The 144179-nt window shown below is 46.3% G+C and overlaps 1 protein-coding gene and 1 gene segment (V, D, J or C); both read left to right on the plus strand.

Moving 5' to 3' along the window:
- Positions 1-11757: 11757 nt before the first annotated feature.
- LOC138664290 (Ig heavy chain C region-like) lies at positions 11758-19315 on the plus strand. The segment is given in 6 exon segments: positions 11758-11818; positions 12099-12603; positions 14314-14634; positions 17433-17795; positions 18160-18468; positions 18849-19315. Coding segments are annotated over 5 exon segments (1737 nt in total).
- Positions 16132-121449, plus strand: LOC138664289 (oocyte zinc finger protein XlCOF28-like). Of its 4 annotated transcripts, none has more exons than XM_069750863.1 (15): positions 16132-16224; positions 22705-23065; positions 24695-24806; positions 25013-25177; positions 27227-27360; positions 34722-34842; positions 41768-41917; positions 43344-43501; positions 43646-44011; positions 68073-68172; positions 68490-68620; positions 104563-104683; positions 105767-105916; positions 108267-108439; positions 119188-121449. In XM_069750863.1, exons 2-15 carry the CDS (start codon positions 22706-22708, stop codon positions 119458-119460), a joined length of 2514 nt encoding a protein of 837 aa, XP_069606964.1. In that variant the 5' UTR covers positions 16132-16224; position 22705; the 3' UTR covers positions 119461-121449. The 4 variants fall into 4 exon arrangements, with proteins under 4 accessions (XP_069606964.1, XP_069606963.1, XP_069606965.1 ...); XM_069750862.1 differs by lacking the exon at positions 16132-16224 and adding an exon at positions 22499-22594; XM_069750864.1 differs by lacking the exon at positions 16132-16224 and adding an exon at positions 22501-22533 and having other exon boundaries at positions 68100-68172; positions 119188-119607.
- The last annotated feature ends 22730 nt before the right edge of the window (positions 121450-144179 follow it).

The raw sequence follows: 144179 nt of genomic DNA on the forward strand, positions 1-144179 counted from the left end.
ATGTATCAGGGACTAACATAATGCATTAACTCACATCACCAAATGGCTGGCAGAACCCTTCCAACTTAATAACGGTCTGATGGATGATGCTATCCAGGCCATGTTTCATCTCTATGTCAAGGTAAAATCGTGATAAAAAGCATGATACAATATCTACTGCTGAGGACCTCTAGTGTTATGATCAGGTGACCTTGGAGCAGCATGAAAACTTTCACTGGAGTAGGTGGTAAATATACTGACCGCAAACCCTGATCTTAACACCGCAACTAGAAGTAGCCGTGGGGTGTGCCTAACAAAACCTAGACACCTCGACACAGCTGGAGGACTAAATACCCCTATAGATGGAAATAGGAATTTCTACCTTGCCTCAGAGCAGAACCCCAAAGGATAGGCAGCCCCCCACAAATATTGACTGTGAGTAGAAGAGGAAAAGACACACGCAGGAAGGAAACAGGGTTAAGCAAATGAGGCACACACTAGCTAAATAGGAAAGGATAGGACAGGATACTAAGCGGTCAGTATTAAAAATCCTTCCAAAAATATCCACGGCAGAAAATACAAAAACTCCACCATCTAACAAAAGATGTGGAGCGTATATCTGCAACTCCAGAGAATCCAACAAGACTGAGAAAACACTGACACAGTCTAAGCTGGACAAGAGAAAAACAAATGAATAGCACAGAATATAAGCACACTGCATGTGTGCCACAGAAAAAGAAACAGACACTTATCTTTGCTGAATTGGCAGCTAAGCAGGAGAAGCCAGAAAGTGATCCAACACTTCACAAGAAACATTGACAACAGGCAAGGACTAATGAATCCTGCACACCTAAATATCCCAGTCAGAACTGCAATCAGCAGATACACCTGGCCAGGACTGCGACTCAGGGACAACTGCATTCCCACCTACAACCACTGGAGGGAACCCAAGAGCAGAATTCACAACAGTACCCCCCCTTGAGGAGGGGTCACCGAACCCTCACCAGGGCCCCCAGGATGATCAGGATGAGCCAGATGAAAGGCACGGACCAAATCAGCAGCATGGACATCAGAGGCAAAAGCCCAAGAATTATCCTCCTGGCCATAACCCTTCCATTTGACAAGGTACTGAAGCCTCCGCCTCGAAAAACGAGAATCCAAAATCTTCTCTGTTATGATCTGATGGCCTAGGAGCAGCATGTGACGTACTCTGGAGAAGGTGGTACCTCTACTGACCGCAGACCCTGAACCTAGCACCGCAACTAGAAGTAGCCATGGGATGTACCTAACACTCCCTAGACACCTCGACACAGCCTAAGGACTAACTTCCCCTAAAGATAGAAACGGGAAAACCATCTTGCCTCAGAGAAAATTCCCAAAGGATAGACAGCCCCCCACAAATATTGACTGTGAGAGGAGAGGGAAATGACATACGCAGACTGAAATCAGGATTAAGCAAAGGAGGCCTTTCTAGCCAAAAAGAAAGAATAGGACAGATTACTATGCGGTCAGTATTAAAACACTAGAAAATATCCACCACAGAAAATACAAATCTCCACATCTGACTTAAGACATGGAGGGTATATCTGCATCTCCAGAGATACAGCTTGGCTGCAAAAAATTATTACACAGACAAAGCTGCACAAGACAAAACATGAAATGCACAGAACTATAAGGCCCACAGCAGGTGGACAGCAAAAACAAAGCCAGAACTTATCTTTGTTGAAAAGAACAGCAAAACAGGAGAGACCAGTCAGGGATGAGAATCCTCCAAAAACAATGGACAACTGGCACTGACTAAAGGATCAAGCAAGACTAAATAGCCCAGTCCAAATTGCAATAAGTGGACACACCTGATAAATGCTGCGATCCAAAGACAGCAGCACTACCACTCATAACCACCGGAGGGAGCCCAAGAGCAGAATTCACAACAGTACCCCCCTCTTGAGGAGGGGTCACCGAACCCTCACCAGAGCCCCCAGGCCGATCAGGACGAGCCAAATGAAAGGCACGAACCAAATCGTCAGCATGGAAATCGGAGGCAACAACGCAAGAATTATTCTCCTGGCCATAACCCTTCCATTTGACAAGATACTGAAGTTTCCGCCTTGAAAAACGAGAATCCAAAATCTTCTCAACCACATACTCCAACTCCCCATCAATCAACACCGGGGCCGGAGGATCAACAGAGGGAACAACGGGCACCACATACTTCCGCAACAAACATCTATGGAAAACATTATGGATGGAAAAAGAGGCTGGAAGGGCCAAACGAAAAGACACTGGATTGATAATCTCAGAAATCCTATAAGGACCAATAAACCGAGGCTTGAACTTAGGGGAAGAAACCTTCATAGGAACATGACGGGAAGACAACCAGACCAAATCCCCAATCCGAAGCCGGGAACCAACACACCGACGACGGTTAGCAAAACGCTGAGCCTCCTCCTGAGACAACACCAAATTGTCCACCACATGAGCCCAAATTTGCTGCAGCCTGTTAACCACAGAATCCACACCAGAACAATCAGAAGGCTCAACCTGCCCTGAAGAAAAACGAGGATGAAAACCAAAATTACAAAAAAAGGCGAAACCAAGGTAGCAGAACTAGCCCGATTATTAAGGGTAAACTCGGCCAATGGCAAGAAAGCCACCCAATCATCCTGATCAGCAGACACAAAGCATCTCAAATAAGTTTCCAAAGTCTGATTAGTTCGCTCGGTTTGGCCATTTGTCTGAGGATGAAACGCAGAAGAAAAAGACAAATCAATGCCCAGCCTAGCACAAAAGGCCCGCCAAAACCTAGAAACAAACTGGGAACCTCTATCGGACACAATATTCTCCGGAATGCCATGCAAACGAACCACATGCTGAAAAAACAACGGAACAAAATCAGAAGAGGAAGGCAATTTAGGCAAAGATACCAAATGAACCATCTTAGAAAACCGATCACAAACCACCCAGATAACCGACATCCTCTGGGAAACCGGAAGATCTGAAATAAAATCCATAGAAATATGCGTCCAAGGCCTCTCAGGGACCGGCAAAGGCAGAAGCAACCCACTAGCACGGGAACAACAAGGCTTGGCCCGCGCACAAGTCCCACAGGACTACACAAAAGAACGCACATCCCGCGACAAAGAAGGCCACCAAAAGGACCTACCAACCAAATCTCTGGTACCAAAAATCCCAGGATGGCCAGCCAACACAGAACAATGAACCTCAGAAATCACTTTACTAGTCCATCTATCAGGAACAAACAGTTTCCCCACTGGACAGCGGTCAGGTTTATCAGCCTGAAATTCCTGAAGAACCCGTCGTAAATCAGGGGAGATGGCAGAAAGAATCACCCCTTCCTTCAGAATGCCGAGCGGCTCAAGGACCCCAGGAGAATCAGGCAAAAAACTCCTAGAGAGGGCATCAGCCTTAACATTCTTAGAACCCGGAAGATACGAGACCACAAAATCAAAATGGGAGAAAAACAGGGACCATCGAGCCTGTCTAGGGTTCAGTTGTTTGGCAGACTCGAGGTAAATCAGATTTTTATGATCGGTCAGGACCACAATACGGTGCTTGGCCCCCTCAAGCCAATGTCGCCACTCCTCAAATGCCCACTTCATAGCCAACAACTCCCGATTGCCGACATCATAATTGCGTTCCGCAGGCGAAAACTTCAGAGAAAAGAAGGCACACGGTTTCATCAAGGAACCATCAGAATTCCTCTGAGACAAAACGGCCCCTGCCCCAATCTCAGACGCGTCAACCTCAAATGGAATAGAAACATCCGGCTGACGCAACACAGGGGCAGAAGTAAATCGGCGTTTAAGCTCCTGAAAGGCAGAAACAGCCGCGGAGGACCAATTCGTCACATCAGCGCCTTTCTTCGTTAAATCGGTCAGAGGTATAACCACACTGGAGAAGTTGGCAATGAAACGACGATAAAAATTAGCAAAGCCCAAGAATTTCTGAAGGCTCTTCACAGATGTGAGCTGAATCCAATCATGAATGGCCTGAACCTTAACCGGATCCATTTCTATAGATGAGGGAGAAAAAATGAAGCCCAAAAAAGAAACCTTCTGCACTCCAAAGAGGCACTTAGACCCCTTCACAAATAAAGCATTATCATGGAGGATCTGAAATACCATCCTGACCTGTTTCACATGAGACTCCCAATCATCGGAAAAAATCAAAATATCATCCAAATATACAATCATGAATTTATCAAGATAACTCCGAAAGATATCATGCATGAAGGACTGGAACACAGATGGGGCATTAGAGAGTCTGAATGGCATCACAAGGTATTCAAAATGGCCTTCGGGCGTATTAAATGCAGTTTTCCATTCGGCACCCTGCTTAATACTAACAAGATTATATGCCCCTCGAAGGTCAATCTTGGTAAACCAACTAGCCCCCTTAATCCTAGCAAACAAATCAGTAAGCAAAGGCAAAGGGTATTGAAATTTGACCGTGATCTTATTCAAGAGGCGATAATCAATACAGGGTCTCAAGGAGCCATCCTTTTGGGCAACAAAAAAAAAACCTGCTCCCAATGGTGAAGAAGATGGCCGAATATGCCCCTTCTCCAAAGACTCCTTAATATAGCTCCGCATGGCGGCATGTTCTGGCACAGACAGGTTGAAAAGTCGGCCCTTAGGGAATTTACAACCTGGAATCAAGTCAATAGCACAATCGCAGTCCCTATGCGGTGGAAGGGAACTGGATTTGGGCTCATCGAATACATCCTGGAAATCTGACAAAAACTCAGGAATTTCAGAAGAGGGGGAAGAGGAAATTGACATCAAAGGAACGTGACCATGAACCCCCTGACAACCCCAACTAGTCACAGACATAGATTTCCAATCCAACACTGGATTATGTACCTGTAACCATGGAAAACCTAGCACAATAGCATCATGCAAATTATGCAACACCAGAAAACGACAATCTTCCTGATGGGCTGGCGCCATGCGCATGGTCACCTGTGTCCAAAACTGGGGCTTATTTTTAGCCAAGGGTGTAGCATCAATGCCCCTTAAAGGAATAGGGTTCTGCAAAGGCTGCAAGGGAAAACCACAACCCTTGGCAAACTCAAAGTCCATTAAGTTCAAGGCGGCGCCTGAATCCACAAACGCCATGACAGAAAATGATGACAATGAGCAGATCAAGGACACATAACAATAATTTAGGTTGTACAGTGGTAATTGAACTGGCGATCCTCTTTGTCCGCTTAGGGCAGACAGAAATGACATGAGAAGCGTCGCCACAATAATAACACAACCTATTCTGACGTCTGAAACCTTGTCGTTCCGTTCTAGACAGAATCCTATCACACTGCATAGGCTCAGGAATTTGCTCTGAGGATAACGCCACAGCGCGCACAGTTCTGTGCTCCCGCAAGCCCCGGTCAATCTGAATGGCCAGAGACATAGAATCACTCAGACCGGAAGGCGTGGGAAACCCCACCATAACATCTTTAATGAATTCAGAAAGACCCTTTCTGAAAATTGCCGCCAAAGCATCATTATTCCATTTAGTCAACACCGACCATTTTCTGAATTTCTGACAATACAATTCTGCCGCCTCTTGACCCTGAGACAGGGCCAACAAGGTCTTCTCAGCTTGATCCACAGAATTAGGTTCATCATAGAACAATCCCAAAGCCTGAAAAAAGGAGTCTACATCAAGCAAAGCCGGATTACCAGATTCCAGGGAAAATGCCCAATCCTGCGGGTCGCAGCAAAGAGATGACAATTTTAACCTGCTGAATGGAATCACCGGAGGATCGAGGTCTCAAAGCAAAAAACAGTTTACAGTTGTTTTTAAAACTCAAAAATTTGGACCGGTCACCAAAAAACAAATCAGGAGTAGGAATCTTCGGTTCTAAAGCAGGAGTCTGAACAATATAATCAGAAATACCCTGTACCCTAGCAGCAAGCTGGTCTACACGAGAAGCTAATCCCTGAACATTCATGCTAGCACAAGGCTCTTCAGCCACCCAGAGATAATAATAATAATCTTTATTTATATAGCACCAACATATTCCGCAGTGCTTTACAGTTTAACAGTTTCAAACACAAAAGTCATAAGTAACAACGTTAACAATATAATAATTAAAGCAAAATAAGACGACCCTGCTCGTGAGAGCTTACAATCTACAATGGGGTGGGGGAAAGTACAGGTGTGTATTTACAATGATGTATTTACAATCATAGTCCAGCCATCTTCAGGGGTTGGGTAATAGATGGGGATAGTGAATGGGCTACACACAAACATAAAATGACTTTGATTAGTGAACGTGATAGGCCGCTCTGAACAAATGTGTTTTGAGCGAGCGGCTAAAACTATGCAAATTATGGATGGTCCTAATATCTTGGGGTAGAGCATTCCAGAGGATTGGCGCAGCACGGGAGAAGTCTTGGAGTCGGGAGTGGGAGGTACGGATTAGTGCAGAGGTTAATCGAAAGTCATTTGCAGAGCGCAGTGGTCTGTTAGGCTGATAGACAGAAATGAGGGAGGAGATGTAAGGGGGTGCTGCACTGTGGAGAGCTTTGTGGGTGAGAACCAGTACTTTGAATTGTATCCTGTAATGAATGGGTAGCCAGTGTAACGACTGGCGAAGAGCGGACGCATCCGAGTAACGATTAGCCAGATGGACGACCCTGGCTGCTGCATTAAGGATGGACTGGAGAGGGGAAAGTCGAGTGAGGGGGAGGCCAATTAATAGAGCGTTACAGTAATCCAGGCGGGAGTGGATCAGGGCGACAGTGAGGGTTTTAGCTGTCTCCATGGTGAGAAAAGGGCGGATTCTAGAGATAAAGAGATAAAGAGGGAGGAGAAGACAAAGTAGACTGAAGAAAAAAAAAATGGCTCAAGACCTTTCTTCCCTTCTTCTGAGATGCATTTAACTCAATATTGGCCAGTTTTACTGTTATGATCAGGTGACCTTGGAGCAGCATGAAAACTTTCACTGGAGTAGGTGGTAACTATACTGACCGCAAACCCTGATCTTATCACCGCAACTAGAAGTAGCCGTGGGGTGTGCCTAACAAAACCTAGACACCTCGACACAGCCGGAGGACTAAATACCCCTATAGATGGAAATAGGAATTTCTACCTTGCCTCAGAGCAGAACCCCAAAGGATAGGCAGCCCCCCACAAATATTGACTGTGAGTAGAAGAGGAAAAGACACACGCAGGAAGGAAACAGGGTTAAGCAAATGAGGCACACACTAGCTAAAAAGGAAAGGATAGGACAGGATACTAAGCGGTCAGTATTAAAAATCCTTCCAAAAATATCCACAGCAGAAAATACAAAAACTCCACCATCTAACTAAAGATGTGGAGCGTATATCTGCAACTCCAGAGAATCCAACAAGACTGAGAAAACACTGACACAGTCTAAGCTGGACAAGAGAAAAACAAATGAATAGCACAGAATATAAGCACACTGCATATGTGCCACATAAAAAGAAACAGACACTTATCTTTGCTGAAATGGCAGCTAAGCAGCAGAAGCCAGAAAGTGATCCAACACTTCACAAGAAACATTGACAACTGGCAAGGACTAATGAATCCTGCACACCTAAATATCCCAGTCAGAACTGCAATCAGCAGATACACCTGGCCAGGACTGCGACTCAGAGACAACTGCATTCCCACCTACAACCACTGCAGGGAACCCAAGAGCAGAATTCACAACACTCTAGGGTCAAAAATATCCTGTAAGTTGGGGATCTCATAAAGTTCTAAGAGACCTAGCACATCCCACAATAAGCCCCCACATGAGCTCACCAAGTGGATGTACAGTATGTGGGCCTAACCTAGGGTACCTGCCTATACGGCAAGCTATAGCGCTTACCGAATAAGTTGCAGAGGGAACCCGGATATATGGATCGCTCTGGCTGATCAGCTGTTCGGCTCCGCAGCTGCATGTGTCGCGGCTGTGTGACAGTCACGTGTAATGCAGTGGTAGCACACTTATGCAGAGAGAAGGCAGTGACCCAACAGAGTTTCAATACAAAGTCTCTTTAATGCGGTTACTTCACAGCAATAATGTCGAGTTCACAAAAGTATGCATCATTAAAGTCCAATTCACAGCACTACATAATATACAGTCTCCTCCAGATCGCTGCCGGGCACAAGACAGTCCACCTCCGAGACTAGTTGTCGTGGGAAACTGCAGCATCGTGTTAATGTCTCTTTACTCACAGCTTTCCACAGTACACGATATCCTTCAGTTGACAGTCACTAAGCACGCTAGTCCTCCTCTGACCAGTTACCATGGGTGACTGCATCGCTGTGTACGCTGTGGGTGCCAGGCGTTTCAGCTCCCCTGGCTGCTTGGCTTAGTTTGTCTGTGTTTCCTCACACAGGAGCTCGCTGTCATGATCCCAATGGCAGGGGATCACAAAAGGACAAGCACAAAAAACAAAACAAGCTCTAGGGTGATGGAAACTGAGCTGACCGCGATCCTGAACCTAAACACACAACTAGCTGTAGCCGGGGAACGTGCCTACGATGATTCCTAGACGTCTCGCGCCAGCCGAAGGACTAACTTCCCCTAGAAGAAGAAACACAGACCTCTCTTGCCTCCAGAGAAACACCCCACAGAAATAGCAGCCCCCCACATGTAATGACGGTGAAATGAGAGGAAAGCACATACGTAGTTATGAAAACAGATTCAGCAAAATGAGGCCCGCTAAAGCTAGATAGCAGAGGATACAAAAGTGAACTGCGCGGTCAGCGAAAAACCCTACAAAAAACCATCCTGAAATTACTTGAACTCATGTGCCAACTCATGGAACATGAGGAGTAATATCAGCCCACTAGAGCAACGAGCAAAAAGGAATCACATATCTGCAAGCTGGACTAAGACAAAAATTAAGCAAAACGTGGAACAGGAAAATCAAAAACTTAGCTTGTCCTGAAGATTACAGAAGCGGGAAGCAGAGGTAACAAGACACACTGATTACATTGATAGCCGGCGAGGAAATGACAAGAAAGCCAGGTTAAATAGGAAACTCCCATATCCTGATAGAACAGGTGGACACCAGAGACCGCAGAAAACACAAGTCACCCAGTACCATCTGTAACCACCAGAGGGAGCCCAAAAACAGAATCCACAACACTCACAGAGCCGATTGCTCTGCGCTCTATCATATACTAGACTGATACTGTGATATTGACTCTAACACCGGACCTGACCCTGACACACCCAAACACTTTACTTCAGGGATATTAACAGGGATCTGTGGCCTTCAGCCACATGGAAAACCAGGGCCTGGAATGAAACAGACTGCACAACTACCATCCTGCAGTCTGTTCAAAATACAAAAGACCCAGAGCAGGCTTTCCTTAAAGGGAACCTGTAACCCCCCTCAGGCATTTGTAACTAAAAGAGCCAACTTGTGCAGCACAAATGCTGCATTCTGACAAAGTGGCTCTTTTAGTTATGCTCCCTGCACACGCTGAAATAAAGGTTTATAAAATGTGCCCCCTCATACCCTGAAATCGCCAGGGAGGCAGGTCTTTCCTTCCTAAGCCAGACGCCTCTCAGCCGTCACTCCGGGCTTGTGCGTGCCGGGCGCCGCCTCCTCTTGCTTCATTATCGTCCCTGGCGCCTGCGTTGTAAGTACGAAGGGCAGTGCAACTGCGCATGCCTGAAAAAAAAACTTAATGCGCAGGCGCCGGGGATGATAATGAAGCTAGAGGAGGCGGCGCCCTGCACGCAGAAACCCGGAGTGACGGCTGGGAGGCGTCTGGCTTAGGAAGGAAAGACCTGCCTTCCTGGCGATTTCAGGGTATGAGAGGGCACATTTTATAAATGTTTATTACAGCGTGTGCAGGGAGCATAACTAAAAGAAGCACCTCGTCAGAATGCAGCATTTGTGCTGCACAAGGTGGCTCTTTTAGTTACAAACGCCTGAGGGGGTGACAGGTTCCCTTTAACTCTGCCTTGGACACTAGCATGCCCAAGACTAACACTTATTTTTAGTCTGCATTGCAATCACAGCTACACCTGTGACTGCAATGCACTCTCATGGCCTCCATGCACATCCTGGGGAGCATACACAGCGACCCCTACCTGTGACATTGGTCACTGCCTCACATACGACATGCATAGAAAGCCCAACAAACAGGCTCTCCATGCATGTGTCACACAGCTACGACACATGCCAAATAAGCAGGGACCTGAGCAAATTCACTCAACTCTACTAAAGAGGTCATCATACAGAGTGGGGGCTACTAAGAGGGCCATCATATAGCATGGGGGCTACTAATGTGGCCATCAGAGTGTGGGCTACTAAGGGGGCCCTCATACAGAGTAGAGGTAAAGAGGCCCTTATACAGAGTGAGGACTATTAAGCGGGCCTTCATACATAATAATAATAATAATAATCTTTATTTATATAGCGCCAACATATTCCGCAGCGCTTTACAGTTTAACAGTTTCAAACACAAAAGTCATAAGTAACAACGTTAACAATACAATAATTAAAGCAAAATAAGACGACCCTGCTCGTGAGAGCTTACAATCTACAATGAGGTGGGGGAGATACATTGTCCTGAAGATTACAGGAGATAGGGCCTACTGAGGGGGTCATCATTCAGAGTGGGTACTATTGTAGAGGCCATCATACAGTTTGGTGACTACTGTGGGGGCCATAATATAGTGAAGGGGCTAATGTGGGGCCATTGTACATTGTAGGAGCATGATACAATGTAGAGGCCATCAAACATTATGGAGGCTACTTAGTGCATTGTTACAGAGAGTGGGACTACTAAGGAGGCCTTCGAAGAGAGTTGGGATATTAAAGGAGCCGTCATACAGAGTGCAGGCTAAGCAGACCCTCATACAGAATGGGGCCACAAAAGGGCCAACATACAGCATGGTGGCTACTAAGGGGGTCCCCTCGTATAAAATTGAGGCTACTAAGGGTCCCTTATACAGAGTTGGAGCTATTAAGTAGGCCATCAAACAGAATTGAGGCTACAGAGGTGGTCATCATACATAGTGGGGCTATTAAGGGGGCCATCATGCAGAGAGGGGGCTAATAAGTGCGACACAATAGAGTGAGGTGGCACACCGTGGAAGTATTATACAGTGTTAAGTCCATCAAACAGTGTTGGGGCTACTAAATGGCCATTATACAGCGTGAGGCTACTAATGGGCCATTACACAGTGTGCAGGCATCATAAAGGGTGGGTGCTATTGTAAAGCCCATCATAAAGTGTGGGGGCTACTGTGGATACCGTCATACACTGTGGGGGCTACTGTGGGCCATCATACAATTTGGGGGCATTACACTGTAGGAGAGCTGTAGGGGAATCACGCTGTGTATAGGGATCTATGTGGACATCATACTGTATACAGGGGAGCTGTGGGCCCATTATGCTGTGTATAGAGAGCCGTGTGTGCATTTTACTCTGTATAGGAGAGTTATGGGGACATCATGTGTAGTGGGGGGCAGTGGGGACATCACACTGTGTATAGGTGAACTATGTGGGTGTGCCACTGTAGAGCTTACATGGTGAGGTGCCCAGTCAGAAGTTTTGCAATAGTTACGTCTCTAGGCAGAACCATGCTTTCCTGTTGGGGGCATTGTGTATGGTTCTTATCTATGGGCTGCAGTGTGAGGCTGTGATTACTTATGCATGCCCCTACAGATGTGATCTCCACATATAGTACTGTATACAGTATTGCTGGGGATCCAGGCTGTGCCGCTGCTTCCTGTCTCCTCCCAGGTGAGCAGAGTCCAGGTATGTGAATGCAGGGATACTCCCGAGCAGCTTATGGCGAGGATCGTTGTCCTCGGTGTTCTGTGTGCGCTGACAGGTGTGTATAGAATAGACCTCATGGTGAATCTGGCCGATCCCCTTATGCCACCTGCGGTCATGTCTGTCAGGACCTGGGATAGAGGTGATAGCGACACCCTGTGTCGGACTGGAACGCCAAGGGCCCACCAGTAACATTGATTTTTTTTGGGGGGGCCCACTCTTCACCTGAATACAAATATTACACTGCCGTCATTCACAAATTTACCTATGTAGTTATATAATAATAAACTGGGTAGTTTGGTTAGTGAATGATGAGACGCTGCTTTTTTTCTGTACAGAGTGAATCAAGTGAATTATGGCAAGTACTGCCCATACAGTGGGGTTGGGAGTCCAGTTCTGCACAGCGGCCCACCGGGGGATTCCCCTGTTACCCTATGGGCCAGTCCGAGCCTGGTGACACCTGTAGTAAGAGACACTCTCCTACACATTCCCCTCCAGAATGCCTGGAAGTGACCACGTCTCCCCCGCAGCCTCTGGTCCTGGTGGATGGAGACATTTTACTCCATTGTCACTTCACCTTCCTGGAACCCATTAGAGCTGAAGATGTGGCCGTGAAGTGGACGGTGAAGAGCAGCGGTGATGCGGTGAGGCCGGTGTACACGTTTGATGGTGTTAGAATCAATTCACTGCGACCAGAGAGCTCCATCGATCACCGACTCCTGGAGACGGGCAATGCCTCCTTATACCTGCCCAACCTGACGCTGGAGGATGAAGGCGAGTACACCTGCACTGTGCTAATATCTCCAGAGGTTGGGGAGGCCTCGCTGGTCCTTAGACTCGCAGGTGAGCGTTGGTGGTGCACCAGTCCAAAAAAGGGGTATCCTACTGTCATGCCATCTTTATCTCGATGGAGGGGTTTTAAGATGGAGAGAAAAACTGCTTCCTGGCCTAATATACTGGGCATTTTCAATTTTGCTACATGATTTCAGCACTGAAGCCTGCAGAACTCTGAATGCAGCACTGGAATATACAGTACATTAAAAGGCGCGATTCATTATTGGATTTGCATCTTTTTTATTTAGATTTTTTTGTTTTTCACCTGTTTTTCAATTGGGTTTATGCTTCTCTTAATTTGCACCTTTTTTATGTGTTTGCTTGTTTTTTTAAGTTTATCGTTATGTTATGGAAGGGGTTTGGGCATTCTGAATATTTTCAACTGATTCATGAATTGCCTTTTTTTTTTTTAAGTCACAAAATTTTGACGTAAATGTACTCGGGTCTTCAGCGTGATTTTACATATGTCTGAAATTTGTTACCCAAATACTGTACCATTTAGCGGAAATGCGAAAATAAATGTGCTAAAAAAATACCGCAAAGGAGGGTAATGACAAAAATAAAGAACATTTTTAATTTTGAGCGAGATGCATGAAACATGCGTCATTTTTGAAGAATTTAGTGCAAAAGCATCAAAGAATACCACACAAGAGAAAAAAGACTAATGACTTAAAAAAAAAAAATTTGAAAAGGATTAATTAGGCCTAAGTCTCCCACAATGCCAAAAGTGGCTGATTAGCTCTCAGGTTGCATCTACCCCTCCCATATCACTGCCCTCTTCGTCCATTAAGGTAAAACTGGTAGATGTGAGGGATCAGACAGCCTGAGAGCTAACTGTAGAGCAGATTTATGAATACAGCTCTGGATGTAACTGGAGCATAAGACATGATGTAATTTAAAGGGAATCTGTGAGCAGATTGGTGCTATGTAATCTGAGAGCAGCATGGTGTGGGGGTGGCAGCCCTAATTCTAGCAATGTGTCATTAGGCTGTGTGTTGTTGTTTCAATCCAACCATTGTTTTATCAGCAGGAGATTATCAGTACAGGACTAGGTGTCTCATGCCTCCTAGTCCAACCCCGCCCCCATCACTGGCAGCTTTCTGTCAATAAACAGTGTACACAGAAATCTTCCAATCAGTGGTGTGGGCGGGGTTACACAGGGCTCAGCATTCAAGCTCTGCAGCAGAGAAAACAGGGATTGTATTTCAATGACAGCATCCAGATAAGCAAGTGACACATCGCTGAAATCAGGGTCTCTGCCTGTACATCATGCTGCTTTCAGATTAAATAGCAAAAACTTGCTGACATATTCCCTTTAAACTGGCCACACACATTAGGTTAATGTCGGCTTTACTCATTGATTCTGATGGGACTCACTGATCACCTAACATTTATGGGGGCCTCCCAAATTTCCCTGATGGAAGATGTGGGAGGGGGGGGGGGTGAGAGAAAGATTGGGCAGCTGGATTTCAACATGCCTAGTCCTTTTGTCCTCCGGGGAGATGAGCTGCCGCAAGAAGAGTCTGGCTGCGGTTTATTCCACGATTCCTACTGAAAACACATGCACGCTCAACCGAACTGATCATGCATGTGTGTGGGGGAGGGTGAAGAGGAACAGCGAGTATTTATCTGTATGAAGTCTAATATGTAAGGCCAGCTTCAGGATTGGATATTATATCTAGGTAAAGGTGTAACTTATATTACTGATATTGTGTACAGCGCAGCCCACCATCGGACTGCTCCCGGTGGACCCTCGTGTGACCAGCGGAGAGATGAAGACCTTTATTTGTAAGCTCAGTCATTTCTATCCGCAAGATCTCGATATAAAGTGGATAATGAAGAAGGAGAAAAGAGAGACGGTCCTGACAAAGGACATCTGCTCAGGGGTCCCGTTCCAGGGTAAAAATGGGACCTTCAGTGCCGACAGTCAGGTCTCCATACTGTTTACTGAGGAAGACGATGGCAGCGTGATCGGGTGCGAGGTCAGACACCAGTCATTGCCGCGACCTCTGAGGATAGACACCGCCATTCATCTCACTGGTAAGTGTGACATCATACAGAGATCAGTGCATAGTAGCGAAGTGACAAAACACTGGGCCTATTCTAAGGCCATGTTCACACCATCCTTTTTTTAATGCAGAACCGCCGCGATTTTCCCGCTGCGGGTCCGCAGCTGTTTTCCATGCAGGGTACATTACAATGTACCCTATGGAAAACAGGAACTGCTGTGCCCACATTGCGGAAAATCGCGAAAAAAGCCGCGCTGAATAGCCGCGGTAAAAAAGAAGTACCATGTCACTTCTTTTTGCGGAACTGCAGCGGTTCGGCACCCATAGACCTCCATTGTGAGGTCAAACCCGCAGTAAAACCCGCAGACGAAAAAAATATCTGCGGGTTTTCTGCGGTTTGTGGTGCAGAACCGCTGCAGTGTGGCTGCCCCCCCGTGCCCCAATCCCACCCCCCCATGCTCCGATGCCACCCCCCCTCATCTCCCCCCCTTATACTTACCCGGCCTCCAGGTGTCCGTCCGTCCGTCTTCTCCCTGGGCGTCGCCATCTTGCAAAATGGCGGGCGCATGCGCAGTGCGCCCGCCGAATCTGCCGGCCGGCAGATTCGTTCCAAAGTGCATTTTGATCACTGAGATAGGTTATATCTCAGTGATCAAAATAAAAAAAATAGTAAATGACCCCCCCCCCCTTTGTCACCCCCATAGGTAGGGACAATAAAAAAATAAAGAATTTTTTTTTTTTCCACTTAGGTTAGAATAGGGTTAGGGTTAGGGGTAGGGTTAGGGTATTTTCAGCCATTTTAACCCTAAAAAACTTCCTAGAAAACACACAGACTCTGCATAGAAAACTGCATAAAAAAACGCACTAAAAAAACGCATCAAAAAACGCACCAAAAAAAGGACCTGCATTTTCTGCCAAGAGCTGCGGTTTTTAGTGCAGAAAAAACAGCAGGGAAATCAGGAACGTGTGAACATGGCCTAAAGGGGTTGTCCACTTTTAGGGACAATTTTTTTTTTTACCAAAATGTATGTATTTTGGCTAAAAATCATATTTGCAGTTGGATTTCAGTAAAAATGTGCCTTCTATATCCTCTTTATTGAACTATCTATTGCTGGCTGCAGAATGAGTAAACTGAGAATCCATCAGCGAGTTTGTAAGTCTTTTATCTGTCTTTTGAACTCATTTCATCTGATTTACGACCACAGACCACATCAAAGTTGAATATGCTGGAAACAAAGAGCCAATAAAAGAAAAATGGTGCAATTTTTTTTAATGAACTGAATATCAATAATTATTTTTAGTCCCAAACACATGCATTTGATAAAAAAAAGAATATAATGTCCCCAGAAATCGACAACCAAGCTCAGTGCAGTTTGCCGAATCTTAATCTTTGTGTAACCGTAAGTAAGCGAATCCCTCCAACCAGAAAGCGTAAGGAATCCTAACAGTGTGTAGGATATTTCCCCCGGTAGGGCTGCACTGAGGGGAAGTAACCCTGAGCTCTCTCTGTTGGCAGTGGTGCAGGTTTCGGGCAGGGTGGCGCTCCTCGTCAGTGCGATCCTCCTGATGATGGCGCTCATCGTGGCATCTGTGATTTTATACTGGAAATTTCTGGCTTCAGGTAATTATATTCCTCCGCTCATCTGGGGTTATCTCCGCTATTACTCTCTGTCATCAGCCATTTCAGAAAAGGTAAACACTGTATGTTGGGTGAATGCACCTATTGTTCTCCGTTATCAGCCATTTCAGACCAGGTAGACACTATATGGCAGGTGAGTGCACCTGTTATTCTCTGTTATCAGCCATTTCAGACCAGGTAGATGCTGTAGGGCAGGTGAATAAACCTATTGTTCTCTGTTATCAGCCATTTCGGACCAGGCAGATGCTATAGGGTCAGTGAATGCACCTGTTCTCTGTTATCAGCCATTTCAGACCAGGTAGACACTATAGCGCAGGTGAATAAACCTATTGTTCTCTGTTATCAGCCATTTCAGACCAGGTAGATGCTATAAGGCAGGTGAGTGCACCTATTGTTCTCTGTTATCAGCCATTTCAGACCAGGTAGATGCTATAAGGCAGGTGAGTGCACCTATTGTTCTCTGTTATCAGCCATTTCAGACCAGGTAGATGCTATAAGGCAGGTGAGTGCACCTATTGTTCTCTGTTATCAGCCATTTCAGACCAGGTAGATGCTATAAGGCAGGTGAGTGCACCTATTGTTCTCTGTTATCAGCCATTTCAGACCAGGTAGATGCTATAAGGCAGGTGAGTGCACCTATTGTTCTCTGTTATCAGCCATTTCAGACCAGGTAGATGCTATAAGGCAGGTGAGTGCACCTATTGTTCTCTGTTATCAGCCATTTCAGACCAGGTAGATGCTATAAGGCAGGTGAGTGCACCTATTATTCTCTGTTATCAGCCATTTCAGACCAGGTAGATGCTATAAGGCAGGTGAGTGCACCTATTGTTCTCTGTTATCAGCCATTTCAGACCAGGTAGATGCTATAAGGCAGGTGAGTGCACCTATTGTTCTCTGTTATCAGCCATTTCAGACCAGACAGACTGTGTGACAGGTGAATACACCTATTCTCTTTATCAGCCCTTTCAGGCCAGGCAGATTCTGTATGGCAGGTGACTGCACCTATTGTCCTCTGTTATCAGACATGTCCTCCTGGGGTGGTGCTGATGGTAGAGTTCTTCAATAGGATAAGTGTTTCTTATATGGCTCCGCTCTTGCACTATTGTAACCTCCGCCCATGTAATGTGATGGGTGGTCTGCGGCTGGAGACGGTGTATAATAAATGACTGATCCGTTTTTTTTTCCCCCAGTCACTCCAGAGGTGTCTGCCATTATCCTGCCAGAGCTGATCCTGGCAGATGAGAGGATGGAAGCCATATGTAACATCAATGGCTTCAGGCCTAAAGCAGTGAACATTTGCTGGTACATTGAAAAAAGCGACCAAGGTGTGGGAAGTGGTCTTGGCAAAGATGAGCCCCTGCTTCAGGCCGCGACCGCTCTTACCAGCCACGCACGGCACCCGGAGGTCAGCAAACATGGCAGCCTGTTTAATGCCACCTCCAAGCTGTCATACACCCCATCAGTCCGGGATGACAGCGGCACGCTAGTGTGTGTGGTGCAGCACAAGGCCCTGGGCGCTGCAGCCAGACGGGTGAGCCACGTTAGTGTAGCAGGTAGGTGCGGAGAAGGTCACGTAGTATAATCTCACCCGGGCCTCTGATCAGTGAGACCTGCGGGAACTCTCAGGTTATGTGCACATACTTTTTTTTAGATTTCCACCGTGGCTCCGTGAGCGAAAACACTGGCGTCTTATAAACGCTGTATGCACGTAGCCACTGAGCAAAAAAATCAAAACGTTTTTGAGGAGCTTTCATTTTCAGATTTGGAGGAGACTTTGGAACAGTTTCCACTAGAAAAACTTAACGTGAGCACATTCTTAATAATAAATGATGCCATGTACTGACAGCAAGCAGAGATCTTGAAAATAGCAGCGATAAATTTTAAAAAAATATATATATTTTGTTTTCTTCTGCTTAGCGCGTCCTAAGAAAAGTTACATAACCAGCTGGCCGCAGGACCCCAGGAGAGGGGACAAACTAACCCTGAGCTGCATTGTGGAAAGGTTTTATCCGAAACCAATAGTAGTAACGTGGTTGAGGAACGGCCAAATCCATAGTGGAGCCGCACAATTCGGGCCGTTCCCCTGTGAAAATGATTATTACAGCGTCTGGAGCCAGATAGATCTGATTGTAACTGAGGAGGAGGACGGGGTGATGTATACTTGTCGGATCAGTCACCGAAGCCTGAGTGGCGTAGAGGAGCTGTCCTACGAAATCAACTCGCAAGGTATCAGAATAAGTCAGCGACGTTCTGCTAAGGCCCCTTTCACACATCGGTTTTTTGGCCGTCAGTCACAATCCGTTGGCTCGACGGATCCGTCGTATATTGTGAAAAACTGATGCGACGGATTCGTTTTTTCGACGGATCCGACTAGCGGATCTGGCAAATTGGATTGGAGCATGCTCAGTTAAAAAAAACGGAATCAGTCGCCTGGACAAGTCCATGAGAAAAAAATGGATCCGGTGGCATCAGTCGCCAAATGGATTGCGACTGATAGCAAAAAACTGATGTGTGAAAGGGGCCTAATCTGGATTTATGGGATTATCAGGTGACACAGTACAGTCTATGAAACCACCATTAATAATTTGCACGTTTGCCGTCCCCAGGAACACCGCCGGGGGTGCAGTTTATCTCCGCCGATCCTGTGACTCCCACCATCGGACAAGAACTGCTCCTCAGTTGCAGCATCAGTAACTTCTTTCCCAGGGATATAGTGGTGGACTGGTCAAAAGATGGCATCAAGCTGGACGCAGGTGCCTGTGAATTTCTGTGTGTCACCAACACCAGTGGTGTCCATTCAATGTGGAGTTTCTTGAGGTTTACACCGGCAGCTGAGGACGATGGCTGTGTCTTCACATGTTCAGTGCAGCACACGGCTCTGAGGCACAGAGAGGAGAGGACTTACACCCTGAGCCTCCCGGCAGAAAATCACGGAGTGTAGATTCGTCATTCATTGTTTTGGTTTTTTTACTTACAGACAGCTTTTTTTCGTTTTTAACTTTTGAGATAATAAAGTACCAGACTCTTATTAGCGGAGAGGAACGTGCGACGTCCCTGCTCACCGGCTGCACTGCCAGGAAGTAGACGATGGCTTCTGAGGCCGAAGAGTCCAGCGTTAGCCGGCATTCATACACCGAGAGACAACAAAACTGATACATTTTTGTGCCGTTTATCACAATTTTTGGATGTTTGTATGACGTCTGTAGTGCACTAATAAAATGACTGCGTTCTTGATTTATCATTTTAGCACTTTTTTTTTTTTTAGAGTAAAAGTTTGGACTGTAGGCATTTTTATATTTAAAAATGCCTAAATCATAACAGCACCTGCACACATATGTTTTCGGCTCTGCCCGCAATAAGGCAGAGCATAGTGCGCAGGCGCAAGATGGCGATTTCCCTGAGCAGTGGCAAGATTTTGCCCGGTTGTGTGGATGAAGCAGAAGGCATCATCCACGTCAATTACAGCAGGAGGATGGTTACCAGCTGCCAGGAGGAGGGATGGAGACCGCAGAATCCATGCCCATCAGTCCGGACTGACAGGATTAACATACAGAGCTGGAAAACTTAAAAAGGTTTTTTGGGGGGTATACAGGGGGCGTCAGGGGTTTATATAACCATTGATGGACTGTAGCACAGGCGCTGATTAAGTTCATAGGTTTAGTTGACAACAGGACAAAACTGGTGACAGATTCCCTTCAAGAATGTGAAAGTGGTTTTCATTATGCAGATGTTTTCGCTTATTCATCATTTACGACGTTTCGAAACCTGTCAATTCTTTTTGCGCAGTTTTACTGCAGTGATATTTTAAACTTATTTTTGTGTAGTTGAAGACTAAGTGCTCTATTGGACATCATTCCAGGATATAGTTGATTGCATCTTGGAGCCCACCTCAAATAGAAGTATACGCGCAAAAATTATGTCCAGCAGAGAAAACAGTGACTCCGTCTGCATCATTACAGTCAATGGCACAGTCATCGCATGCGACCAAACCCCATTATCATGGCTTCAGACATAAACCTCTAAAGGAGCCACTGACCTTAGGCCTAAATGCAACGTGAACCCATCCTAACAAGCATCATTTTAAAGCTTGTCGAAATTATCTTGCTGATTTTTACTCTGTTATCTTTAACCCCTTGCCGACGTTGGGTGTAATAATACGCCCACATCGGAATCCCTCCCTTTCATGTGGGCTCCGGCACTGAGCCCACGTCTTTCTCGGCACATGTCAGCTCTTTTGATCAGCTGACATGTGCCTTTAACAGCCGCGGGTGGAATCGTGATCCACCCGCGACTGTTAACCTGTTAAATGCTGCTGTCAATCTCTGACAGCGGAATTTAACTCGCGCTTACTGGAAGTGAGCCAGAAATCCCGCCCATCGGTGACCCAGTCACATGATCGTGGGTCACCGATGGGTTGGCATATCAATCAGAGTTCTCCAGCAGACCTCTATGGTTGTCATAACTGGAATGCTATGAGCGCAGCCCGGGTGTCAGCACTCATAGCAAGTGAGCATTTCTGCTACTCACAGGCGATGTGATCATCACCTGTATGTAGCAGAGCCAATCAGACAACTGCAACTTCTAGTCTCCCATGGAAACTATTGATGCATGCAAAAAGTAAAAAAAAAGGTTTTTAAAAAAATATTTAAAAAATATAAGTTCAAATCACCGCCCTTTCGCCCTATTCAAAATCAAACAAAATCAAACATACACATATTTGGTATCACCAAGTTCAGAATCGCCCAATCTATCAATATAAAAAAAGAATTAACCCGACCGGTAAACGGTGTAACGGAGAAAAAAATTAAAAACATCAGCATTCATTTTTTTGGATGCCGCTACATTGCAATAAAAGGCGATCAAAAGACTATATCTACACCAAAATAGTATCCATAAAATCGTCAGCTCGGCGCACAAAAAATAAGCCCTCACCCAACCCGAGATCACAAAAAATGAAGACACTACGGTAATCGGAAAATGGCGCAATTTTTTTTAAACAAAATTTGGATTTTTTTTCAACCGCTTAGATAAAAAAGAACCTAGACATGTTTGGTGTCTATGAACTCGTAATGATCTGGAGAATCATAATGGCAGGTCAGTTTTGGCATTTAGTAAACATGGTAAAAAAACAAAAACAACTGTGGGATTGCACTTTTTTTTTGCAATTTCACCACACTTGGAATTTTTTTGTCCAGTTTTCCAGTACACGACATGGCAAATCCAATGGTGTCGTTCAAAAGTACAACTTGTCCCGCAAAAAACAAGCCCTCACATGACCATATTGACGGAAAAATAAAAACAATAGAATAAAACCACGGCACTCAACAGAAGCAGGTGCTATTGGTGCTCAAGTAGGGTGTCCAACCCATAAAGCAATAGTAAATAAACTTGGCTCTCGGTATGTGACAAAAATGCTTCCTTTTTATTGGTGCATGCAGACAAAAATAGCTAGTGAACGTTTTCGGTCCGACATAGGACCTTCATCAGATAATTCTTTGACATGACCTGGATGTGGAAGCAATCCCACAAGTAAGAGAGCGTCCAGGATATGAGATCCCGCTGCGACGGGCATGTGCTGAAGGGTGAACGCTCCTTCTCTACGGACACACAGCGCAGTACTCTCCTGACCCCGGCGCTTGCTCCCCTCGGTTGGTGTACTTCAGCATTCAGAAAATAAAAACGTTATATTTCTGGGAAGACGGGGACCGAAAAACGAAAACGCAAAAACGAAAATACCTCCGGTCGTTAAGGGGTTAAAATTGTGACTAATTCATTTAATGGAACCCAATTGCTAAACTATTAACATTTAAAGCACAAAAAAGAAATCTCCCCAATGGTGGCCACCCCAATAAGGTGTAAGATTACAATGTAATGGAGCAGTCGTCCATAGTATCCAATCAAGACGCTGCTTTCATTCTCCAGATGCCTTGTAAAAAAATAAGAAGTGATATCTGATTGGTTAACAATTTCTCCGCTTATTTGCATCACTTCTGATACATCACCAGCCCAACAGAGCGCTATGGTGCGGTCCTGGAAAGCTGTGGTTGCTATAAGGAGGGGCAAAGTGCGCTCCTGTGCAACACTGCGCGTCTCGGCACACGAGAGACGTTTTCCACCCCGTCCCGCTCCGTGTTTGTACGTCAATCAGTGATTCCTCAGACGGTGTCGCACATGCGCACGGCAACACAGTGGCAACAGCTGACCGCGGTGCTGCAGTCTTCCGGTGACGTCAGCGGTCCATTCACAGGAAGTAGCAGTTACTTCCGGTTTGTGTGGAGCGCTGCTTTCCATGTGAGTGACCCGCACAGATAGTGCCTCGTCCTGGAGGAGTCGGTGACTGGAGTGTGTGCAGGTGTGAATGGGGCATACATTGCATATGTGGGGAAATGTGTGACCCCCTGGAGCGGCTGTTCCTTTTTTTTGTGGGGGGTTGTTGGACTGAGCTGTGTTTTGTGTTGACAGGATGGAGGTTGACAGACAGGAGGTGTATACCCCTCAGCAGGAGGACGCTGTTGTTATGACAACCCCGGCCACTCACGATGAGGCGGATCTGGCGTTCAGGGTCTACAAGATGCTGGACGGGAATGAGGCCTTCAGTAACGTGTCCGAATTCCATGTCATGCCCATTCAAGGAGAGGACGGTGCCATTGTCGGTGTCCAGGTCACCGGCGTTCAGCAAGGAAGTGACAGTGAGGACGGCGCCCTGTACACTCAGGTGTTCGATATACAGGAATTGGAGGACCTCCAGGGCGTTCACCAGGAGAGCGAGGAGCCCTGTGCAAATGTTACTGACAAGCAGGCTGTGGGCCAAGAGCAAGGCCAGGTAGGCCGAGACCTGTAGGATATCAGGAACCTGCAGCACTACAACCCCCAGCACACCCTGACTGCAGCTGCCAGGGCATTTTGGGAGATGTAGTTTCAAAACAATCTTTTAAAGGGGTTGTCCGGGACATTGAAAAGTAACTAAACTTTCTTCCTGATTTTTCATATTTAAGGGGTACTTGAATTGCCTGCAGACTGTTGAGGGTTTGCGTACCAAGACCCCCACCAATCACACAATAGACCGCCTGAAAAGTGAGCAGCCCTGCAGTCATTAGAGTATGGATTCAATAGAAAGCATAAGGTTCAGGACCCAGGCCCCCACCGATCTGCAGGCAATCCAAGTGCCAGCTAAGTATGAAGAATCAGAAGGACGTTTAAATAGGTTGTCCACTATTTTTCGCTGATGATCTATCATTTGGAAAAGTAATCATTGTCTGATCAGCCAGGATCTCACACCTCCGCCGATCACCTGTTATCGGTGGCAGCTGCAGGCTGGGAGTACTCTCCTGCCGAGCTCCTCCGTTTACTTGTAGTGGCTTAAGCAGGTTACTACACATGTCTCCTATTGATTTTTAATAACAGGCAGATGTGCAGTACCAAGCCCCGGCCACTACAAGTAGACTGAGCAGCTCGGCAAGTGACTACTCGTGGCCTGCGACCGCTCCTGACACCGATATTGGCAGGAATGCCGGGTGTCAGCTAAGGATAAGTCAGCAGGGTAAAAGTAGTGTCCAGCCTCTTCAAAGTATCACTCCAGTGTTTTGTTTTCTGTAATTTTGGCACTACAATGGTGCCACTAACGTAAGTTCCCTGACCTTAGTCTTGCCAGTTACTGTTTTCAGCTCTTCCTGATGCTGCTCTAGTCCCAAGCCGCCATCTTACGACCCCCAACTTCTGACTGACCGTACGTCAGGGGTAACATTCACAAGCTCTCAGTGTAAATCTATGAGGGCCTCATTCTGGCTCTCATAGACTTAAACTAACAAGTAACTTCTGGATCACCCAGCAAACACTGGATTGATCTAGCAAGCCACAAACTGCTGGAGTGCGGCACCAATAACAGATGAAAATTGCGGCTGGTAAGTTTGAGATTAGGAGTAGGAAAATTAGATTAGTAGCACCACTCCAGCCCTGCAATAAACTAAAGAAAAACCCTGCTGGAGTGGTGCTTTAACCATTAATGACTTGTCTTTAGGGATAGGTTGGTGAGAGAAATAACCAGTGGCCACTTCGCCATGTGCATGACTGCTGCCCCTACCATCACTTATATCTAGCCATTGCTGGAGCAGTAATCATAGTAACATAGTTAGTAAGGCTGAAAAAAGACATTTGTCCATCCAGTTCAGCCTATATTCCATCATAATAAATCCCCAGATCTACGTCCTTCTACAGAACCTAATAATTGTATGATACAATATTGTTCTGCTCCAGGAAGACATCCAGACCTCTCTTGAACCCCTCGACTGAGTTCGCTTGAACCCCTCGACTGAGAATCGGCTGATCCATGAGGGTGCCAGGTGTCAGACCCCCACTGATCTCATATTGATCCATCCCATAGATAAGCCATCAGTTGGATTGCCTACCTTAAGTCAATGTTTTGTAAAATTACTTTTTGCTTTTTCTGTTGAAGGATGTACCCCAGGAGACTGACACCACCATGGAAGAAATGAGTGTAGATCCTCAAGAAACCGCAGAACCAGTACAGTCAGCTGCAGAGTCGCCTGTAACCACAGAGAATACCGGTATGGGTGTAGACGTGGTAGACAATATCCTTGTGATAGAGGGTCTTCCAAAAAATTATTCTTTCATTTTGTAAAAGTATGATCACTGTGCCCCCCACTGATCTTAAGAGCAGGCGTGACCTGTACCCCAGTCAGGTACGACATAGTTTTTCATAGGAAAAATGGCTTTGATTCCCTAATTTTACTGCCCCCCTCTTTTCTACCAGAAACGAAGATTATGTACAGCTGTGGAGTGTGTAAATTCAGCTCCTGTAACCTGGTAGCAATGAGGCGACACATGTGGAAACATTCAGACAGACACAAATGCAAGATCTGTGAGAAAACGTTTGCGTCCGCTACAGAACTGCGGCTTCACCTCAATGTGCACTTGGGTACGTAAGGCGGCAACACCAAGTTTTCGTCTCTTTAGAGACTAGATTTTTCTTCAAAGCATTGAAATGATTGCGTTTTGCTAGGATAGGCTGTCACTTTATGGTTGGTTGAAGTCCGATCTCTGACATGCATCAATTTATTATTTACATGCATTAAAGGGAGATCTGTCAGCAGATTTTTACAAATGGAAGTAGTGCCATGGCTGTATAGGCACTTGTCTGCACCCCGCCCCCCCACAAATAAGAATGTGGAGTTCTGATGCACCAGGGCATGTGCAAGTCAGGCTGGAAGTGCTCTGGAGGTGTCAGTGCGTTTGGTTTTCTCCGTTCAAGTGCCCTGATACTATTGGGGAGCTTTCAGCCTGCTTTATGGTTTCTACTTTACTGACTGGGGCAACAGATCTCTACTCCTTTTGGGGGGAACAAGCGCCTATTCTGCCATATTATTTGTAATTCCATATGCTGACAAGTGCTGTTTATTAATCATGCAGTGAAGATTTATTACATTTCTTTCACAAAGTCTTGTTGGTCAGAGTGTATGTCAACATGCTGTGCCGAGTGCTAGTGGACCTTATCGCTCCGTCATTATTCCCACTGTTGGATCCTCAGTCCCTTTCTCTATGCAGAAAATCTCATTGCTGACATAGATTTCTGGTGCTGGCGCATGGACAGCTGAAAAACGTGCCCGTTGCATTAACCACTTGACGACATGCGCTGTGTACATGTATGGCTCAAGTCGAAAGCAGGTGTATGGAGTGAGCTCGCCCCATACCCGGCGGGTAATGGCTGTGTGTTAAAGCCAGGACCTGTCTTTAAGAATCGCGGATGGAATGTAGTTCCACCTGCTATTGTTAACCTGTTAAATGCCTCTGTCAAGCTTTGACATCCAAAATTAACAGGCGCCAGCATGGCATATGTCATGTCCCTGACTCAGTATTGGAGCCTGAATCTTTCCCTGCACACAATAGCTGATTTAATCAGCTGTCATGTGCCTTTAACAGCTGTGGGTTGATCGGATCTCCACCTGCGGCTGTTCACCAGTTAAATCCCGAGCGCTGTCAATCTCTGGCAGTGGGATTTAACACTTGCCGGCCAGAAGCGCATCATTCCTGTCGCCCGTCACGGGATCGCTAGGCGGCGATGGGTTGTCGTGACTGCTGGGGGGTCTGTCATTGTGGTGTTAGCTGTCTTTCATAGGGGATAATGATTTCTGCTATACAGAACAGCTGAAGCCATGCTATGCATGGCACAGTCGATCGGACGATCGCAGCTTCAAGTCTCCTGAAGGGACTATTACCGGTAAATTCAGTAAAAAACAAAAACCCCACAAGTTCAAATTACTTCCCTTTTGCCCCATTTGAAATAAAACAAACAAAAATAAAATACACATATTTGATATCGCTGCTTTCAGAAATGTACAATCTATCAAAATATAAAATAAATTCATCCGATCGGTAAATGCCGAGCTATGTTTGTTTTTTATTTTATTTTTTTTATGGCCGCCACGACATTGCAATGAGAGGCAATCAAAAAATGGTATCTAACTCAAAATAGTATCAATAAAAATTATGGAAGTTATTATTCCAAGATGTATTGATTATAATGAACTTTTCGTCTTGGAGAAAACCCCTTTTAACAAAAAATAAACTGTACATGTTTGGTATCTGTGTACTCGCACTGACCTGTGTAATCATATTGCCTGGTTAGTTTTATTATATAGTGAACATGGTAAGTTAAAAAAAACTCCAAAAAACAGTTGTGGAATTGCACTTTTGTGCAATTTCACCGCATTTGGATTTTTTTTTCCTGTTTGCCAATACACGATATGGAAAAAAAAAAAGTACAACTCATCCCGCCAAATAAACCCCCAAGCCCTCATATGGCTCTATTGAAGGAAAAAATTGAAAAGTTATGGCTCTTGCAAGAAGGGAAGAAAAAATGGAAACTCCCAATTCATGGACAGTGTTTCCCTAGGTCAGTTTGCTCTGCAGGGAAATGTAGCAGAGGTCGTGTGACGGGTGGTCTTTAATATACAATCTTGTGTTCCAGGAATCAAACCTCATAAGTGCAGTGAATGTGACATGGCGTACAGGACGCCTGCAGATCTCCTGAGACACACCAGGTCTGTACATGACCTCGAGAAACCTTTCCAGTGCTGCTACTGTGATTATGCAAGTGTTGAGGTATGTGCAATATGGCTGAGCATTGCGTCTGTTCATTATGAAATCTTTTTTTATTGCTAGTGTATTATCCTGTTGTTTTCACAGACATTGTTTCTTTCTTCCGTGGGCATTATGTTATAAATCGACTGCACATAATTTCATTCTTGTGCATAAATTCAAGTTAGAGCTGCTTCATCCACACTTTTTAGTTTTTTCCCATCTTTCTTCCAAGAGCCATAATTATTTTTTAACGTTTTATTGCTACAATTTTGAGGTAAATATGATGTTGATCAACTGTGCTGTTGTGACAGATGAAAACATTTTTTTTTTCTATATTTTTTTCTTTCCTTGTTACGCTGTTTACCGATTAGGTTAATTTGATTTTATGTTTTGATATATTGAACTTTTACAGATGTAGGGATATCACTTTATGTATTTTTTTTTATTAACTTTTATTGAGTGAAAAATGTTAAAATTTAATATAAATAATGGTAACAATAATAAATTAAAATTAAGTGTTTAAAAAAATATCTTTTTAACTCCTTCACGACATGCGCCGTACTGGATGCACCCCTTTTGATGTGGGCTCCAACACTGAGCCCACATCTTTCCCGAAAAATGTCAACTGTTTTGAACAGCTGACGTGCTCCTAACAGCCACGGGTGGAATCGCAATCCACCTGCAGCTGTTAACCTGTTTAATGCAGAAATCCTGCCCATCAGTGCCCCCCCCCCCCCCCTTCCCATCACGTGAACGCAGGTCACTGATCGTTTGGCATGACAACCAGAGGTTTCCAGCAGACCTCTATGGTTGTCACTGCCAGATTGCTATGAGCGCTGCCTGGAAGTTGGCGCTCATAGCAAGTCAGCAATTCTGCTACATACAGGCGATGTGATCATTGCCTGTATGTAGCTGAGCCGATCAGGTTATGGCAACTTCTAGTCTTCCATGGAGACTACTGAAGCATGCCAAAAGTAAAAAATGTTTTAAAAATATTAAACAAAATATATAAAAGTTTAAATTGCCCCCTTTCTCGCCATTCAAAATATATAAAAAAAATGCACATATTTGGTATTGCCGTTTTCAGAATCTCCTGATCTATCAAGCTATAAAAAGAATTAATCCGAATGGTAAACAGCGTAGCGAAAATGTCATAACACCAGAATTATGTTTTTACCCTTCGCCACGACAGCACCCCACATGAGAGAGAGGGATCCGCCCATAGGAACAGGAAACCTACAGAATAAAAGGAGGCGGTCCCCTCTCCTCCTCAGTTTAGGTTTCCTGTTCCTACAGGGACCCGGCTTACCTACAGATGAAGAGGATCCCTGGGCCATGCACCCGCCTGCGCCGGTTTCTGTGGGAACGGCAGGGGCTGCGGTACCAGAAGCAGCGGCGGGGGAGCCCCTGCTTGCAGCCTCCCCCCTCGTCTGGCCAAACATCCACGGTCCGGGTCCGGTCACCGTAGGTCCGGCCGGCACTGTGAGGACGCGCGCGCTGCAGCGGCCGGCTTAATAGCCTCTGGCGGCCGCATGGTGAGTGAGAGCGGCGCGTCTAACCCGGAAGTCGCGGGAGCACTTCCGGGTTGGTCCGGGGAGGCAGGAGAATGGGCGGCAAGTTTAAAAATGCAGCGCTAGCGTCGGGCCGGTGTGTGTGAAATGGCTTCACCGGCCGACGAAGCGCACCTGCCCGCAGTGCAACAGCGCTCTCCCAGCAGGGAGAGAAGCACGAGGAGCAGCACAAAGAGTGGTGGCCGACCTCCAGAGAAGAGTTCTACCACCAAACGAATTCCGCCTCCAGAACCGGTACCTGTCAGCTTCACTGGGTGAGTTTTTGAAAGAGTCTCTTCCTATATGCTGATATATGTTCCTCCTGTATCCTTCCTCTAGACTAAGAAAAGGACACACAAATCTAAGCATAAAGAGTGTGCTTTATGTACGCAGCCCCTCCCGGATGATTATGCCAAAAAACTGTGTGCAGAGTGTATCATGCAAACTCTACGGCAGGAAAATATCATGACTCCCTCAGATGTCAGAGCTATTATCCGAGAAGAGATGCAGGGTTTGGCGCAGACAAGTAGCGCCAGTACCCGTCAGCCTAGCAGGTCCCGGTCTCCGGTTAGTTCGGAGTCAGAGGGTGTATGTATTTCTTCAGACGAAGAGGGATCTCAGCCGAGCTCATCCGAGACTGAAGGGGGACTTTGTCTTCCCAACAGTAATGTGGACAATTTAATAAAATCTGTCAGGAGCACGATGGGGTGCCCAGATGGGAAAGAAAAGAAATCAGCACAGGACATAATGTTTGCGGGGTTAGGACAGAAGAAACGTAGGTCCTTCCCCGTCATACAAACCATCAAAGATATTGTCAAAAAGGAGTGGGACAAGCAGAATAGAGGGTTTTTACCATCATCCTCTAAAAGGCGCTATCCCTTCAGCGATGAAGACCTAAACACCTGGTCAAAGGTGCCAAAAGTTGATGCTGCGGTAGCCTCCACAACCAAACAGTCGGTCCTACCAGTGGAGGATTCAGGGGTCCTGACAGACCCGCTGGACCGTAAAGCAGAAGCTTTACTAAAGAGGTCATGGGAAGTCAATACGGGGGCGTTCAGGCCCGCCATATCTAGTACCTGTACTGCAAGATCTCTACTAGTATGGACGGAGCAATTGGAGGAACAGATTAGAGGCAAAACTTCGAGGGAATCTATCCTGCTGAAATTGCCTCAAATTAAAGAAGCAGTAGCATTCCTAGCTGATGCCTCAGTGGACTCGCTACGTCTTGCAGCCAGGTCAGCCGGCCTAGTCAACACAGCCCGGCGTGCACTCTGGCTAAAGAATTGGAAGGGGGACGCACAAGCTAGAGCAAAACTTTGTGCGATTCCCTGTCAGGGTGAGTTCCTTTTTGGGAAGACGCTGGATGAACTCCTGAATAAAGCAGGTGAAAGGAAGAAAGGCTTCCCTAACCAGTATCTTCCATCCTACAGGAGAGCCTTCAGGAGACGCCCCTTTACTAGGAACAAGCCGCTTGAACAAAGAGAGCGATGGGAGTCGAAGGACCCAAAGCAAAAAGGTGCCTTTTTTTAGCGGGTCCCATAATCCGAGACGTAAATACCGCTAACCAGGAAGTAGGCGGCAGATTAAAATTTTTTCTTCCCCAATGGGAACAGATAACATCCAGCCAGTGGATTCTGGACATTGTGCAATACGGCCTTAAATTAGAATTTGATCGAATCCCTTGGGATTCCTTCATAATAACATCTCCAAAAGGTCAGGACCAACAGAGGGCTCTAGAAATAGAGATCCTATCTCTTCTATCTAAGAAAGTCCTGATTGAAGTTCCCCAGGATCAAAAAGGGAAAGGGTTCTACTCCCCTTTATTCCTGATTAATAAACCAGATGGTTCATTTAGAACCATCATAAATCTTAAAAAATTAAATTCTTTCCTGCGTAATCATACCTTCAAAATGGAATCCATTAGTTCTACCATAAAACTCTTATTCCCTAGGTGTGTCATGGCCGGAATAGACTTAAAGGACGCCTATTACCATCTTCCCATACATGCCGAACATCAGCAGTACCTAAGGGTAGCAGTCACCCTGGAGGGAAAGGTTCGTCACTTTCAATATGTTGCAATGCCATTTGGGCTTTCTATGGCTCCCCGCGTCTTCACTAAGGTGATACTAGAAGTGATGGCTCATCTACGCCAACGAGATACCTTGATAATACCCTACCTAGATGACTTTCTAGTGGTAGGAAGCTCTGCACTTCAATGTAAAACTCGTTTATCTAATACGATCTCGTCCCTACAGGAGTTAGGTTGGATCGTCAACTTCGAAAAATCTCGGCTGAATCCAGAAACCGTTCAGACATTTCTAGGAATCCAGCTAGACTCCGTAAGTCAGAAATGCTTTCTTCCTCAGTCAAAGAGGTTGACTATACAATCAAAGGTATCAGACGCAATACGCAAACCCTACATGACACTAAGGAAGGCCATGTCCTTACTGGGGTCATTATCATCATGTATCCCTGCTGTACCTTGGGCACAATTCCATACCCGTCAATTGCAGTACGAAGTATTGTCGGCTCAGGGGAAAGACGGTTATCTAGAAAGTAGAATAACTCTTTCCAGTAATGTCTTAGAATCGCTATCCTGGTGGCTAGACATGGACCACCTATCACGAGGTGTGCCATGGATAATAGACCCGTCTAAAATAATTACCACCGACGCCAGCCCTATTGGGTGGGGAGCACATATGGAAGACAATCTGGCCCAAAATACTTGGGATCAGACAGAATTAATATGTTTCTCCAACTGGAAGGAGTTAAAAGCAATAGAATGTGCCTTATATCATTTTCTTCCGCAGATTCATGGAACAAATGTAAGAATTTACTCAGACAATTCCACCGCAGTGGCATACTTGAACCGTCAGGGTGGTACAAAGTCAGGAAGTCTGATGACCATAGCTGCAAACATCTTTCAGCTGGCAGAGGCTCATCTAACATCCTTAACAGCCCTGCACATCAAAGGTGTAGAGAACATCAGGGCAGACTACCTCAGCAGAAACGAGTTGCGTCAAGGAGAATGGACCTTAAACAAATCCATATTCAGAAGGATAACAGAAGCATGGGGGATACCACAAATCGACCTATTTGCCACAAGAGACAACCGGCAAGTACAAAGGTTCGCTTCCCTGAACACCAGGGATCACCCAGATATGTTGGACTCTCTCCACCATCCTTGGCGGTTCAGACTGGCATATGCCTTTCCTCCAATGTCTCTGATTCCTCTAGTGATCAGAAAGATCAGGAGGGAACAGGCAAGAGTAATCCTCATTGCACCATTCTGGCCGAAAAGACCATGGTTCTCTTGTCTCCAGACCATGTGCCTATGCGATCCTTGGATCCTCCCATCAGACAAGGAGCTGCTGTACCAAGGCCCCTTTTTCCACCCGCAAGTGAAAGGTCTTCACTTGACGGCGTGGAATTTGAGAGGCAACTATTAAGTTCCAGAGGGTTCTCAACAGAACTAGTAAACACCCTCTTATTGAGCAGGAAAAGATCTACCACCCTAATATATAGTAGGGTATGGAATAAATTTTTAGACTTCTACACGGTACCGTTCACTAAGCAAGTTCCACTCACACCTATCCTAGAGTTCTTGCAAAAAGGCCGAGAGTTAGGACTATCTGTAAATACCTTAAGAGTTCAGGTCTCGGCATTAGGAGCCCTATATGGATGCAATATAGCAGCTAATAGGTGGATCTCCAGATTCATAAAATCTTGTGAACGTAGTAAACCGGTCCATATTCCCCGTCTACCTCCGTGGGATTTAAATCTAGTATTAGAGGCCTTAACAAGCTCTCCATTTGAACCATTAGATTCAATACCTTTAAAAATCCTAACATATAAAGTAGCCTTACTAGTAGCCCTAACCTCAGCTAGACGGGTTAGTGACATCCAGGCCCTATCAGTAGACCCACCTTTCTTACTGATATTTCATGATCGGATAGTCCTGTAACCAGACCCCTCATACCTCCCTAAGGTAGCGTCCACCTACCACAGGTCACAAGAAATATTTCTCCCTTCCTTTTTTGATTCACCTGTAACTCCAGAACATCATAAGTTCCACACCTTAGATGTCAGAAGAGCCATCCTGACTTATATAGAAAGGTGTCAGACATGGAGGGAGAGTAGGGCTCTGTTTATCTCCTTTCAGGGCCACAAGAAAGGACATGGGGTCACGAGAGCTACCATATCTCGGTGGATCAGAGAGGCTATCTGCTTGGCCTATACGTCAAAAGGCGAGATTCCTCCAGTGGGTATAAAAGCGCACTCAACACGAGCCATGGCTTCCTCCTGGGCGGAACAAGCAGATGTACCGATCCATTTAATATGTAAGGCTGCAACTTGGTCTACACCTTCTACCTTCTACAACCATTATAGACTTGATCTGTCCACGTCTTCTGATCTGACCTTTGGTAGAGCTGTTCTTAATACAGTAATCCCACCCAAATAATGACTCTCTGAAAATCTCTCATGTGGGGTGCTGTCGTGGCGAAGGGTAAAAAGCCGGATTACGTACCGGTAATGCTCTTTTAATGAGTCCACGACAGCACCCATGTATTACCCTCCCTAAATTATGCACAGCTCTTTCCTTTAAGGTCACAAATAATGGTTGTATAGAGTTAAGAAATTTATGTGACTGAATAAGAATGAATACTAACACTTTTGCGGTTCCCCTTTTTATACTCTGTAACTAAACTGAGGAGGAGAGGGGACCGCCTCCTTTTATTCTGTAGGTTTCCTGTTCCTATGGGCGGATCCCTCTCTCTCATGTGGGGTGCTGTCGTGGACTCATTAAAAGAGCATTACCGGTACGTAATCCGGCTTTTTTTTTTTGGTCGCAGCAACATTGCATTAAAATGCAATAAAGTGCAATCAAAAGATCGTATCAACACCAAAAACTGTATAATTAAAAATGTCAGCTCGGCATGCAAGAAAAATAAGCCCTCACCCAAACCGAGATCACGAAAAATGGAGACGCTACATTTCTTGGGACAATGATGCAAATTTTTTATTTTTTTAAAAATAAACTTTGGATTTTTTTTCACCACTTAGATAAAAAAGAACCTAGACCTGTTAGGTGTCTATGAACTCGTAATGATCGGGAGATTCATAATGGCAGGTCAATTTTAGCATTTGGTCAACATGGTAAAAAAAAAAAAATCCAAAAAACATTTGTGGAATTGAACTTTTTTTTCAATTTCACCGCCCTTGGAATTTTTTTTTCCAGTTTTTGAGTACCTGATATAGTAAAACCAATGGTGTACAACTTGTCCTGCAAAAAAACAAGCCCTCATATGGCTATATTGACAAAAAGCTAAAAAGTTATGGCTCTGGGAAGAAGGGGAGCAAAAAACAGAAATGCAAAAACATGATGGAGCCCTTTTTCGAAGGGGTTAAAAGCGTTTATATTTTTTATTTTTTTTACTGTATTTTGTAGTCCCCTAAGGGGAGTTGAACCTGCATTTGTTCAGTTACTTCTGCTAGGTCCAGCAATACCACAGTATTGCTGTGTATAGTAAAAATCACGGGCTGGTTTTCATAGCAGTACATTCATGACCGGCATGGGTGTCTTCAGCAGACCCCCAGCTGCCATAGTCGCCAATTGACAGCATTTAACAGGTAAACGGAGATGGGCTCCGCTCCACTCAAGGCTGTTAGTTGAAGATGATGGCTAAGTAACACGGCTATCATCTGTCTGGAAAGATGCTGCCTTAGCTTCTGAGCCCGCGTCAAAGTCAAGGAGCCAATATTGGATATAACCGTACGTCCAATGTCGATAAGGGGTTAAAGGAAATTGATTTGATGCTTATGTCTTTTCAGGCGACTAGGATGAAAATTCATATTCGCTCCCACACTGGCGAACGCCCCTTCACCTGCACCCTGTGTTCTTTCGCCTCAACCGATGCCTTCAAACTGAAGAGACATATAAGGACGCACACAGGTCTGTGACAGTGAGTCTTAGGCTATGTTCACACGTTGCGGATTGGGGTGCAGAATTTTCTGCACAAAATCTGCATCTCCTGACAGAAAACGCAGGTGAGGATTTGATGCATATTTTGTGCGGATTTCATGCGTTTTTCTCTATCGCCTTTCATTGGGGGACACAGGAACCATGGGTGTATGCTGCTGCCACTAGGAGGCTGACACTATGCAAATAAAAAAGTTAGCTCCTCCTCTGCAGTGTACACCCCACCGACAGGAAGTAGGATATTCAGTTTAGCTTAGTGTCAGTAGGAGGTGGACACGGGTCTTTCATTAGACCCTTATCTACCTCAATGTGCGTCGTTTCCTTTCAGGTTTTTCCGGAGGGATACAGGGTGAACAGACACACCTGTATTCCCACAAGGCGGACTATGAGTACGGCGTGTACTGCCACCCCGTATCCTCATAGATCCCTCACCAGGACCAAGATCCTAGCACACAAGCGTGCTTAGAAGTCCGGTCCTGCATCCGTCCCCCACCCACTCGCCCACCAGAGCCTGTCGGTTGGAGGAGACGAGGACGTCCATCACAGCTCCGTGGACGTCTCAATCCCTTCAGGTTAGTAACTGCGTGGGGGAGGTTTAGGTGAGTATTCCAAAGTACCTCTGAGTCCTTCCTCAGTTCCAGGGCAATCATTTGGGGGTCGTTTGGGATATTTTTCCAGGCTGCCTTGACTTGGCAGCCGCGCTATGGCGGCCGCGCTGCCCTTTTTCCCCCGGCCGCATTGTGCTCTGGCCTGGTGTGGCGGCCGTATGGCAGCCGCTGCCTCTTTTTCCCTGTGGCCGCACTGTTTTCTGCCCCAGCGCGGCGGCCTTAGGTAGCCGCGCCGATTCCCTCTTACGGCCGCACTATTCTGCTCGCTGGCAGCCGCGCCGCTTTCTACGGCGGCACCGTTTCTTCTGGTGCAGCGGCTTTGCTGGCACCGCGCCGCTTCCTCTCCGGCCACACTGTGCCCTTTTTGCCTCGGCGGCCTTGCAGGCAACCGCGCCGCTTTTCCCGGCACTTTACCCGCCGCCGCGGCCCTTCCCGGCAGCCACCGGCCTCAAATTTAGGCCCCGGCTTCTACCGGGGCCTACTTCCGGCTTCCTCCTCCGGCCACACCGTGCCCTTTTGCCGCGGCGCGGCAGCCTTGCAGGCAACCGCGCCGCTTTTCCCTGCATCCGCACTGTTCCCGCCGCCGCGGCCCTTCTTGGCGGCCACCGGCCTCAAATTTAGGCCCCGGCTTCTTCCGGGGCCTACTTCCGGTGCCGCGTCCCCTCCCACTTCCTCTCTCTCGGGCGGGCTTCTCTCCCGCCCGATTATCACGGCAAGCTCCGCCCACCGCCGCCATCTTGGTGCTCCTGGCCTGGCGGTTAATCCCGCCCACCACTCCCAGGCAGCCACTGATACTTATTTCTGCGCCAGAAACGTTTTTCTTCGCCCATCTTAAGAGCGCAAATTTCTGGCGTTTTCACATCTCCCCACTGGCCTGCAGGCAAGCTACATCGGACAAGAGAGTGCATCAGATGTGTCTGCCTGTTCTCCTAGGGGCTATCATTCCTGAGGAGCACCTTCCAAGTCGTGCAGCCTTCCATCCGGAAACCGCAGCGTCTGCCGTGAGTACCTCTGCACCACAGTTTCTTAATCCCCTGCCAGACCCCCCCCCCCCCCCATTCCCCCCTGTCCCCTACTCTCCAGACATTTCCCTCAGGGGCCCCTTCGGGTTAAATTTAAAGGTTGTCTCTCCCGGCCTTCTACTTTTTCCTGTGCCTTACTGAAACACTTTCAGGGTTCGTCTTGTAACCCCAAGCTTCCCTCAGGCAGGCCCGCAGCAACCCACATTATGTTCACCGCCTAAGATTCCCCTGCTGCTCCGCCTCAGAGCAAAGTCCCCTCCCCAGGCTGGGCCTTCCCTCTGTCAGTAGCGGATCTCACACGGGTGTCCCAGACCCTTGTGTCCGTGCTCGATCAGTTGCCCCTGCAGACTTCCGTAGTAGCCAGCGGGTCCCTAGAAGCTCCGTCCGAGTCTTCCATGCAGGCCGCGAAAGTACCAGACGGGAACGCCGGTCTGAGTTCTCTTCTCGGTCCATCTCGCCCCACGGTCCTTCTCTGTGGTCGACTTCCCCCTGATGCCCTCCCCGGAGTCAGGCGAGGCCTCGGAGGATAATTTGGGGCCGAAGTTGAACCAAATCATAGCATGAGGGATATGGTTCAAAGCTTCATTGGAGCGTCCAATTTGACCTGTGGCATCAAAGATCCCTCTACGGAACCTGCAGATCAGGCGGTTTCGTTTAGACGGTCTAAACTACCTCCCAAGGGATTCGCTCCTCATCCTGACTCGAGGAGTTTCTGGCCAGAGAAAGAGAGAATTCGACCAGACGTTCTCAAGGAGGCAAGCGTCTTGGAGTCTCCTATTTCCTTCCGCCGGATTTCATCGCCAACCGGAACGAGAGGCGATCGAGAACGACCTCTCCCTCTGTGGATCCGCCGACTGCTAGACTTGCCACCAACACAGTCCTCACGCTGTCCGATGGGGCGAATCTGACAGATTCCATCGATAAGATCATGGAATCCTTCGCCATTCGGTTTTCGAAGCTGCCGCATCATCTCTATGCTCGGCTTTCGCTTCCATTTGGGTTTCGAAGTCTTTCCAAAGGGGCTAAACAACTCCGTTGGGGCATTCAAGCCGGAGCTCCACCAGACTGGCTGACGAAGATTGCCACCCAGATTACTCGCTCTGTTTGGCGCAAGGGTCATCAAGAAGTCCCTTACGAGCCTGCCTTTTTCAAGGATCACGTCTTTTCGGTTCCAAGCTGGACTAAATTATCAAGGACACCACTGGTGGCACCAGTTCTCTTCTTAGGCGGCAACTTCGGTCCTTTCAGCCCTCTTTTTCGTCGTTTTCGCGGCATCTGACCCCTTTTTCGCAACAGCAGAGGCCACAGGCGCGTTAAGAGAAGAAGGTATTCTTTGACTCACTCCTTCCTGGCGTTCCCGCTACTCCTAAGGTGGATTCTCCAGGTCCAGGACTGGAAATTCCACCTAGGCAGGACCCACGACTAGGCCCCAGCCCGTTTCCTAGGCTGGGCAGCCGTTCTCCTGTTACCCAGGGACGTCTTTGTCTCCTCAACAGAGAACGCATGGGCCAGGGAACTTGTATCCTCTGGAGACAAAATAGATTAATTTCACGGTCCTCGGATCGTTTTCTCTAATCCCAACCTCCAAGAGACCCCGTTCTAGTCCTGGGTTTCTTTACAGCCATTGTTTCCCTCCTTAAATCCGGGGTAACATTCCCGTCCCTGAACAGGAACGGTTCACAGGCTTCTCTTCGAACCTATTTGTACTGAAAGAGGACGACAAGGTTCGTCCCAGTCCGGATCTCAAATTGCTGAACAGGAAGTTTCGTCTGAGACTCTTCAGGATGATATTCCGTCGTTCAGTAATCACTTCCATGGAGGCTCAGGAATTTCGGTTTCAGGCCCCCGAAAGTCTATCCCTCTTCCCCGACACTCTAGCCGTTGCGGTGGCTCGTCAACAGGAAGAAGTTCCGTCTTGTTGCTCCAGGGTTCTCGGCTCCCCTCCTTTCTGATGGACCATAAAGGTCCTAAGGAGGTTGGTTGCAACATCGGAAGCAATTTTTCCCTTCGCCCGTTTCATTCAAGACTTCTTCAGCAGGCTATTCTATCACAGGAGGACAGGTCCGTCTTCTCCCTGCATCGTCCGATCCGTCTTTCTACCGGGACCAAACGGTTCCTCCACTGGTGGCCGAGGTCTCTGCTCTTATCCCAGAGCACATCCTTCACAGCATATCCTTCCTTCCAGTTTCCTGGCAGGTGGTGACGACGGTCGCCAGCCTTCTCGGCGGAGGCGTGGGGCTTTGTCACCTGTTCTTTTCATGGTTGTTGGTCGGCACAGGAGTCCTCTCTGCCGATCAATGTCCTCGAGTTCCGGATCTTCCTTCTGTCTTTCCCTCACTGGGTAAGGATTCTCAGCAGCCTGCCAATTCGAATCCAGACAGACAATGACACAGCAGTCGCATATGTCAACCACCAGGGGTGGACGCGGAGTTCTCTGGCCCTGGCTGAGATTCCAGGATCCTCTTTTAGACAGAGGCAACGGTCCTGGTGAGATCCTCAGTGCAGGTCCCCGGCGTGGACATTTTGGCCGCCGTCTTCCTCGGCTGCGAGGGCCTCGCGGCAGGAGATGGTCCTTCAGGAGGTCTCTTATCGGATTGCTCTTCGTTGGGGGACTCCAGAGGTGGTCCTCACGGCGTCCCGATTGAGCAGGAAGGTCCCTCGGGTCGTCCCAAGGTCCCGCGATTCTCTCGCAGTGGTGTTGACATTTTGGCCATTCCTTGGTCGCAGTTCCTGCTCCCCTATCTGTTCCCACCCTTTCCCTTGCTTTCCAAGCTGTTGAAAAAGATCAAGGCGGGATGGGTGCCCGTAATTCTGATCGTCCCGGATTGGCCCAGGAGGTCTTGGTTTGCAGACATCGTCAATCTTCTCGCTGACACCCCTGGTGCCTTCCAAACAGACCCGATCTGCTGTCTCAGGGTCCGATCTTCCACCCGAATTACCGGTCGCTCAGTTTAACGGCGTGGCTGTGGACTCCACAGTTTTAAGAGCGTCCGGCCTTTCGACCCGGATGAGTCACACTATAATCCAGGCTAGGAAGCCTTCGTCTTCTTCCAGGATCTACTATCGTACCTGGAAGGCTTACTTTCGTTGATGCGAGTCCAACCGCTTTTCACCTATGTCCTTTTTCCCTGCCTTCCATTTGGTTTTCCTTCAGGCAGGACTGGATTCGGGCTTCGCTCTCAGTTCCCTAAAGGGCCAGGTTCCTGCGCTCTTCTTCCCTTTAAGAAGACTATCTTCTCAGCCACAGGTTAAGACCTTCCTTCAAGGAGTAGTCCACGCTGTCCCTCCGTTCAGGGCCTCTGTGGATTCATGGGATTTAAAGGTTGTGTTGGTTGTTCTTAGGGGTTCCCCCTTTGAGCCTCTCAGGGAGTTTTCCCTGTCAGTTTTTTCTCGGAAGGTGGCTTTTCTCAGGTCCATCTCTTCGATCCGCCGTGTTTTTGAGTTGACGGCCATTTCCTGCCGACCTCCTTTCTTGATTTTTTTCCACCAGGATAAGGTGGTCCCAGGCCTCTGCCTTCCTTCCTTTCTCGAGGTGGTTTTCATCTTTCCACCTCAACGAGGACTTCGTTCTACCTTCCTTGTCCAGCTCCGGCTCATCCTCTGGAGCGATCGTTGAACAGGCTGGACCTCGTCACGGCAGTAAGGATCTCCCTGGCTAGCACGGCCGCTTTCCGAAAGATGGAATCTCTTTTCGCCATCACTGATGGCGTGCGTAGAGGCCTGCCGGCTTCCAAGGCGACGATTGCTCGCTCGATCAGAATGGCAATTTTGGAAGCTTACCGGGTCAAGCACAGAGGGCCCCCTCCTGAGATGAAGGCTCACTCTACCCGGGCAGTCGGCGCTTCCAGTGCGGTACGTCACAGGGCTTTCGCCGACGGCTTTGCAAAGCGGCAACCTGGTCTTCCATCCACACGTTTCGCCGAACTACGGCGGACTCCAGCCTGGGCAGAAGGATCCTGCAGGCGGCAGTGGTGAGTCCTCGGACCTGATGGAAGTCTGTTTTTTCCCACCCCAGGGACTGCTTTGGGACGTCCCATGGTTCCTGTGTCCCCCAATGAAAGGCGATAGAGAAAACAGGATTTTTGGTTGCTTACCGTAAAATCTGTTTCTCGGAGCCTTCATTGGGGGACACAGCACCCTCCCAAGTTGAACAGCTCTGTTTACTGTCTACGTTTGAGTTCTTTGAACACTCTGTGTGTTTGAAGCTGTTAATCTGTGAAGCGCCGTGGATTTTGTCAGCGCTATATAAAGTTTATTATTATTATATTATTCTTTCTCTTTTACACGTTGCTTCTCCTACTGCTTTCTCACTAAGTGAATATCTTTCTTCCTGTCGGTGGGGTGTACACTGCAGAGGAGGAGCTAACTTTTTTATTTGCATAGTGTCAGCCTCCTAGTGGCAGCAGCATACACCCATGGTTCCTGTGTCCCCCAATGAAGGCTCCGAGAAACAGATTTTACGGTAAGCAACCAAAAATCCTGTTTTTACCCCTGCAGATTTCTATAATGGAAGGGAGCAGAAACGCTGCAGATCCGCACAAAAGAAGTGACATGCTACTTCTTTTGATCCGCAGCATTTTTCATGCGGATTTTTCCGCACCATTAACACAGCTTTTTTTTTTCCTATTAATTTACATTGTACTGTAAATCACTTTGCGGATCTGCAGTGTTTCTGCGCGGAAAAAAAACGCTGCGGATCCGCAGTAAATCCTCATCATGTGCACATAGCGTTACAAGAGTTTACGAAAAAAAAAGTTTAAACCCACATTTCAAGATCACATCTCCATGTACCATTTTAGTAAGTGGAACAGAATGCAAAGTAGACCTTAGTAAGCCCAAGATCGTGGTAGGACCGCATTCTTGTGGTACGCGATCAAAACCCTCTCTGTAAAGAGGGCTTCAAATAAACTTTTTCCTATTTCTTCAGACCCAAAGACCACATCAAGGAAGGGCATAGGGAGCCTATTTTGCCCATAAAAGCCCAGCCTAGATCCATTCCTTTAAGTATTTGCAGGGTAGTGAGATAAGGGCATTGCTCCTAGAAAGTCCTTGTGATCTGTTATCACATACATTTGCTGCTTGTACTACATATGGTAACTCCAGCTTTTGTAAAGTTATGGAGAAACCATTCTTTTAACATGACATAAAAATGTCAGTCACAGCGATGGCAGAAACAGTTGTACGCACTTATCGTACAGCTCTAGATTTCCCTTTTTAGTTGCAGCGTAGCAGGACTTGGTATGAAAAAAATATATTGCTTTCTTTCAGGTGAGAAGCCATACGTGTGCAGCTTCTGTCAGGCCACGTTTACACAAAGAAACAGTATGAAGATGCATATTTTAAGGAAACATACAGAAAATGTACCCAAAGAACATTGTCCCATCTGCAACGCTGCCCTGTTTGGCAAAAATGACGTACGTAAGTACATTCACCAGCTGTCAGCATTTGTCAGGGCTCTTGTTTTCATCAGCAAAATATTACATTACATAGAGTACAGCTTTTCATAAGGTCGGCTCCATATTGAGCTATCATGTATGTATTGTGACACAAGTTATCGTGATATCAGGCCTCCTGATGCGCCTAAGCAGGCAAAACGCCATATATTTATATGGCGAATGATGAATGACAGATGTTCAAGTGACAGATGAGTATCGATGGTTTCCATATATGACCTTACTGGCTATTGTGTACCTATATCGGGGAGGTGTTTATATATAGGAGATACCCCCTGATGGTTAATGTGTCTGAATGAGGGAAGGGCAACCCCCGGACTGAGAATATTTAAAGACACAAATGAAATGATTATGGAAATCTAGGTGGGGCATATTAAACTGTACATCCAGGTGGAGGTTGGTTATATACGGTATATTCAATACCGACCACATCTTTTGGATGAGTATGCTCCACTGTTAACATACTTTAATTACATATCTAATACACCGCATATCGCCTTTTTGTGTTCATGTTTTCTTTTTATATTTTGGGGGTCTAGTTTTTCCTTAGCACAGTACCACCTATGTATAGCAGCAGGGGTTCCTCTAGTCTATGGGTAGAGGATCTCACTAGTGGCTGCAGGGCATATTAGGACCTTTAGGGTTAGCCATCGTGGAGCAGGGGCGCCACAACGCTCCCCCCCCTAGGGCGTCTACCTCCGCAGCTAGGTAGGGGCAATTTTAGGTGCCGTATCTAGGGATTTCTAGGACCACCCATAAGGATATTGGGTTGAGCACATTCCTTTTGGTTTTTTGATTGTCACTACGGGTGGGCTAGTTTGCCTTGGTTTTAACAATAAGTGTTTTTAGATGTAGGGTATTTATATGATATTGTCGGCTCCATATTGATAACAGGGAGCAGTAGCTTATGCGCCAGAGTACAAGTCTCTTGTATGAAACAACCGCAACAACCAAGACCTGGAATGCCAAAAGGAGTAGATCCACACAGAAAATAGATATAAAATAGCCTTTATTACAGTGAGTGGCAAAAAAGTTATATATACATAAAAATTACATTAAAAAATACAAAGGCTATTTTATATCTATTTTCTGTGTGGATCTACTCCTTTTGGCATTCCAGGTCTTGGTTGTTGCGGTTGTTTCATACTCTAGTGTTCAGTCACTACTTCCTCACAGAGCACTGATACACAATATATATCTTTTTTATATTCTTTTAAATCTATATTATTATTGTTTTATTCTTTATTGGTGCATCTGTGTGTTCTAACAAGTCTCTTGTATGTAGACTTTCTTTTTTGGATTCTTATACAGTTTTCAAATATTTTTTTTTTTTCCTTTATGGATTATTGGGAAACCACTTTTTAACTCCATGTTATAAACACTTTTTGCAGAGGTTCATATTCGCAAGCAGCACTCCTACCTGGAGACCCCGTTAAAGTGTCGCTTCTGCCCAGAGACCTTCCACGAGCGTTACATCTTCCGGCAGCATCAGCAGAGTCACAGGAATAAGAGACAAGAAAACCGAGCTGGAAAGGCCAGGGACAGGAAGGTGAGGTTCTAAATGGAGGCTGATTACTATATCCTATGGTCACTGATATTTAGAATGTATAGAATCATTTTTCTTTTTTTTTTTTTTTTTTCAATGTTTACATTGTTCTTGAATTGTGCAACTCTAATTTTGGTTTTCCACTAGGGAGATGCCAGCATGGATGAGCAAGATGCAGAGACCGCGGCAAAAGAAAATTGTTTAACATGGAATATTCTCCCCGGCAGTGAGGAGACACAGATGTTTGTCAGTCTTGATGGGAACGAGCAGCCTCGCACTGTGACAGAGCTGCACAGCATCCCCATGCAAGCAGAGGATGGAAGCATTGTACAGGCGCTGGTGGTGCAGAGTACTGAGCAGTTGGACACTGCAGAACTTCATGCTCAAGTGTTTGAGCTGCAGGATCTGGGGGACGTTCTGCAGCCACTAATGGAACAGCACTCCACATCCGACTCTATCGTTATTGCTGTCAATGGCACCTTGGATCAATCTATACTGGCTGAACCAGAACAGGTATGTTAAGGGATGCTGAACAGGTCATCTTGAGATATGTCCTAACTGTAAAGCTCTGTTTATAGCGGAAGCCACAGATGACCAGTATAGTCAGTGCCTGACGACTAGATTGACTTGTAAAGGGGTTGTCCACCTTTGGGGACAATTTTTTTTTTTTTTAATTATTAATTTCATTCATTTGGAGATAAATCTCAATTTTGCAATTGGGTTTCAGTAAAAATGTTGCCCTCTTTGCCTTCTATGGCTGCGGAATAAGAATCCTTCAGGGAGCTCATTCTAGGCGCTCAGTCAGACCGCCGTATTACTCAAACGCATCACAGTCCTCGGACTGGCCTAGACAGCATGTATTTCTATGCACCTGTCACGCTTGGGTCAGGAGAGCTGATGGTCAGTCCAAGGATTATAATACAATCCTCTTGCGAGTAATACGGCTATCTGGCTGCACCCTAATAGTGCGACAGGGAGTTTGTAACTTTCATCTTTCTTTTTCAGAGCTCTTCTCAGGTGATTTATAACCACAGGCCTCATCAAATTTGAATCAGCCTGTAAAACCAATTGGTGCAATTTTATTTAATGAAACCAATTTATAAAAAATAAGTTTTAGCCTCCAAAACAAGCATTTAAGTATAAAATAAAGTATAACCTGTCTTTCAAGGTGGACAATGCCTTTAATGAAGTCAAACAGGTTCTGGGTGGTGTTTATGGTGTAGGGAGGAAATATATCACTGCACGCACCTGCGGGGTGGTCCGGTCCGAGGGGTGTTGCTCTTCTTGGTCTGGCGCCGCCCTCCTGCTTGCTTCATGCGGATGACACGTCGCTGCATCATCCACACAGTTTCCTCGGTACGGCGCTCCTACGCAGGCATACTTATCTGTCCTGTTGAGGACAGAGCAAAGTACTGCAGTGCGCAGGTGCCAGGGCTCTTTGACCTTTTCCAGAACCTGCGTACTGCAGTACTTTGCTCTGACCTCAACCGGGCAGATAAGTATGCCTGCGCAGGAGCGCCGTACTGAGGAGACTGTGTGGATGATTCAACGACGTGTCGTCCACATGAAGCAAGCAGGAGGACGGTGCCAGACCAAGAAGAGCAGCGAAGCGTCATCCACACAAAGCAAGCAGGAGGATGGCATTGCAAGCAGATGGGGGGGGGCACCAGACCATGAAAAGCGACACCCCTCGTACCGGACTGCCCCGCAGGTGAGTGTAATAAGTTATTATTCTTCTCTTACAAGTCGGGTTGGGCGCATATATACAGAATTATAGAATGCTGTATATAAGCCCTGAAAGGTAATGGCCGTAACTCATATCGGCCAAAACTGCTGACAGGTTCACTTTAATTTGAATAATAATAAATGAAATCACTCAATTTATCGTGATGTACTGGAAAATGGGGAAAAAATTCCAAGTGCCATGAAACTGCAAAAAAACCCCTTCAATTTGTTTTTTTTTTTTTTTATATTTACCATGTTTACTATATGGTAAAACTGACTTGATAATATGATTATCCAGGCCAGTACAATTGGGCATAGGTTTTTTTTTTTTTATTTTTTTTTTAAATCAGTTAGTGAGAAAGCAGTAGGAGAAGCAACAGGTATACAACAATCATAACTTTTTTTTTTTTTAATAAATTCTTTATTTAGTAATAAACATAAAAGCAGTTACAAATATCTTATTATATTGTAAGAGAAAACCATAAGAATAAAGAAGAAAATTGGGAGGGGGGAAAGGGGAGCAGGTAGGTATAGAGTAGGGGAGAATGGAGGGTGGGGCGGGGAGAGAGGGAATAGGGGGAAAAACTAGGGGGGGAAGATTGAACAATTTTAACATGAAATGTTACTCAACATAGAGTCTTAGCCAAAAACAAATACAGTTTGTGATAGTACATCCAGTCATAACTCTTAACCACAGGGGCATACCTTAAGCAGCGAAATTATATTAAGTTTATCCGCTCGCTCTTAGCTCTTTCCAGGGAGCCCAAATTTTTACATACAGGTCATGATTGTTCATTTCCCAACTGGATAATTCTTCAAGCCTAGAGATTTGGTCCACTTTGGAAAACCACTCAGAAGCATCTTTCCAATGTAAAGTGATTAAGGCTACGTTCACATTAGCGTTGCGCCGCCGTGCGTCGGCGACGCAACGCGCGACGCACGCTCAAACGCGCGCAAAAACGCGCGCGTTTTGCGACGCGTGCGTCGTTTTCCGACGAAAATCGGACGCACAGAAAATGCTACATGTAGCGTTTTCTTGCGTCCGACGCTAGCGTCGGAAACGACGCACGTGGCGAAAAACGCCACCAAAACGACGCACGCGTCCCCTATGTTAAACATAGGGGCGCGTCGCCGCTGCGTCGCCGGCGCAACAGCGACGCACATTGGCGGAACGCCAATGTGAACGTAGCCTAAGTGCTTTGCAGCACTTATTAGTAACGGTAAAAGTCTATGTTTCTTGGGTTTGAAATTAATAGATGGGCAGGAAAGTAGGACCTCAGCAGCCTGGAGGTTGGTTTTAATCAAGTTAAATTTCTTAAGAGTCTTACCTATTTCTTCCCAAAACGTTTTTAGTTTAGGGCATTCCCAGAATATATGGGTGTGATGGACCAATGGGTCATGGCAACGCCAACAGGAGCTGTCATCCAACAGACCTAAATCAAATAATTTGGCTGGAGTTAGGTGCCATCTGGTCAGAGTTTTGTATGAATTTTCTTGGAGTAAAATGCATCGGGAAAATCCCCGTGCAAAAGCTAAAATTTTTGACGTTTGTGTCTCTGTAAAAACAGCACCCATCTCCAGCTCCCAGGAGTGATACGCAAGATGCTCTTCATTTCGGGATGAGGGATTTTAGCCATTATCTCGAGCCATGACCAAGTGGAACCATGGGGAAACTTTTTTTTTTTGAAGTTAAGAAGCGTACGTCTAAAATGTTGGATTTGTAGAAAGTTTTTGGGATGCGCCAAGGAATCAAGGGGCCAAGTTCCTTTATATAAGATTCTGCCATTATAGAAGTTTTTCAAAGGTTCTTTAGGAAGGGAGGACCACAATCTGTAAGGGTCTCTATAGTTCGGGTCTAGTAAGTATGGTATGGAGCAAATCGGAGCAAACATAGAGGGAAAGGAGTCCGATGGAAGATCCTTGTTTAAGGAGCGTCTAACTTTGAGTGTTGTTAGGGACACATCGTCCAATCTGAGCTCACTGGGGGTTTGGCCAGCGACAAGAGGCAAGGTATTCCCTTCGGTCCTAACAAAACGAAATCTATACTGTCATTGTTATTTCCCTCAAAGCTAGCTATTATTTTAAGCCATCTACATATGTGAACTGCTCGGAAATAAAGGGCAGGGTCAGGCAATCTCAAACCACCAGTAAGAGTTGAGCGAGAGATAAATTGGTATGTGATTCTGGCTGGTTTCTGTTTCCAGATAAATTTGGAAATTAACGATTTTAAATTTCTAAAGTAGGATTGTGGGATGTTAATCGGGACCATGCTTAATGTATATAAAATAACTGGCATGATGTACGTCTTGAAGATGTTAATACATCCCATCCAAGACAATGCGGGCAAATTATACAATTTTAACAGGCCCTGCACTTTTTTTAAATAGAGCAGAGTAATTTGCTTGAAAAAGGTGGCTGGGGTTCTTTGTAATCTCAATACCAAGATATTTTATGGAATTTGTGGCCCATGAGAAGGGACAAAGTGAGTATAACTCAGTCAGACATGTGTGGGGGAGAGAAATATTCAAAGCTACAGATTTTGTAGTATTAATTTTAAAGTTGGATAAATGCCCAAATTGTAGTAATATGTCTAAAATTGCTGGGAAGGCCTGGGAAGGGTTAGTGATCCAAAAAAAGCAAATCGTCAGCAAAGGCCAAAGTTTTTAGTTCTATTGAGCCAATTTTTAAACCTCTAACCGATGTACCGTATATACTCGAGTATAAGCCGACCCCCCTAATTTTGCCACAAAAAACTGGGAAAACTTATTGACTCGAGTATAAGCCTAGGGTGGAAATGTAGCATTTACCGGTGAATTTCAAAAATAAAAATAGATCATTATTTCCCCATAGCTGTGCCATATAGTGCTCTGCACCGTTCATATTGCCCCATAGATGCTGCACAGATGCCCCATATAGTGCTGTGTGCCGTTCATACTGCCCCATAGATGCTGCACAGATGCCCCATATAGTGCTGTGTGCCGTTCATACTGCCCCCATATAGTGCTGTGTGCCGTTCATACTGCCCCCATATAGTGCTGTGTGCCGTTCATACTGCCCCCATATAGTGCTGTGTGCCGTTCATACTGCCCCCATATAGTGCTGTGCCGTTCATACTGCCCCCATATAGTGCTGTGTGCCGTTCATACTGCCCCCATATAGTGCTGTGTGCCGTTCATACTGCCCCCATATAGTGCTGTGTGCCGTTCATACTGCCCCCATATAGTGCTGTGTGCCGTTCATACTGCCCCCATATAGTGCTGTGTGCCGTTCATACTGCCCCCATATAGTGCTGTGTGCCGTTCATACTGTCCCCATATAGTGCTGTGTGCCGTTCATACTGCCCCCATATAGTGCTGTGTGCCGTTCATACTGCCCCCATATAGTGCTGTGTGCCGTTCATACTGCCCCCATATAGTGCTGTGTGCCGTTCATACTGCCCCCATATAGTGCTGTGTGCCGTTCATACTGCCCCCATAGATGCTGCACATAAATCTGTGCTGCCGCTGCTGCTGCTGCAATAAAAAAAAAAAAACACATACTCACCTCCCTTGATTGCAGCTCCCAGCGTCCGGTCCCGGCGCCTCCATCTTCCCGGCGTCTCTGCTCTGACTGATCAGGCAGAGGGCGCCGCGCACACTATATGCGTCATCGCGCCCTCTGCCTGAACAGTCAGAGCGCAGACGCCGGGAAGATGGAGGCGCCGGGAAGATGGAGCGACGCCCGGCGGCTGGAACGCGGACAGGTGAATATAACATACTTACCTAGTCTGTTATGGCTGGCAATCAGGCAACACAGCGTGCAGTAATCAGCGCACATACAGAGATCTGGCAATAACCAAAAACAATAGGACGAGCTCTGAGACGTGGAATCTCTGTAGACTGCAGTACCTGATCTATCCTCACACAACTATAAGCAGCAGTGGATTGCGCCTAACAACTACCTATGCAACTCGGCACTGCCTGAGGAGCTGACTAGCCTGAAGATAGAAATACAAGCCTGACTTACCTCAGAGAAATACCCCAAAGGAATAGGCAGCCCCCCACATATAATGACTGTTAGCAAGATGAAAAGACAAACGTAGGAATGAAATAGATTCAGCAAAGTGAGGCCCGATATTCTAGACAGAGCGAGGATAGCAAAGAGAACTATGCAGTCTACAAAAAACCCTAAAACGAAAACCACGCAAAGGGGCAAAAAGACCTACCGTGCCGAACTAACAGCACGGCGGTGCACCTCTCTGCTTCTCAGAGCTTCCAGCAAAAGACAATAGCAAGCTGGACAGAAAAAAACAGAAAACAAACTAGAAGCACTTATCTAGCAGAGCAGCAGGCCCAAGGAAAGATGCAGTAGCTCAGATCCAACACTGGAACATTGACAAGGAGCAAGGAAGACAAACTCAGGTGGAGCTAAATAGCAAGGCAGCCAACGAGCTCACCAAAACACCTGAGGGAGGAAGCCCAGAGACTGCAATACCACTTGTGACCACAGAAGTGAACTCAGCCACAGAATTCACAACAGTACCCCCCCCTTGAGGAGGGGTCACCGAACCCTCACCAGAACCCCCAGGCCGACCAGGATGAGCCACATGAAAGGCACGAACAAGATCTGGGGCATGGACATCAGAGGCAAAAACCCAGGAATTATCTTCCTGAGCATAACCCTTCCATTTGACCAGATACTGGAGTTTCCGTCTAGAGACACGAGAATCCAAAATCTTCTCCACAATATACTCCAATTCCCCCTCCACCAAAACAGGGGCAGGAGGCTCCACAGATGGAACCATAGGTGCCACGTATCTCCTCAACAACGACCTATGGAATACATTATGTATGGAAAAGGAGTCTGGGAGGGTCAGACGAAAAGACACCGGATTGAGAATCTCAGAAATCCTATACGGACCAATAAAACGAGGTTTAAATTTAGGAGAGGAAACCTTCATAGGAATATGACGAGAAGATAACCAAACCAAATCCCCAACACGAAGTCGGGGTCCCACACGGCGTCTGCGATTAGCGAAAAGCTGAGCCTTCTCCTGGGACAAGGTCAAATTGTCCACTACCTGAGTCCAGATCTGCTGCAACCTGTCCACCACAGAATCCACACCAGGACAGTCCGAAGACTCAACCTGTCCTGAAGAGAAACGAGGATGGAACCCAGAATTGCAGAAAAATGGAGAGACCAAGGTAGCCGAGCTGGCCCGATTATTAAGGGCGAACTCAGCCAACGGCAAAAATGACACCCAATCATCCTGGTCAGCGGAAACAAAACATCTCAGATATGTTTCCAAGGTCTGATTGGTTCGTTCGGTCTGGCCATTAGTCTGAGGATGGAAGGCCGAGGAGAAAGATAGGTCAATGCCCATCCTACCACAAAAGGCTCGCCAGAACCTCGAGACAAACTGGGAACCTCTGTCAGAAACAATATTCTCAGGAATGCCATGTAAACGAACCACATGCTGGAAGAACAAAGGCACCAAATCAGAGGAGGAAGGCAATTTAACCAAGGGCACCAGATGGACCATTTTAGAAAAGCGATCACAGACCACCCAAATGACCGACATTTTTTGAGAAACGGGAAGGTCAGAAATGAAATCCATCGAAATATGTGTCCAAGGCCTCTTCGGGACCGGCAAGGGCAAAAGCAACCCACTGGCACGTGAACAGCAGGGCTTAGCCCTAGCACAAATTCCACAGGACTGCACAAAAGCACGCACATCCCGTGACAGAGATGGCCACCAGAAGGATCTAGCAACCAACTCCCTGGTACCAAAGATTCCTGGATGACCGGCCAGCACCGAACAATGAAGTTCAGAGATAACTTTACTAGTCCACCTATCAGGGACGAACAGTTTCTCGGCCGGACAACGATCAGGTTTATTAGCCTGAAATTTCTGCAACACTCTCCGCAAATCAGGGGAGATGGCAGACACAATGACTCCTTCCTTGAGGATACTCGCCGGCTCAGATAACCCCGGAGAGTCGGGCACAAAACTCCTAGACAGAGCATCCGCCTTCACATTTTTAGAGCCCGGAAGGTATGAAATCACAAAATCAAAACGAGCAAAAAATAACGACCAACGGGCCTGTCTAGGATTCAAGCGCTTGGCAGACTCGAGATAAGTCAAGTTCTTATGATCAGTCAATACCACCACGCGATGCTTAGCACCCTCAAGCCAATGACGCCACTCCTCGAATGCCCACTTCATGGCCAGCAACTCTCGGTTGCCCACATCATAATTACGCTCAGCAGCAGAAAATTTCCTGGAAAAGAAAGCACATGGTTTGAACACTGAGCAACCAGAACCTCTCTGTGACAAAACCGCCCCTGCACCAATCTCAGAAGCATCAACCTCGACCTGGAACGGAAGAGAAACATCAGGTTGACACAACACAGGGGCACAGGAAAAACGACGCTTCAACTCCTGAAAAGCTTCCACGGCAGCAGAAGACCAATTAACCAAATCAGCACCCTTCTTGGTCAAATCGGTCAATGGTCTGGCAATGCTAGAAAAATTACAGATGAAGCGACGATAAAAATTAGCAAAGCCCAGGAATTTCTGCAGACTTTTTAGAGATGTCGGCTGAGTCCAATCCTGGATGGCCTGAACCTTAACCGGATCCATCTCGATAGTAGAAGGGGAAAAGATGAACCCCAAAAATGAAACTTTCTGCACACCGAAGAGACACTTTGATCCCTTCACGAACAAGGAATTAGCACGCAGTACCTGGAAAACCATTCTGACTTGCTTCACATGAGACTCCCAATCATCTGAGAAGATCAAAATGTCATCCAAGTAAACAATCAAGAATTTATCCAGATACTCACGGAAAATGTCATGCATAAAAGACTGAAAAACAGATGGAGCATTGGCAAGTCCGAACGGCATCACCAGATACTCAAAATGACCCTCGGGCGTATTAAATGCCGTTTTCCATTCATCTCCCTGCCTGATTCTCACCAGATTATACGCACCACGAAGATCAATCTTAGTAAACCAACTAGCCCCCTTAATCCGAGCAAACAAGTCAGAAATCAATGGCAAGGGATACTGAAACTTAACAGTGATCTTATTAAGAAGGCGGTAATCAATACACGGTCTTAGCGAACCATCCTTCTTGGCTACAAAAAAGAACCCTGCTCCCAATGGTGACGACGATGGGCGAATATGTCCCTTCTCCAGGGACTCCTTCACATAACTGCGCATAGCGGTGTGTTCAGGTACGGACAAATTAAATAAACGACCCTTAGGGAATTTACTACCAGGAATCAAATCGATAGCACAATCACAATTCCTATGCGGAGGTAGGGCATCAGACTTGGACTCTTCAAATACATCCTGAAAGTCCGACAAGAACTCTGGGATGTCAGAAGGAATGGATGACGAAATAGACAAAAATGGAACATCACCATGTACTCCCTGACAACCCCAGCTGGTTACCGACATGGAATTCCAATCCAATACTGGATTATGGGTTTGTAGCCATGGCAACCCCAACACGACCACATCATGCAAATTATGCAGTACCAGAAAGCGAATAACTTCCTGATGTGCAGGAGCCATGCACATGGTCAGCTGGGCCCAGTACTGAGGCTTATTCTTGGCCAAAGGTGTAGCATCAATTCCTCTCAACGGAATAGGACACCGCAAAGGCTCCAAGAAAAATCCACAACGTTTAGCATAATCCAAATCCATCAGATTCAGGGCAGCGCCTGAATCCACAAACGCCATGACAGAATACGATGACAAAGAGCACATTAAGGTAATGGACAAAAGGAATTTGGACTGTACAGTACCAATAACGGCAGAGCTATCGAACCGCCTAGTGCGTTTAGGACAATTAGAAATAGCATGAGTAGAATCACCACAATAGAAACACAGTCTGTTCAGACGTCTGTGTTCTTGCCGTTCTACTTTAGTCATAGTCCTGTCGCACTGCATAGGCTCAGGTTTACTCTCAGGCAGTACCGCCAGATGGTGCACAGATTTACGCTCGCGCAAGCGACGACCGATCTGAATGGCCAAGGACATAGACTCATTCAAACCAGCAGGCATAGGAAATCCCACCATTACATCCTTAAGAGCTTCAGAGAGACCCTTTCTGAACAAAGCCGCTAGTGCAGATTCATTCCACAGAGTGAGTACTGACCATTTCCTAAATTTCTGACAATATACTTCTACATCATCCTGACCCTGGCATAAAGCCAGCAGATTTTTCTCCGCCTGATCCACTGAATTAGGCTCATCGTAAAGCAATCCGAGCGCCAGGAAAAATGCATCAACATTACTCAATGCAGAATCTCCTGGTGCAAGAGAAAACGCCCAGTCCTGTGGGTCGCCGCGCAAAAAAGAAATAATAATCAAAACCTGTTGAATAGGATTACCAGAAGAATGAGGTTTCAAGGCCAAAAATAGCTTACAATTATTTCTGAAGCTCAGGAACTTAGTTCTGTCACCAAAAAACAAATCAGGAATCGGAATTCTTGGTTCTAGCATCAATTTCTGATCAATAGTATCTTGAATCTTTTGTACATTTACAACGAGATTATCCATTGAGGAGCACAGAGCCTGAATATCCATGTCCACAGCTGTGTCCTGAAGCACTCTAATGTCTAGGGGAAAAAAAAGACTGAAGACAGAGCTAAGAAAAAAAAATGATGTCAGGATTTCTTTGTTCCCTCTATTGGGAATCATTGGTGTGGCTCCTTGTACTGTTATGGCTGGCAATCAGGCAACACAGCGTGCAGTAATCAGCGCACATACAGAGATCTGGCAATACCCAAAACAATAGGACGAGCTCTGAGACGTGGAATCTCTGTAGACTGCAGTACCTGATCTATCCTCACACAACTATAAGCAGCAGTGGATTGCGCCTATAACTACCTATGCAACTCGGCACTGCCTGAGGAGCTGACTAGCCTGAAGATAGAAATACAAGCCTGACTTACCTCAGAGAAATACCCCAAAGGAATAGGCAGCCCCCCACATATAATGACTGTTAGCAAGATGAAAAGACAAACGTAGGAATGAAATAGATTCAGCAAAGTGAGGCCCGATATTCTAGACAGAGCGAGGATAGCAAAGAGAACTATGCAGTCTACAAAAAACCCTAAAACGAAAACCACGCAAAGGGGCAAAAAGACCCACCGTGCCGAACTAACAGCACGGCGGTGCACCTCTCTGCTTCTCAGAGCTTCCAGCAAAAGACAATAGCAAGCTGGACAGAAAAAAACAGAAAACAAACTAGAAGCACTTATCTGGCAGAGCAGCAGGCCCAAGGAAAGATGCAGTAGCTCAGATCCAACACTGGAACATTGACAAGGAGCAAGGAAGACAAACTCAGGTGGAGCTAAATAGCAAGGCAGCCAACGAGCTCACCAAAACACCTGAGGGAGGAAGCCCAGAGACTGCAATACCACTTGTGACCACAGAAGTGAACTCAGCCACAGAATTCACAACACTAGTCCCAGCGATCCTCGCGCTGTCCCTGCCTTCCTCCCCGTCTTCTGTGCTGCAGCATCTTCCTGTCAGCGGTCACCGGCACCGCTGATTAGAGAAATGAATAGGCGGCTCCGCCCCTATGGGAGGTGGAGCCGCTTATTCATATCTCTAATGAGCGGTCCCACGTGACCGCTGAAGAGGGGAAGACGCTGCAGCACAGAAGACGGGGAGGAAGGCAGGGACAGCGCGAGGATCGCTGGGACTAGGTAAGTATACCTCAGCGGCCTCTCCCCCTCACCCGCCGACCCCACCACTACCGTGACTCGAGTATAAGCCGAGGGGGGCACTTTCAGCCCAAAAATTTGGGCTGAAAATCTCGGCTTATACTCGAGTATATACGGTATCTTGTCTTATTTTTTTAATTAAAGTTTCTATAACCAGAATAAATAGGGACGGGGACAATGGGCATCCCTGTCTTGTACCGTTGTGAATACTAAAGCTATTCGACAGGGTTTCGTTTACTCTTACCTTAGCTGTAGGTTGCGAATAAAGAGAGAAGATCGCATCGATAAATTGCGATGGAAAGCCAAACTTCAACAAGGCTTGTTCCATAAAGCACCAGCTCACCCTGTCGAATGCTTTCTCCGCATCTGTTGAGAGGAGGACCAAAGGGATCCCTCTGTTCTTAGCAAAAGTTATAGACTGAATAATTTTGGTTGAATTGTCTTTACCCTCCCTCCCCCTGACGAATCCCACCTGGTCTGTGTGAATTAGCTTGGGTAAAAAAGAACCCAGCCTAATTGCTAAAATTTTGGCCCAGAGCTTAATATCTGAATTAAGAAGGGAAATAGGTCTGTAGTTAGAACATGCAGCAGGGTCTTTGCCCTCTTTAGGGATAACGGAAATAAAAGCTTCTAATGATTGTCTCGGCAATGGTTGGCCTTCTAAGAGTGAATTAAACAGAGAAACTAAATAAAATAGGAGTTGTTTAATAAGTTTTTTATAATAAATAATAGGTAAACCATCAGGGCCTGGGGCCTTCCCATTGGGAATCAATGTTAGCGTATCTAGTATCTCCTTAGGAGAAATAGGCGCTAATAATGACTGATGTCCTTCTATTGAGATTTTAGGGAGTTTGAGAGGTGAGAGAAAATCTTTAATTTTGGCGAGAATTTCAGATGGGTCTCCAACCTGTGGCGAAGCAGACAACAATCATAACTTAACCAGAACCAACAATAAACAAGGGCGGGTACTGTGTCCCCCGAATGAAGGCTCTGCGAAAGAGATTCTATGGTAGGTACCCACAATCTTCATTTCTCTATAATTTCATTTGGGGAAACAGGAAACCATGGGACATCCCAAAAGCAATCCCTAGGGTGGGAAAAGAGGAGTAGTAACCCCAAGTCAGAGTTTGGGCGACTGTAGCTTGCAGGACCATCCTACCAAGATTCTCATGTGATGAAGCGTAAGTATGAACCTTGTAGAATTTGGCAAAGGTATGAATGGAAGATCATGTAGCAGCCTTGCAAATCTGTGAGCCTGACACTTGGTGGCAGGCGTCCCAGGAGCCCCCACTGAGTGAATGAAGTGTGCGGTGGCCCTGAGTTCTGTCCCTTAGTCGGTAGGCTTCCAAAATGGCAAAACAAACCCAGCAGGCAATGGTAGTCTTGGAGGCACCCAAGCCTTTCCAAGGACCTTCGGGAATTATGAACATCTAACCCACACGTCTGATGGGTGCTGCCATGGATATGTTGAGATGGAGGGCTTTTACTAGATCCAGTTTTGGGGACCTCTCTCGAGGATGAGAAAGGGACGGACAAAAGGAAGGAAGAAAAATATATCTCATTGAGGTGAAATCCAAATCTCTTGTCGAGGTTCAAATGGTGACTTTTGCAGAACATCATTACTAGATTGAAGTCCCAAGGTTCTACCGGTTGCCGGCGGGGGGGGGGGGGGAAGAGTGTACGACTCCCTGAAAAAACTATTGATCTGCAATAGAGAAGCTAGAATCTTTTGAAAAAGAATAGAAAGGGTAGACAACTGTCCCTTGAGAGAACTGAGGGACAGGCCAGATTCAATTGCAGGAAGGACAAAACAGAAGGCAGATGAAAAACCAGTGGGAAGATCCATTTAGATTTGCACCACACACAGTGGTAAATGTGAGAAGAAGGCTTCCTAGCTCTGATCATAGTCTAAACAACCTGATCTGAGAAATTGGCAGATTTCAGAACCGCAATCTTAACAGCCATGCTGTTAAATTGAGCGACTGAGCATTCTGGTGGAAGAGAGGACCTTGTGAGAGAAGATCTGGAAGGTCCAGGAGTTTCCACCAGGGAAAGGATGAGGCAGAGGGAGACGCAATCCAAGACAAGCCGAGGTCAATAAACGGGAGCCGTAACGCAGTACACAAGGAGCAAGGAAATAAAGAATAGTCAGGGACGTGGCAGGAGTCAGAAAACCAGAGTAGCAGATACACAGTACAGAATCAACAGGCAAAATCACACCAGGGATCAGAACCAAGTCAGAACCATACAAGCAAACTAGAATACAGGCACAAGGCACAAGCAAACAGAGGTCAACACACTCAGCCAATAGCAAAAGTATAACTGACAGAGATTGGAGCTTCCCAGGGCTATAAGAAGCTCACCCCGAACCAAAGAGAGGCCAATAATAAGCCCCAGGTGTGCAGGTCAGAGCCTGCACTGATCAACACATTAACCCCTGGCGTGCAGGTGAAACCCTGCACTGGGATCATGACAGTGGAAAGGGAGGGAACAGGTACGGGAGGGAGAACAGAGACCAAGGAAATACCAGTGCGTTGGTGCTGATTGCTAGCGGGTTGTGTGATCTGGAGAACTTTGTGATTCAGTCTAAATGCAATCAAATCGATGTCAGAAGTCCTCCATCAGAGACAAATCTTGTGGAAGATTGACTGTTTGAGAGAGCATTCGTCAGTGGTGAGACCCTCTCTGCTGAGAAAATTGGCAGCCCAGTTCTCCACTTCTTGGATGTGTACTCCTTGAGATCATCTGTATGTTCTACTTGGCCCATAACCGAATTCGCATCACATTTGACAATACTACTCGACTTCAGGTTCCAACTTGGTGGTTTATGTATGCCGCCGCCGTGGCATTGTCGGTCTGGACTTGAATCGGATGGCTGTGGAGGAGATCCTGTCAGTGAAGTAGAGCAAGGAAGATTGCAGAGTTCCAGAATGTTGATGGGAACAGACGATTCCTGGGTCCACCAACTCTGGACCGTTAGGTTCTGAAAAGATGCTCGCCAACTGAAAAGACTGCTGGTATATTTTGAAACGATCATTCAACGATGGATGTGGCCAAAAAGATCTTCTGCGATGGATTAGGTGAGGTTTGAGTTCACCATTCTAGGGATGTCTTTATTTGGGCAGGGAGCACAATTAGTCGATCCAAGGAGTGAGTCGACCTGTCCCATCTCGAAAGTAGAAAAAAGTTGAAGGGGACACGAATGGAACTGTTTCCATTGACAGGACCATCCTACCTAGCACGCTCATATAGAAACGGAATGAATGAGATCTGCCTCTAGGGGAACATATCCCACGTGATAGAACCAAGAATGGCCATAACCGTCGCCATTATCTTTGTGGAGACTCTGGGTGCTGTGGCTAGGCCTAATGCCAGTGCTGTGAACAAAGTGGGACTGCAGTACCATGAGCCAAAGAAATCGCTCATGAGGAATAATGGGAATTTGTAGATTAGGCATCTTGCATCTCCACGGAGCATAGGAATTCCTTAGGTTCCGCGGAAGCTCTTACCGAGCAAAGGGGCTTCATTCTGAAATGGTGTAGTAGAACATGTTTTTTCAACAGCTTGAGATCCAAAATGGGATGAACTGAGCCATCTTTCTTCAACAGGTTTGAATAAAAACACAACAAGCGATCTGGTGAAGGAACGGGGACGATGACTCCTGCCTCGGAGATTAAGCTGATACCTTATTCCTAGGATTTTCAAGGCTAAGTGTCCTTTGGCGAGAAGGACTCACAAAAAACAGGGAACTCAGGAAATTCTATCTTGTAAACCTGGAAGACAACGTCTCGGACCCAGGTGTCGTCGATCACCAAGAGCCATTCCCAGAAATAATGGAGATGTCCACCCACCCTGAGTGGCTTCCTAGGTGGGAGCGATCCGTCCTGTTGAGAAAATTCTGTTGGATCCTGGTCTAGAAGTCTGGCTTTAAGGAAGGCTTCTTCCTCTCTTGATGGGCTGGAGATTTGTCTTGTCGTTACTGGTCCTGGTGGAGGTGTTTTACCCAGGCCGAAACTTCCTTCGCTACCTATGTCGCTGCAAAGGATGGGCAGAGGGCTGAGCCTGCAGCATCAAAGCCTGATTTGTACAGGGCTTCGGTTTGCTGATCAGAGGGCTCCTTTTAAGGAGGCTACATCAGAGAGAGGATGAGTAGTTTTGGTGGAGAGCTGGGAGACAGGGCGGTCCACTGAGACACTGCCCATTTCTGAAACATATCAGATGTAAAAGGATAGAAGTCCGTGCATTTTCTTCTTTGGAAACACTTGTCTGGGTGTTGCCATTCCTTAGTGAAGGTTCTGGTGAACTCCTTGTTGTTGCTGAAGATTCTGGGAGGACACTTTGTCTTTCTGAATGATAGTCTGCTCAGAAGGAGAGGTTTCTGGATCCTATGTTAAGGGTCTGATTGGCCTGTACAATTAGACTATTTACCATGTTTTGTAGTTTAGAGATCTGTTTGGAGTCTAGACCAGAATCTGACTCAGATTGAAGTTATGACTTGAGCAGAGCTGGAGCCTCAGAGAGGAGGGAGAGAGATGGGATCCTGGAGGATGTAGATGAGTTTTCTCTATCGCTTCATTGGGGGACACAGGAACCATGGGTGTATGCTGCTGCCACTAGGAGGCTGACACTATGCACAAAAAAAGTTAGCTCCTCCTCTGCAGTGTACACCCCACCGACTGGCATTCTGAACTTCAGTTTAGCTTTGTGTCAGTAGGAGGTGGACACGGGTCTTTCATTAGACCCTTATCTACCTCAAAGTGCGTCGTTCTCTTTCAGGTTCCGGAGGGATACAGTGTGAATAGTCACAAATGTATTCCCACAATGCGGACTATGAGTACGGCGTGTACTGCCACCCCGTATCCTCATAGATCCCACAGAAGGACCAAGATCCTAGCACACAAGTGTGCTTAGAAGTCCGGTCCTAGCTCCGTCTCCCACCCACTCGCCCACCAGAGCCTGTCGATTACGGAGACGAGGATGTCCATCAGCAGCTCCCTGGACATCTGATAACTTTCCTAGATTGAGGTACCTCTCTCTATTTTTCAGGACTTCATGGAGCCAGGCCTCCATATTAGCTGACGGCATGGGATATGTAGATGAGTATTTCATATGTCCCCCGGTCCCAGATATGGAAGTTAGCCACTTTTCCACGGGAGCTCTATTCTTACTTAGGGGGCGTAGAACTATCACAGGCACTGTGCCTCTCTACTTCTGCCCCGCTTGTGAACTTCCTTCTGCCCCAAACGGGCGGGGGTCGTCGCTGCATCTGCGTGGCAGCCTTTGCAGGCAGCCACTTTACTTCCCTCCCCGGCGGCCGTAAGCCGCATTCCTGGTTCCGGCGCCGTGATTCTCCGGCCGGGTCGCACGGGGGGGTCACCGCTGGCGCGGACGCCTTTTTGCAGGCGGCCGCATTGTTTTCCTTTATCAGTGGCCGACTGCCGCACTGTCTCCGTTCTCCGGCGGTTGCCGACTTTTCTAATTTAACCCCCGGCTTCTGCCCGGGCCTAGTTCTGGCTCCGCCCCCTTCCTCTCTGCCTTGGCTTTCTCCCATCCGACTAGCGCCTCCTATGATCTAGGCGAGCTCCGCCCACCGGCACCATCTTTGTCCTCCCGGAGCCGCGTTTAGCCCCGCCCACTCCTCCCGGCATAGAAGCGGGCTCTCTTGCTGCGCAGCGCCCTTCTTGGTCCCCCGGGGGTTTGCGGCCAGCCCGCCCGCTCCCCCCCAAATGCAGCGCTAGACAGATATGCCTGACTTGAGTCTCCCAGCGATTTTGGCTCCCAACCGCACGGTTGGCTCCACCCCCCCATCTCCTGGCGGCCATTTTCGGCATGGGATTCAGCGCTGATTCTTCTGCAGGACCCGCTCTAACTTCGCAGCCCCTACAGCCAGGAAGCTACAGGACGTCTGCCATGAGTAGCTCTGCACTGCAGACTGACACTCTCCTCTGCCCTCCTGTCCCCTAACCTGGCATTTTCCTCTCGTCCTCCTCTCCCCTCTGTCAGGCCTGCAGCAACCCCATTATGCCCACCATCCAGGATCCCCCCCGCTGCTCCGCTTGAGTGAAGACCCCACTCCAGGTTGGGCTTCCTCTCTGTCACAATCAGTAGCAGATCTGACAAGGGTGTTCTAGACCCTTGTGTCCGTGCTTGATTGGTTACCCCTGCAGACTCCCGCAGTAGCCAGCGGGTCGCAGGAAGCTCCATCCGAGCCTTCCACTTCCGCAAAAGATCCAGACAGGAACGTCGGTCTGAGTCTTCTTCCCGTTCCATCTCGCTCCACGGTCCTTCTCTGCGATTGGCTTCTCCCCGGTCCTCCTGCCCTGAGTCAGGCGAGGCGTTCTCTGATGCGCCTTCGGAGGATAATTGGATCTGGATTCGAACCAAATCGCTAACATGAGGGATATGGTTCAGAGTCTCATTGGAGCGATCAATCTGACCTGTAGCGTCAAAGATTCCTCTACGGAACCCGCAAATCAGGCGGTTTTGTTTAGACGGTCTAAACCACCTCCCAAGGCTTTCCGCTCCTCATCCTGAATTCGATGAACTTCTGGCCAGAGGAAGAGAGAATCCGACCAGACGTTTTCAAAGAGGAAAGCGCCTTGCCATCTTATATCCTTTTTACCTGGATCTCATCGCCAACCGGACTTTTTCTCCCTCTGTGGATCCGCCAGTTTCTAGACTGTCCACCAACACAGTACTTCCACTGTCTGGAGGGGCGTCTCCAAGATTCCAACGACCGAATCATTGAATCCATCGCGAAGTCTGCTTTCGAAGCTGCCGCGTCTTCTCTATGCCTGGCCTTTGCTTCCACCTGGGTTTCAAAATCTGTATCCAAATGGGCCAAACAACTCCGTCGGGGCATTCTGACCGGAGCTCCACCAGAACAGCTGGCGGAACTCGCCACCCAGATGTCTCACGCTGGGGAATACTTGGTTTCCGCTTCCCTGGACGCCGCTTCTTGTGCTGTTCAGGCGTCCAGTAATGTTGTTGCCATACGCCGCACCGTTTGGCTCAAGGCCAGGCAGGCGGATGTCTTCAGAAAAAAAAAATTCCCAGTCCAAACCTCGCCAACCTCCTCCTAGGCGGCAATTTCGGTCCTTTCGGCCTTTTCGTCGTTTTACAGCGTTAGATTCCTTTTACCAACAGCAGAAGCCACAGGCGCGTCAAGAGAAGAAGGTATCCTTTAAACCCACTCTTTCCTGACATTCCTGCTACTCCCAAGGTAGATCCTCCAGGCCTAGAACTAGAAGATCCACCAGGGGGGGACTCTGAGTTCTCTGGCTTCGGCCGAGATATCCAAGGTCCTCCCTTGGGCAGAGGCAACGGTCCCGGTGATATCCGCGGTGCATAACCCCGGCCTGGTCAATTGGGCCGCCGACTTCCTCAGTCGCAAGGGCCTCGTGGCAGGGCAATGGTCCTTGCATCAGGACGTCTTCCATCAGATTTATCTTTGATGGGGGACTCCGGATGTGGACCTCACGGCGTCCCGAATGAACAGGAAGGTCCCTCGGTTCGTCTCCAGGTCCTGCGATCCTCTCGCATTGGGTGTCGACGCTCTGGCCATTCCTTGGTCGCAGTTCGTGCTCCCCTATCTGTTTTCACCCCTGCCCTTGCTTCCCAAGCTGTTGAAAAAGATCAAGGCGGAAGGGGTGCCGGTCATTCTGATCGCCCCGGATTGGCCCAGAAGATCTTTGTTTGCGGACATCGTCAATCTTCTCGCAGACACCCCTGGGGGCTTCCAGACAGACCCGATCTGCTGTCTCAGGATCTGATCTGCCACCCGAATTCTTGTTCGCTCAGTTTAATGGCGTGGCTGTTGAGACCGTAGTTCTAAGAGCATCCGGCCTTTCAGATCGGGTGATTCACACTATGATCCAGGCTAGGAAGCCTTCGTCTTCCAGGATCTACTATCGTACCTGGAAGGCTTACTTCCGTTGGTGCGAGTCCAACCGCGTTTCACCTATGTCCTTTTCCCTTCCTTCCATTTTGGCCTTCCTTCAGGCAGGACTGGATGCAGGTCTGGCCCTTAGTTCCCTAAAGGGCCAGGTTTCTGCGCCCTCCATTCTCTTCCAGAAGACGTTATCTTCTTGGCTACAGGTCAAGACCTTCCTTCAGGGAGTAGTCCATGCTGTTACCCCGTACAGGGCTCCTGTGGATTCATGGGATCTTAATCTTGTTCTGGAGGTTCTGAGGGGTCCTCCCTTTGAGCCTCTTAGGGAGGTTTCCCTTTGAGTTCTATCTTGGAAGGTGGCCTTTCTTGTGGCCATCACCTCTATCCAGTGTGTTTCGGAGATGGCGGCCCTTTCTTGTCAACCTCCTTTCTTGGTTATCCACCAAGACAAGGTGGTCCTGAGGCCTCCGCCTTCCTTTCTTCCTAAGGTGGTATCCACCTTCCACCTCAACGAGGATATCGTCCTACCTTCCTTTTGTTCAGCTCCGACTCATCCTTTTGGAGCGATCGTTGAACAAGCTGGACCTCATCAGGGAGGTGAGGATCTACCTGGCTAGAACGGCCTCTTTCCGGAAGATGGATTCTCTTTTCGTCATTCCTGATGGCACGCGTAGAGGCCTGCCGGCTTCCAAGGCGACTATTGCTCGCTAGATCTGAACGGCAATTTTGGAGGCTTACCGGGTCAAGAATAGAGTACCCCCTCCTGGGATTAAGGCTCACTCTACCTGGGCAGTTGGCGCCTCCTGGGCGGTGCACCACAGGGCTTCCGCCCAACAGCTTTGCAAAGCGGCAACTTGGTCTTCCATCCACACGTTCGCCAAAGTTTACAAGGTCCATACCTACGCTTCGGCGGATGCCAGCCTAGGCAGAAGGATCTTGCAGGCGGCAGTGGTGAGTCCTCTGACCTGATGGAAGTCTGTTTTTCCCCTCCCCAGGAACTGCTTTGGGACGTCCCATGGTTCCTGTGTCCCCAATGAGGCGATCGAGAAAACAGGATTTTTTGGTTGCTTACCGTAAAATCTGTTTCTTGTAGCCTTCATTTGGGGACACAGCTCCCTCCCATATTATTCAGTTCTCGGTTGTTCTTTGTTTTATGACTGTTCTCATGTTTGCAGTTCTCATATTTGTGGTTGTTTTTTCCAACCTTATCGGTTGTCCTCCTACTGCTTTCTCACTAACTGAAGTTCAGAATGCCAGTCGGTGGGGTGTACACTGCAGAGGAGGAGCTAACTTTTTTTTGTGCATAGTGTCAGCCTCCTAGTGGCAGCAGCATACACCCATGGTTCTCGTGTCCCCCAATGAAGGCTACGAGGTAAGCAACCAAAAAATCCTGTTATTGCAGGCATGCTTTTTAGAACCCTAGAACACCTGCATGTAACCTTCTGTGATTTGAGGAGCCATGGGGTCCCGAACACCAAGGAGAGCATTCAGGGGCCCGTGGTGGGGGAATGGCTGGGGCAGTTGTTCTGATACCGGAACTATGGTCTAGGATACCTTGGTAAGGCTGGCTACTGACTGGGAGAGGGATGCATCCCACTTGGGGTTGGGGGGCGCACACTTGTTACAGACAGTGGGGGGCTCCTAGGTTGGCTTATTAGATGAGTTTTAGTTCGGGCACAGGGAAGAGGTCTGACCAGAAGGAAACCTATTACAGGTGGAACAATCGAAATGAAGAACAATAGGATGAGGATGGGAGTGAGGCTCCTTGGGTCTAGACATAGAGACACAAAGGAGAGAATGTGCCGGTGTGAGTGGCGCTGGGGAAAGAGCTGCCCGCCAGTGGCAGAGCTTACTCAAATCATGGATCCTGATTACAGCAGCGTTTAGTCAGCGATGTGTGGAGTGTCAGGTGAAGCTGTGCTGCGGGAACCAGAGCTGCGACTATTGATGCACAAGCCAGTAGCTGGAGATGGCGCGGGGCAGTGGGGGTACAGCCAGCAAAAAGTGCTAAGATTTCCCGCTTGCTGAAGGGGGTGGAGCTGGTGTTTCCCAGCCTATGGAGAAGGCCTAGAATGCAGCCACGGACTACATTTCTTGGTAATGGCTGCGGAAAGGGGGGGGAGGGGGGCGGGGGCACGGTAGACTGGAATTAGTTATTTTATCTGACAGGAGTTCACTTGTTAAGTGGGACCTATAGTAGTTCCTGCGTATCTGGGTATTAGTGACTAGATGGTGGCCCGATTCTAACGCATCGGGTATTCTAGAATATGCATGTCCACATAGTGTATTGCCCAGCCACGTAGTATATTGCCCAGCTACGTAGTATATTGCCCAGCTGCGTAGTATGCCCAGCCACATAGTATATTGCCCAGCTGCGTAGTATATTGCCCAGCCGCGTAGTATATTGCCCAGCCACGTAGTATATTGCCCAGCCACGTAGTATATTGCCCAGCCACGTAGTATAGTGCCCAGCCACGTAGTATATTGGTCAGCCATGTAGTATATTGGCCAGTGACATAAAATAAAAAATAAACATATGCTCACCTTAGTCCTGGCTCCTGTGTACGTTGCACGCGGCAGCTTCCGGTGCCAGGCTTGGTATGACTATGAGTGCAGGACCTGTGATGACGTCACGGTCACAGGACCTGTGATGACGTCACATGACCGTGACGTCATGGCAGGTCCTTCGCGTGCAGGACCTGTGAAGTTGCGGTCACATGACCGTGACGTCATGGCAGGTCCTTCTCCCATAGCATCCTTAGCACCGGAACCTGTCGGCGGACAGGACGCGACGTCGGAGGGTGAGAATAACGTTTTTTTAAATTATTATTATTATTATTTGTAACATTAGATCGTTTTACTATTGATGCTGCATACGCAGCATCAATAGTAAAAACTTGGTCACACAGGGTTAATAGCTGCGTAACCGGAGTGTGTTACACCGCGCTCCGGTAACGCTGGCATTTACCCTGTGTGAGGGCTGACTGGAGGAGAGTATGGAGCGGGCACTGACTGCGGGGAGGAAAGAGCGGCCATATTGCCGCCGGACTGTGGCCGTCGCTGATTGGTCGTGGCAAAACGCCCAGTCAGCGACTTGGATTCCATGACAGACAGAGGCCGCGACCAATGAATATCCGTGACAGAAAGACAGACGGAAGTGACCCTTAGACAATTATATAGTAGGATGATGATCTATTAACAGGAGCCCCTCACATCCTGGATGGAAATACCTGTCCTGAAGATCCATCCTTCTTCACAAACTTGATATAGGAGACGGACTTCAAGGACCTGGTTGCAAACCATGGAGCGGCTAGACGCAGCTTTTTGGGCTGTCATACCATCGTGCACGTCTGACTCTGGGAGGTGGGCGGGCCAGGAGAGTGATGGAGAGGACCTGTCCGCCTGACCACAAAGTGGATGCCTTGAACACTCTTGATGTGTTAGGGGAATAGGGTTTTGCTAGATGGACTCGGGAGACAACAGTAGTGACGCAATCCAACACTGTGCTCTCGGTCTTTAGGGAGTAGAGCAGAGTGACACAATTCCATTCTGTTGTCCCAATCACAAGCTGAACCTGCAAAATGAAAATTGTTAATAAAAAACAACCTAGGTAGAAAATGGGGACTGAGAGCAGCCCTGTGTCTGCCTCCTACTGACAGTAAAGGTACTGTCACACTAGACGATATCGCTAGCGATCCGTGACGTTGCAGCGTCCTCGCTAGCGATATCGTCCAGTGTGACAGGCAGCAGCGATCAGGCCCCTGCTGGGAGATCGCTGGTCGGGGAAGAAAGTCCAGAACTTTATTTTGTCGCTGGACTCCCCGCAGACATCGCTGAATCGGTGTGTGTGACACCGATTCAGCGATGTCTTCACTGGTAACCAGGGTAAACATCGGGTAACTAAGCGCAGGGCCGCGCTTAGTAACCCGATGTTTACCCTGGTTACCATCGTAAAAAAACAAACAGTACATACTTACATTCAGCTGTCTGTCCCTTGCCGTCTGGTTCCTGCAATGACTGCTGGCCGCAAAGTGAAAGTGAAAGCACAGCACAGCGGTGAGTCACACAGCGGTGACTCACCGCTGTGCTGTGCTTTCACTTTCACTTTACGGCCAGCAGTCAGTGCAGCAAACAGACGGCAAGGGACAGACAGCTGAATGTAAGTATGTACTGTTTGTTTTTTTAGGATGGTAACCAGGGTAAACATCGGGTTACTAAGCGCGGCCCTGCGCTTAGTTACCCGATGTTTACCCTGGTTACCGGGGACCTCGGGATCGTTGGTCGCTGGAGAGCGGTCTGTGTGACAGCTCTCCAGCGACCAAACAGCGACGCTGCAGCGATCCGGATCGTTGTCTGTATCGCTGCAGCGTCGCTTGGTGTGACGGTACCTTAAGCTAAAACTGAGTAGCTTAGTGCCAGTTGGTGGGTGTATACTGCTGGGGAGGAGCTAACTTTTTTGCATAGTGGCAGCAGCATACCCCAAGGTTACCTGTGTCCCCCAATGAAGCGTGAAGGTGTGAAAGCAGCCAAACCCCCCAAAAATACGGTAAATCTGATATTGCTGTAATCGCACTGACCTGGAGAATAGTCGTCTAATTACTTACTTCAGATAAGGAACAATGTAAAAAAAATATATAAATAAAACCAATTTTTCACCTGCTTTTGATTTGTTCATTCTGCCTCCCAAAGATTGCAGTAAGGCTCGGCTCACATTTAATCTGCGCTGAGCGCTTACACCGGGGTTTTCTTGTGAGTCTGAGGATGCCATCTGGCCTATGATCTGTCTTTTTAGATGTGCACTTCTAAAAAGGATACCGCTGAACAGAGGCCAAAGTCCAGAGTAATGCTTCTCCCTTATTATGGTGAATGGATCCCTCGGGGTTTCAAGCCACAGAGTCATTACCTCATAAAGTGACACTGGTCAGTATTGTAAAAATTGGCCTGGTCATTAAGGTGAAAACATGCTCTGTGGTGAAGGGGTTAAATTAGACTTCAGGGCGCTGCTCAGAAGAGCTTACAATTTAGAAGAATTGCCGAAAACTATGCACAGAGGCTAATAACACAAAGGACAATGTAGATACTATAAGCAACAGCAGGATAGGTTGGAATGATGTAATGTATGGCACATGGGATCCCCATCCACAGATCTGGTCCTATGACTTGTTTACTGGTGTAAGAGAAGTGACAATGTGCTACATCACAGCTGTAATTATCTCTCTGCTTTTGACTATAAAGGCTGAAACCCAAAACGTCGATTCTCAGGGCACAGCAGCTCTGCCTACAGCCCCGACGAAAAGAAGGAGGCTTCAATTTATTAACCCTGAAGATCAGATCGGTAAGTCAGTCTTGGCAATTTATTGATAGAATTCACTGACCTGAGATATTGTTGTATATTGAGCCAATTAGATTTGAAATAAGAATGACTTACAATTTCATGTAAGGCGCATGTGCACACATAGTATCACATAATATTCCAATGTTTTCAATGCAGTTTTTTGTCGCATCACAAAATCATGCGCTGTATTTGTAGAAGCCACAGAGGCAAAGAATCTTAGTAATTGTGCACTACGGATCCTTGTACAGGCAGCCATATAGAGAAGACGTCGCTGTTGTCGCTGTGATATAAAAGCTGTTGTCATTTATTCCTGATAGAGGTGAAACTTCATCGATGTAAAGATTGCGACAGATCTTTTTTCACCGGTCTGGAGCTCGCAAAGCATAAAAAGTCACATAAAACAGACACCCTGTTCAAGTGCCCTTTTTGTGAACACGAGACTGCAGAGGTGAGTAATGGTGACGTTTTAATTTTTTTTTTTTTTTTAAATGTATGGCTTTTTTTGTACAGTTAGCAAAAGTATTTAAGGAGAACCTGTCAGCAGGATTTAGTCTATAGACTAAAGGCATGGCCATAATGGCTCTGTGATGCTGATTAATCTGATAGATCAATGGCTGCACTCAACTGTACTAAAGCAAGGGAATGCGCGATACATGAAATGTGAATAGCATAATGGCTTGTGAAATCTATGAAAAAACACATGAGATGCTTAGCACAAAATTTGGCCAAAAAATGTGAGCCCATCCACCATCGTCAAGGTAATCTCATGGATCGGATGGGTCCGACCTTCCTATAAATGCAGGCTTTGCCATGTTATTAGCCAGAGGTAAGTGTTCACACTAGGTAGACAGGTCAGGGACCCCAAGTGCGTCACAGAAGTTTATAAGGTAGAGCCGTTAACCCCTTCATGACCTTGGGATTTTTCATTTTTCCGTGTTCGTTTTTCACTCCCCTCCTTCCCAGAGCCATAACTTTTTTATTTTTCTGTCAATTTGGCCATGTGAGGGCTTATTTTTTGCGGGACGAGTTGTACTTTTGAACGACATCATTGGTTTTAGCATGTCGTGTACTAGAAAACGGGAAAAAAATTCCAAGTGCGGTGAAATTGCAAAAAAAGTGCAATCCAACACTTGTTTTTTGTTTGGCTTTTTTGCTAGGTTCACTAAATGCTAAAACTGACTTGCCATTATGATTCTCCAGGTCAGTACGAGTTCATAGGCACCTAACATGACTAGGTTATTTTTTATCTAAGTAATGAAAAAAAAATTCCAAACTTTGCTTAAAAAAAAAAAAAAAAAAAAAAAAAAAAAAAATTGCGCCAATTTCCGATACCCGTAGCGTCTCCATTTTTCGTGATCTGGGGTCGGTTGAGGGCTTATTTTTTGCGTGCCGAGATGACGTTTTTAATGATAGCATTTCGGTGCAGATACGTTCTTTTGATCGCCCGTTATTGCATTTTAATGCAATGTCGCGGCGACCAAAAAAACGTAATTCTGGCGTTTTGAATTTTTTTCCCGCTACACTGTTTAGCGATCAGGTTAATGCTTTTTTTTAGTTGATCGGGCGATTCTGAGCGCGGCGACACCAAATATGCATAGATTTTATATTTTTTTTATTGATTTATTTTGATTGGGGCGAAAGGGGGGTGATTTGAACTTTTATATTTTTTTTTAATTTTTTTAACATTTTTTTCAACTTTTTTTTTTAACTTTTGCCATGCTTCAATAGTCTCCATGGGAGGCTAGAAGCAGGCACAACTCGATCGCCTCTGCTACATAGCCGCGATCTGCTGATCGCTGCTATGTAGCAGAAATGCAGGTGTGCTGTGAGCGCCGACCACAGGGTGGCGCTGACAGCGACCGGCGATCAGTAACCATAGAGGTCTCAAGGACCTCTATGGTTACAATGGAGACGCATCGCCGACCCCCGATCATGTGACGGGGGTCGGCGATGATGTCATTTCCGGCCGGAAGCGGTAGTTAAATGCCGCTGTCAGCGTTTGACAGCAGCATTTAACTAGTTAATAGGTGCGGGCAGATCGCGATTCTGCCCGCGCCTATTACGGGCACATGTCAGCTGTTCAAAACAGCTGACATGTCCCGGCTTTGATGCGGGCTCACCGCGGAGCCCTGCATCAAAGCAGGGGATCTGACCTCGGACGTACTATCCCGTCCGAGGTCAGATAGGGGTTAAAATACAAAATCATTTATGTGGAAAAAATTTGATCTTTTTGCCCCCAAATTTTTATTTTCACAAAGGTAACGGGAGAAATTAGACCCCAAAAGTTGTTATGCAATGAGTCCTGAGTAAGCCGATACCCCATATGTGGGGGTAAACCACTGTTTGGGCGCACGGCAGAGCTCGGAAGGGAAGGAGCGCCATTTGACTCTTTCAATGCAGAAATGGCTGGAATTGAGATCGGATGCCATGTTGTGTTTGGCGAGCCCCTGATGTTCCTAACCAGTGGAAGCCCCCCCACAAGTGACACCATTTTGGAAATTAGACCCTTTAAGGAACTTATCTAGATGTCTGGTGTGCACTTTGAATCCCCAAGTGCTTCACAGAAGTTTATAACAGAGCCGTGAAAATAAAAAAATCTCTTTTTTTTTTCTCAAAAATGATTTTTTAGCCCGCAATTTGTTACTTTCACAAGGGTAACAGGAGAAATTGGACCCCAAAAGTTGTTGTCCAGTTTGCCCTGAGTACGCCGATACCTCATATGTGGGGGGGGGGGGGGGACCACTGTTTGGGCACACAGGGGGGCTCGGAAGGAATTAGTGACGTTTTAAAATTCAGACTTTGATGGAAGGTCTGCGGGCGTCATTTTGTGTTTGCAGAGCCCCTGATGTACCTAAACAGTATAAACCCCCATAAGTGACCGCATATTGAAAACTAGACACCCCCCCCCCCCCCAGGAGCTTATCTAGATGTGTGGTGAGCACTATGAACCCCCAAGTGCTTCACAGGAGTTTAACGTAGAGCCGTGGAAATAAAAAAAACACATTTTTTCCACAAAAATGATCTTTTCACCCCCAAATTTTTACTTTCACAAGGTTGAGGAGAAATTGGACCATTAAAGTTGTTGTGCAATTTGTCCTGAGTACACTGAAGCCCCATATGTGGGGTGCACTGCAGAGCTCAGAAGGGAGGGATCACCATTTGGCTTTTTCAACAAAAAATTGGCTGGAATCAGTGGTGGAGCCATGTCGTGTTTGGAGACCCCCCTGATGTACCTAAACAGTGGAAACCCCCAATTCTAACTCCAACCCTAACCCCAACACACCCCTAATCCTAACCATAACTTTTTTTTTTTAAATCAAATACTTTTTATTGAAGAAAGCAAAAAGGATAACATTACATACATAAGTATGCATTAGAGTACAAATGATAATACTTCCCATCTATCTATACAGGTCCTTCTCAAAAAATTAGCATATAGTGTTAAATTTCATTATTTACCATAATGTAATGATTACAATTAAACTTTCATATATTATAGATTCATTATCCACCAACTGAAATTTGTCAGGTCTTTTATTGTTTTAATACTGATGATTTTGGCATACAACTCCTGATAACCCAAAAAACCTGTCTCAATAAATTAGCATATCAAGAAAAGGTTCTCTAAACGACCTATTACCCTAATCTTCGGAATCAACTAATTAACTCTAAACACATGCAAAAGATACCTGAGGCTTTTATAAACTCCCTGCCTGGTTCATTACTCAAAACCCCCATCATGGGTAAGACTAGCGACCTGACAGATGTCAAAAAGGCCATCATTGACACCCTCAAGCAAGAGGGTAAGACCCAGAAAGAAATTTCTCAACAAATAGGCTGTTCCCAGAGTGCTGTATCAAGGCACCTCAATGGTAAGTCTGTTGGAAGGAAACAATGTGGCAGAAAACGCTGTACAACGAGAAGAGGAGACCGGACCCTGAGGAAGATTGTGGAGAAGGACCGATTCCAGACCTTGGGGAACCTGAGGAAGCAGTGGACTGAGTCTGGTGTGGAAACATCCAGAGCCACCGTGCACAGGCATGTGCAGGAAATGGGCTACAGGTGCCGCATTCCCCAGGTAAAGCCACTTTTGAGCTACAGAGAAGCAGCACTGGACTGTTGCTAAGTGGTCCCAAGTACTTCTTTCTGATGAAAGCAAATTTTGCATGTCATTCGGAAATCAAGGTGCCAGAGTCTGGAGGAAGACTGGGGAGAAGGAAATGCCAAAATGCCTGAAGTCCAGTGTCAAGTACCCACAGTCAGTGATGGTGTGGGGTGCCATGTCAGCTGCTGGTGTTGGTCCACTGTGTTTCATCAAGGGCAGGGTCAATGCAGCTAGCTATCAGGAGATTTTGGAGCACTTCATGCTTCCATCAGCTGAAATGCTTTATGGAGATGAAGATTTCATTTTTCAGCACGACCTGGCACCTGCTCACAGTGCCAAAACCACTGGTAAATGGTTTACTGACCATGGTATTACTGTGCTCAATTGGCCTGCCAACTCTCCTGACCTGAACCCCATAGAGAATCTGTGGGATATTGTGAAGAGAAAGTTGAGAGACGCAAGACCCAACACTCTGTATGAGCTTAAGGCCGCTATTGAAGCATTCTGGGCCTCCATAACATCTCAGCAGTGTCACAGGCTGATTGCCTCCATGCCACGCCGCATTGAAGCAGTCATTTCTGCCAAAGGATTCCCGACCAAGTATTGAGTGCATAACTGAACATTATTATTTGTTGGTTTTTTTGTTTGTTATTAAAAAACACTTTTATTTGATTGGATGGGTGAAATATGCTAATTTATTGAGACAGGTTTTTTGGGTTATCAGGAGTTGTATGCCAAAATCATCAGTATTAAAACAATAAAAGACCTGACAAATTTCAGTTGGTGGATAATGAATCTATAATATATGAAAGTTTAATTGTAATCATTACATTATGGTAAATAATGAAATTTAACACTATATGCTAATTTTTTGAGAAGGACCTGTATATATAACTAGATTGTGGCCCGATTCTAACGCATCGGGTATTCTAGAATATGCATGTCCCTGTAATATATGGACAATGATGATTCCAGAATTCGCGGCAGACTGTGCCCGTTGCTGATTGGTCGAGGCAACCTTTATGACATCATCGTCGCCATGGCAACCATTATGACATGCGTTAGAATCGGGCCACAATTTTCCGTCTGTCTGTCTGTCTGTCTGTCCTGGAAATCCCGGCTCTCTGAATCAGAGACCGGCACAGCATCGACGTAGAAATCCCGCGTCTCTGATTGGTCGAGGCCTGGCGGCCTAGACCAATCAGCAACGGGCACAGCGACGATGATGTCATAAAGGACGTAGAAATCCCGCGTCTGATTGGTCGAGGCCGCCAGGCACAGCGACGATGATGTCATAATGGTTGCCATGGCGACGAAGATGTCATAAAGGTTGCCTCGACCAATCAGCGACGGGCACAGTCTGCCGCAAATTCTGGAATCATCATTGTCCATATACTACGGGGACATGCATATTCTAGAATACCCGATGCGTTAGAATCGGGCCACAATCTAGTATATATATAATTGTCTAAGGGTTTTTCCGTCTGTCTGTCTTTCTGTCTGTCTGTCCTGGAAATCCCGCGTCTCTGATTGGTCGAGGCCGCCAGGCCTCGACCAATCAGAGACCGGCACAGCATCGACGTAGAAATTCCGCGTCTCTGATTGGTCGAGGCCGCCAGGCCTCGACCAATCAGCAACGGGCACAGCGACGATGATGTCATAAAGGACGTAGACATCCCGCGTCTCTGATTCAGCGACGGGCACAGTATCGACGTAGATGTCATAATGGTTGCCATGGCGACGATGTCATAAAGGTTGCCTCGACCAATCAGCGACGGGCACAGTCTGCCGCGAATTCTGGAATCATCATTGTCCATATACTACGGGGACATGCATATTCTAGAATACCCGATGCATTAGAATCGGGCCACGATCTAGTTTTTTAATAAATGTAAATACATCAAACACATTCCTCCCCCCTACAATAACCAGAAAACCTCCCCCAACCTATACACCACCCCCCACCCCCGTCACGCTTTTACAGTCCTTATCCATGTATTACAATGTTGTATACTCTTTTATAACCCTAATATCCTATTTTTGGCGAATTCTGCAAAAGCCAATATGGGAAAGTCCAACCAACCTCCCCCCCCCCCCCCCAGATATTCTCGTAGTGGTTCATCTTGCCTCTTTTCATGTATACGCTTCGCTCCATAAGGATTACAAAATTAACTCTATTTACAAATTCCTTCCTAGTAGGAGGATTTTCATCTAAACAGTGCAATGTGATAGTCTTCCTTGCAACATAAAGCAGTCTGGCTATTGCTAGCCTACCCCATTCATCCGACCCCACCTCCTCTATATGTCCTAAAATACACGTCAATGGATCTCGAATAATAGTTGCTTCCGTCACTCTTTCCACTAAATTTAGGACCACAATCCAAAATGCCTGTAATCTTGGACAAGACCATAGCATATGAAGAGTATCAGCTTCATCCATCGTACATCTCGGGCATCCAGAGTCCGCCCTTAGTCCAGCTTATTTCATTCACACAGGTGTCCTGTGTACCTTATGTATAGTGAATAACTGTGACACCCTCCCAGATTCACTTATAGATATTTTAGGGACATATTGTAAAATCGACTCCCACTGATCATCCGATACGTCTCCCAAATCCCTTGTCCATTTGGATCTAGCCATCAATGGGTATCTATCCAAAAACATATCCAGCAGTCCCCTGTAAATTAGCTATATAAGATCCCTAGTACCCCTCTGTGGACCAAGTATATTCAACATACTGTCACTCTGTATCACTATCGGTGACCTTATCCACTGTCTAGAGAATGCGTGTCGCAACTGTAGATACTGGTAGAACATAGTATGCTCCAAAGGGAACTCTTTCCTGAGTGTTTCAAATGTTTTAAATGTCTCACCATCTAGCAGCTGCGACACATACCATATACCTATTCTCCGCTGTCCAAAATTCCGTAGACTTAGCAGTTCAGTCAGCCGGGGGTCATAACAAATGGCTGTGTATCTCGTCTATTCCCTTATACCTCTCCATCGCTTTATTTTTTTCCACAGTTTTTCAAGCAACGCCAAAGTTGGAAACCTTTTAGGATTCAGACGAAATTTACCTGCCTCCAAAGCGGCTAGCAACGGGCCCCTCCCCACCACATGAGAAATAACCTTCCCCACTGAACTTATAAGATCATGATCCCCCCCCATCCTATCAAATGCTGGCACTGGGACCCAATGTAATACAACCATGGGTTGTGAACCGCCAAACCTACATCATCTTTTGGACGTTGCAACAGTTCTAACTTAATACGTGCTCGACCTCCTTTCCATATCAAATCACGGAAAATGGCATTAATTTTATAAAATCTATTTTGAGGCAGCCAAACCGGTGCATTGTGTAGCACATACAAAAGCTGAGGCATAAGTATCATATTTATTACGTTTGCACGCCCGGCCATTGTTAAATTTTATTTCCTCCATGCCATAATCTTCTGTTTAAATTTTACCTAGCAGTGGGTTCAAATTAAGTCTCTCATAATCTTCAATATTATTTGACACCATCCAGCGGTAACAAAACAAACTTATACTAGTTAATGCAGATCCCAGATATATCGGCGTATTCGTCTAGAACCTTCATCACCGTCCCCAGGGAACCCTCTGCATCTCCCAAAAATAGCAACATGTCGTCAGCATAGAGTGCCACTTTTTCCTCATGTATCCCATACTTAAATCCTACAATATTTTGATCCCTTCTAATCACTGCCGCCAGTGGCTCTATTGCTATAGCAAACAATAAAGGGGTTAAAGGGCATACCTGTCGTGTGCTTCTAAACAAGGAAAACCCCTCAGACATTCGCCCATTAACACGTACCTTGGCCCTAGGAGCAGTATACAACAACTGAACCCATTTGGTAAACACTTCCCCCAAAGCCCATGGGCTGCAACGTAGCCCACAAGCATTTCCACTCTACGCTATCGAATGCTTTGGCCGCCTTCAACGACAAGATCACTTTATGCCCTTTACTATCCGCCTACACTTGCATGTTAATAAAAAGTCTCCTCAAATTCGTTGCTGTGGATTTGTTAGGCATAAAGCCCACCTGATCCCCCTGCACTATAGATGTTTTAACTTTATTAAGACGGTTAGCCATCATTTTAGCCAGAAGTTTTGAATCCGTCATTAGCAGTGAGATTGGGCGATACGAGGCCGGCTCAGTAAGGTCTTTGCCTTTCTAAGGGAGCACAACAATAATTGCCTCCCGCATGGACCGTGGGAGTTCTCTTTCCAACCCTGCCTTATATACTTCCAGCAAAGCAGGTAGCAAACATTTCCCATATTTTTTGTATACTTCACAGGGCAAACCATTCCCCCCCCCCCCCCCAGAGCCTTTTCATTAGCCATAGAGGCCAGCGCTACCTCCAACTCCTCCAAGCTAAACGGTCTATCCAATAATTGCTAATTCTCTGCAGACAATTTGGGAAGCTCCGCTTTGACCAAAAAATCATTAATCTCTGTATTTGTCGGCTGTGCCTGTGATCTATATAGATTAATATAAAATCACCTCCAGTATGCCTGCAATATCTCTAACCTCCTGCCCATATTCTCTCCTCAAGGCAATTATATAAGCACTGTCTCTCTGTGCAGCAGCCACTAGGGCCAGGAGATGACCGTCTCTCTCTCCTTCTTCAAAATATTGCATAGTTCGGAACATCTTTTTTTGTTCTGCAATCCGTAAGTACAGCGCATTTATTCCAACCTGAGCCTTTTTAAGCCTCTCCTCCGCCTGAACGGATGGGTTCAAGGTCAATGCCTGGTCACGGAGTCCTTCTCTGGTACCACACAATCAACAGAGCCAGCGAAGAGTGAACAATCCCAAGACCTTTATTTAGGCAAAAATACGAAAGGTCCATATGCGATCCAGCACACAAAGGATAAAATAGTCCAGAACACGAATGCAGTTCAGTAACAGGATAAAAGTCCAACAATCCAGCAGACAGAGGATAGCATAGTCCATATACTGTTCTTTCTCTCTGAGATGCTGTGAACACATCATCATTCCACACAGGACTGATCTGTGTCTCACCTCCCTGATATTTTTAAAAGTCTCCCTCTTCATTCACAGGTCAGGAGGGGGAAGGTCTCAGGGGCTCATTGTTTCAACAAGCTAGGTCAACATGTCATTAGCATATTCGCAAACAATACAGTGCTATGGGGGCTGATATCAGATGGCAGCAACAGACATTCATCAATTAGCAAATAACTCCTTCTACAAGAGAACACCATGAAAATAAGTAAAATAGAAATATACACAAAAATGATACCCACATAGCATATCACACCATCACAACCTCTCCCCCCCATAATAAGTGAGCATGCAATGAGGTCTACACAGACCTCTGGCCTGCTCACTTTAGCCCATATTGCTCAATCGTTTATAGTTCCTTGTACAGTGGCAGGGGTAGGTCGGCCTGGGGAGGCTATGGTTCTTGTCGAGATAGTCCATCGGCTTTCTGGTGTTGGCTTCCCCACTTGCATTGGATGGAGAGGCTGTAGGGTTGTAAGGACAAGGTTCACCACAGCAATCTTTCATTGTCCCCGATATGCGGTTCAGCCATGTGAGGGGGTTGTGGTCTGTAACAATTGTGAAGTCTCTGCCATACAAGTATGGCTGCAATTTTTTCAGCACCCATACGATGGCATAGGCAACTTCCCAATCCAGTAGTTTCCGACTGGCAAAAGCAACAGGATGTTCTTCTCTGGCGGCGTTCACTTGGCTAAGTACTGCCCCAATCCCAAAGGTGGATGCATCTGTCTGCACGAGGAACTTGCGCTTATAATCAGGGGCAGCCAAGACAGGAACAGTGATGTGGGCGGTCTTTAACGCTGAAAAGGCATCCTCGTATGCAGTCCTCCATGTCACATTCCTAGGCATGTTCTTGCGGGGCAGGTCGGTTAGGGGCTTGGCCAAGGTGCTGAAGTTAGAAACAAATTTGCGATAGTAACCAGCAGTTCCTAAAAATGCAAGTACCTGCTTTTTAGTCTGGGGTCTACACCAGTTGCTAATGGCTTCCACCTTGGCACGCTCAGGCCTTAGGGTCCCACCCCCTACTCTATGCCCAAGTTACTGCACCTCAGCCATCCCTATTTGGCATTTATGAGGGCGAATGGTCAGTCCTGCAGCAAGGATACAGTCTAGCACTATGCCCAAGTGTTTAAGATGTTTCTCCCAGGTGGTGCTAAAAATGGCAATGTCATCTAAATAAGCACAGGCAAAGTCCTAACATTGTTGTAACAGTTGATCTACCAGTCTCTGGAAAGTAGCGGGGGCATTTTTCATCCCAAAGGGCATTCCCAGGAACTCAAAAAGCCCAAATGTAGTAATGAAGGCTGAGCGCTCCCGAGCGTCCTCCGTTAGGAGTATCTGCCTGTACCCCTTGCTCAAGTCTATCGTGGTCACAAATTGGGCACTGGCCAGACGATCCAATAGATCAACAAGCCTGGGCATGGGGTAAGCATCACTCTTGGTGGCATCATTTAATCGTCTGTAATCAACGCAGAATTGTGTTGTACCATCCTTCTTGGGGACCAGGACGACAGGAGACGCCCAGGAACTGTGAGATGGCTGAACAACTCCCAGTCGTTTCATCTCCTTCAGTTCATTCTTTATCATACCTTGAACAGCCTCTGGAACCCGGTAGACAGCCTGCTGGATGGGGCGTTGTCCGGGGGTTTCCACATGGTGGCTGGTGAGAGTAGTCTTCCCCGGCGTTGAGGAGAAAGCATCAGCCCTTGGCCTTAGTATGGCGAAAATATCGTCCTTTGTATATCCAATAAATGGGAGCCCAGGGGCACTTGTTTCAGTGATCCTCCCGCTTGGGCGACCTGGAGAAGATCGGGAGATGCTCGTCGTCGGCGGTATCACTAGGGGAGGTGGCAGACGGCTAGAACAGGCAGAGATCGGTCGTGGTAGTCTTTCAGCATGTTAATGTGGATGGTTTTCTGTCGTCGACCACTAGAGTCCAGGGCAATAACATACTTAGTGTCGTTAATTTTCTTGACAACCTGATAAGGGCCTTCCCACACTGCTTGAAGCTTGTTGGCAGGGGAAGCAGTAATCATGAGTATTTGTTGTCCTTCCATAAATTCCCGGTCCTGGCATTATGGTCATACCAGGTTTTTTGTCTGGACTGGGCCATTCGCTGATGTTCTTTAGCCAAGGTAGCTAGCTGGGCGAGACGGTCTCTGAACTCTAGAACATAGGGAATGATGGGCATTCCGGTGTCTGAGATATCTCCCTCCAAATGTTCTTTCAGAAAAGTGAGAGGCCCACAGACATTTCGGCTAAACAGTAGTTCGAAGGGAGAGAACCCTGTAGACTCTTGGGGGAACCTCCCGAAAGGCAAAGAGGAGATGTGGCAGGTATTTTTCCCAGTCCTTTTCAATGTCAACAAAAGCCCTCAGCATTTTGTTTAGGGTTCCATTAAAGTGTTCACATAAGTTGTTGTTCTGCGGGTGGTATGGGGTGGTGCGAATGGCTTGAACACCACAGGTATGCCATAGGGACTGGACCAGATCTGACATGAACTGAGTGCCTTGATCCGATAATATTTCACTAGGAAACCCTACCCAGGTAAAGATGGTAACAAGGGCCTCTGCTACCTTTACTGCTGTAATACTGGACATGGCCACAGCTTCAGGATACTGAGTGGCATAGTCCACCACTGTCAGGATATATTTTTTCCCCGACCGGCTGGGGTGGGCCAGAGGACCTATGATGTCGACAGCTACACGTTGAAATGGTTCTTCAATTAGGGACAGGGATTGCAGGGGTACCTTATGTCGAGCTCCTGGATGCTGCATTCGCTGGCACACATCGCAGGTGCGGCAATAATGGGCTACCGACTGCGAGATGCCAGGCCAGTAAAAACTTTAGGTGAGTCTCTCTTCAGTCCTTTTCCTCCCTTAATGCCCAGCCAAGGGGATGTCATGGGCCAGTTGGAGTAGCTGTGCCATGTACTGAGGGACAATGAGTTGCCTGGTCGTTGCGTCAGGGTTGCCCTTGTCACTGACCTTTGTTACGCGATAATACAGTCCGTTTTCTCGAGTGCAGCCATCCCCATTATCTCACATGTGTCCAGTTTCTGCCCTTAGCCGAAGGGCTGCTAAGGTAGTGTCACCCTCTATTTCTCTCCTAAACTCCTCCCTATCCCAAGACTCTCCCAATGTAGTAGCAGGGAACGTATTGCTCACCAACTCTGATGTGGTTCATGGTGGTTGCTCCCCGGTGAGGTCCGGATTATGTAGTGCTTGAAGGGCCTGTAGTCGGGTGACTGCTCCCACGAAATGACACTGTAACGCCCTAATGTCATTTCCAAGGAGGATATCTGCAGGTAGTCCTCCCATAACTCCAATCCAACACCGTTTTTCTCCACAACCATAATCCAAATGCACAGAAGCTCGCTGTATATATTTGCAGGTGTAACGGGGTCTACCAAGCTGGGGTACCTCTTTCAGTACCACCCTGTGTTTCAGGAGGTCCAGTCTGCTTTTGCTGGATTCTGAATGAAGGACGCTGGCTGGAATTCCTTGGTTACGTGAGAGCATATAAAAGCTGACTGCTACCCCACGTATTTCCAGTCTAAAAGAACACCCTTTATTTACAGCACACAGAATATATAACACAGATACACAGGGCTGGCCAATAGGAAAACAGCAGGCCACACATACATTGCAATAGCCGCAGGGGGCCGGAGCCTGCCGCTATTTACTGTGGGAATTACAAAGGTGGGGGGAGGTCAGAAAGAGAATATCTTGTCCAGGGGCGCAGCCTGTGGACTGATGCATTTCACATGGAAACTATTATACATACATATACTGCATAACATTCTTGGTGCTGGGGGGTTCTGTAACAGCAGGCACCCCCCGCCAGGACAATGGGAATTCCCAGACCCTGGTAAATTGCCTCGGGTCGAACCACACGGGGGTCAGCAATAGTCAGGCATGCCCCCATGTCTCTAAATCCTGACACTTTGTATCCATCAATTAAGACGTCCTGCAGGTGGCGTTGCCGTTGCTCTGGGTAGCTAAAGGACAAAGGCCGGAGTCCGTACATTCCAGGAGGGGTATCTATGGTGCCGTGGTCGGTGGTCCACTCTGGAGGGGGGGTGGTAGCTCTTCCTCAGGCGGGATCGAGTGTACAGGATGCACTGGATGAGGTGGGGCTCCCTCCGAATCCTTGAAGGACAGCCTGACTGCAAATGTCCAGGTTGCCCACACCCATAACATCTCCTCTTTGTGATACCCCCTGGTCGTGGACAGGAACTGTTGGGGCCCAGGATTGTGAAATGTCATTGTCATCGGCTTGCGGAAGGGCAGATATAATCGGAGGGGGATGTGGCGCGGGAGCAGGCCGTGGTTCATTGTCCAGAAGCCTCCTCCATTGCGGCCGGATAGTAAGTGCTTCATCTGCCAGGGCTGCAGCTCTATCCACGGTACACGGCGTTCGCTCCCGGACCCATTCCCGTACCTCTACTCCCGTTCTATAAGGAACGCCTCTATAACATCGTCCACAGTAGAGGCGTTTTCTGCTTCCAGCCATCTCTGACATGCCTGGGACATCTTATGCGCATACATCCTAAACGATCCCCCCCGTAGTGCATGGGAGGTTCCGGAACTTGGCATGGTAATCCAAGATAGTCTGCTTTACAATATTATAATCCCGATTCCGCTGTGAGTCAATGGTTCTGTAAGCCTCCGCCAGGCTACCGTTCAGGAGTCCCACTAACAAACGCATCCAGCCAGAGTGGGGCACCTCCATCACAGCACACTGCTGCTCAAAGTCCTTGAAGAACCCCTCCACATCTTCAGAAGCCTCATCAAATGGCTTAAACTCTGTCCGGGTGATCCGTACAGGCTCCCGGTTCGTTGGGTTTACATTCCATATTGCGTTACTTTCTCTTTCAAGCTCTATGGCTTCTCGTCTCCGCTGTGCCCTGCGGGCAGCCTCCTTGTACTCCTGGGAGACGCAAGGGTCCAGAACAGCCATCTCTTCTTCGTACCACACCACCCACTGGCTTTTTGGGGTGGGGGTCCTCATCTCCAGTGCTCGTCATTCAGACATATGGGAGGAGGTGGCCGGGCTGGCACCAACCAGTAGGTCAATTAAGGCCTCTTTAGTCAGTCCCTGGTAGTTCAGGCCCAGGTCTCTGGCTCTCTCCTGTAAACTGGATACAGTCCAACTTCTGTACTCACCCTGTGGGTGGTTCACCATTAGGTTGCGCTGTGTTGATCCCACTGCTTGCCACCAATTGTCACGGGGTCCTTCTCCGGTACCACACAATCAACAGAGCCAGCGAAGAGTGAACAATCCCAAGACCTTTATTTAGGCAAAAATACGAAAGGTCCATATGCGATCCACCACACACAGGATAAAAAAGTCCAGAACACAAATGCAGTTCAGTAACAGGATAAAAGTCCAGCAATCCAGCAGACAGAGGATAGCATAGTCCATGTACTGTTCTTTCTCTCTGAGATGCTGTGAAGACATCATCATTCCACACAGGACTGATCTGTGTCTCACCTCCCTGATATTTTTAAAAAGTCCCCCTCATTCACAGGTCAGGAGGGGGGAAGGTCTCTGGCTCATTGTTTCAACAAGCTAGGTCAACATGTCATTAGCATATTAGCAAACAATACAGTGCTGTGGGGGCTGATATCAGATGGCAGCAACAGCCATTCATCAATTAGCAAATAACTCCTCCTACAAGAGAACACCATGAAAATAAGTAACATAGAAATATACACACAAATGATACCCACATAGCATATCACACCATCATGGCCTCCTCAGCCTCTCTGTTCCCTGAATACCCATTGATCTTTCTGCTTAGTATTCGTCTGAACCCTAGGTATTCCTTTAATACAAAGCCCCATAAAGAAGGCTTTCATTGCCTCCCAAACAATTCCCTCATGGGCCGTACCACTATTAACCCTGAAGAACTCTTGGAGCTCTTTCTCTAGATCACCTCCTTTATCAATTAACTGCAGCGAAAAGGGGTTTAGTCGCCAAGGGGGTTTGTTATTCATTATCTGACCCTGCTCACCAAGTACGACATACACTGGAGAATGGTCAGACACCGTTCTAATCAAATACCCCACATCTGTCACAAGTCTTAGCATCTGGTCATCCCCTAACGCCAAATCGATCCTCGACAAGGAAGAAAGTCGCTGAGAAGTACGAGAATCTACGCACCCCAGGGTTACGGACCCTCCAGAGATCAATCATAGATGTTTCTCTCAACCAAATGGAGTACAGTTACCCCCCGGTTTTATGTCCTCTCCCCTACCTCTATCCCAATGAGTCAGGTACATTATTACATAGTAACATAGTAACATAGTTAGTAAGGCCGAAAAAAGACATTTGTCCATCCAGTTCAGCCTATATTCCATCATAATAAATACCCAGATCTACGTCCTTCTACAGAACCTAATAATTGTATGATACAATATTGTTCTGCTCCAGGAAGACATCCAGGCCTCTCTTGAACCCCTCGACTGAGTTCGCCATCACCACCTCCTCAGGCAAGCAATTCCAGATTCTCACTGCCCTAACAGTAAAGAATCCTCTTCTATGTTGGTGGAAAAACCTTCTCTCCTCCAGACGCAAAGAATGCCCCCTTGTGCCCGTCACCTTCCTTGGTATAAACAGATCCTCAGCGAGATATTTGTATTGTCCCCTTATATACTTATACATGGTTATTAGATCGCCCCTCAGTCGTCTTTTTTCTAAACTAAATAATCCTAATTTCGCTAATCTATCTGGGTATTGTAGTTCTCCCATCCCCTTTATTAATTTTGTTGCCCTCCTTTGTACTCTCTCTAGTTCCATTATATCCTTCCTGAGCACCGGTGCCCAAAACTGGACACAGTACTCCATGTGCGGTCTAACTAGGGATTTGTACAGAGGCAGTATAATGCTCTCATCATGTGTATCCAGACCTCTTTTAATGCACCCCATGATCCTGTTTGCCTTGGCAGCTGCTGCCTGGCACTGGCTGCTCCAGGTAAGTTTATCATTAACTAGGATCCCCAAGTCCTTCTCCCTGTCAGATTTACCCAGTGGTTTCCCATTCAGTGTGTAATGGTGATATTGATTCCCTCTTCCCATGTGTATAACCTTACATTTATCATTGTTAAACCTCATCTGCCACCTTTCAGCCCAAGTTTCCAACTTATCCAGATCCATCTGTAGCAGAATACTATCTTCTCTTGTATTAACTGCTTTACATAGTTTTGTATCATCTGCAAATATCGATATTTTACTGTGTAAACCTTCTACCAGATCATTAATGAATATGTTGAAGAGAACAGGTCCCAATACTGACCCCTGCGGTACCCCACTGGTCACAGCGACCCAGTTAGAGACTATACCATTTATAACCACCCTCTGCTTTCTATCACTAAGCCAGTTACTAACCCATTTACACACATTTTCCCCCAGACCAAGCATTCTCATTTTGTGTACCAACCTCTTGTGCGGCACGGTATCAAACGCTTTGGAAAAATCGAGATATACCACGTCCAATGACTCACCGTGGTCCAGCCTATAGCTTACCTCTTCATAAAAACTGATTAGATTGGTTTGACAGGAGCGATTTCTCATAAACCCATGCTGATATGGAGTTAAACAGTTATTCTCATTGAGATAATCCAGAATAACATCCCTCAGAAACCCTTCAAATATTTTACCAACAATAGAGGTTAGACTTACTGGCCTATAATTTCCAGGTTCACTTTTAGAGCCCTTTTTGAATATTGGCACCACATTTGCTATGCGCCAGTCCTGCGGAACAGACCCTGTCGCTATAGAGTCACTAAAAATAAGAAATAATGGTTTATCTATTACATTACTTAGTTCTCTTAGTACTCGTGGGTGTATGCCATCCGGACCCGGAGATTTATCTATTTTAATCTTATTTAGCCGGTTTCGCACCTCTTCTTGGGTTAGATTGGTGACCCTTAATATAGGGTTTTCATTGTTTCTTGGGATTTCACCTAGCATTTCATTTTCCACCGTGAATACCGTGGAGAAGAAGGTGTTTAATATGTTAGCTTTTTCCTCGTCATCTACAACCATTCTTTCCTCACTATTTTTTAAGGGGCCTACATTTTCAGTTTTTATTCTTTTACTATTGATATAGTTGAAGAACAGTTTGGGATTAGTTTTACTCTCCTTAGCAATGTGCTTCTCTGTTTCCTTTTTGGCAGCTTTAATTAGTTTTTTAGATAAAGTATTTTTCTCCCTATAGTTTTTTAGAGCTTCAATGGTGCCATCCTGCTTTAGTAGTGCAAATGCTTTCTTTTTACTGTTAATTGCCTGTCTTACTTCTTTGTTTAGCCACATTGGGTTTTTCCTATTTCTAATCCTTTTATTCCCACATGGTATAAACCGCTTACACTGCCTATTTAGGATGTTCTTAAACATTTCCCATTTATTATCTGTATTCTCATTTCTGAGGATATTGTCCCAGTCTACCAGATTAAGGGCATCTCTAAGCTGTTCAAACTTTGCCTTCCTAAAGTTCAATGTTTTTGTGACTCCCTGACAAGTCCCCCTAGTGAAAGACAGGTGAAACTGCACAATATTGTGGTCGCTATTTCCTAAATGCCCAACCACCTGCAGATTTGTTATTCTGTCAGGTCTATTAGATAGTATTAGGTCTAAAAGTGCTGCTCCTCTGGTTGGATTCTGCACCAATTGTGAAAGATAATTTTTCTTGGTTATTAGCAGAAACCTGTTGCCTTTATGGGTTTCACAGGTTTCTGTTTCCCAGTTAATATCCGGGTAGTTAAAGTCCCCCATAACCAGGACCTCATTATGGGTTGCAGCTTCATCTATCTGCTTTAGAAGTAGACTTTCCATGCTTTCTGTTATATTTGGGGGTTTGTAACAGACCCCAATGAGAATTTTGTTACCATTTTTCCCTCCATGAATTTCAACCCATATGGACTCGACATCCTCATTCCCTTCGCTAATATCCTCCCTTAAAGTGGACTTTAGACAAGACTTTACATAGAGACAAACCCCTCCTCCTCTCCGATTTTTACGATCCTTTCTAAACAGACTGTAACCCTGTAAGTTAACTGCCCAGTCATAGCTTTCATCTAACCATGTCTCGGTTATTCCCACTATGTCAAAGTTACCTGTAGATATTTCTGCTTCTAGTTCTTCCATCTTGTTTGTCAGGCTTCTGGCGTTTGCGAGCATGCAGTTTAGAGGATTTTGTTTTGTTCCAATCTCCTCACTGTGGATTGTTTTAGAAATGTTCTTACCTCCCTTCTGAGTATGTTTTCCTGGGTCGTCTTTTTTTTTTTTTTATTAAATAGATTTTTATTGAAAGCGAATATGAACAATACAATTTATGCATTTTCCAGTATATTACAAAATTTTTACATTTTCCAAACCCCCAACAATCCCAACAAAACCCAAACCTCCCCCTCCCCTGACAGCTCATACCCAATTATACTTTGTTACCAGTATTGATGGCTCTTTGAGCCATTTGAATCACTTATGTCCGCTTGTTCTTTAGCACTCTCTTCCTTTCAGAGGCCCTCATCCTCCCATTTCCCATACCTACTATCCCAGCTCGAGCCACGGAGACCACATTTTATCAAACGTTTCTATTTTCCCACGTCTTTTGTATACCCCCCTTTCCAAATTGAGACCATGTTTAACATATTTCAGGAATTCACCCCTTGTAGGCGGCTCATCCTTGATCCAGTTCCTTGCTATTACCTTCCTTGCCATATATAATAGCCTAGCTATTGCTATCTTCCAGGTGTTATCCACTCTAATTTCCTCTACATATCCTAGTATACACACTATCGGATCTCTCGGCACTCTGCATTTATACGCCCCTTCCACACGGCTCATTACCACCAACCAGAAAGCAACCAGTCTTGGACATGTCCACATCATGTGGTATATTCCTGCATTGTCAGTCTTACATCTCGGGCATTCAGAGTCCGCACGCAACCCCGCTCTGTGCAACACTTCCGGTGATTTATAGACTCTGTGCAAGATGTACAGCTGCGATAGTCTATACGGCTCGCTCAGTGACACTCGTGGAACCCACTCCAACACCGACTCCCAGGTTTCATCCTCCATTGGGCCTAAATCTCTTTCCCATTTCGCTCTCGCTTTTAGAGGGAAGTCTAGTAAATATGCATGTAGAAGGTCCTTATAAAGGGTGGTAATGACTCCCCTTGTGGACCCTTCCCCACATACGTATTCCAGAACTATGTCCTCCTGGATCTCAATACCACCGCCCTTGTTTTGCGCTTTAAAGGCATGTTTCATCTGAGCATATTGATACTCCCCAGTCGGTCTCAGTCCAAACTCCCCTTGCAGCTGCGAAAAGGACTTTAATCCTTGTTGTTGAATTATCTGAGCCACCAAGTGGATTCCTTTGGCCTGCCACTCCACCAGCACTCCAAGAGCCGCAAACTCAACCAAATTATTATTAAGCCATATCGGTGTAAATTTAGTCAGCCCCGTAACCCCCCGAATATGTCGCATTCTGGTCCATAATTTATGTATCAAAAACATAGTTGGGTATAATTTCCCCAATACTCCCAAGGAGCCATCCTCCAGACACTGCGCCACCGGTCGTCGGTTTGTCACCCTCTCCATCAAGTGTTGTACCGCACTGGTAGACGCTCCCCGCGCCCAGCCCTTCAAATGCTGGCTCTGGGCTGCAAGAAAATATAACTCAGGATTGGGTAAAGCCAATCCTCCATCTTCCTTGGGTCGCTGAAGCGTCTCCAGGCGGATACGTGGGTACCGCCTCCCCCATATCAGGCTTCTAAAAAGAGCATTAATCTGCCGGAATTTCCCACGTGGAATCCAAACTGGCGCATTATGTAGGACGTAAAGTAATTTGGGCATCAGAACCATTTTAATGAGATTAACCCTACCCACCACCGATAGGTGTAATTTATTCCACGCATCCACTTTTGCTTTAAGGGCGCCCATGAGAGGAGTCAAATTCCTATACAAAAACTCTGTAACTGGCATCGAGATCCATATTCCCAGGTATTTGAAAAGGGATGCCACCTTAAGCCGCCCCTCTCCCAATGGCTCACTTCTGCTCTCCTCCACCCCATCCACCTCGAAGAGGACCGATTTATCCCAATTTATCCTCAATCCCGACAAGGCTCCAAATTTCCCAATGATCTCGATAGCCCCATTCAAGGCTTCATCCGGGTCCGCCAGGAACAGTAAAATGTCATCTGCATATAACGCGATCTTCTCCTCAACACTCCCATATCTGAACCCAGGAACCTCATCCGATTGTCGGATCTTAGCGGCCAGTGGCTCCACAGCTAAGGCAAACAGAAGGGGCGACAGTGGGCAACCCTGCCTCGTACCTCTGGCCAACTTTATAGGCTGAGAAAGTTCCCCATTCACTCTAATTCTAGCTGTTGGTAGTGAATATAACAGTTGAGTCCATGCCACAAATTGCGGACCAATACCCATACACTTCAACACCCGCCAGAGATATCCCCACTCCACACTGTCAAACGCCTTATGGGCATCCAAGGATGCAATAACCCTTCGGCCACAGTTGTCAGACTTCAGCTGTAGGTTCATATGCAGCCTCCGCAGATTAACCGCTGTAGACCTGTCAGGCATAAAACCAGACTTATCCGGATGTACAAGGCTAGCAATGACGCTGGACAAACGGGTAGCTAACACCTTGGCCAAGAGTTTGACATCGATGGTTAACAGAGAGATTGGTCGATACGACTCAGGCTTCCCCAGATCCTTATCCTCCTTCGGAATAACCACTATAATAGCCTCCCTCATAGATGCTGGGAGATACCCTTGGCATCCAGCCTCCTCCAGTACTAACTTTAATCTGGGAATCAGCACTTCCTCCAAACTTTTATAGATTTCGGCTGGTAACCCATCAACCCCAGGTGCCTTCCCATTAGCCATAGACTTCAGCGCCCGACTCAGTTCCTCCTCGGTGATAGGGGCATCGAGGCTCACCCCATCCTCCTCACTCAATTTCGGAAGACCCAGACTCTCAAGGAAAGTCTCCGTATCTCCGGCTGACTCATTGACCCTGGAGGAATATAAGTCCGCGTAAAAGTCCGCAAAGACCTTTATAATTTCAGGTGTTTCAGATACCCTGCTCCCCCCATCTGAAACCAACGAATGTACATACGAGGTACCACGCTGAGCCGCGGCTACCACCGATAGCATGTGTCCCACTGTTTCTCCCTCCTGAAAATAAGCCACCCTCTGAAACTCCCGCTTCCTTTCAGCTTTTCCCAGCAGAATCTTTTCCATACAATTTTGCGCTGTTCTCAACCTTTTCTCTGCCTCAGAAGTCCCCAGCACTACCATCTCGTCCTCTGCGGCTTTCAGCTCCTCCAACGCCACTCTCTCCGCTTCCCTCGTCTTCCTCTTACACCTACTAATGTCTCTAAATAGTAACCCTCTCAGGTACGCTTTCATTGCATCCCAAACAGTTAGAGCATCTGTACTCCCATCATTTAAAGCAAAGAATTCCGTCACCTCCTTCCCTATACCGTCCAAATCAATACTCTGTAACCAGTTAGGATGGATCTTCCATTCTCTCCCACTTGCGGTCCGTGTTCCCAACAACCTAACCTCCACCTCAATTGGACTGTGATCCGAAAGGGCCCTCGGCAGATAACGCACCTCTCCCACCATTGTGTCCAACAGGCGGTTACCCAGCGCCATATCAATTCTGGATAGCGTAGCATGAGCCGGCGAATAGCACGAGTATCCTCTCTCCCCAACATGTCTAACTCTCCATAGATCAATCATGCCTATTTCACGCACATAGGTACCAAATGTTGTAGTGTGCCCCTCCGACCTGTTCTGGGTGTTCTTATTTTTATCCCAAAAGTCATCACAGATATTGTTCAAATCCCCAATAATTAAGAGTGGTAGTGGTTCCCATCGTTGCACCCTCTCCAACACCTCCCTGATCTTCTTACTTGAATATGGAGGTGGAATATACATTGCCGCCACACACAATCTCACTCCATACAATATACATTGTATCACCACATACTGACCCTCAGCATCCACACATACTTTCACCTCTTCATACTGCACTCCCACCGGCACCAACACTGACACACCTCTTGAGTACGTCGAAAAGGTAGAATGATACCCTTTCTGTATCCAACGTCTATTCAGTACATCCACTTTCTCCTGTATCAAGTGCGTCTCTAGCAAGCATATCATAGAAGCCCGTTGATCCTTCGCATACTGCAAGCTCGCAGCTCTCCTAGACTTATCCGCCAGGCCTCTCACATTCCAGCTCAATATCTTAAAGCGGTCCCCTATTATGTGACTCATCATCTTTAGTTATGTCTTTACTTCCCGTTCTGAGCTGTCTAACTTCCCTCCCCACCCTTACCCCTACCCCCCCTCCCCCACACCCCCCAATACTATACATTCTGCCTCTTATCAAGAGTGGGGCACCATCACCCATTGCGAACACTCTTGTTAACGTAACCTTCTCCTTCCGCCTCCCGCTACCGTTTATAACAGAATTCGGCGCAATTCTTAGAAGAACAATATAATTCAACCTGTATTAAATTACAACTGCAAGAAACTAAATAAACTTTTAGTACGCTGCACACCCTTCCTCCCTCGTACTTCTCCGCCGCATCAGCACACCCAGTACATTCCCTGAATAATACCCAACTCCACCCTCCAACCTTCACATTTCAATTACCAGTGTACTGTCAGTCCATCTCTTTTTCCCCTTTTTGAAAGAATTAAAATACCTCCCGACTAACCCACCCCACATTTTCAATCTCCTTTCCCTTTAAGCTTTTTAGCATTAAGATCTATCCACTGGGTAGCGTCCTCCGGCGTCTGGAAAAAATGAATCTTATCCAGCGCTACCACTCTCAGTCGTGCCGGAAACATCATGGAGTATTGCACTCCCAGTTCTCTCAGCCGTCTCTTGATACCCGTGAACATCATCCGTTGTTTCTGTACCAGGGCGGAATAGTCAGGGTAAATAGCAACTCTTTGACCTCCAATTGTCAGATCCGTCATGTCTCTAGCTTTCCTCAGGATAATGTCTCTGTCTCTGTAGTTTAGGATTTTGGCAAGCATGGTACGGGGATTTGCTCCAGGGACAGGTGGTTTCGGTGGGACCCTGTGGGCTCTTTCTACCGCAAATACTTTTGTCAGTGCTGCATCACCAAAGGTCTCAAGGAGCCAGCTTTCAATATACTCCGTGGGATTCCTCCCCTCAGCTTTTTCAGGGACACCCACTATACGAATGTTATTTCTTCTGGACCTGTTCTCCAGATCCTCATTTTTTGCAGCTAGCTCCGATATTGCCTGAGTAAACTTCCTCTCCGCTTTCTGCAGCTGCACTATATGGTCTTCTGCCGTGCTCACTCTTTCCTCCACAGCCCCCACACGTTTGTCAATCTTCTGCAGGGCTGCATTTATCTGGGCTGTATCCCCCTTGACCTCCTGTAGCTGCTGGGTGAGGGATTGTTTGCATGATGATACCAGTGCAAATACATCTCTAAGGGTGGGCTCTGCTCCTGACTCCTTATCTTCAGATCCCCCTACTACCACCGCCATGTCACCATCCCTGCTCCCCTGTTGTACCTCCTGCTCCTCTGCTGGGCTTTCCTCCTCTCCTTCTGTGTCTGTGTCCCCTCCGGCGTCCTCCTCTGCTTTTCCTGTGTTCCCTGCGGCCTCCACTCTAGCAAACTGCTGGAGCTTTGCCGCCGCCGACATTCTCTTCTGGCATGCCGCGTTGTCCTTCTCCGCCTTCTCTCTGGCGTCGGCGCCATCTTGGCTGATCCCAGCCTCGCCGGCTCCTGCATCTCTTTGCCTCCTCCTGGTCATATTTGTTGACCTCGAGGCCGCCTCTATTCACCGCCGCACTCCCGGGACTTTCCTGCAGCCGGTAAGCGCCTTGAATCGCCGCTCAGCTGCGGCTTATAAGGATAAATTATGCGTTAGCAGCGGGAGCGCTCTGTCACACGTCCGCTCACATGGACGTTCAGGCCACGCCCCCTTCCTGGGTCGTCTTTGTTCGAGTCTAATGTTTTTCTTCCCGTCCCCTCTTCTTCTAGTTTAACGCCCTCCTGATGAGTGTAGCGAGTCTTCTGGCGAATGTGTGTTTCCCAGGTTTGTTGAGGTGTAGTCCGTCTCTGGCGAGGAGTCCATCATACCAGTAATTCACACCGTGGTCCAGGAATCCAAATCCTTGTTGTCTGCACCATCGTCTTAGCCAGTTGTTTGCATCAAGGATCCTGTTCCATCTCCTGGTGCCATGCCCGTCTACTGGAAGGATAGAAGAAAAAACTACCTGTGCATCCAGTTCCTTTACTTTCTTCCCCAACTCTTCAAAGTCCTTGCAGATTGTCGGTAGGTCCTTCCTTGCCGTGTCATTGGTGCCAACATGTATCAGAAGAAATGGGTGGACGTCCTTGGAGCTGAAGAGCTTTGGTATCCTATCGGTCACATCCTTGATCATCGCACCTGGAAGGCAGCATACTTCTCTTGCAGTTATGTCCGGTCTGCAGATGGCTGCTTCGGTGCCTCTCAGTAGTGAGTCTCCCACCACCACCACTCTTCGTTGCTTCTTGGCTGTACTTTTTGCTGTCACTTGTTGCTGTGTGCCCTTTTCTTTTTTGCTTGCTGGTATTGCTTCATTCTTAGGTGTGCCATCTTCATCCTCTACAAAGATTTGATATCGGTTCTTCAGTTGTGTGGTTGGTGATTTCTCCATGGTCTTCTTGCTTCTTTTGGTCACATGCTTCCACTCATCTGCTTTTGGAGGTTCTCTGACACTTTTTGCACCTTCTGTGACCAGTAGAGATGCTTCTGTTCTGTCTAGAAAGTCTTCATTCTCTTTGATGAGTTTCAAAGTTGCTATTCTTTCTTCCAGACCCCGCACCTTTTCTTCTAAAAGGGCCACTAGTCTACACTTCTGACAGGTGAAATTGGATTCTTCTTCTGGTCGATCTGTGAACATGTAGCACATGCTGCAGCTCACCATGTAGGTTGTCACATCTGCCATGTTGCTCCTAGATCCTGCTGACTTGCTGTGTGTTTTCCTTCTTGTGTAATCTACTCAGCCAAGCTCTCTTGCAATAATGTCCTACAGGCAAAAATTCGCGCGCCGTAAGGCCCGCGGTTTGGTGATGCTTTCGAAGCAGCTGGTCCCGGCTGTACCCAACGATCTTCTAGCTTAGGGAGACTTCGCTTCTCCCAGAAGGCACCTGGAATATGCAAATTAGCCTCCTGAAGCTTGAATCCCACCACCAAGCACGGGACTCTAGGGAAGCCCGCGATAATTTCAAGTATTTTCAAAAACAATTTATTATTATATGGCGGCGGAACATATACAGATATTAGCAGTATAGGCCTACTAAGTTTGCACAATATAGTCACACATACCACCCTTCCAGGTCAATGATCACGTTGAGCTTTTCAAACCTCATTCCCTTACATATCAAGATACTTACTTACTCCTCTCGAATAGGCAGAGTACGTAGCATGATAGCTCTCCTTGTATCCAATGCCCATTCAGGGTGTGAATCCTGTCCTGCAAGCATATTATAGCTGTTTCGCTGCACGCAAAAACTGAAAAATTGCTTGCTGCCAGGCCTCTAACATTCCAACTCAGAATTTTCACGTCACCCAGCATTGATACTCAGATTTGCATATGACATAACATGTGCAACAACATGTAAATGACCTGAATAAGAAGCATGACATAAACCATCCCCGTTGTTGCATTGGAGGATCTGATGCGGGACTGGATATGGCGAGGTTAAGGTCGGATAAGAATATACGCCTGTTTTTTTTTTCCAATACGGGAAAAGATATTTGGCTTTCTTTGTTACAATTTTCTTTGTTCTGGGGGAACAAAGAAAATTGTAACAAAGAAAGCCAAATATCTTTTCCCGTATTGGAAAAAAAAAACAGGCGTATATTCTTATCCGACCTTAACCTCGCCATATCCAGTCCCGCATCAGATCCTCCAATGCAAGGATCCACCATGTCCTAAACTTGTGAACAAAAATGAACATAGTGTATCGCCGCAAAGAACCTCCCAAGAGTTCACCGGAAGTGGCAATTAGGTAAACAGACACTGTTCATGAAACCTTCAGTCTGCAGAGACTCTCTCCTTTTAGAACCGTAGTTGTTTCTCATTACAGTCAAGCCATCTTAGAGCATCCTTGGCATCAGAAAAAATGGAACTTTATTTGCAGTTACGATCCGCAGCTTAGTAGGGTATAACATGAATATATCACACCAATTTCCTGTAACCATTTCTTTATCAATTAACCTGGCTCTCTGCTTTTGCACTTCGATAGAATAATCCAGAAAAATAGAAATTGCAGAACCATTCATCACAAGCTCTGGGTGATCTCTAGCAAGCCTCAAGATGCTATCTATGTCCCGGTAATGGAGCACTTTAGCTATTACAGTCCTATGGTGTGCGTCCAGGGGGGAGGGGACGTGTAGGAACCCTGTAAGCTTGTTCAATGGCACGGAACCACGACAGCTTATCAGCACCTATCTTTTCCAAGAGCCATTTCTCAAAGAATTCCGTAGGGGTATTGTCCTCAATTTTTTTCCGGCACGCCGACCAATCACAAGTTATTGTGCTGGGACCTATTTTCCAGGTCATCCGCTTTGGACTGGACAGCAGTAAGGGCCAGTGCCTTTTGTTTATATTCCTTCTCAGCTCCTACTATTTAGTCCTCCGCAGAGCTGACTTTTTTCAATTTCTCCCACTCTCTTCTTCACATGTATAGTGTGCTGCATTTTAGTCACAGTAGCTTGGATGCTGCCTAGCTGTGTCGCCATGTTGCTGATAGAGGAGGCACAGTGTATTATTAACGTCATTTAAGGTCGGTTCCTCCGGCAATAACAGTTCTCCATTCTTCCCTCACAGCAACTCTGCAGCCACCTTGCCATGTCCTGTGTCACTTCCCTGAGAGCCACTCTGAATCCTATCTTCACTTTCACTGTCGTCCTCCTCTCCCTTCTCATACCTCTGAGATGTACACATGTCTCTTCCTCCATCTTCGGCTTGAGTCTGTTGCCCTCCTGTGCTCCTGGCAAAACGCTGCAATTTACTCACAGCATCCAGCCTCCTGCTCTCACCTCGGGCCTGCCCCTCACCAGCAGCATAGGCGCTATCTTGGGTCGTTTTAATATTAGAAAATAGCCGACAGCACAACTGATATAGGGATGCCCATCCTAGTTCTACTGGACCCAAATGGAAAAGTACATACCGCAGCAAAGTGAAGGACCGCATCCAATCCAGGTGAAGTATAAAAAGTCCTTTATTGTGCCAAATGCAACGTTTCGACCATATAGGTCTTTTGCTTGAAAAAGACCTATATGGTTGAAACGTTGCATTTGGCACAATAAAGGACTTTTTATACTCCACCTGGATTGGATGCTGTCCTTCACTTTGCTGCGATCTTGGGTCGTCTTGTCTGGATTCCCGGCATTCTTTCTTAGGCCTTTTCTTCCTGTCATGGATGATATAGGAGCTTTCCAGAGGATGTAACAGGGTCACCGCACTTTGAGCCTCACAGTAGGGAGGTAATGAAGCGTTTCGAAGTGTCACAAAGTATGTCGTGGCCAGATTCTGTGCGGGAGCTGTATGAGCACGTCTGCTTACATCTCACTCCAGGCCACGCCCATCCTAACCATAACTCTAAACACAACCCCAACTCTAATCAAAACCCTAACCATAACCCTAATCCCAACACACCCATAACCCTAATCTCAACCTTAATCCTATCCCCAACCCTAACCTTAATCCCATCCCTAACCATAACCCTAATCCCAAACCTAAGGCTTCTTTTACACTTACCGGGTTTTTTGCAGGCTGTATTGCCACAATTTTCATGGTCTGCCGCAATAACGGACCACAAAAAACTTGCGGATCGCCATTTTTCGGGTTTGCAATACTATGGCAAAAGTATTGGGGGAAAAAAATCGGCGGTCCGCAAAACCGGAAGTCTCGGTGCACCGCAAAAACAACCTTCCGTTGTTTTTGCCCCATTGAATTACAATGGAGGACGTGTCCGTAAGCCGTGAAAAATATCAAGCAGGTTCGATATATTTTCACAGCCGTAAATACAGCGCACCATGGAATTATTGCTGCCCATTTTTGCGGCCTCATAGAAAGCTATTGGGACCGCAAAAACGGGACGCAAAACCACGGTAAGTGTAAAGCCAGCCTTACCCTAATCCTAACCCTAATTGTAGCACCGACCCCAGCCCTAACCCTAATTTTTGCCCCAACCCTAATCCTAACTTTAGCCCAACTCTAACCCTAATGAGAAAATGGAAATAAATACGGTACATTTTCTTTATTTTATTATTTTTCTCGAACTAAGGGGGTGATAAAGGGGGGTTTTATTTACTTTTTTTTTAATTTTGATCACTGTGATACCGTTTATCAAAGTGACCAAAATGAACCAATAGGAAAAATCTTCCGCTTGTTGCCGGCAGATCTCGGTGGGCGCGCTGCGCATGCACCCGCCATTTTTTTCCCAGATGAAGATGGTGGCGCCCACCGGGGGAAGCAGGAGGGCCAAGGAGCATCGGGAGACATTGGTAAGTATCGCGGGGTGGGGGGGGGGGGGATACGAGGATAGGGATAGGAAACAAAGGGTGGTTATTAATGGAGCACGCTGAGACTGGGTCGCGATTAGCAGTGGGGTACCACAGGGGTCAGTATTGGGCCCTCTTCTTTTTAACATATTTATTAATGATCTTGACACTAAACTCTGCGGGGTAATCAATACAGAGGAGGACAATTTTATATTACAGGATGATTTATGTAAACTAGAAGCTTGGGCTGATAAATGGCAAATGAGCTTTAATGATAAATTAAGGATAAATGTTAGGTCATGCACTTCAGTAGAAGTAATAAGATGTATAACTATGTGCTTAATTCTAAAGCTCTGGGCAAAACCGTCAATGAAAACTGGGTTAGTGGCCAGTGTCAGGCAGCTGCTACAAAGGCAAATAAAATAATGGGATGCATTAAAAGAGGCATAGATGCACATGAGGAGAACATAATTTTACCTCTATACAAGTCACTAGTTCGACCACACTTAGAATATTGTGCACAGTTCTGGTCTCCGGTGTATAAGAAAGACATAGCTGAACTAGAGCGGGTGCAGAGAAGAGCGACCAAGGTTATTAGAGGACTGGGGGATCTGCAATACCAAGATAGGTTATTACACTTGGGGCTATTTAGTTTGGAAAAACGAAGGCTAATGGGTGATCTTATTTTAATGTATAAATATATGAGGGGACAGTACAAAGGCCTTTCTGATGATCTTTTTAATCATAGACCTGAGACAGGGACAAGGGGGCATCCTCTGCGTTTGGAGGAAAGAAGGTTTAAGCATAATAACAGATGTGGATTCTTTACTGTAAGAGCAGTGAGACTATGGAACTCTGCCGTATGATGTTGTAATGAGTGATTCATTACTTAAATTTAAGAGGGGACTGGATACCTTTCTTGAAATGTATAATGTTACAGATTATATATACTAGATTCCTTGATAGGTCGTTGATCCAGAGAACTAGTCTGATTGCCATATGTGGAGTCGGGAAGGAATTTTTTTTCCCCAATGTGGAGCTTACTCTTTGCCACATGGTTTTTTTTTTGCCTTCCTGTGGATCAACATGTTAGGGCAGACCTGGGCAAGATGCGGCCCGCCAGCTAGCTGTCACTTCTGACAGCCGCCCCCGGCACCGCTCGGCTAGCCGCCAGACACCATTGGCAGTTCCTCAGACACTGTGCAGCTCCTGGCCCCGCCCTTCGGCTGCATTGTGCTACACCATTGGCTGGGCCGCCCGGCTCTCGCTCCATCACTACTTGTGATTGGCTGGCCTGTCAGTTTGTCACTGACCTCGGTGAGGGGAAGCGGTCAGTCTCTGGGGGCTCTAACGGTGGCGGCCGGGTGTGAGGAGCCGAGATTTATCCCTGAGATTGTCCGTGCGGATGAGACCGGCGCCAAGGTCACTGGTAAGTGTCCGAGAGAGGCTGTATCCGCCCTCCCTGCACCCACCGTCCATGCTTCACCCTGACCGGCTGCACCCAACGACCTGCATTCTGGCTGACTGCTGAGGTTGTGTGACTGGCGGCCCCCCCCCCTCTATACTTGTTCTTGAGCGCTGTGACTGGCGGCCTCCCCATCTATACTGGTCCTGGAGGGCTGTGACTGGCGACCTCCCCTTCTATACTGGTCCTGGGGGGCTGTGACTGGCAGTGGCGTATCCGGGGGGGGCAGCCGCGACATAACATTTGTGCAGCACTATATGGGGGCCATAATGTTTGTGCAGCACTATATGGGGCCATAATGTTTGTGCAGCATTATATGGGGGCCATAATGTTTGTGCAGCACTATATGGGGCCATAATGTTTGTGCAGCATTATATGGGGGCCATAATGTTTGTGCAGCATTATATGGGGCCATAATGTTTGTGCAGCACTATATGGGGCCACTACAGTATACTACAGTATTGGGTAAAAATTAGTTAATTATATTAGTCCGGCCCTCTAGAACCATCCCAATTTCTCATGCGGCCCCATGGCTAAATTAATTGCCCACACCTGTGTTAGGGCATGTTAGGTTAGGCTATGGGTTGAACTAGATGGACTTAAAGTCTTCCTTCAACCTTAACCCCTTCCCGACCCATGACGCCACGTAGGCGTCATGAAAGTCAGTGCCAATCCGACCCATAACGCCTATGTGGCGTCATGGAAAGATCGCGTCCCTGCAGAGCGGGTGAAAGGGTTAACTCCCATTTCACCCGATCTGCAGGGACAGGGGGAGTGGTAGTTTAGCCCAGGGGGGGGGGGGGGGGTGGCTTCACCCCCCCGTGGCTACGATTGCTCTGATTGGCTGTTGAAAGTGAAACTGCCAATCAGAGCGATTTGTAAAATTTCACCTATTATAACGGGTGAAATATTACAATCCAGCCATGGCCGATGCTGCAATATCATCGGCCATGGCTGGAAACACTAATGTGCCCCCACCCCACCCCACCGATCGCCCCCCCAGCCCCCCGATCTGTCCGGTACACTGCTCCGGCTCCCCTCCGTCCTGTGCTCCGCTCCCCCCGTGCTCTTGTCCGCTCCCCCCGTGCTCCAATCACCCTCCCCGTGCTCCAATCACCCCCCCTGCACTCCGATCCATCCCCCCTGCAGTCCGATCCAGCCCCCCTGCAGTCCAATCCACCCCCCGATGCTCCAATGCACCCCCCCCGTGCTCCGTTCCACCCCTCCCGCGCTCCGATCCACCCCACCCCACCCCATGCTCCGAGAATAGGGGTAGGGGTAGGGTTAGGGTTTTGGTATGTGCACACGTATTCTGGTCTTCTGCGGATTTTTCCGCTGCGGATTTGATAAATCCGCAGTGCTAAACCGCTGCGGATTTATGGCGGATTTACCGCGTTTTTTCTGCGCATTTCACTGCGGTTTTACAACTGCGATTTTCTATTTGAGCAGTTGTAAAATCGCTGCGGAATCCGCAGAAAGATGTGTACAGCGATTTTTGTTTCCCATAGGTTTACATTGAACTGTAAACTCATGGGAAACTGCTGCGAATCCGCCCCGTTTTCCGCAGCGTGTGCACATACCTTTAGAATTAGGCTATGTGCACACGGTGCGGATTTGGCTGCAGATCCGCAGCGGATTGGCTGCTGCGGATTCGCAGCAGTGTTCCATCAGGTTTACAGTACCATGGAAAACCAAATTCGCTGTGCCCATGGTGCGGAAAATACCGCGCGGAAACGCTGCGTTGTATTTTCCGCAGCATGTCAATTCTTTGTGCGGATTCCGCAGCGTTTTACACCTGTTCCTCAAAAGGAATCCGCAGGTGAAATCCGCACAAAAAACACTGGAAATCCGTGGAAAATCCGCAGGTAAAACGCAGTGCCTTTTACCCGCGGATTTTTCAAAAATGATGCTGAAAAATCTCACACGAATCCGCAACGTAGGCACATAGCCTTAGGGTTAGGGTTGGAATTAGGGTTGTGGTTAGGGTTAGGGGTGTGTTGGGGTTAGGGCTGTGGTTAGGGGTGTGTTGCGGTTAGGGTTGTGATTAGGGTTATGGCTACAGTTGGGATTAGGGTTAGGGGTGTGTTGGGGTTAGTGTTGGAGGTAGAATTGAGGGGTTACCACTGTTTAGGCACATCAGGGGTCTCCAAACGCAACATGGCGCCACCATTGATTCCAGCCAATCTCGTATTCAAAAAGTCAAATGGTGCTCCCTCAATTCCGAGCCCCGACGTGTGCCCAAACAGTGGTTTACCCCCACATATGGGGTACCAGCATACTCAGGATAAACTGCGCAACAATTACTGGGGTCCAATTTCTCCTGTTACCCTTGTGAAAATAAAAAAATGCTTGCTAAAACATCATTTTTGAGGAAAGAAAAATAATAATAATAATAATAATTTTTATTTATATAGCGCCAACATATTCCGCAGCGCTTTACAAATTATAGAGGGGACTTGTACAGACAATAGACATTACAGCATAACAGAAATACAGTTCAAAAGAGATACCAGGAGGAGTGAGGGCCCTGCTCGCAAGCTTACAAACTATGGGGAAAAGGGGAGACACGAGAGGTGGATGGTAACAATTGCTTTAGTTATTCGGACCAGCTATAGTGTAAGGCTCAGGTGTTCATGTAAGGCTGCATGAACCAGTATGTAGCAGTACAGACACAGGGCTAATACTGCATAAAGTGTATGAGAACATGATGCAAGGAACCTTTTTTTTTTTTTTTTTTTTTTATTATAAATAGGCCACACAGGGATCGTTAAAAATGATTTTTTATTTTCACGGCTCTGCGTTGTAAACGTCTGTGAAGCACTTGGGGGTTCAAAGTGCTCACCACATATCTAGATAAGTTCCTTGGGGGGTCTAGTTTCTAAAATGGGGTCACTTGTGGGGGGTTTCTACTGTTTAGGCACACCAGGGGCTCTGCAAACGCAACGTGACGCCCGCAGAGCATTCCATCAAAGTCTGCATTTCAAAACGTCACTACTTCAATTCTGAGCCCCGGCATGTGCCAAAACAGTAGTTTACCCCCACATATGGGGTATCACCGTACTCAGGAGAAACTGGACAACAAATATTGGGGTCAAATTTCTCCTGTTACCCTTGGGAAAATAAAAAATTGCAGGCTAAAAGATCATTTTTGAGAAAATATTTTTATTTTTTTATTTTCATGGCTCTGCGTTATAAACTTCTGTGAAGCACTTGGGGGTTTAAAGTCCTCACCACACATCTAGATTAGTTCCTTTGGGGGTCTAGTTTCCAAAATGGGGTCATTTCTGGGGGATCTCCAATGTTTAGGCACACAGGGGCTCTCCAAACGTGACATGGTGTCCGCTAATGATTGGAGCTAATTTTCCATTTAAAAAGCCAAATGGCGTGCCTTCCCTTCCGAGCCCTGCCGTGCGCCCAAACAGTGGTTTACCCCCACATATGGGGTATCAGCGTACTCAGGACAAACTGGACAACAACATTTGGGGTCCAATTTCTCCTATTACCCTTGGCAAAATAGGAAATTCCAGGCTAAAAAATCATTTTTGAGGAAAGAAAAATTATTTTTTATTTTCATGGCTCTGCGTTATAAACTTCTGTGAAGCACCTGGGGGTTTAAAGTGCTCAATATGCATCTAGATAAGTTCCTTGGGGGGTCTAGTTTCCAAAATGGGGTCACTTGTGGGGAAGCTCCAATGTTTAGGCACACAGGGGCTCTCCAAACGCGACATGGTGTCCGCTAACAATTGGAGCTAATTTTCCATTCAAAAAGTCAAATGGCGCGCCTTCCCTTCCGAGCCCTGCCGAGTGCCCAAACAGTGGTTTACCCCCACATATGAGGTATCATCGTACTCGGGAGAAATTGCCCAACAAATTTTATGATCCATTTTATCCTATTGCCCATGTGAAAATGAAAAAATTGAGGCGAAAAGAATTTTTTTGTGAAAAAAAAAGTACTTTTTCATTTTTACAGATCAATTTGTGAAGCACCTAAGGGTTTAAAGTGCTCACTAGGCATCTAGATAAGATCCTTGGGGGGGTCTAGTTTCCAAAATGGGGTCACTTGTGGGGGAGCTCCAATGTTTAGGCACATAGGGGCTCTCCAAACGCGACATGGTGTCCGCTAACGATGGAGATAATTTTTCATTCAAAAAGTCAAATGGCGCTCCTTCCCTTCCGAGCCTTACCATGTGCCCAAACAGTGGTTTACCCCCACATGTGAGGTATTGGTGTACTCAGAAGAAATTGCCCAACAAATTTTAGGATCCATTTTATCCTGTTGCCCATGTGAAAATGAAAAAATTGAGGCTAAAAGAATTTTTTTGTGAAAAAAAAGTACTTTTTCATTTTTACGGATCAATTTGTGAAGCACCTGGGGGTTCAAAGTGCTCACTATGCATCTAGATAAGTTCCTTGGGGCGTCTAGTTTCCAAAATGGGGTCACTTGTGGGGGAGCTCCAATTTTTAGTCACACGTGGGCTCTCCAAACGTGACATGGTGTCCGCTAAAGAGTGGAGCCAATTTTTCATTCAAAAAGTCAAATGGCGCTCCTTCCCTTCCAAGCCCTGCCGTGCGCCCAAACAGTGGTTTACCCCCACATATGAGGTATCAGCGTACTCAGGGCAAATTGGACAACAACTTTCGTGGTTCAGTTTCTCCTTTTACCATTGGGAAAATAAAAAAATTGTTGCTAAAAGATAATTTTTGTGACTAAAAAGTTAAATGTTCATTTTTTCCTTCCATGTTGCTTCTGCTGCTGTGAAGCACCTGAAGGGTTAATAAACTTCTTGAATGTGGTTTTGAGTACCTTGAGGGGTGCAGTTTTTAGAATGGTGTCACTTTTGGGTATTTTCAGCCATATAGACCCCTCAAACTGACTTCAAATGTGAGGTGGTCCCTAAAAAAAATGGTTTTGTAAATTTCGTTGTAAAAATGAGAAATCGCTGGTCAAATTTTAACCCTTATAACTTCCTAGCAAAAAAAAAATTTTGTTTCCAAAATTGTGCTGATGTAAAGTATACATGTGGGAAATGTTATTTATTAACTATTTTGTGTCACGTAACTCTCTGGTTTAACAGAATAAAAATTTAAAATGTGAAAATTGCAAAATTTTCAAATTTTTCACCAAATTTCCGTTTTTATCACAAATAAATGCAGAATTTATTGACCTAAATTTACCACTAACATGAAGCCCAATATGTCACGAAAAAACAATCTCAGAACCGCTAGGATTCGTTGAAGCGTTCCTGAGTTATTACCTCATAAAGGGACACTGGTCAGAATTGCAAAAAACGGCAAGGTCTTTAAGGTCAAAATAGGCTGGGTCATGAAGGGGTTAATTAAGAACTATGTTACTATTTCTCTATCCTCTGATGTGCGATCACTTCAGAGGAGAGAGAAATTAAATGGCACATCGCACTTTTTTTTTTTGCGGTCGCCGCTACATGGTTAGTAGCGGCGATCGCAAAACCGGGGTCGGTAAAAACCCCAGCAGCTGAGGCCGAGAAAATCTGACTCTGGCGGGCGCTATACACTTTTTAAAAGGTGTAAGTACCCTTAACTACCGCCGTTAAAAGGCATATCGGTGGTTGTTAAGGGGTTAATATAATTTTTCAAGCTGGTGTTATGAAGTATTCTAATTTACTGAGATAATGACTTTTGGGTTTTCATTGGCTGTAAGGCATAATCATCAACATTAACAGAAATTAACTCTTGAAATAGATCACTGTTTGTAATGACCCTATTTAATGAGTTTCACTTTTGGTATTGAAAAACTGAAATTAACTTATTGATGATATTCTAATTTAGTGAGAAACACTTGTATTAGTAATTAGATTTTGCAGATTCCTGATATTATAATATTTTGCTCCTGCTTCCTCACTATTAGTAAATGGGAAGAGTGGAGAAGTGCAATATGTAACTACATCCCCACTGGACTGGTGGATAACTTCCCTCTTTGCCCACTGGTGCCCTATAGCGGCTGATCCGGGTGTGGATGCTGCCCAGATCTGTCTTCAGAAACCTTATGATTCTCTGAATAACGAAATATTTATCATAATGCTAAAAGAATAGATAAAGTACTAACGTACATATAATAGATATTGGGCATATTGTGTCATGCTAGTGCACAGACTGGGGCGCTGTAAGTGCATCACTGCAATTGTAATTATGTGATTCATCTCCTCTTTAGGCTGAAGATCTGATCATACATATACAAATGCACAATGATTACAAACCTTTCCATTGCGATCAGTGCAACTATGCCACCACAGATGCCTTCAAGCTGACTAGACACAAGAGGACGCATACAGGTCAGTAAAATATGAAAACATATAAGCATGCAGGTTAAAACCCTTCTGACAAGGTGCCACTAGGGTATTCTCAGTCTTTAAAAAGGCAAAAGAATAGAGACGATTATACTTTGATGATATTCTAACTCCTGTGATACCATGAGTGATGACTTCCTGGGTCTTTCATTTTTCTCTTTCCCCCATGACGGCACCACGGAGAGAGAGGGATCCGCCCTCAGGGACAGGAAACCTACAGGTGAAAAAGGCGGTACCTTTCTCCCACTTGAGTTCGGTTTCCTGTCTGTGACTGGGAACCTGCAGCATACCTGATCGTCGTGGGGTAGGAGGGATAGGTCACTGTGTGCTTTCAGGGTCCAAAGAAGGGACATAAAGCATCAAAAACCACACTGGCGAGATGGATGAGACGCTATCCTCCTCTCGTATTCCTCGTGTAATGAAGCCATTCCAGAGGGGGTTAGAGCTCATTCGACCAGAGCGGTGGTGACCTCCTGGGCAGAGAGAGCTGGAGCCTCAATTGAACAGATATGTAGAGCAGCTGGTCTTCTCCTGAAGCAGTTGGTCGTCTCTCTCTACTTTCTTTAATCATTACTGGCTAGACTTGACCTCTTCTTCAGACCTCACCTTTGGCAGAAGGGTTCTGGAGGCAGTGGTCCCCCCTAATGTACATTCTGTGAAATTCTCTCCATGGTGCCGTCGTAGGGGAAAGAGAAAATCGTAGTTACTTACCGATAACTGTATTTCTCTGATCCCATGACGGCACCCGTACCTTCCCTCCCTTCACGTGTGGGTGTGCACACTAGGATTAATTATTAATAGTTAGTCACGCGGTGCCTCTGATGAGCCTAAAATTTAAATATTTCTGTTTGGTAACCATTTAAGTTACAGCTGAAGTTCTGTTAAGGCTCTGTAAACCAACTGATGTGGGAGAGAGGTACTGCCTTTTTCACCTGTAGGTTTCCTGTCCCTGAGGGCGGATCCCTCTCTCTCCGTAGTGCCCTCATGGGATCAGAGAAATACAGTTATCTGTAAGTAACTACGATTTTTGTGCATTTTTCATGAGTGACAACTTTTTATTCTCCTTAGGTGAGCGTCCATTCTCGTGTTCCGTCTGTCAGATTACATTCACCCAAAAGTCTACTATGGAGATGCACGTTCTGCGGAAACACACAAAAGAGTTGCCCAAGTTACATTGCCCCCTGTGTGACACTGTCCTGACTGGGAAGGTTGGCCTAAGTGAGTATCTTATTCATCATTTATCAGGAAATTTAGTTAAAAAAGTGGAATATTGTATGCAGGGAGAAAACAGAGGAGATCTTACATTTTAATAGAGGTCTGACCATTATAAACTGTTAAAAAATATATATATATCTATAGGGAACTCTTAAACAAAAAAAACCACAATGTAACTCCAAGTCAATTACACTTTTGTGAATTCAATCTGTCCAGTTATGAAGCAGCAACACTGATTGTGAATCAATTTCTCCTGTTATGCAAATGAAGCAGACAACGGGTTGAAATTATAAACAATTAGTAAGACAACCCCTATAAAGGGGAGGTTTTGCAGGGGATGACCAGACCTTTTCTCTGTTCGCCTCCTTTTTTGCTGTTTTAGTCATTTTTATATTTTGTTGCTGTCACCCCTAGAGGTACTGTACAGTAGCATAAGGCAGGGTCTACAACACACAGAAGTTGCTCATGGCATATCAATGCCGCTGTGGCAAGAAGAGTAGCTGTGTCTGTCAGCACAGTGTCCAGAAGGAAACGAATCACTGCACACGTCAGAACAAGTCAATTTTGCTGAAGTGAAAGTTTTATTCAAGGTGCAAGAAAATTGAGGACGTAACAAGGCAACAATTCAAATTCTCTGACGTTTCGACCACACAGTGGCCTTGATCACAGAGTAGTGCCTCGGTGGTAGTCCAAATCGAATAATATGGTCAATTGCGAATTCAATAATGAGTACGGCTCCGTGGTCCCCCAGATGGATGTCAGTGGATGCTTAATGGTTAAATTATGAGTAGTACAACGGTCCAGTGTAGACTTCGGCTAAGGTCCTAACGTAGCACAGGTTCCAAAGAACTACATTGAAGGAGTATAGGAGGCAGGGGCATGCAGCATAGGTATGTCCGTATGGGTAGGCCCGTCAGGTTCTAAGGTCCCAGCACAGCAAGTGTAGTTGGAGGTTTCCGGACATTAGCCTTTAAGTAAAACACTGGTATGGCATGGGTTCACCTATAAAGCATTTCCATCGGTGGTGCAGGGGTCACGTCCGCTAGGATGGTCCAGGGTAAGGTGCCGACACACAACCGTGTCCTGGCGAGGACTTTCCTTCAAGTATTGGGGTCATCCGACTCCGTTCACTTGCACCGCCTACATCCCATCTACAGTCGAGTGCTAGCTCTTCATCTATTCTAGCACAGTGTCCAGAGCATAGAGTAGATACCAGAAGACGTGGAGGGTGCCAAAGGAGGACAACAACCCAGCAGCATAACCTCTACCTCCTCTTTTGTGCAAGGAGGATCAGAAGGAGCAGTGCTAGAGCCCTGCAAAATGACCACCAGCAGGCTCATTGAGGGTGGTATAAGGTCCCGACGTCCACAAGTGGATGTTGTGCTTACATGCAGGGCGATTGACATTTGCCAGAGAACACCAGGATTGGCAGATTCGACATTGGCACCCTGTACTTTTCATGAATGAGAGCAGGTTCACACTGAGCACATGTGACAGTCTGTAGTAGAAATCGAGAATGTTCTGCTGTCTGCAACATCAGTCAGCATGACCGATTAGGCAGAGGGTCAGTAATGGTGTAAGGAGGCATTTCTTTGGAAGGCCGCACAGCCCTCCGTGTGCTAGCCAGCAGTACCCTGACTTCCATTATGTACAAGGATGAGATCCTCAGATCTATTGTAAGACCATATGCAGGTGCACTAGATCCTGGGTTCCTTCTAATGCATGACAATGCTAGGCCTCATGGCTGAAGGTTGTCAGCAGTCCCTGCATGATGAAGGCATTGATGCTATGAACTAACCTGCACATTCCCCGAATTGGAACCCAATCGAGCTGATCTGAGATATGTCTCGTTCCATCCACCAATGCCATGTTGCACCACAGACTGGCTATGAGTTGATTGATGTTTTAGTCCATGTCTGAGAGGAGGTTCCTCAAGAACATTGGCTGCTTCACCAGGAGCCTTCCCAGGCATTGTAGAGAGCTCATACAGTCACGTGGAGGCCACACACACTACTGAGCATCATTTCCTTATCTTGAGCCATTTCCACCGAAGTTGGATCAGCCTGAACTTTGATTTTCCACTTTGATTTTGAATATCATTCCAAATCCAAACCTCTATGGGATATTAATTTTGATTTACATTGATCATTTTATGTTTTATTGTTCTCAACACATTCAACCATGTAATCAATAAAGATTTGCAACTGGAATATTTCATTCAGTCATATCTAGGATGTGGTATTTTAGTGTTCCCTTTATTTTTTTGAGTAGTGTATCTTTATCGTGGCCACCACCTCCGCTATCTCCTTCCATAGTCAATCCTGATATTTTTACATTGTGATCCATCTTGCAGAGATTCACATTCGCAAGCAGCACTCTCAAACGGAGTCCGCACTGAAGTGTCGCTTCTGCCCGGCCACATTTCATGAGCGCTTTGTCCTGAGACAGCATCAAAAGGTCCATCAGAAAAGGAAGACTGTGAAGTCTAAAATGCCCACGGTCAAGAGGAAAGTGGTGATGAGAAATGTGAGTATGAAGACTGTTAGATTTCATGATTACCTTGTAAGAAGTGCGAGAAGAACAGCGGTCATTAATACGTTTCTGGTAGATGCATTTGCTAAGGTGCCGCAGAAAGTATTGATTAACCCATTCACAACATCATAATGGTGGTAATCCCGAAGGAGGATAAAGACTTACATTATCCTGAGTCATACCGACCAATTTATTTGCTTACAACAGATGTCATGCTTCTGGCCGGGGTGTTGGCAACCAGACTCTCAGGTGTTATCTCTAAATTAATACATCTGGAACAGTCCGTCTTTATGCCCGACAGGTATACGGCAATTAACTTAAGAAGGCTTTTTATGAATGTACAGCTGAGTGCTGATAACTGTGGCCAGAGAGTTATTGCATCCTTAGACACCCATAAGGCTTTCGACAGTGTAGAATGGGGGTATTTATGGAAGGTGTTACTGTTTGGGTTTTGGTCCACAATTTGTGTCCTGGGTCAAACTGCTGTATGCGCAACCAGTGGCTAGAGTTGGGGTGAATGGAGAGTTTTCTCGTACGATTAAGTTACATAGAGGGACGAGAGAGGGGTGTCCACTCTCCCAGTCTCCTGTTTGCTTTGGCTGTTGAGCCGTTGGCCGCCAAGATTAGACAGTCTGCTGAAGTATCTGGGATTAAGTATGGGTCAATTGAAGAAAAGATAGTATTATACGCAGACGACAAACTGCTGTTCTTGAGCGATCCACATATTTCATTGGGAAATGCTATTCGGCTTATTGAAAGATTTGGAGCATTGTCGGGGGTGAGGATAAATTGGAATAAATCAACTCTGTTTAGGGTAGATGACGTAGGGGATGAGATGGGAGATGTCACGGAGGGAGGCAAACTTAAAGTGGCTGATCAATTAAAATATTTGGGGATATGGATCTCTCTGCCGATTGCAGATTACTTGCATAAGAACTCCCGTGTTGGTGGTTCTTAAGGCAAAAGTAGGGGCATGGTCTAAATTGCATCTTGCAATTGCAATCTTTTCAAAATCCCTGTATTGTTGCTAAATGTTTATTGTAATTTTATACTTAATAAAAATCTACTTGAGTTGAAAAACTTAAAAAAAAAAAAAAAACATTCACAACATCTGCCGTACATGTACTTCGCAGATTGGAAGTGGGTATATGGAGTGGGCTCCTGCAGCGAGCCCATACCATACCAGTCAGGTGATGGCTTTGTGCCGATAACAGTCGTGGGTGGAAAAATGCAATCACAGAGCTCCCTCGGCCGAAAAATAAAAATGTTTCAGGTCTCGGAAAATGAAAACACAACCCCCAAAATTTTTTGGTAAATATCTGATTTTTTTTTTTCACTACTAAAATAATAAAACTGGACATATTTGCTATTGCCATAATCATGTTTTCTCTATCGCTTCATTGGGGGACACAGGAACCATGGGTGTATGCTGCTGCCACTAGGAGGCTGACACTATGCACAAAAAAAGTTAGCTCCTCCTCTGCAGTGTACACCCCACCGACTGGCATTCTGAACTTCAGTTTAGCTTTGTGTCAGTAGGAGGTGGACAGGGGTCTTTCATTAGACCCTTATCTACCTCAAAGTGCGTCGTTCTCTTTCAGGTTCCGGAGGGATACAGTGTGAATAGTCAGTTAGGAGGCTGACACTATGCACAAAAAAAGTTATCTCCTGCTCTGCAGTGACCCCACCGACTGGCATTCTGATAATCAGTTTAGCTTAGTGTCAGTAGAAGGTGGACACCTGTCTTTCATTAGACCCAAATATTCCTCAGTGTGCGTCGTTTCTTTTCATGTACCCCGAGGGATTCAGTGTGAATGGTCACAACTGTACTCCCACAAAAAGACTGAGTACGGCGTGTACTGCCACCCCATATGCTCATAAGTTTACTCGGCAAGACCCCAGCCCTTAACACAGCAGCGTGTTTAGGCGATCTGGACCGGTCCTAGCCCCGTCTTCCACCCCCTCATCCACCAGAGCCTGTCGGTTTGAGGAGACAAGGACGTCCATCAGCAAGATCTTTCTGGACGTCATTTGCATTCCCTGGAGACTGAGGTACCTCTTCCTCTTTTCCCCAAGCTGCTTTCAGAGAAGATATACAGATGAAGAAGTATATGAGTATTCAGGGTCATTCAGCCAGTGATCTCCTTTCTCAAGGGTAGGGGAAATATTTTGGGCTTTACGGCAGTGGCCCCAGGACTTTTATCTGTCAGAGGGTCCCCCTTTCCTGGCACCTTTCTTTGTGGGCTACCTTTTGGATGTACCACCAAAACAATTCCTCTATACAAAACTAACTATGATCCTCTTCACATAGGACAATGTGTAACCAACTGAGGTAGTGAAGTCACAACACGATCAAGATTATATAAAAAATATAGAACTCTTTATATTAGTACATTTAACAGGAATATTCCATATACAGTTAGGTCCATATATATTTGGACAGAGACCACATTTTTCTAATTTTGGTAATAGACATTACCACAATGAATTTTAAACAAAACAATTCAGATGCAGTTGAAGTTCAGACATTCAGCTTTCATTTGAGGGTATCCACATTAAAATTGGATGAAGAGGTTAGGAGTTTCAGCTCCTTAACATGTGCCACCCTGTTTTTAAAGGGACCAAAAGTAATTGGACAGATTCAATCATTTTAAATAAAATGTTCATTTTTAGTACTTGGTTGAAAACCCTTTGTTGGCAATGACAGCCTGAAGTCTTGAATTCATGGACATCACCAGACACTGTGTTTCCTCCTTTTTGATGCTTTGCCAGGCCTTCACTGCGGTGGTTTTCAGTTGCTGTCTGTTTGTGGCCTTTCTGTCTGAAGTTTAGTCTTTAACAAGTGAAATGCATGCTCAATTGGGTTGAGATCAGGTGACTGACTTGGCCATTCAAGAATATTCCACTTCTTTGCTTTAATAAACTCTTGGGTTGCTTTGGCTTTATGTTTTGGGTCATTGTACATCTGTAGTATGAAACGATGTCCAATCAGTTTGGCTGCATTTGGCTGGATCTGAGCACACAGTATGTCTCTGAATACCTCTGAATTCATTTGGATGCTTCTGTTCTGTGTCACATCATCAATAAACACTAGTGACCCAGTGCCACTGGCAGCCATGCATGCCCAAGCCATCATACTGCCTCCGCCGTGTTTTACAGATGATGTGGTATTCTTTGGATCATGAGCTGTACCATGCCTTTACCATCCTTTTCTCTTTCTATCATTCTGGTAGAGGTTGATCTTGGTTTCATCTGTTCTTCCAGAACTGTGCTGGCTTTTTAGATTTTTTTTTAGCAAAGTTCAGTCTAGCCTTTTTATTCTTGATGCTTATGAGTGGCTTGCACCGTGCAGTGAACCCTCTGTATTTACTTTCATGCAGTCTTCTCTTTATGGTAGATTTGGATATTGATAGGCCGACCCCCTGGAGAGTGTTGTTCACTTGGTTGGCTGTTGTGAAGGGGTTTCTCTTCACCATGGAGATTATTCTGTGATCATCCACCACTGTTGTCTTCCGTGGGCGCCCAGGTCTTTCTGCATTGATGAGTTCACCAGTGCTTTCTTTCTTTCTCAGGATGTACCAAACTGTAGATTTTGCCACTCCTAATATTGTAGCAATTTCTCAGATGGGTTTTTTCTGTTTTCGCAGCTTAAGGATGGCTTGTTTCACCTGCATGGAGAGCTCCTTTGACCGCATGTTTACTTCATAGCAAAACCTTCCAAATGCAAGCACCACACCTCAAATCAACTCCAGGCCTTTTATCTGCCTAATTGAGAATGACATAACGAAGGGATTGCCCATACCTGTCCATGAAATAACCTTGGAGTCAATTGTCCAATTACTTTTGGTACCTTTAAAACATGGTGGCACATGTTAAGGAGCTGAAACTCCTAACCCCTTCATCCAATTTTAATGTGGATACCCTCAAATGAAAGCTGAAAGTCTGAACTTCAACTGAATCTGAATTGTTTTGTTTAAAATTCATTGTGGTAATGTCTATAGCCAAAATTAGAAAAATGTTGTCTGTGTCCAAATATATACGGACCTAACTGTATATCAATACATAGAAAATATAACTACAAATAACCGTATATATAATATGCAGCAGTGGTAAACCCACTGTTGCACATGGACTTGAATAAAATTGGCAACTGGTCCTGACGAAGCTGCGTAGCCAGCGAAACGCGCGTCGAGGTGTTAGTGTGACTGCTATCCTATACTGATATGGCCGCAGGTAATGGATTGACTTTATAAGTATATCTTTGTGGTGGATATTCACTCCTGTATATATAGGCTGGGTCCACTTGGATCTTTTGTTATTATGTCCATCTAGTTAATACTTACCCTTATCCATATGGGCCTATAATCCATTCAGGTGTTATATCAGCATGCTCCATCAGGTTGATGTACAAGTAGCGGCCATATAAGTCTACAACCTATGGACTATTATGTCATAATATTTTCTCCAATTTATGTAGATTAGCAGGATTAGGATCAGTCACTTTCTATACTTTGTCTTTGTTGCCAATTTTATTCAAGTCCATGTGCAACAGTGGGTTTACCACTGCTGCATATTATATATACGGTTATTTGTAGTTATATTTTCTACGTATTGATATATATGGAATATTCCTGTTAAATGTACTAATAAAGCGTTCTATATTTTTTATATAATCTTGATCGTGTTGTGACTTCACTACCTCAGTTGGTTACACATATACCTTTTGGATGTGTCTGGATTTTTCAGGCACAAACCGGGGCAATCGCGATGGTGAATTTGGTGATAGTTTGTGCCTCCGCGCCGTTTCTCCTCTCCCTCACCGGGATTTAATCTAGGTTGTTTCAGGACTACTCCGGCGCTGTAACTTCACCCCCCCCCCCCCCTTCTTCTCTCCTTCGGGCGGGCTTTCTCCCGCCTGTCTTTCCTTCCTGCAGCCCAGCGCCTACCTCCGCCCGCTCCTCCTGGCCACAGCACTGCCTGAGATTGGTGCCATCTTTGTCCCCCTGGCTTGCGCGGTTGGTTCCGCCCACTCCTCCCAGCATCAGCGCAGTCTACGACCAGCGCCATCTTTCTGCTCCCGGATCGCTTGGTCAGCTCCGCACCCCTCTTCCGGCCTTAGAGAGCAGGCTTTTTTTGCTCCTTTACGCAAGCCCTTTTCTCTGCAGCGTGCCTTTTTACCCTGCACCTCCAGCGGTTGCCATTTTCGGTGTGTGCATCCAGCGGTGCTTCCCTCTGCAGGACCTGCCCTCCCTACCGATCTTCGGAGCCCCTACAGCCTGGAAGCTACAGGACATCTGCAGTGATAGCTCTGCACAGCAGACTGACACTCTCCTCTGCTCTCCTGTCCCCTAACCCTCTGGCATCTTTTAGTGGGTCTGTTTTTCACTACATCTAATTCTAAGGGAGAATGTCCCCGTCCTCCTGCTTCCTCCTCTTCCTCTGCTTTAGTCTGACATTTTGTATGTTCTTCCTGTAAATGCAGGCTTCCCTTAGGTCAGTCCTCTTCCCTCTGTCAGGACTGCAGCAACCCACTGTGCCCACCTCCCAGGACCCCCCTGCTGTCCCTTTTGAGGGCGAGGCCCCTATCCCACGGTATGCTTCCTCTCTGTCCCAATCTGTGGCGGATATCAAAAGGGTGTCTCAGACCCTGGTGTCCGTACTTGATAGGTTGCCCCTGCAGACTAACGCAGTAGCCAGCGGGTCACAGGAGGCTCCGTCCGAGCCTACCTATATAGGAGGCAAAAGATCCAGACAGGAACGCTGGTCTGAATCCTCTTCCCATTCCATCTCACCCCACGGTCTTTCTCAGCATTCTGCTTCTTCCCGGTCTTCCTTTCCCGAGTCAGGCGAGGCGTTCTCGGACACGCCTTCAGAAGATGTTTTGGAGCTGGATTCGAACCAAATCGCTAGCATGAGGGTTATGGTTCAGAGCCTCATTGGAGCGATTAACGAGATCTGTGGCATTAAAGATTCCGCTACGCAACCCGCAGATCAGGCGGTTTCGTTTAGACGGTCTAAACCAACTTCCAATGTTTTCGCTCCTCCTGAATTTGAGGAGCTTCTGGCCAGAGAAAGAAAGAATCTGACAAGAAGCTTCCAAAGGTGAAAGCGCCTTGGCATGTTATATCCTTTTTCTCCGGAACTCACCGCCAACTGGATAGCTTCTCCCTCCGTGGATCCACCAGTTTCTAGACTGTCTACCAGCATGGTCCTCCAGCTTTCTGGTGGAGCATCTCTGAAGGATTCTAATGATAGAATTATAGAATACTTTGCGAAGTCGGCCTTTGAAGCAGCTGCGTCCTCTTTGTGCGGCCTTTGCTTCCACTTGGATTTCAAAGTCTGTAGCCAAATGGGCCAAACGGCTCAGTCAGGGCATTCTGTCTGCAGCTCAACCAGAACAGCTGGCATAGCTTGCCAGCCAGATTTCTCACGCAGGAGAGTATTTGGTTTCTGCCTCCCTGGATACCGCGTCCTGTGGAGCTCAGGCGTCCAGTAACGTTGTTGCCATCCGTCGGACTGTTTGGCTTAAGGCCTGGCAGGCAGACTTATCATCAAAGAAGTCACTTACCAGCGTGCCTTTTCAGGGATCACATCTTTTTGGTTCAAAGATGGACCAAATTATTAAGGATGGCATGGGGGGGCACAAGTTCCTTTCTCCCCCAGTCCAAACCTCGCCAGCCTCTTCCGAAGCGACAGTCAGTCCTTTTGGCCCTTTCGTCGTTCCACGACGACAGATTTCCTATCCCACCAGCAGAGGCCGCAAGCACATCAAGATAGGAAGAAGGTTTCCTTTAGGCCTACCCCTTCATGGCTTTCCCACTACCCCCAAGGTACCTAGAAGATCTACCTCGGCATGACTCTCAACGAGACCCCAGCGCATTTCCCAAGTTGGGCGGCTGTCTCCTTTTCTTCAGAGACGTTTGGCTCACCTCGGTGAAGGATGCATGGGTCAGGGAAGTTGTATCCTCAGGATACAAAATGGAATTTGTTTCTTGGCCCCAGGATCGATTCTTCGAATCTTGCCCTCCAAGAGACCCGGCTCTGGTCCCGGGTTTCTTTGCAGCCATCACCTCCCTCCTCAATTCGGGGGTAATCGTTCCCATTCCAGAAAGAGAACGATTCACAGGTTTCTACTCGAACCGGTTTGTGGTGCCGAAAAAAGATGGCGCGGTTCGTCCCATTCTGGACCTCAAGTTATTGAACAAAAGAGTTCATCTGCAACATTTCAGGATGGAATCCCTTCGTTAAGTAATCGCTTCCATGGAGGCACAGGAATTTCTGTGCTCCATAGACATTTAGGACGCCTATCTCCATGTCCCTACAATCCAGGAACATCAGATTCCTGCATTTTGCGGTACATCAGGAGCATTTCCAGTTTGTCGCCCTGCCTTTCGGTTTCGCAACTGCTCCCAGGGTCTTCACAAAGATCATGGCAGCTTTGATGACCATTTTGAGGATCAGAGGTCTGGTGCGCTTTCCGTACCTCGATGACATCCTCATCAAGGCTCCGTCCTTTTCCCAGGCTCACGAGAGTCTAACCATCGTCCTCGACACCCTGTCCCGTTTCGGGTGGCTTGTCAACAGAAGTCCTGCTTGTTCCGACTCAGCACCTCGTGTTTCTAGGCATGCTGTTTGACACCCGTCGGACCAGAATTTTCCTTCCCAGTTAATTCTCTGCAGGGAAGTTCGCTTGCTTCAGGGCCCTCAGTTTACATCCTTCCGATCAGCCATGAAGGTCCTGGGGAGGATGGTGGCAACGTTGGAGGCGATCCCCTTCACTCAATTCCACTCAAGACCTCTTCAGCAAGCAATTCTTTGGCAGTGGGACAAGTCTGTCTTTTCTCTGGATCGTCCAATTCAGCTCTCATCCCGGGTGAAACGGTCCCTCAATTGGTGGCTGACGTCGCCCCTCATCTTCCAGGGTCGGTCCTTCCTTCCCGTTCACTGGCAGATGGTGACAACAGACGCCAGCCTTCTTGGCTGGGGGGTGGTTTTTTGTCACCTGACTGTCCAGGGACGTTGGTCGGCGCAGGAGTCCACTCTGCCGATCAACGTCCTCGAGATACGGGCCATCTTTCTATCTCTTTCACTGGGAAAGGCTTCTCAGGGGTCTGCCAATCCGAATTCAGACTGACAATGCCACGGCAATGGCATACGTCAACCACCAGGGAGGGACTCGGAGTTCCTTGGCATTGGCCGAGGTATCCAAGATCCTCCTTTGGGCAGAGGTGACGGTTCCGGCGATATCCGTGGTGCGTATCCCCAGCGTAGACAACTGGTCCGCTGATTTTCTCAGCCGCGAGGGCCTCATGGCAGGGGAATGATCCCTGCATCAGGAAGTCTTCCATCAGATTTGCCTTCGATGGGGGACTCCGGATGTGGACCTCATGGCGTCTCGACTGCACAGGAAGGTCCCTCGGTTCATCTCCAGGTCCCGTGATCCTCTCGCAGTGGGCGCCGTTGCTCTGGCCATTCCTTGGTCGCAGTTCGTGCTTCCCTATCTGTTTCCTCCCCTTCCCCTTCTTCCCAAGCTGTTGAAGAAGATCAAGGCGGAGGGTGTGTCGGTCATTCTGATCGCACCGGATTGGCCCAGAAGGTCTTGGTTCGCGGAGATCGTCAACCTTCTCACGGACGCTCCCTGGAGGTTTCCAGACAGATCCGATCTGCTGTCTCCAGGTCTGATTTGCCACCCAAATTCTCGGTCGCTTAGTTTGACGGCGTGGCTGTTGAAACCACAGTTCTGAAAGTGTCCGGTTTTTCAGATCGGGTGATTCCCACCATGATCCAGGCTAGGAAGCCATAGTCTTCCAGGCTCTACTATCGAACCTGGAGGGCCTATTTCCACTCGTGCAAGTCCAATCACGTCCCACCTACGTCCTTTTCTCTCCCTTTTACTTTGACGTTTCTCCAGGCAGGACTGTATGCGGGTCTTGCCCTTAGTTCTCTAAAGGGTCAAATCAGTGCTTTCCATTCTTTACCAGAAGACGTTATCATCCCGACCGCAGGTCACGACCTTCCTTCAGGGAGTAGCGCATGCAGCTCCTCCATACCCGTGGATCCCTGGGATCTCAATCTAGTTTTGAAGGGTTCTCCCTTTGAGTCTCTGAGAGGTTTCCCTGTCATTTCTGTTCTAGAAGGTGGCCTTTCTCGTCGCCATCACCTCCATCCGGCGCGTCTCGGAGTTGGTGGACCTTTCTTGTCACCCGCCTTTCTTGGTCATTCACCAGGATATTGTGGTCCTGCGGCCTCCGCCTTCTTTCCTTCCCAAGGTGGTGTCCACCTTCCACCTCAATGAGGGCATTGTTCTACCTTCTTTTTGTCCTGCTCCGACTTATCTGGAGTGCTCATTGAACAAGCTAGATCTGGTCAGGGTGGTGAGAGTATATCTGGCTAGAGCGGCCTCTTTTCGGAAGACGGACTCTTTTCATCATTCCAGATGGTATGCAAAGAGGCCTACTGGCCTCCAATGCGACTATCGCCCGCTGGATCAAAACGGCAATTTTGGAGGCTTACCGGGTTAAGAACAGAGTGCCCTCTCCTGGGGTTAAGTCTCACTCTACCCAGGCAGTCGGTGCTTCCTGGGCGGTGCACCACAGGGCTTTCGCCCTACAGCTTTGCAAAGCGGCAACCTGGTCTTCCGGCCACATGTTTGCCAAATTTTACAAGGTCCATACCTACGCTTCAGCAGATGCCAGCCTAGGCAGAAGGATCTTGCAAGCGGCAGTGGTGAGTTCTCCAACCTGATGGAACTCTGTTTTCCCCTGTTTTCCCTCCCCAGAGACTGCTTTGGGACGTTCCATGGTTCCTGTGTCCCCAATGAAGCAATAGAGAAGACAGGATTTTTGGTTGCTTACCATAAAATCTGTTTCTCAGAGCCTTCATTGGGGGACACAGCACCCTCCCATGTTGATTTATTCCTTTGTTTCCTGTGTTCTATGATTAATTTTCGGTGTTCGATTATTACAGTTAAGTTGTTGTGTTCTTTCAATTTGGTTGTTTCTCCTACTGCTTTCTCACTGATTATCAGAATGCCAGTCGGTGGGGTGTACACTGCAGAGGAGGAGCTAACTTTTTTTGTGCATAGTGTCATCCTCCTAGTGGCAGCAACATACACCCGTGTTCCTGTGTCCCCAATGAAGGGTCCGAGAAACAGATTTACGGTAAGCAACCAAAAATCCTGTTTTTGAGGCGTATCATACTGCAAGGTCATTGTTACCAATAAGTGTACACTGTAAAAACAGTTAGCAAAAAAACAATCTCAGAATTGGTGGGGTGGGGTTCCACAATTTCACCACATTTTGAATTTTTTCCCAGTAGCTGTTAAAATGAATGATTTCATTCTAAAGAACCACTAGTCACTCATAAAACAAGTTCTCATATGTCTATGTGGACAGAATATAAGAGTTTTTTTCTCTAGGAAGAAGGGGAGGTAAAAAATGAAAATGCAAAAACGGAAATTGGTGTGAAAGATAAGCAATTATGATATTTTGGTGTAGATGATGTGTACCCCCTGAGAGTTAACAAATCCCCCAAGATGAGTGATGGATTTAATGGAGGCAGTATATGCTGACGGCCAGAGAAATAGCACAAGTTGGCCCTTCTGATGAATATCAGAGGTGAAGGCTGCCCCATACCTGAAGTGTCATTCTAGGATCTCTATTATCATGGGTTATATAAAAGGAGTCCTCATTCAGTACTTGTAACTAACTAAGATTGTAACAGACATTATGCTCTTATTTCAGAACAATAAAACGAGTCTGATTGAGAATGAGTGGAGCCTGGAGCCACAGGAAGAGGAGTTTGCCTGGCAGGTGGTCCCTGCAGAACAGGAGGCCGAGGTCCACTTCCTGATCAGCAGTTCAGAGGAGATTGATGCACTGTCTCAGTATCATGTCCTCCCGCTGCAGACGGAGGACGGCAGTATCATTGGCCTACATGTGACAGGACTGCAGGAAATGGAGCAGGTAGATGCTGGCACCATCCACACTCAGGTGATTTTAGGGAAGGACGTCTGAGGGAGAAAAGAAGTGTGAAATCTACCAAAGTTTGTGGGCTGCCTGGATTTCCGAACTGAGTCGCAGGCCTGGCATCCGTCCGGCAAGGAGCTGGTGAGCGCAGCTATAATGGGACCTACGCTATGCACATTCCTCATTCTGATGGCAGAGGACGAATGCACCAGAGATGAGAAAGTTCTGTTCTTCAGTTTCCTGTGGCTGAAAAAGATTTTAGTTTTAAGTAGTAACAAAGATTGGACAGGAATGAACGATAAAACTGGAGAGATGAAAAGTTAATGGGTCACAGATTAGATCCAGTGAGGCTTTGTAAAAGGTCACTGATTGGTAATTGCTTGTGATGAGCGAGTATACTCGTTGCTCGGGTGGTCTCCTAGTATTTGTGAGTGCTTGGAGATTTTGTTTTTGTCCACACGCAACTGGCATGAGTTACGGCTGCTAGCCAGCCTGAGTACATGTGGGGGTTGCCTGGTTGCTAAGGCATCCCCACATGTATTCAGGCTGTCTAGTAGCTGCAAATCATGCAGCTGCGTCAACAAAAACTAAATCTCCGAGCACTCACAAACACTCGGAGACCACTTGAGCGTGCTCCGGAAAACCCGAGCAATTAGTATACTTGCTCATCACTTGTAATTACCTGCGGTCCACACACAGGAGCAGTGACCGTGTGGACTTTGCAGGAGCCGATGCTTGTAGTGATGAAGTACCTCAGGCCCCACAACCGAATTGCAAAATTGCAGTTCTTGGCTACACGGCTCGCTGCCGCTACATATATGGCCTAACTGACTAAGGACTCATGTAGATGCCTGTGACTATCGGTGCGAGGATGGACTGCAATACACGGACTGTCTGCTTGTCTCCCAACTCAACAGCCTAATGTGCCTAAGGATGCTGAGCTTTGGTCCAGCGATCCGCCAACAGTCTGTGCTCACATTGGGGTCTGCGCTCTCACATTGTGGGCCGCGCACGCACTGAGTTTCACAGATGTCTGCATGAGACTTAATATTCATGTTAAACAGGAGAGGACACGTATTAAATATTAGGTCTCATTATTGAGTTTCATGGTATGAGAAATTCTGTAATTTTCCTGTGCCTCAGCTCCTCACTATTTTCAAGGTTCCGAATTATTGTTTAAATCCAAAGGCTGGATGTTGTATTGGCCTGGCACTTCACACAGCTGAGGGTTTCTTACAGTTGTATCCAGTCTTGACAATCTTCTGTCCTGCAGGTTTGCTGATACATATATTAATACAGGTAATGTGACTCATTCTGGGGTCGCGTGATTTTCTACGTCCTGGTCAGGATGGGGTTTCTGTCCGGGCATGTAAATAAGAACATTCTGTGTCACTATTAGCAGGCAGAGATCTTGAAAATAGTGAAGAATGAAGCACAATGGTCTATTAGATGGCTGCAGAACGTCTCATAGCACAGGGATTAATCAACACAAGACCAGACGGGCCCTGTTCACTGTGAGGTAGATGTCGGACATTGGGATCAGTCTTCCTATCTATGGGACAATGTGAGAAACTCCCCAGCAGCAATAACGTTATATTAGATCAGTCAGTTACACAATGGCAGATTTCACCAGACACAATCTAGTATGACTCCCACAATGCATATGGATTGGGAACCATCCTAGGGCTGCTGGCAAAGTATAACTGTGTCTTATGAGCCGTTGTCCTAATGTCCATTTCTGAAACTACGTTGCATCCGATTTCTGCCGCAATAGCTTGTAAAGGCCGTCAGATGGCCGTGTATTAGGGCACAAGCAGATGGAGGAACATCTGGGATTTACCTTTTTCTAGAGGATGACCATTACATTACTTGAATGTTGTGTGTCCAGTGGTCATCTTAGGTCAGTGCCTTTATTTTAATATGAAGCTATAATGGTGGAATATTTCATCTGATGACAAGCCGAGCAGTGCTTCAATTAACATCGCTGTGTGCAATATTTCTGTTTCCATGTTCAATAAAGGAATTTGGAAAAGCGGAGCCTCTGATTTACCCATCTCTTCCTTTACTCGAAAGAGAAATATGTAGAGAAAATATTACACCTTGTGCCATATCTGGATGTCAATAAACTGGAGTCTCCAGATTGAGGGGTTTGCAAAGCGTCCATTTACTTACGAACACAAAACTCATCCCACATGTAATGCTAGGGTCACATTGCGTTAGGGCAGTCCGTTTAGCGCATAGCGCTACGGACTGCGCTAACGCAATGTCCCAAAAGGAATCGCGTTAGCCGATCCCGCTAGCGCAGATCCCCGCAGCGTTCGCGGTCCGTCACTCAAATGACGGCACATCGCTAGCACATGCCCAATGTGGGCGTGCGCTAGCGATGCGTTCACCATTACAGGCTATGGCGGCATTAACTGACTACGTTACACCGCGTTATGCTGTGGTGTAACGTAGTCCGTTAACCCCTTTACCCCCAAGGGTGGTTTGCACGTTATGGACCGGGCCAATTTTTACAATTCTGACCACTGTCCCTTTATGAGGTTATAACTCTGGAACGCTTCAATGGATCCCAGTGATTCTGACATTGTTTTCTCATGACATATTGTACTTCATGATAGTGGTAAAAATTCTTTGATAGTACCTGCGTTTATTTGTGAAAAAAACGGAAATTTGGCGAAAATTATGAAATTTTCCAACTTTGAATTTTTATGCAATTAAATCACAGAGATATGTCACACAAAATACTTAATAAGTAACATTTCCCACATGTCTACTTTACATCAGCACAATTTTGGAACCAAATTTTTTTTTTGTTAGGGAGTTATATGGGTTAAAAGTTGACCAGCAATTTCTCATTTTTACAACACCATTTTTTTTTTAGGGACCACATCTCATTTGAAGTCATTTTGAGGGGTCTATATGATAGAAAATACCCAACTGTGACACCATTCTAAAAACTGCACCCCTCATGGTGCTCAAAACCACATTCAAGAAGTTTATTAACCCTTCTGGTGCTTCACAGGAATTTTTGGAATGTTTAAATAAAAATGAACATGGTGCGAGTGCTGTGCGTTTTTTTTCTCGCACCCATAGACTTGCATTGGCGAGTCTCGTCCGAGAATCTCAGCAATACGCAGCATGCTGCGATTTTTTTCTCAGCCGACACAGATTTTTCTCAGTCCGATTTCGGCTGGGAAAAAAATCGCTAATGGAATGTCACCTATTGAAAAACATTGGTCCGAGTGCAATCCGATTTTTTTATCGGATTGCACTCGTCCGTTTTTCTCACAAGTGGAAAGGGGCCCTTATAGCGAGTTTTTTAGCGGATTTTTATGATTGGCAGCCGTCACACACTGAAAGACGCTTTTTATTGCAAAAAATATTTTTTGCGTTACCACATTTTGAGAGCTATAATTTTTCCATATTTTGGTCCACAGAGTCATGTGAGGTCTTGTTTTTTGCGGGACGAGTTGACGTTTTTATTGGTAACATTTTCGGTCACGTGACATTTTTTGATCACTTTTTATTCCGATTTTTGTGAGGAAGAATGACCAAAAACCAGCTATTCATGAATTTCTTTTGGGGGAGGCGTTTATACCGTTCCGCGTTTGGTAAAATTGATAAAGCAGTTTTATTCTTCGGGTCAGTACGATTACAGCGATACCTCATTTATATCATTTTTTTTATGTTTTGGCGCTTTTATACAATAAAAACTATTTTACAGAAAAAATAATTATTTTTGCATCGTTTTATTCTCAGGACTATAACTTTTTTATTTTTTTGCTGATGATGCTGTATGGCGGTTCATTTTTTGCGGGACAAGATGACGTTTTCAGCGGTACCATGGTTGTTTATATCTGTCTTTTTGATCGCGTGTTATTCCACTTTTTGTTCGGCAGTATGATAATAAAGCGTTGTGTTTTGCCTCGTTTTTTTTTTTTTTCTCTTACGGTGTTTACTGAAGGGGTTAACTAGTGGGCCAGTTTTATGGGTTGGGTCGTTACGGACGCGGCGATACTAAATATGTGTACTTTTATTGTTTTGTTTTTTTTATTTAGATGAAGAAATGTATTTATGGGAATAATATTTTTTTTTTTTTTCATTATTTAGGAATATTTTTTTTTATTTTTTTTTTTACACATTTGGAAAAAATTTTTTTAACTTTTTTATTTTGTCCCAGGGAGGGACATCACAGATCAGTGATCTGACAGTTTGCACAGCACTCTGTCAGATCACCGATCTGACTTACAGCACTGCAGGCTTCACAGTGCCTGTTCTGAGCAGGCTCTGTGAAGCCACCTCCCTCCCTGCAGGACCCGGATCCGCGGCCATCTTGGATCCGGGGCTGGAGCAGGCAGGGAGGGAGGTAAGACCCTCGCAGCAACGCGATCACATCGCGTTGCTGCGGGGGGCTCAGGGAAGCCCGCAGGGAGCCCCCTCCCTGCGGGAAGCTTCCCTATACCACCGGCACATCGCGATCATCTTTGATCGCAATGTGCCGGGGGCGGTCCGTGACTGCTCCTGGCACATAGTGCCGGATGTCAGCTGCGATAAACAGCTGACACCTGGCCGCGATCGGCGGCGCTCCCCCCGTGAGCGCTGCCAATCGCATATGTCGTACTATCCCGTCGGTGGTCATAGGGGCCCACCCCACCTCGACGGGATAGTACGTCTAATGTCAGAAAGGGGTTAAACGCGGTCACATAACGCAATGTGACCCTAGCCTTATACACAATGGCTGCAGCACTGACATTGAATGATGAAAGAAATCAGTGGACAAAGTTCCAACATAACTTTTGCTGAGCCTTTGTTGCCATGTATAACGGTAGACAGTCCTACATGAGTTCGTGAGCCTACCTGTACTTTCTTCCAATTTCTTATCAAGTCTCTACACATTTCCAGTTGAAGAAGTGGACATTATTAAAGAGGACCTTTCACCAAATTTTACATGTTAATCTGGGCACACAATGTAATAGTGGCTGCAGAACGTAGCACATCATAAAAAATAGCTTCACCAAAACCTTGTCAAATGACCTAAAGGCACTAGCAGGATGCAGGAGGCCCCCACTGATAAAGGCTGGAGCAGCAGAGGTGCAAGCTACTGATGAGAACAACCACCCAATCACCTAACAAATAATGAAGGGGTTGCATGGAGGAGTGGCTGCAGAACGTAACAAAACATTTGTTTTTATTTTGCCTCTCAGTTACAGAGAAATAAAAGTATTTGGCACCTGATTAGTTAAATTAGCTAACTTTAATTAAATCCTAATGAGTGTTTTTCACTGGGGCCTGTACTTACCAGATTCCAACTCATACAGGGATAACACCCACTTAGGTTTAACAAAAGTTAACTCATTGGGTACTTTTGAGAAAAAAGCAAAATGTTTTATTCCACTCGGCAATCATTATTACACTGTATGTCCAACGCCACATGAAATTTTGTTTGTGAAAAATAGACTTTTCTTACCGTAAAATCTGTTTTTCGTAGTCTTCGTTGGGGGACACAGAACCATGGGATAGTCTGCTGCCACCTGGAGGCTGACACTATTATTGCAATTAAATAAAATTGGCTCCTCCTCAGCAGACTATGCCCTGCCTGCAGGGAGCCAGGCTTCCTCAGTTTTGAGAGAAAGAAGTTAGGAGAAAAGAATTAAGTCAAGAAGAAACATAACTGTACTCTCAACCTGGCAACCAAGGGATGAAGCTGTGACCCCCCATTGAAGACTAGGAAAAACAGATTTTACGGTAAGTAAAAAAAGTATTTTTTTTGTTCATCTTATTGGAGGACATAGAACCATGGTGTCACAGGTTGTTACCATGCTCTGTTGATTGTGTGATACCGGAGAAGGACCTTGTGACATTGGCCATCCGTCACTGTATATAGTGCCCATCCTTCACTGTATATAGTGCTCATCAGTCACTATATAGGGCTCGTCAGTCACTGTATATAGTGCTCGTCATTCACTGTATATAGTGCTCATCCGTCACTCTATATAGTGCTCATCAGTCACAATATTTAGTGCTCGTCAGTCACTGTATATAGTGCTCATCATTCACTGCATATAGTGCTCATCAGTCACAATATATAGTGCTCGTCAGTCACTGTATATAGTGCTCGTCATTCACTGTATATAGTGCTCATCCGTCACTCTATATAGTGCTCATCAGTCACAATATTTAGTGCTCGTCAGTCACTGTATATAGTGCTCATCATTCACTGCATATAGTGCTCATCAGTCACAATATATAGTGCTCGTCAGTCACTGTATATAGTGCTCATCATTCACTGTATATAGTGCTCATCCGTCACAGAACAGAAGCATCTCTACTGGTCACAGAAGGTGCAAAAAGTGTCAGAGAACCTCCAAAAGCAGATGAGTGGAAGCATGTGACCAAAAGAAGCAAGAAGACCATGGAGAAATCACCAACCACACAACTGAAGAACCGATATCAAATCTTTGTAGAGGATGAAGATGGCACACCTAAGAATGAAGCAATACCAGCAAGCAAAAAAGAAAAGGGCACACAGCAACAAGTGACAGCAAAAAGTACAGCCAAGAAGCAACGAAGAGTGGTGGTGGTGGGAGACTCACTACTGAGAGGCACCGAAGCAGCCATCTGCAGACCGGACATAACTGCAAGAGAAGTATGCTGCCTTCCAGGTGCGATGATCAAGGATGTGACCGATAGGATACCAAAGCTCTTCAGCTCCAAGGACGTCCACCCATTTCTTCTGATACATGTTGGCACCAATGACACGGCAAGGAAGGACCTACCGACAATCTGCAAGGACTTTGAAGAGTTGGGGAAGAAAGTAAAGGAACTGGATGCACAGGTAGTTTTTTCTTCTATCCTTCCAGTAGACGGGCATGGCACCAGGAGATGGAACAGGATCCTTGATGCAAACAACTGGCTAAGACGATGGTGCAGACAACAAGGATTTGGATTCCTGGACCACGGTGTGAATTACTGGTATGATGGACTCCTCGCCAGAGACGGACTACACCTCAACAAACCTGGGAAACACACATTCGCCAGAAGACTCGCTACACTCATCAGGAGGGCGTTAAACTAGAAGAAGAGGGGACGGGAAGAAAAACATTAGACTCGAACAAAGACGACCCAGGAAAACATACTCAGAAGGGAGGTAAGAACATTTCTAAAACAATCCACAGTGAGGAGATTGGAACAAAACAAAATCCTCTAAACTGCATGCTCGCAAACGCCAGAAGCCTGACAAACAAGATGGAAGAACTAGAAGCAGAAATATCTACAGGTAACTTTGACATAGTGGGAATAACCGAGACATGGTTAGATGAAAGCTATGACTGGGCAGTTAACTTACAGGGTTACAGTCTGTTTAGAAAGGATCGTAAAAATCGGAGAGGAGGAGGGGTTTGTCTCTATGTAAAGTCTTGTCTAAAGTCCACTTTAAGGGAGGATATTAGCGAAGGGAATGAGGATGTCGAGTCCATATGGGTTGAAATTCATGGAGGGAAAAATGGTAACAAAATTCTCATTGGGGTCTGTTACAAACCCCCAAATATAACAGAAAGCATGGAAAGTCTACTTCTAAAGCAGATAGATGAAGCTGCAACCCATAATGAGGTCCTGGTTATGGGGGACTTTAACTACCCGGATATTAACTGGGAAACAGAAACCTGTGAAACGCATAAAGGCAACAGGTTTCTGCTAATAACCAAGAAAAATTATCTTTCACAATTGGTGCAGAATCCAACCAGAGGAGCAGCACTTTTAGACCTAATACTATCTAATAGACCTGACAGAATAACAAATCTGCAGGTGGTTGGGCATTTAGGAAATAGCGACCACAATATTGTGCAGTTTCACCTGTCTTTCACTAGGGGGACTTGTCAGGGAGTCACAAAAACATTGAACTTTAGGAAGGCAAAGTTTGAACAGCTTAGAGATGCCCTTAATCTGGTAGACTGGGACAATATCCTCAGAAATGAGAATACAGATAATAAATGGGAAATGTTTAAGAACATCCTAAATAGGCAGTGTAAGCGGTTTATACCTTGTGGGAATAAAAGGACTAGAAATAGGAAAAACCCAATGTGGCTAAACAAAGAAGTAAGACAGGCAATTAACAGTAAAAAGAAAGCATTTGCACTACTAAAGCAGGATGGCACCATTGAAGCTCTAAAAAACTATAGGGAGAAAAATACTTTATCTAAAAAACTAATTAAAGCTGCCAAAAAGGAAACAGAGAAGCACATTGCTAAGGAGAGTAAAACTAATCCCAAACTGTTCTTCAACTATATCAATAGTAAAAGAATAAAAACTGAAAATGTAGGCCCCTTAAAAAATAGTGAGGAAAGAATGGTTGTAGATGACGAGGAAAAAGCTAACATATTAAACACCTTCTTCTCCACGGTATTCACGGTGGAAAATGAAATGCTAGGTGAAATCCCAAGAAACAATGAAAACCCTATATTAAGGGTCACCAATCTAACCCAAGAAGAGGTGCGAAACCGGCTAAATAAGATTAAAATAGATAAATCTCCGGGTCCGGATGGCATACACCCACGAGTACTAAGAGAACTAAGTAATGTAATAGATAAACCATTATTTCTTATTTTTAGTGACTCTATAGCGACAGGGTCTGTTCCGCAGGACTGGCGCATAGCAAATGTGGTGCCAATATTCAAAAAGGGCTCTAAAAGTGAACCTGGAAATTATAGGCCAGTAAGTCTAACCTCTATTGTTGGTAAAATATTTGAAGGGTTTCTGAGGGATGTTATTCTGGATTATCTCAATGAGAATAACTGTGTAACTCCATATCAGCATGGGTTTATGAGAAATCGCTCCTGTCAAACCAATCTAATCAGTTTTTATGAAGAGGTAAGCTATAGACTGGACCACGGTGAGTCATTGGACGTGGTATATCTCGATTTTTCCAAAGCGTTTGATACCGTGCCGCACAAGAGGTTGGTACACAAAATGAGAATGCTTGGTCTGGGGGAAAATGTGTGTAAATGGGTTAGTAACTGGCTTAGTGATAGAAAGCAGAGGGTGGTTATAAATGGTATAGTCTCTAACTGGGTCGCTGTGACCAGTGGGGTACCGCAGGGGTCGGTATTGGGACCTGTTCTCTTCAACATATTCATTAATGATCTGGTAGAAGGTTTACACAGTAAAATATCGATATTTGCAGATGATACAAAACTATGTAAAGCAGTTAATACAAGAGAAGATAGTATTCTGCTACAGATGGATCTGGATAAGTTGGAAACTTGGGCTGAAAGGTGGCAGATGAGGTTTAACAATGATAAATGTAAGGTTATACACATGGGAAGAGGGAATCAATATCACCATTACACACTGAACGGGAAACCACTGGGTAAATCTGACAGGGAGAAGGACTTGGGGATCCTAGTTAATGATAAACTTACCTGGAGCAGCCAGTGCCAGGCAGCAGCTGCCAAGGCAAACAGGATCATGGGGTGCATTAAAAGAGGTCTGGATACACATGATGAGAGCATTATACTGCCTCTGTACAAATCCCTAGTTAGACCGCACATGGAGTACTGTGTCCAGTTTTGGGCACCGGTGCTCAGGAAGGATATAATGGAACTAGAGAGAGTACAAAGGAGGGCAACAAAATTAATAAAGGGGATGGGAGAACTACAATACCCAGATAGATTAGCGAAATTAGGATTATTTAGTCTAGAAAAAAGACGACTGAGGGGCGATCTAATAACCATGTATAAGTATATAAGGGGACAATACAAATATCTCGCTGAGGATCTGTTTATACCAAGGAAGGTGACGGGCACAAGGGGGCATTCTTTGCGTCTGGAGGAGAGAAGGTTTTTCCACCAACATAGAAGAGGATTCTTTACTGTTAGGGCAGTGAGAATCTGGAATTGCTTGCCTGAGGAGGTGGTGATGGCGAACTCAGTCGAGGGGTTCAAGAGAGGCCTGGATGTCTTCCTGGAGCAGAACAATATTGTATCATACAATTATTAGGTTCTGTAGAAGGACGTAGATCTGGGTATTTATTATGATGGAATATAGGCTGAACTGGATGGACAAATGTCTTTTTTCGGCCTTACTAACTATGTTACTATGTTACTATGTTACTCTATATAGTGCTCATCAGTCACAATATTTAGTGCTCGTCAGTCACTGTATATAGTGCTCATCCTTCACTGTATATAGTGCTCATGATTCACTGTATATAGTGCTCATCAGTCACAATATATAGTGCTCGTCAGTCACTGTATATAGTGCTCGTCAGTCACTATATAGGGCTCGTCAGTCACTGTATATAGTGCTCATCATTCACTGTATATAGTGCTCATCCGTCACTCTATATAGTGCTCATCAGTCACTGTATATAGTACTCATAAGTCACTGAATAGTGTTCATTAGTCCCTGTATATAGTGCTCATCCGTCACTGTATATAGTGCTCATCAGTCACAATATATAGTGCTCGTCAGTCACTGTATATAGTGCTCGTCAGTCACTGCATATAGTGCTCATCAGTCACTGTGTATAGTGCACATCAGTTACTGTCCATAGTGCCCATCAGTCACTGTATATAAGGCCCATCAGTCACTGTATATAATGCTCATTAGTTACTGTGTATAGTGCCCATGAGTCACTCTATATGGTGATCATCAGTCATTGTGTATAGTGCCCATCACTCACTCTATATAGTGCTCATCAGTCACTGTATATGAGGCCCGTCCGTCTCTATATATAGTGCTTGTCAGTCACTGTGTATAGGGCTCATCAGTCACTGTGTACAGTGCTCTTCCGTCACTGTATATAGTGCTCATCCGTCACTGTGTATAGTGCTCATCTGTCATTCTATATAGTGCTCATCTGTCACTGTATATAAGGCCCATCAGCCACTGTATATAGTGCTCATCAGTCCCTGTAGATAGTGCTCGTCAGTCACTGTATATAGTGCTCATCAGTCACTGTATATAGTGCTCATCAGACCCTGTAGATGGTGCTCGTCAGTCACTGTATTTAGTGCTCGTCAGTCACTATATAGGGCTCGTCAGTCACTGTATATAGTACTCATCAGTAACTGTATATAGTGCTCATCAGTCACTGTATACAGTGCTCATCAGTCACTGTATACAGTGCTCATCTGTCACTGTATATAGTGCTCATCAGACACTGTAGATAGTGCCCATCAGACACTGTAGATAGTGCCCATCAGTCACTGTATATTGTGCCCATCAGTCACTATATATAGTGCCCATCAGTCACTGTATATAGTGCTCATTCATCACTCTATATAGTGCTCATCGGTTACTGTATATAGTGCTCATCCTTCACTGCATATAGTGCTCATCAGTCCCTGTGTATAGTGCTCATCAGTCACTGTATATAGTGCTCATCCTTCACTGCATATAGTGCTCATCAGTCACTGTATATAGTGCTCATCCTTCACTGCATATAGTGCTCATCAGTCCCTGTGTATAGTGCTCATCAGTCGCTGTATATAGTGCTCATCAGTCACATTATTTAGTGTTCATCAGTTACTGTGTATAGTTCCCATCAGTCACTGTATATAGTGCTCATCAGTCAATGTATATAGTGCTCATCAGTCACCGTATATAAGGCCCATCAGTCACTATATAGTGACCATCAGTCACTGTATATAGTGCCCGTCAGTCACTGTATATAGTGCTCGTCAGTCACACTATATAGTGCTCGTCAGTCACTGTATATAGTGTTCGTCAGTCACTGTATATAGCGGCCATCAGTCACTGTATATAGTGCTCATCAGTCACATTATTTAGTGTTCATCAGTTACTGTGTATAGTGCCCATCAGTCACTGTATATAGTGCCCATCAGTCACTGTATATAGTGTTCGTCAGTCACTGTATATAGTGTTCGTCAGTCACTGTATATAGTGTTCGTCAGTCACTGTATATAGTGTTCGTCAGTCACTGTATATAGTGTTCGTCAGTCACTGTATATAGTGTTCGTCAGTCACTGTATATAGTGTTCGTCAGTCACTGTATATAGTGTTCGTCAGTCACTGTATATAGTGTTCGTCAGTCACTGTATATAGTGTTCGTCAGTCACTGTATATAGTGTTCGTCAGTCACTGTATATAGTGTTCGTCAGTCACTGTATATAGTGCTCATCCGTCACTCTATATAGTGTTCGTCAGTCACTGTATATAGTGGCCATCAGTCACTGTATATAGTGCTCATCCGTCACTCTATATCAGACCTGGGAGAGATGCGGCCCGCGGGCCGCATCCGGCCCGCCTGATGATTTTAAGCGGCCCGCCAGCTAGCTGTCACTTCTGACAGCCACCCTCGGCACCGCTCGGCCAGCCGCTTCCTGAGGAGGAGCAGAGCCGGGTTGATTCCCTATTTATCGGTGGCGGCGGCCATCTTCCCGAGGCCACGCGTGCGCAGATGGAGTGCTCTGCTTCACGGGGCTTCAGGAAAATGGCCGCGGGAGGCCGCGCGTGCGCAGATGGAGATTGCGGCGGCCATTTTTCTGAAGCCGAGATTGCAGATTTAGATCTCGGCTTCAGGAAAATGGCCGCCGCGATCTCCATCTGCGCACGCGCGGCCTCCCGCGGCCATTTTCCTGAAGCCCCGTGAAGCAGAGCACTCCATCTGCGCACGCGCGGCCTCGGGAAGATGGCCGCCGCCACCGATATTCAACCCGGCTCTGGTGCGCACATCGCATTCCTGGCCGCTGCGTCACCTCACCGGTGGAAGGGACCCTGCGCACCACCACTGCTGCAACCCCCCCATGGACACCAGGCCGTGGCGTCGCCCGCCTAAGCAGGAAGGGACCCTGCTCAGGTGCACGCCGCACGACACACCGCATCACCCCACCTCTGCCGACACCATGCCTCCTGTGACCCTGCTCTGCCACCGCCAGCCCTCAGGTAAGAATCTTACCGTAAGATACTGTAAATTCGGACAATAAGACGGACCCCCATCTTATAAAAAATCTTTTTTTCTGCAATTTTCACCCCAAATTTGGGTTGCGCCTTATAGTCCGGTGCGTCTTATAGTCCGAAAAATACGGTAATTATATTAGGTCGGCCCTCTAAAACCATCCCACTTTCTCATGCAGCCCCATGGCAAAATTGCACACCCCTGGTATAACCCCTTAGATGCTGCTGTCATCATTATAAATGGTTAACAGAGTGTAGGGACTTCCTCTTTATCCAAATTGGTGCCCTCAGATCATGATTGTATGGTCCTGATGTTTGCCATGGCAATTCATGACCAAATAGCGGCCTTAGAGTCTGACTGCTATAGTAATCTGCTATAGTAATCTGTTCACAAGTTAGAGGCATTTAGGTGGTAAAAATACATTTTCATTTCTGTCATACCACTTTGCATTAATTCCTGAAAATCACCTGAAGGGTTAATAAACTACTTGACTGCAGTTTTCAATATGTCAGGGGGTACTGTTTTTAAAATAGTATCGCGTTTGGGGGTTTCCCAATATGAGACCCCTAAAGTCATTTCAAATATGGATAAGTCCCTAAAAAAATAAATTTTGTAAATTTCCTTGAAAAAAAATTAAAAATTGCTGCTACATTTTTAAACCTAAAATGCTAACAAAATAAAACAACATTTTACAAATGGTCCTGATGTAAAGCCGACGTGGGGAATGTTATTTGTTAATGGTTTGCTGTGGTATGACCATCTGGATTAAAGGGATAATCATTCAAATTTAGAAAATTGCTAATTTTTTAACATTTTTCTCAAATTTTTTATATTTTTTATAAATAAACACAAAACATATTGACCTAAATTTACCATTATCATAAAGTATAAGTGTGTCATGAAAAAACAATCTCAAAATCACTGGTATTTGTTGAAGGGTTGCAGAGTTATTACCACATAAAGTGACACTGGTCAGATTTCAAAAATTTGGCTCCGTCACTTAGGGGTTAAACAAAGATAAAACTCACATTTGCTTAGATCATTTCAGCTAACCATGCTGGTGGGCGAAGCTAAATGTCCCAGTTCATCAGGGAGTCTGGATATTGTGAAGTCCCAGACAAAAATGAATGCTGGACTCACTGGCAGTAACTTATACTTGTAGGCTGTGACATCACTAAAGGGGGTTGAGTTATTCTCGCCCTCCCCTTTCCTCTGAGCCACAGACTTACCAGCAATACCTATAATTCTCATAACTTGGATCGTGAACCTAGCAGAGTAACAGCACACACATCACTCAACTTATATTGGAATTAGCTTTTTAATGATACCGCACTCAGACTAGTTGTTCACCACGGTTCAGGAGAAATCCGCACTTTGTACTCGTTGCATTTAGCTGCTAGCGCTTAGTGATTGACAGATCTACCGATGGAAATTCGCAATATGTACTCCTTATTTTCCTAGCCCAAATCGGTGGCCCAATATCTCACTATAATATAACAAATAACTTCATGTGTTGTGAGAGAGACTATACCAGTTTCAGCTGGTACTAGATGGGAGAATTGTCTACTGCAGCTACAGGGGCCATAAACATTCTTTTGGGAGGAGGGAATGAGAGGTTTAGGATTCACACACACAGCAGCAGAAGCAAAGAGAGGGAGGGTCGGACTAGCCCACAGCGTGTGTGATATCAAGGGAAAAGAAAAATCATATTATACATTATCGTCACAGACATCTTCCAGGAGGAAACCATTCTAGAAATCGATAAGTTACAAGGGTGGATGCAGTATATCAACGTGCAAAGAAATACAAGCAGAAACTCTCCAAAAACTCACAAGTTCAATGGATGCAAGAATTGTGAAGGTGATATCAAAGAAGGGGTCCTATATAAACATGTAACTTGGCCTGTTAGGAGGTTTTGGAGTTAAATAGCTTTTTTGTTCAGTGAATGTGACCTTCTAATGCTGCAAATTCCACAAATGAGCATTTTCAGTCATTTAAAACATAAAATGTTTAGAAATTCTACTGTGCCTAATAATTTGGAACAGTGCATTTTGAGTTTTTATTCATTTTGGAGATCATACTGCTATCATTGGGAGGTTTCTTCAATAAAATTCGATGTATACTGTAACGAGTGATGACTTTTATTAGACTGACTCATTTGCACCGACCATTTAGGAAAATCCGAGAAAAATGTCATTTGCATAATAATTTGGAACATGGTGTATATACAGTGACTGACGAGCACTATATACAGTGACTGATGAGCACTATATAGTGACTGATGAGTACTATATACAGGGACGGATTAACACTATACGCAGTGACAGATGAGCACTATATACAGAGACTGATGAGCACTATATACAGTGACTGATGAGCATCATATAGAGCAGGGGTGGGCAATTAATTTTGCCATGGGGCCGCATGAGAAAGTGGGATGGTTTTAGAGGGCCGAACTAATATAATTACCGTATTTTTTGGACTATAAGACGCACCGGACCATAAGGGGCACCCCAAATTTGGGGTGAAAATTGCAGAAAAAAAGATTTTTTTATGAGATGGGGGTCCGTCTTATTGTCCGAATTTACAGTATCTTACGGTAAGATTCTTACCTGAGGGCTGGCGGTGGCAGAGCAGGGTCACAGGAGGCATGGTGTCGGCAGAGGTGGGGTGATGCGGTGTGGCGTGCACCTGAGCAGGGTCCCTTCCTGCTTAGGCGGGCGACGCCACGGCCTGGTGTCCATGGGGGGGTTGCAGCAGCAGTGGTGGCGCGGCGGCGGCAACAGAGGTGCGGTATGGCCTGCGCAGGGTCCCTTCCACCGGTGAGGTGACGCAGCGGCCAGGAATGCGATGTGCGCACCAGAGCCGGGTTGAATATCGGTGGCGGCGGCCATCTTCCCGAGGCCGCGCGTGCGCAGATGGAGTGCTCTGCTTCACGGGGCTTCAGGAAAATTGCCGCGGGAGGCCGCGCGTGTGCAGATGGAGATTGCGGCGGCCATTTTCCTGAAGCCGAGATCTAAATCTGCAATCTCGGCTTCAGAAAAATGGCCGCCGCGATCTCCATCTGCGCATGCGCGGCCTCCCGCGGCCATTTTCCTGAAGCCCCGTGAAACAGAGAACTCCATCTGCGCACGCGCGGCCTCGGGAAGATGGCCGCCGCCACCGATAAATAGGTAATCAACCCGGCTCTGCTCCTCCTCAGAAAGCGGCTGGCCGAGCGGTGCCGAGGGCGGCTGTCAGAAGTGACAGCTAGCTGGCGGGCTGCTTAAAATCATCAGGCGGGCCGGATGCGGGCCACATCTTGCCCAGGTCTTCCCTAGACCCTCCGGGAAGGCCGATTGTGGCAAGAGATGGAGGCCTCAATGAAATAATTTCCAACTTTATTAACTGGTAATTAACCCCTTAAGCCCCAAGGGTGGTTTGCACGTTAATGACCGGGCCAATTTTTACAATTCTGACCACTGTCCTTTTATGAGGTTATAACTCTGGAACGCTTCAACGGATCCTGATGATTCGGACACTGTTTTCTCGTAACATATTGTCCTTCATGATAGTGGTAAAACTTCTTCGATAAGACTTGCGTTTATTTGTGAAAAAAATGGAAATTTGGCTAAAATTATGAAAATTTCGCAATTTTCCAACTTTGATTTTTTATGCCCTTAAATCAGAGATATGTCGCACAAAATACTTAGTAACATTTCCCACATGTCTACTTTACATCAGCACACTTTTGAAACCAAAATTTTTTTTTGTTAGGGAGTTATAAGGGTTAAAATTTGACCAGCAATTTCTCATTTTTACAACACCATTTTTTTTTTAGGGACCATATCTCATTTGAAGTCATTTTGAGGGGTCTATATGATAGAAAATACCGAAGTGTGACACCATTCTAAAAACTGCACCCCTCAAGATGCTCAAAACCACATGCAAGAAGTTTATTAACCCTTCAGGTGTTTCACAGGAATTTGGGGAATGTTTAAATAAAAATGAACATTTAACTTTTTTTCACACAAAATTTATTTCAGCTCCAATTTGTTTTATTTTACTAAGGGTACAGGAGAAAGTGGACCCCAAAAGTTGTTGTACAATTTGTCCTGAATACGCCGATACCCCATATGTGGGAGTAAACCACTGTTTGGGCGCAGAGCTCGGAAGGGAAGGAGCACCGTTTGACTTTTCAATGCAAAATTGACTGAAATTGTGATGGGACGCCATGTTGCGTTTGGAGAGCCACTGATGTGCCTAAACATTGAAACCCCCCACAAGTGACACCATTTTGGAAAGTAGACCCCCTAAGGAACTTATCTAGATGTGTGGTGAGCACTTTGACCCACCAAGTGCTTCACAGAAGTTTATAATGCAGAGCCATAAAATAAATCATATTTTTTCACAAAAATGATCTTTTCCCCCTCAATTTTTTATTTTCCCAAGGGTAAGAGAAGAAATCGGATCACAAAAGTTGTTGTGCAATTTGTCCTGAGTACGCTGATACCCCATATGTGGGGATAAACCACTGTTTGGGCACATGGCAGAGCTCGGAAGGGAAGGAGCGCCGTTTGACTTTTCAATGCAAAATTGACAGGAAATGAGATGGGACGCCATGTTGCGTTTGGAGAGCCACTGATGTGCCTAAACATTGAAACCCCCCAAAAGTGACACAATTTTGGAAAGTAGACCCCCTAAGGAACTTATCTAGATGTGTCGTGAGAGCTTTGAACCGCCAAGTGTTTCACTACAGTTTATAACGCTGAGCAGTGAAAATAAAAATTATTTTTTTTCCCACAAAAATTATTTTTTAGCCCACAGTTTTGTATTTTCCCAAGAGTAACAGGAGAAATTGGACCCCAAAAGTTGTTGTCCAATTTGTTCTGAGTACACTGATACTGATGGGAAGGAGCGCCATTTGGAATGCAGACTTAGATGGATTGGTCTGCAAGCGTCACATTGCGTTTGCAGAGCCCCTAATGTACCTAAACAGTAGAAACCCCCCACAAGTGACCCCATATTGGAAACTAGACCCCCCAGGGAACTTATCTAGATGTGTTGTGAGAACTTTGAACCCCCAAGTGTTTCACTACAGTTTATAACGCAGAGCCGTGAAAATAAAAAATCATTTTTTCCCACAAAAATGTTTTTTAGCCCCCCAAATTTTTATTTTCCTAAGGGTAACAAGAGAAATTGGACCTCAAAAGCTGTTGTCCAATTTTTCCTGAGTACGCTGATACCCCATATGTTGGGGTAAACCCCTGTTTGGGCACACGGGAGAGCTCGGAAGGGAAGGAGCACTGTTTTACTTTTTCAATGCAGAATTGGCTGGAATTGAGATCGGACGCCATGTCGCATTTGGAGAGCCCTGATGTTCCTAAACAGTGGAAACCCCCCAAATTATAACTGAAACCCTAACCCTAGCCCCAACCCTAGCCTTAACCCTAACACTAGCCCTAATCCTAACCCTAGCCCTAATGGGAAAATGGAAATAAATACATTTTTTTGATTTTATTATTTTTCCCTAACTAAGGGGGTGATGAAGGGGTTTTTTATTTACTATTGATAGTGTTTTTTTAGCGGATTTTTATGATTGGCAGCCGTCACACACCAAAAGACGTCTTTTATTGCAAAAAATCTTTTTTGCGTCTCCACATTTTGAGAGCTATAATTTTTCCATATTTTGGTCCACAGAGTCATGTGAGATCTTGTTTTTTGCGGGACGAGTTGACGTTTTTATTGGTAACATTTTCGGACATGTGACATTTTTTGATCGCTTTTTATTCCGATTTTTGTGAGGCAGAATAACCGAAAACCAGCTATTCATGAATTTCTTCCGGGGGGTTGGGGGGAGGGCGTTTATACCGTTCCACGTTTGGTATAACTGATAAAGCAGTTTTATTTTTCGGGTCAATACGATTACAGCGATATCTCATTTATATAATTTTTTCTATGTTTTGGCGCTTTTATACGATTAAAACTATTTTATAGAAAAAAAGAATTATATTTTGCATCACTTTATTCTGAGGACTATAACTTTTTTATTTTTTCGCTGATGATGCTGTATGGCGGCTCTTTTTTTGTGGGATAAGATGACGTTTTAAGCGGTACCATGGTTATTTATATCTGTCTTTTTGATCGCGTGTTATTCCACTTTTTGTTCGGCGGTATGATAAAGCGTTTTTTGCCTCTTTTTTTTTTCTTACCGCGTTCGCTGAAGGGGTTAACTAGCGGGGCAGTTTTATAGGTGGGGTCATTATGGATGCGGCGATACTAAATATGTGTACTTTTATAATTATTTAGATAAAGTGTATTTATGGGAACAATATATATTTTTTCTTTATTTAGGATTTTTTTTTTTTTTTACACATGTGGATATTTTTTGTACTTTATAACATTGCCCCGGGGGGGGGGGGAAGGGAAGGGGGGGCATAATGTGATAGGGTCAGATTGCTAGATTGCTGATCTGCCACTTTGGAGAGCACTGTGTCAGATCAGCGATCTGACATGCAGGGCTGCAGGTTTACCAGCGCTTGCTCTGAGCAGGCGCTGGTAAGCCACCTCCCTGCAGGACCCGGATGTAGCCCCGTGGCCATTTTGGATCCGGGGCCTGCAGGGAGGAGACGCTCGGTACAAGGTGAGCACATCGCCTTGTGCCGAGGGTCTCAGGGAAGCCCGCAGGGAGCCTCCTCCTTGAGCGATGCTTCCCTGTACCGCTGGAACGCTGCGATCATGTTTGATCGCAGTGTTCCGGGGGTTAATGTGCCAGGAGCGGTCCGTCAGCTGACACCCGGCCGTGATCGGCCGCGATCCCTCCGTGAGCACGGCCGATTGCATATGACGTACTATCTCGTCGGTGGTCAAAGGGGCCCACCTCGACGGGATAGTACGTCATATGGGATTAAGGGGCTAAAACCTCTTGTAGCATCACTTCCATCTTTTACACAGGACACCACCACCGCCCTACAGAGGTAAATCATCTTTATTTGGAAGACCACATGACCATGATGTAAGTTTTTGGACATTAAACCTACGTTTACTTTGAACTTTCCTGAGTCACTGCCTCATCATTGCACAGTGTGGACACCGCAGCACTACATATGGAGGAGTATGCGGGCAGTGTGAACTGAGGCATACCCCAAAGCGGGCATGTCGGTTATCAGGCCTACAACGCTGAAGCTCAAGCCGGTTGACAATATGGAGGTAATAATAAGACAGCTGGCTCTCTCTCAAGTGCAACAGCAGAAGTTGCAGGAGTGTCAGCAACTGCAGCAGCAACAAACCAATGATTCGATTCTGCACCAGATTGCGGCTCTGCACGAGGTGCCCTCACCAACGACGTCGATCCGTTCTGAGGCCCGGTACAAGGTCCGGTCGACACTGAGGAAGCTGAGTTCTGAGGACGATATGGAGGCTTTCCTTACAGTGTTCGAGCGCACAGCGGAGCGAGAGAGCTTGCCATTTTCCCAGTGGGCTGAAGTGGTGGCCCTCTTCCTGATGGGAGATGCACAGAAGGCCGACTTGGACCTCAGTCAGGAGGATGCCCTGGACTATGAGAAACTAATAGGTGAGATCCTTGCTCGACTGGGGGTTAATATATATGTGTGGACCCAATGGGTGTTCCAATGGTTCTTTGCCGAGTCTCGCCCTGCCAGGTCTCAGGCTTATGACTTGCTGCCATTCGTTAAAAAATGGCTCCAGCCTGAGACCTTAACCCCATTCCAGATGATAGAGAAGGTGGTGGTTGACCAGCTGTTGAGGGCTCTGCCAGCAGCCATACAGCGTTAGGTGGGGCAAGGGGACCCAGGCACTCTGGACCAAGTGGGTGGACTGGTAGAGCGGTATATAGCCATTCTGGACTTTATATGGAACACTGCTCCACTTTGGCTGTCACGTAAGGCCCCTCCAATCCTGGAGTCTGGGAAAAGTCCACAACCCTCCATTGGGGCCAATCCGGACCAAGCCCGTACTGAGGGGGTATCCCAAAGGGAGAGGGGCAACAGACCCGTGTCCCCTAAAAGGGTCCCAAGGTTCACTCGTGCTGCAGCTATTAAGTGTTGGCAGTGCCAAGGGCCCGGACATGTGGCTGCCAACTGCCCCGACAGCTGAATCCATGGACTACAGGTATGCTCACCGTGTGTCTATATAGGGAGGTTGGGTCAATAAACCATGGCATAAATCAAGAAAACACACACCCAGTGCAAAATGCAAATAATTACTAATGAAATGCCAACAAAAAAGGTTTTGGGACATACCGTATATACTCGAGTATAAGCCGAGATTTTCAGCCCAAATTTTTGGGCTGAAAGTGCCCCCCTCGGCTTATACTCGAGTCACGGTAGCGGTGGGGTCGGCGGGTGAGGGCGCTGAGGTATACTTACCTAGTCCCAGCGATCCTCGCGCTGTCCCTGCCGTCCCACGGGCTTCGGCGCTGCACTTTCTTCCTCTCTTCAGCGGTCACGTGGGACCGCTCATTACAGAAATGAATAAGCGGCTCCACCTCCCATAGGGGCGGAGCCGCTTATTCATTTCTCTAATCAGCGGTGCCGGTGACCGCTGATAGAGAAAGAAGCTGCGGCACCGAAGACAGGAGGGGACAGCGCGAGGATCGCCAGGACTAGGTGAGTATAGCATATTCACCTGTCCTCGTTCCAGCCGCCGGGCGCCGATCCATCTTCCCGGTCGGCGCCTCCATCTTCCCGGCGTCTCTGCTCTCTGACTGTTCAGGCAGAGGGCGCGATGACGCATATAGTGTGCGCGGCGCCCTCTGCCTGATCAGTCAGAGCAGAGACGCCGGGAAGATGGAGGCGCCGGAACGAGACGCCGGGAGCTGCAATCAAGGGAGGTGAGTATGTGTTTTTTTTTCTTTATTGCGGCAGCGGCGGCACAAATTTATGTGGAACATCTATGGGGCACAGTGAATGGTGCAGAGCACCGTATATGGCACAGCACAGCTATGGGGCACAGTGAACGGTGCAGAGCACCGTATATGGCACAGCACAGCTATGTATGGGGCACAGTGAACGGTGCAGAGCACCGTATATGGCACAGCACAGCTATGGGGCACAGTGAACGGTGCAGAGCACCGTATATGGCACAGCACAGCTATGTATGGGGCACAGTGAACGGTGCAGAGCACCGTATATGGCACAGCACAGCTATGTATGGGGCACAGTGAACGGTGCAGAGCACCGTATATGGCACAGCACAGCTATGTATGGGGCACAGTGAACGGTGCAGAGCACCGTATATGGCACAGCACAGCTATGTATGGGGCACAGTGAACGGTGCAGAGCACCGTATATGGCACAGCACAGCTATGTATGGGGCACAGTGAACGGTGCAGAGCACCGTATATGGCACAGCACAGCTATGTATGGGGCACAGTGAACGGTGCAGAGCACCGTATATGGCACAGCACAGCTATGTATGGGGCACAGTGAACGGTGCAGAGCACCGTATATGGCACAGCACAGCTATGTATGGGGCACAGTGAACGGTGCAGAGCACCGTATATGGCACAGCACAGCTATGGGGCACAGTGAACGGTGCAGAGCACCGTATATGGCACAGCACAGCTATGGGGCACAGTGAACGGTGCAGAGCACCGTATATGGCACAGCACAGCTATGGGGCACAGTGAACGGTGCAGAGCACCGTATATGGCACAGCACAGCTATGGGGCACAGTGAACGGTGCAGAGCACCGTATATGGCACAGCACAGCTATGTATGGGGCACAGTGAACGGTGCAGAGCACCGTATATGGCACAGCACAGCTATGGGGCACAGTGAACGGTGCAGAGCACCGTATATGGCACAGCACAGCTATGGGGCACAGTGAACGGTGCAGAGCACCGTATATGGCACAGCACAGCTATGGGGCACAGTGAACGGTGCAGAGCACCGTATATGGCACAGCACAGCTATGTATGGGGCACAGTGAACGGTGCAGAGCACCGTATATGGCACAGCTAGGGGGCACAATGAACGGTGCAGAGCACTATATGGTTCACACCTATGGGGAAATATGAACGGTGCAGAGCACTATATGGCACAGCTATGGGGAAATAATGATCTATTTTTATTTTTGAAATTCACCGGTAAATGCTGCATTTCCACCCTAGGCTTATACTCGAGTCAATAAGTTTTCCCAGTTTTTTGTGGCAAAATTAGGGGGGTCGGCTTATACTCGGGTCGGCTTATACTCGAGTATATACGGTATATAGGGTTCAGTACAATAAAGGAGGATCAGACAGGAAAAAATGTACACAAAAACCATTCATAATAAAAAATACAACATTTTATTACCAATATAAAAACAAAAAAAACAATCAAAATTTAAAATCGTGCCTGCCCAGGCACCATCACTAACAGGAGGTAATCTTTGTACTTGTTTGATTCTTTGTTTCTAGAGTTCTTCACACCTCTTTGAAAGGTATTCCATTTGGAAACTTGATTTTTCTATTTGTTTACATTATGCTGTGAAGGATTGGACTTTAGTTATTTGTATGTACAACCTCTACATGTGATATGGTGGGTGGATGGTGCCAATTTTTTGTTCCCCACTATTTTAAATTTTGATTGTGTTTTTTTGTCTTTATATTGGTAATACAATTTTGTATTTTTTATTATGAATGGTTCTTGTGTACATTTTTTCCTGTCTGATTCGCCGTGTGTCTATGTACGCCCAGTCAGTCTACACCACCACTACAGGCACTGCCGGAACTGAACCCCAATTGTGCAAGGTAATCGTTAATGGGTACCCGACAGACGCTCTTTTGGACTCGGGGAGCGTAGTGACTCTGGTTCATGGGTCCCTTGTTGCCAGGGACAACCTCAATGAATGGAAAGTGGGGATGGTATGCATACATGGGGAACTCTGAGCGTACCCAACCGTGGAGGTTACATTTTCCACCCTGTGTGGAGAAATAAGACGTGGTGGGAGTGGTAAAAACTCTTCCGTATGGGACAGTGTTGGGAAGAGACTTGCACCTGTTCTGGTCCCTATGGGAAACCAGGGTTAACCCTCCCAAGGTAAATGCTATTCTGGGCATGGAACCTGAAGATCCTGAGTCAGGAATACGTGCCATAGGGGTCACCAACATAGGAACATAGTGTAACCTCGATAGGTTTCCCCTAAAGGTATTGGCAGGAGAGGTCGAGGAGACCCTGCAATGCTTGCGCCCTGGATGGGTGGTGCTAGCAAGGATTGTGGCACCACTGTGCCACAAACCAGATTACCCTGGAGGGGCATGACTAAGCAGCTACTTTGGTGTTCGCTGGAGCCTCTAGTGGTGAGGTCAAGCTTGTGTGGCAGGTAGCTGCCAGGTACCACTCCAGGGCGGTGTCTGGCCGTAGCAGCTGATCCCATTGGGGAACGGAAGTCTATTAACAGGTGCGGGCAAGTACAGATGAGCACCACCAATACTCAGGCGGGCACGTCAGGCAGGCGGGCATGGCTGGCACACTGGCAGGCAGGCGGGCACGGCACACACTGAAGGAATTGGGAAGGTAACAGGTAGGGCAGGAACACAGGCAGAAACAAGTAGGGAACAGTTCAGACTGGAGGGACAGGAACCAGTTCAGACTGGAGGGACAGGAACTGCTTCAGGAGACACGGGAACACAGGCAGGAATGAGTAGGATAAGGGAGCAGGTAGGAACCAGTACAGACTGGAGGGACAAGGACACAGGGCGTGGAATGGGAGCAGGGCAGAGCCACAGGAGACAAGACGGGAGTAGAGCGGAACTACAGATTGCGGTGAGCAGAGCAGAACCTCAAGGTGTGGAGCAAAGAGCAGAGCAGTACAAGAGGACACAAGGGTACACCCAGCTGAGTGGGAAAGGAAACAGACAGTATAG

This window comes from Ranitomeya imitator, chromosome 2, assembly GCF_032444005.1.
Source record: "Ranitomeya imitator isolate aRanImi1 chromosome 2, aRanImi1.pri, whole genome shotgun sequence".
Classification (NCBI taxonomy): domain Eukaryota; kingdom Metazoa; phylum Chordata; class Amphibia; order Anura; family Dendrobatidae; genus Ranitomeya; species Ranitomeya imitator.

What these genes read in the sequence shown, in the direction of transcription:
- LOC138664289 (XM_069750865.1), top strand. An exon ending in GTTTGGCAAAAATGACGTAC is followed by an intron (nt 41,918 to 43,343) that starts GTAAGTACATTC and finishes CACTTTTTGCAG; the next exon opens with AGGTTCATATTCGCAAGCAG. An exon ending in TAACCCTGAAGATCAGATCG is followed by an intron (nt 68,173 to 68,489) that starts GTAAGTCAGTCT and finishes TATTCCTGATAG; the next exon opens with AGGTGAAACTTCATCGATGT.